The 120,975-nt window shown below is 44.3% G+C and overlaps 2 long non-coding RNA genes across 4 annotated transcripts; both read left to right on the top strand.

Annotated features, from left to right (window-relative positions):
- Positions 1 to 27,025: 27,025 nt before the first annotated feature.
- Positions 27,026 to 43,179, top strand: LOC112426383 (uncharacterized). 3 transcript variants are annotated; one of them, XR_011608170.1, is made up of 5 exons: positions 27,026 to 27,329; positions 29,977 to 30,121; positions 39,374 to 39,520; positions 42,404 to 42,566; positions 43,095 to 43,179. It is a non-coding gene; the product is annotated as an uncharacterized lncRNA (long non-coding RNA). The 3 variants fall into 3 exon arrangements; XR_011608169.1 differs by having other exon boundaries at positions 29,837 to 30,121; XR_011608168.1 differs by having other exon boundaries at positions 29,834 to 30,121.
- Positions 43,180 to 60,848: 17,669 nt separating this feature from the next.
- On the top strand, positions 60,849 to 64,693 carry LOC105479959 (uncharacterized). The gene is made up of 3 exons (XR_011607506.1): positions 60,849 to 61,072; positions 61,622 to 61,715; positions 64,038 to 64,693. It is a non-coding gene; the product is annotated as an uncharacterized lncRNA (long non-coding RNA).
- The last annotated feature ends 56,282 nt before the right edge of the window (positions 64,694 to 120,975 follow it).

Genomic DNA, 120,975 nt, shown 5'->3' with positions numbered 1-120,975 from the left:
CACTTCTTGGTACCAATTTTCTGTGTTGGGTCGTTTTGCATTGCTAAAAAGAAATACCTGAGGCTGGGTAATCTGTGAAGAAAGGAGTTTTTTTTTTTTTTTTTTTTTTTTTTGAGATGGAGTCTCGCTCAGTTGCCCAGGCTGGAGTGCAGTGGCACGATCTCGGCTCACTGCAAGCTCCGCCTCCTGGGTTCCTGCCATTCTCCTGCCTCAGCCTCCCGAGTAGCTGGGACTACAGGGGCCCGCCACCACGCCAGGCTAATATTTTGCATTTTTTTAGTAGAGACGGGGTTTCACCGTGTTAGCCAGGATGGTCTTGATCTCCTGACCTCGTGATCTGCCCGCCTCGGCCTCCCAAAGTGCTGGGATTACAGGCGTGAGCCACCGCAACCGGCCAAGGAAGTTTCATTGGCTCATGGTTTTGCAGGCTGTGCTATCATGGCACCAGCATCTGCTCAGCTTCTGGGGAGGCCTTAGGAAGCTTACAATCATGGCAGAAGGTGAAACTGGAGCAGGAACATCACATGAAAAGAGCAGGAGTGAGACAGAGGCAGAAGGTGCTACACCATTTTAGATAACCAGATCTCGCGAGAACTCACTCACTGTCATGAGGAAAGCACCAACACCAAGACATTCATGAGGCATCTTCCCCCAAAACCTCCCACTAGGCCCCACCTCCAAGCTGGGGATTACATTCTTTTTTTTTCTTTTTTTGAGATAGGGTCTTACTCTGTCACCCATGCTGGAGTGCAATGGTGCGATCAAAACTCACTGTATCCTGGAACTCCTGGGCTCAAGCAATCCTCCCACCTTAGCCTCTTGAGTAACTGGGACTATAGGCATGCATTACCACACCTGGATAATTTTTCTTTTGTAGATATGGGGTTTTGTCATGTTGCTCAGGCTGGTCTCAAACTCCTGGGCTCAAGGGATCCTTCCACTCCTGCCTCCCAAGGTGCTAGGATTACAGGCATGAGCCACCACATGGGGCCAGGGATTACATTTCAACATGAGATTTGGAGGGGACAAACATCCAAACTATATCAAGTAAGAAAGGCAAGAAGGGCTAAGAGTCTAGGTCATGAAAAAGTAGGGTAATGGGTAGTAGGGACTGGCTCACTTGTAGTTTTGCGAGCCATAGTAGTTTGGATTTTATCCCCACTTCAGTGGAAGGCATTGGAGGATTTAAGCAGATGAGTGATATGATCTGATTTACATTTTCTAGAAGGTCACTCTGGCTGCTGTGGAGGGAGGACTTCAGTGAGCTGAGTGTAATCAGAGCATCTGGAAGGCAGCTGAGATACTCCAGGTGAAAGACGACAGTGACTACAATGGTGAGATCCTGGGAAATGGTGAGAAGCAATGAGTGAGAGGTGTATTTTGAAGGTGGAGCCCATAGGACTTGCCAACGTGTGGGAATGAAGTAAAACAGAATCAAGAATGACTCTTTGGTGTTTGATCTGAGCAACTTGGCATATGGGGATGCCATTTAGTTCAGAGGGGGAAGACTCTGGAAGGACGAAGTTAGGGGAAGTAAGGGGAGAAAAAGATCAAGCATTCTGTCTGGATCCTGTTCAGTTTAAGACTCCAATTCAACACTCAAGTAGAAACTTCAAATATGTAGCTGAAAAGGTTATTGCTACAGATGAAAATTTGAGAGAGAATGATTTAGAATTAGATGGTGATACGTTTTGGCTGTGTCCCCACCCAAATCTCAACTTGAATTATAGTGTATCTGTCAAAATTTTCACATGTTTTGGTAGGGACCCAGGAGGAGGTAATTAAATCATGGGGGCTGGTCTTTCCCATGCTATTCTCATGATAGTGAGTAAGTCTCACGAGATCTGATGGGTTTATCAGGGCTTTCTGCTTTTGCTTCTTCCTCATTTTCTCTTGCCACTGCCTTGTAAGAAGTGCCTTTTGCCTCCCGCCATGATTCTGAGGCTTCCCCAGCCTTGTGGAACTGTAAGACCAATTAAACCTCTTTTTCTTCCCAGTCTCAGGTATGTCTTTATCAGCAGGGTGAAAACAGATTAATACAGGTGGCTACACAAAACAAATAATCCTAAGTATCACTGATTTACATAAGCCCAAATTTTTCTTCTTTTCTGCTTAACAAAAATCTGGAGCTAGGCAAGTAGGGGCTGATACGGGGTGTCCACTGTCGGCAAGGAAGCAGGCACTTGTCTTTCGGCTTTGTCATCCTCAGCATGTGTCTGTCACCCTCAAGATCACCCATGGTCCAGTAGGGACTATGGAGCTTTCACCATTAATTCCACATCCAAGGTAGTAGGAAGACTGTGGCAAGGAACAAGGCTGCAGCGGCAGCTCCCTTTGAGGAGCCTTCTTTTTTTTTTTTTTTTTTTTGGAGACAAGGTTTGCTCTGTTGCCCAGACTGGAGTACAGTATTGTGAACACAGCTCACTGCAGCCTGGACCTCGTGGGCTCAAGTGATCCTCCTGCTTCAGCCCCCTAAGTAGCCAAGACTACAGGCACACACTACCACACCGGGCTAATTCTCGTATTTTTTGTAGAGATGAGGTTTTGCTATGTTGCCCAGGCTGATCTTGAACTCCTGAGCTCAAGCGATTTGCCTGCCTTGGCCTCCCAAAGTACAGGGCTTACAGGTGTGAGTGAGGAGACTTCTTTTTTTTTTTTTTTTTGAGACGGAGTGGAGTCTCACTCTGTTGCCCAGGCTGAAGTGCAGTGGCCGGATCTCAGCTCAGTGCAAGCTCCGCCTCCCGGGTTCATGCCATTCTCCTGCCTCAGCCTCCCGAGTAGCTGGGACTACAGGTGCCTGCCACCTCGCCTGGCTAGTTTTTTGTATTTTTTTTTTTTTTAGTAGAGACGGGGTTTCACTGTGTTAGCCAGGATGGTCTCGATCTCCTGACCTCGTGATCTGCCCATCTTGGCTTCCCAAAGTGCTGGGATTACAGGCTTGAGCCACCACACCCGGCCAGTGAGGAGCCTTCTTTACATCCTGTCTGACGTGTCATTGTTCATAACTTAATTACACAGTTGCAAGGGAATGTGGTAAGTGTAGCCTTTTCATAGGGTGCCTTGCAGCCCTTAATAACATCTGTCACTAGATTTCTAGATAATGGGTACAGTCTTGGCTATAAGAGTCTTCAGTGCAAACAGTATTTACAGCCATGGCGCTGGACAATGACATGGTCGGCAGAGGAAGGGAGACCAATCAGAGAGGTACGCATCAGCAGCTGTAACGTGCCCCTGGCTCACAGAAACATGGTGCACAAGAGCTGGGCTTGGCTTGTATTGGTCATTCTTTGTCTTATTCCTCGACCATACATTTTTATAGTCTGTGTTTGTCCTTTTCCTTTTGACCCACTTCACCCTTACACAAGCTAGTTGAGTTTTATGCACTTTCAAGAAGCCTTTCTAGAACATGACTGTGTATAAATAAATAAACAAAGCTTTGATCAGTCTTCCTCTGTCAGAATGGGGAAAGAAGACAAAAGAAGTAGAAACAGAGGAAGCAGAGGAAGGGGAGGGGAAGGAAATGAGTGGAAAGCAAGCTGAGTGACTGAGAAGATTTTTGTTGGGGGTTGGGGAGATGCCTCAGAGCTTGTGTATTTACATGAGTCATCTGGACGCACTGAAACCCAGGTTCAACTTGAAGAGTTCCTCTCCAACCAACTGCTTCCTGGGGTCTGTCTGGAGAGTTACCAGAAGGTAATCTTCAGCTAGAAGTGATTATTAGCTGGGCATTGGCAGCTGTTGTTGGCAAAGGAAATGCATTTCTTTTTGCTTACCTGTGACCAGTGGTTTGTGTCTCATGGAAGAAGCTCTCAATGATTGAAACCAAGTCAGTGCCACATATGTAATTATATAAAGAACTTTGTGATTGCAGCTCAGGAAATGGTCTGGGTTTAGACCTCCTCTGTCCTCATTGATGATGGCTGAAACTGAGGTTCAAAGTCTCTGGTTGGTGCCAGAGGGTACAGTTGGGTACAGAAAAGTGAGGAAATACTCTGGAGTCAAAGAAAAATGTAAGAAGCAGACCACTTTTGAGGATATACAATGTGACGCTTAATTTTTGTCTTCCTTAAATGTCCTCATTGCCACCATGAGTAAGTTCTGGAAACAGAGAATCCTGTTTTGATTCTGTGACTCAGAGGGCATAATATGTTGGCTCTTTGCCCTGGGGCCCACGGTATCTAGTGAAGCAAAAACAACTAGGCTACAGCTGCACTTCCCTGGGCTGCAGGGACTGGAACCAGAAAGGCAGCAGGGAGTCTGAGAAAATTCACTTCTCTTAAGCTTCTCACTATTTCTCCAAAGCAAAGACAGGAGGGCTGCTGCCAGGACAGTGTGAGTTTGTACAGTATTCTGGTGCAATTGCAGAAGGCATGCTTTCTCCTGGCAGGTGCAGCCCCCACGCAGGGCTCAGCATGTGGTTAGTGGAGAACAAGCTGGATTTAAGTCCCCATCCTCCCTCTCAGCAGAGCGTCCCTGCAGAGAGAATAACCCACACATCCACCTGTGGTAGCGCTGGCTGCTACCTACTTCACACATCCTGCCTGATATGGTTTGACTCTGTCCTCACCCAAATCTCACCTTGAATTGTAGCTCCCATAATTCCCGTGTGTTGTGGGAGGGACCCAGTGGGAGATAATTGAATATGGGGGCAGTTTCCCCCATACTGTTCTTACAGTAGTGAGTAAGTCTCTTGAGATCTGATGTTTTTATAAGAGGTCTCCCCTTTTGCTTGAGTCTCATTTTCTGCCTTGTCTGCCACCATGTAAGATGTGCCTTTCACCTTCTGCCATGATTGTGAGGCCTCCCCAGCCACATGAAACTGTGAGTCCATTAAATCTCTTTTTCTTTATAAATGACCCACTCTCAGGTATGCCTTTATCAGCATCATGAAAAAGGACTAATACACTGCCTAATACACCACTGGGGGTGTCCGAATGCCTCATGCCCTCGGAGTGGCAGCCTCTGAAGCAGAGTTTAGTGTGTAGCATGTGTCTGAGGTGTGTGCTTGAGATCAACTCTCGTGGCAGTGGGAGAGGAGGCAGGAGAGTCGGAGGGAGAAGTCAAACTGTGATGAAATCTGATGATGGCCTTGGGCAGCCCCATGGGGAGCCCTGGAGCTAGAATGTTCTCCAGAGTTGGACCAAGCTGGTCAGGCCTGTATCCTTCTGTGGTTTAGGGGTAAAGCTGCTCTGCAGCTAAGATGAGTCCTGAGTTGGGGCAGCTGACAGCTGATGCCCGGCCACCAGCATGCCCAGTGGTGGGGGCAACAAGTCTGTCCATGAAGGGAGATCTAGAAGGCATGTCACAGTGTCTGCCACACCACCCCAAGGCTGCCCTTTAATAACCTAGTTTTCTGCTTCAAGGCTGCCCTTGATATTAAATTTCATCAGAGTTCTACAGTATGCCAAGATTTGAGGGGCAGGACAAAAATTCTCCCTCCTGTCAGTGCCGTAGGCATTGCCTAACCATGATAATCAGAGAAAGCCGCTTTTACCCTAGTCTCTCTCAATTTTGACCCTAAATTAAGCATAATGCCAAAAGAAACGTTTTGGGACTCTCTGAAAGGTCCAGGAAGGGAAGAAGCTTGCTGGGTGCATTCTGCAGGGACATTGGTTTACTGTCCACACTCTTCATGGTCCATATCTTCTCTGAGGCTCTCATGCCGAGAAAATCTTGCAGGAATCCCATATTCAACCTCAGGGGAGGAAGCCCCGTGAGAAACACAAGAAGGAAAACGAATGGGGCTTGTGGAAGGGAGATGCAATGTCTCCTTATCCCAGGAGACCTCCAGCACGTCCCTGGAAACAGGGGCAGGGGACAGGGGTGAGGCAGGGTGGGGAGCCCTGGATCCCGGGCCAGACCACTCAGTCAACCCCTGGCCTTGCTGTCCATGAGCTCTGCAGCTGTGGGAAAGTTCCTTAACTGTTCCATGCCTCAGTTTCCCCATCTGAGAAATTAGGATTGATAGTGCCGACCTCAGAGGGCTCCTGCCAGGATGAACTCACGTGAATCCCTTGAAGAGGGCCTGACCCGCACTGCACTCAGGAGCTGTGGCCGCAAGAAGGGAGCAAGAAGGAAGGAACCGCTGAGTCTGGGGGTTGAGACAAGGCCAGTCCGTTCCCTACGGAGCCAATTTCACTGGAAGAGAGCTGCTCATGGGTTCAGCCTCAAACAGGAACATTCTGGGAAGCTCTCAGATGTTTCTATGTAATTGTTGAGCCAATTAGAAGTGATTCAGAAGGCAAATTTTGCTGTAATAAACAGAGCAATTTGTGAAGGGTTTTTGGTTCTGGGGAAAAAACTCCAAAATATCAATATTGTTATTAACGCTACAGAGAAGCAATGACCCATACTCTGAATCAACACTCTAATTTGTAAACCTCACAGACTCAGCCTTGAAATTCCTGTTTTGTTGAATTGCCCTCTGAAACAAAGGTTATTCTTAAACAATGTTTAGTAAACCAATTTAAGTGGGAATAGAACCCCTGAAATGTCAGAGGTAGGACGCTCCTGAAGTACAAATATAGCCTAGCTTAATAGTTAAAGCTGTTCACCAGAATCCAACTACCTGGGTTCTGGTCCTAGCTCTGCCTCACACCAGCTGTGTGATCTTGGGCAAGCTACTTAACCTCTCTGAACCTCTTTTTGTCTCAAATATGAAACGGAGATGATAATACTAGAACTTTACACATGACTTATGGTGAGACTGGAAGCAGATAAAGTAGGTAAAGTCACAGCAAACCCTCATTAATTAGTACTATAGAGTAATATACAGAATGCAGAGTAAAATATAAGGTATGAAAAAGAAAGCAAGTGTGCACACACACACACACACACACACAGCTCACTGCATTTGCACCCATAGTAGAAACTGTTAGGTAGGCTATGCTTCACTTACAAAACCCTCCAAATCTCAGTGGCTTATGTGAAACAGAGAGAGAGAGAGAGAGAGAGAGGAGAAGAGTTATAGAGAGAGAGAGAAAGAGAAAGGGAGAGAGGAAGAGAGAAAAAGGAGAAGAGGTAGAAAAGAAAGAAAGAGAAGAGATAGAGAGAAGGGAGAAGAGATAAAGAGATAGAGAGAGAGAGAGAAAGGAGAAGAGATAGAAAAGAGATGGGGAGAGAGAGAGAGAAAGGAGAAGAGATAGAGATAGAGAATGAGAAAGAGAGAGATTGCTCCTTCATAAACCATGTCGAGCACATATTGCTGGGTGGACATGGGTTATCTTCTCCAGCCACAGTTGCAGAGAGGAAAAAGGAGGTGGAGAAACACATCACTTCTGTTCATAGTGCACCAGCCAGAACAAGTCATATGGCCATGTCAAACTTCAGGGAAGTGGGGATATGAAATTCACCCTCTGCCTGCAAGTATGGGAATCAGATATTGGACAGTAACAATGAACAGCACTCACCCAGAAACACAGATCAACCGCTCTTTGGAATTTCCTCAGGCAATTTTTGCGCCTCAGCACATGAGTGAGAAGAGAGTCTCCCCTTCAGACGAAGGACACACCCTCTACTAATGACCTCTCAGGGCCATCCCTATTTTCTGTCCTGCCTGCAATCTGGGTGGCTTTGGAAGAATTTTTTTTAACAGTTACCAATGACTAAACAGTAATAGTGTTCAATAAGCAGTATATTTAGTGATATTCTTGAATTCTAATTTTTTGCTGTAATTTTGACCACAGTGAGCTCGTCACCATTAGAATTCATAGAAGAAATGCGAGGAGTTGATCAACAATTTCTAATGTAACATTTAAAGCAAATGAAAAGCTAGGCACTCTAATAGCCAGAGCTCGCTAATTTTTACCTTTTAAGATTCATTTTAAATCCTCTCAATTTTTATTTATTTTTATTTTTATTTTTATTTTAGACAGGGTCTTGCTCTGTCACCCAAACTGGAATGCAGTGATGTGATCTAAGCTCACTGCAGCCTCACCTTCCTGATCTCAAGCAATCTTCCCTTCTCACCCTCCCAAGTAGCTAGAACTACAGGTGGCCACCACCAAGACTGGTTAATTTTACAATTATTTGTAGTAGGGATGGGGTCTTCCACGTTGCCAAGGCTGTTCTCAAATTTCTGTGCTCAAACAATCCTCCTACCTCAGCCTCCCAACGTGCTGGGTCACAGGTGTGCACCAACATGAGCAGCTTAAATGTTTTTAATGTAATGAACATGTCAAACATACTGAAAAGCGGAGATGATAGTACAGTGAAATCCCTTTTTATGAAGACTTGACATCATTTCACTGCTGCATTCTTCTTTATCCATCTCTAAAAACCATGGATATGTTCTTACATAGCCACAATGCTGTTATCACACATAATAATTTCTGTTGTCACCTTTTTTGTGTGAGTGAGCATAATGTTTATTTGGGCAGCATCGATTCCCATAAAACAAGATGGCTGAAACTTACTGCAGCTCTTCGGATAGCTCCATGCTCCTGGCATTGTGTAGGAGAACATTGCTTATTGCAGTGAATTGGTTCCCCTAGACTTCTTCTCTCCCACATGGAGCCTACTGAGTTGAGATGGAATATGCAGATCAATACGCCTTAGCTAACAATCAGACAGCAAAGCTGTGTTGGCTAATACTGACACCACTAAAGAAGGGCGAAGGGCACTTCGAACGAGGTACCCACACATATGAGTGCATAAACCTATTCCAAATGTTATTAGGTGAATCTATAAGCTTTGCTGTGAGCCTATAGGTGCCATTTAGGAGTCAGCTATGGAAATGAGGTCAGAGTGACCCTTCTTGTGTTCCATTAAATGTAACCACATTAAGAGAGCTTCTTCCCACCGAAATGCATTATTAGGGCACTCCGTGTGTGTAGAACTTCACCTTGAATGTATTAAAATAAATGGAAATGCTTGTTTCAGCTTGAGGGTCATGTCTGGAAATTACTTTGCAAAATGTACTCTCTACATAGCTCAGTGGTCAGAAAATGATCACCCTACTCCGGAGGACTAGTAATAATAATTTAATTCTCACAGCAGCCCTCTTTGGTACCACTATTCTTTTCATTTTTCAGCCAGGAGGAGAGATGATGTAGTGGAGGTCAGAGCTCAGGCTCTGAAGCCAGACTGCCTGAGCATGAATCCCAGCTGTGCCACTTACTAGCTGTGTGATGCTCTAAAAAAAACTATACTTGTGGGGCTTGTTGTCCTTTGATACCCAGTCTGTTATAAAATTTGCTCAATTGTGTTACAAAATTTTTTTGAAGTTGATTTATTCTAAGTAGGATCCAAATAACGTCTACAAATTGCTTTTGGTTGTTGTGTCTCTTAGCGCTTATTCAAACTAGAGAAGCCCTGCATCTCCCCTATGCCTTTGGTTGATGGCAGAAACTGGGTCATTTGCTCTAGAGAATGTCCCACATTCTGAACTGGCCTTTTTCCTTCTTTGCTGTGTCATTTACATTCTCCTTTCCCTCTGTCTATCCTGTCCACAGAAGTTACCTCTAGATGGTTGATTTCGTTTAGATTCAACTGTTTTGGCAAAGAGATTACACGGGTGGTGCAGAATCCTTCCTATCCCATTCCATGAACACATGCATGACGTCCTGTCACCCATGAAGCTGGAAGCTCAATCAAGCTTCGGGGACAAGTAGTGACAGCCTGAGTCTTCTGTTGTAAAATTCCTCACTCCTCACCTGTCTGCCATTGACGATATGGCTCGAAATAATCATTTTATTAGAGGTTGTAAAAGATTGTTTTTAGAAATTCATAACCCTTTCACTTTTATTAGGTTAGATGCCTCCCATACAGTGAATGTGTCCACATCAGTGAGGGCTATTTGGATACTCTCAAATACAGTTCATCCAGGAAAAGCCAGGGAGGTGCTTAATTTTTTCTTCTTAACTGCTCATTTTCAGAGTAGGGATTCGGGCCCTAGTTAATTGCAGTAGTGTCCAGAGAGGTTTCTTGTTTATTTGCTTTTTTTTTTTTTTTTTGGTGGGGGATAAAGACTATCTCTCAAATGATGATGATGATGATGATTGATGTGCTTAGGCTTTGTGTCTCCACCCAAATCTCATCTTGAGTTATAATCCTTGAATTATAATTGTAATCTCCAAGTGTTAAGGGAGAGACCAAGTGAAGGTAATTGGATCATAGGTGATGATAGTGATATGCTCTTCTCGTGATAGTGAGTGAGTTATCACGAGATCTGATTGTTTTATAAGGGACTTTCCCCCTCTTTTCTCAGCACTTCTCCTTCCTGCCACCTTGTGAAGAAGGCCTTACTTCCCCTTCGCCTTCCACCATGATTGTAAGTTTCCTGAGGCCTCCCCAGCCATGCTAAACTGTGAGTCAATTAAACCTCTTTCCTTTGTGAATTACCCAGTCTCGGGTATTTCCTTATAGCAATGTGAGAGCAGACTAATACAATGATAAACTCATGGTTTTTCTTTCCTCAGTGTGTTTCAGTCAATTGCATTCACAATCCTTTTCATGCTTACAGTGTTCCATCTTTGACCCATGGCGGTCCTTTCGTGTTGGTGTCTGTGTCAGTTTCACATGACCCATTGGTCTCCGATGGCTTCCTTGCTTCATGGCCCAACAAGATGTCTCAGCTCCTGTTGTGTTTTTTTTTCCTGGACTTGAAAGCAGCCATTCCTTCCAAGAGCCCTGATTCCTTCTACTAGGCCTGTTGATTATATTTTAAAGTACGAAGTACGTGTCTCTTTATGTGCATCAGCCTGGACCTGAAAGGTGACACCTATGTTTACACCCCCACTCCAAAGCCTCCTACATGGTGGCTGGCTCCACTTCATCCCAAAGGTCTGGAATGGATGAGGTTCTGTGGTCCCCTTATAAAGCCTCTTGCATTCCAAATGTGTAAATTATTTTATTCTTAGTATTTCCCTAACACAGCTGTGAGTCTGATAATGGACAGATGCAGTGAAATGTAAACCAAGGCATGAGCTAGTCAAAGAGAGATGTGGGAGTGCAAGCTCACAGGGCACGGAGGCCAAGGAGCAGTGAGACTCATGGGCAAGGATCAAAATGTGGGTGTCAGCCCTGAAAGACTACCTCCATTTCTCTGGGAATGTCACCCTCTTAGAGGAGAACACAGCTTCCAGAAGGATTCTCAGCAGAGAGAGAGGAGGGGAACCCCTGGCTAAGGTCAGCTGAGAACACCCACACCATCAATGTGGGGACAGACATCACAGCCAAGTCCCCTCATGTCTGTGACTTCAATCTCCTGCCCTTTGGAAAGACAGATGAACTGGTTCAATGAATGAACCAGGAAATGTTCACACCAAGTTCCCCTTAACGTGAGCAAGGAGTAATCCATACAAACTATAAATGTCAATAAACCAATTGCTAATGGAGTTTTTGAATCAGTGAGTACTAGGAATCCAGGGAAGCAGAGCCCTTCTGAGATGCAACATGGACTTTCTAGATGGGTAAGGGAAGGTGAAGTTTTGATTTCACCATTCAGACTCTCACTCAGCACAGCTGGTTGATTACCTTTCATACAACATTCATCTCTTCTTCTCCTCATCTTCCCACTGGGATGGAAAGAATCCTCCACTATGCAGCTGGGTACTAGTGTAGACTGAGGATTGAGCATCTAGCTAAATTTAAGCTCTGGGCTGTCGTCCATGTGCTGAGCAATCCTGTTCAATTAGCAGATCTTTCCTTTGTAAACCATGTGGTTGACTGCACAGTTTGAGTCCCTGCCAACAAAATAATTTTTATATGGGCTGCCACTGCTCAGTGTTCTGCAAGTCATTCCTCTTGCTTAAGACCATACAAGGTTAGAGTTTTGTCTACTTCTTTTCAAGGTTCAGCTAACTTATGGCTGCAGGATTTCACAGACAATTCAAAGGAACCCAGCATTCTGATGTTCCCAGGAGAAGAAATGTGGGGAAATAAAACCCCTGGCTGACATGCAGAAGAGATGAACAGTGAGAATCTCTGTGAGTTTACCCAGGTGGGCTTTACAACATACTTTGCTCTGAAATCCTGTGCTCAGGCCAAGCCCCGATATTTTAAACAGACAGAAAGTTGGCTGGGAGCCTCCCTGAATGACTGTGCTGCTGATGTCATTTTACACCTGCCACAACCATCTATCTTCTGAGGGTGCAAAAACAAGTCTGAGATGGCTTTGAAGATAAGCACATTCAGGGCGTGCTGAGTTGCAAGCAGTGTGTGCGTGTGTGTGTGTGTGTGTGTGTGTGTGTGTGTGTGTGTGATCATAATGCCACAGAGGTGGGGAGGCGTGTGTGGAAACCCAAGGAGAAAACAGCACCTAGAAAAGTTGCCTGGGTTGGGGTAGGATGAATTTCGAGCATCACTCAAGCAATTTTGTTTCTGCAACCTGTATCTGTCTCTCTTCTCCTTCCCTTCTGGGTCCCCCTTCATCAAAATAAATACCCAAATATGAGCCCTGGCAGGGTGGAATAGGTTATTACTGGTCACATATCAGAGCTGAAGTCAGTGCAGAGACAGCAGAGATACCAGGTGGCACAGACCTTACTTTGGGGGTCTCTTTTGTGTTTTGTTTTGTTTTTTGAGACAGTTTTTCTCTTGTTGCCCAGGCTGGAGTGAAATGGTGCAATCTCAGCTCACTGCAACCTCTGCCCCCTGGGTTCAAGTGATTCTCCTGTCTCAGGCTCCTGAGTAGCTGAGATTACAGGCACATGCCACCATGCCCGCCTAATTTTTTTTTTTTTTTTTTTTTTTTTAGTAGAGACGGGGTTTCATCATATTAGTCAGGCTGGTCGGGAACTCCTGACCTCAGGTGATCCACCCGCCTTGGCCTCCCCAAGTGCTGGGATTACAGGTGTGAGCCACCACGCCAGGCCTTGGGCGTCTCTTTAGGGAGGGGCCCCATCCCCTCCTCAGTCCAGTCGGGAATATAATACTTTTGAAGATTACTGGGAAAGGGTTTTTGTCTTGAAAGCAGAAGATGCACATTCAGCCAGCAAAAAGGTTCCACTCCTGAACTGATATGAAAGTATTGAGAAAAACAGCTGTCAGGAGACTTCACGGTTAGACTTTCTGCCCTACCTTTGTCCTCCCGCAAGAGGCAAGTTCTAGCTGTGGCAGCCTTCACAATCGTCTTGCATCGCAAATGCCCAAATTGCCATTGACATCTATTATCCAAGCTCCTGGTAGGTCTCAGGGGCCCAGGGAAACATGAAAGGAAGCAGAGACTGAAGCTTGCTTCCAACACCCCTAGAGCGTCAGGTGGGGTGAGATCATGAGGCCCAGCAGCAACTCCGCCCTTCACAGCTTGCTTTCTGCTGACTTCATTGAGCTTGCTAGCAGCCTTCACCTGGACTGGAGGCAGCATTAAGAATTAGTGGTCATAGGACCACGTGCAGTGACTCACGCCTGTAATCCCAGCACTTTGGGAGGCCGAGGTGGGCGGATTACCTGAGGTCAGGAATTTGAGACCAGCCTGGCCAACATGGTAAAACCCCGTCTCTGCTAAAAATACAAAAATTAGCCAAGCGTGTTGGCACGTGCATGTAATCTCAGCTACTTGGGAGGCTGAGGCACAAGAATTGCTTGAATTCAGGAGATGGAGGTGCAGTGAGCCGAGATCATGCCACTGCACTCCAGCCTGGGTGACAGAGTGAGGCTCCCTCTCAAAAATCAATCAATCAATCAATCAATCAATCAATAAATAAAAGAATTAGTGATCATAGGTGCATCCAACCACATGCCTTCCAGGCCTGCAAGACTGTACCCCACAGCAGTAGAGCTGAGAGCCCCTAGCTCTGTAAACATGGGTGGCAGGGCCTTGGCAGAAGGGTATCAGATGTGTGCTCAGTGGATCTCACCCTCTGGTGCCGAGGTGCAAGCTCATTGCCTCTGCTTGTATTTTCTGTCTTCTGGTCCTGCTCCATCATAGGCTGCTTCTCCTTGCAACCTGCTCCATGTCTTCATTTTCCTGTCTCCATCCCTTCCTCTTCTCTTTCCTCCTTTCCTCTGTGTACCTGGGATCATTCCAGCTGACACAATCTCTGCCTCCCAGGCCATTGACTCAATCAACTCACCTAGCGCCAGGCCCTGTTCCCAACACTGGAGGATGGGATGGGAACAGGGCAAAGAGATCCTGGACTTCCACTGATGTGGTGAGATGTTGGAACAGACTGCTCATAAGGAGGCAAAGAGGTAGACACAGTAATTTCAGGGGATGGGTAGTGCAGTAAAGAAGATAAAATGGAGAAATGACACAGAAAGTGATGGTGGAGAGGGAATCACTGTTTTAGCCAGTTTGGTCAATAAGGTTTTTTTTTTTTTGAGACGGAGTCTCACTCTGTTGCCCAGACTGGAGCGTGGAGTGCAGTGACGCGATCTCAGCTCACTGCAACATCCACCTCCCGGATTCAAGCAATTCCCCTCCCTCGGCCTCCCAAGTACCTAGGATTACAGGCGCCTGCCACCATGCCCAGCTAATTTTGTATTTTTAGTAGAGATGGCGTTTCACCATGTTGGCCAGGCTGGTCTCAAACTCCTGACCTTAGCAATCCACCCGCCTCAGCCTCCCAAAGCACTGGGATTACAGGCGTGAGCCATCGTGCCCGGCCAAGGCATGTCTTTTTTGATTTCAGATTTGAATATTGAAAAGAAGGTGACTGTGTGAAGACATGCGAGAAGGCGTGGCAAATGCAAAGGTCCGGAGACAGCAGGCAGCTTGGTGTGGTTGAGACAGGAGGCTGGTGTGGCTGGAGCTCAGTTGGCCTAGGGTACAGTGGTAGAAGATTCAGTTAGAAAAGTTATAATTTGTAGGAAAGGGTTTGGGTTTGGTTTGGTTTACATGGAAGACATTGTGGGGTTTCAAGCAGATGAATGGTGAGCTATTATTTGCATCTGAGAAAGCATCTGAGACAGACATGGTGGCTCATGCCTGTCATCCCAGCACTTTGGGAGGCGAAGGTGAGAGGACTGCTTGAGGCTAGCAGTTCGAGACCCGACCAGCCTGTTCAACCAAGAGACCTTGTCTCTACAAAACATATTTAAAAATTAGCAGGGCATGGTGGCAAGCACCTGTAGTTCCAGTTATTAGAGAGGCTGAGATGGGAAGACTGTTTTAGCCCAGAAGATTGAGGCTGTAGTGAGCTATGATTATACCACTGCACTCTAGCCTGGGTGACACAGCAGACCCCTGTTTCAAAAAGGAAAAAAAAAAAAAAAGCCCGGGTGTGGTGGCTCACACTTGTAATCCCAGCACTTTGGGAGGCTGAGGCGGGTGGATCACCTGAGGTCAGGAGTTTGAGTCCAGCCTGGCCAACATGGTGAAAAATTAGCTGGGTATGGCAGCACATGCCTGTAAACCCAGCTACTTGGTAGACTGAGGCAGGAGAATTACTTGAACTCAAGAAGTAGAGGTTGCAGTGAGCCAAGATCATGTCATTGCATTCCAGCCTGGGCAACAGAGCAAGACTCCATCTCAAAAAAAAAAAAAAAAAAAAAGAGGCAAGCATCTGTCTGTGTAGCAGAAGAAGAATTGCAGAGAGGGTGGAGTGGTGGCCGGGAAATCAGCTGGGAGACTTTGCAGGGGAGAGGTGAGGATGGCTTAAACCATTAGTGTAGCAGAAGATGGGGGGAGAAGAGGTCAGACCCCTTCTACCTTTGAGAATCACATTGGATGTAATGAAGATAGAGAAGCTAAATTTCCTTCCCATCCCTTCTTCCACCTCTCCCCCGACCCTTCCCTTCCCTTCTCCCTTCTCCTCTTCCCCTATGTCCCCCTCCCCCTCTGCTTTCTCTCCTCTTTCTTCTCCTTTTCTCTCTTTCTTCCTCCTCACAATGGAATGGTGCCATATTCTGACAGTAGCAGACATAGGGTAGGGAAAAAAGAAAATCAAAAGATGTATTTTGGCCAGGACTACAGCAAGCCTCTACGGCGATTCTTCTCTGAAAATTAGAGAAGGCATTCCCTATGTCAAAAGGTACCTTTTCCACAGTGTGCATAAAGCCCCACACCAGCGCTCATGGCTTTGTGAACCTAACATGGGCTGGATCTCAGCCTCTCTTCCTTCCATGGATGGCAGTGCACAGGTTGGACAACAAGACATGGTGCCCCTGGTCTGGGCTATATTAAGTCTAAGATGCCTACTCGGCATCCACATGAAGATGTTAATTAGATAGCTGAGTATATAGGTCTGGATCTCAGGGAGAAATGGGGCTAGAGGTATACATTTAGGAATCCTAACAGCATGCGGTGTTTAACGTCAGGGGACTGGATGAGGTGATTTTTTTTTTTTTTTTTTTTTTTTTTTTGAGACAGAGTCTTGCTCTGTCGTCCAGGCTGGAATGCAGTGGCACAATCTTGGCTCATTGTAGCCTCGGCCTCCTGGGTTCAAGCAATCCTCCTGCCTCAGCCTCCTGAGTAACTGGGACTACAGGCCCACGCCATCGAGCCAGGCTAATTTTTGTGTTTTTAGTAGAGACAGGGTTTCACCATGTTGGCCAGGCTGGTCTCGATCTCCTGACCTCATGATCCTCCCGCCTTGGCCTCCCAAAGTGCTGGAATTACAAGCGCGTGCCACCGCGCCCGGCAGAGGTGCTCTTTATGTGAGTGTGGATAAGGAAGCATGGGGGGGATGACAATGAAGCTTGGGACACTTGGGCACTATTTAGCAAGCAGGAGGAGGCAGAAAATGCTACAGAGACCCAGAAAGAGCTGTTGGTGAAATAGGAGGATAACCTGGAAATTAACAGCCTAGAAATCAGTGGAGAAAATGTGTTAAGCAGTAGAGATGGGCTCCGTGGGATGTTGGTGAGAGTTGGAGTAAGATGAGGATGCTTTGGCAAGACAGAGATGCTGGGGCGCAGGGTGCTGGAAACGGAGGGGGTGGTTGAGCAGAGTGGGCTGGGGAGAGAGAAGGAAAACAGAGGCAGCCATTTTCAGATGCTGGGATCAAAAGGGTAAGAGAGAAAAGGAGGAGGTGGATCTGGGTTAGCTATCCCTGGTTGGGACAGGCAATGTTTAAAAAGATACAGCTTCTTATATGCGGAAATGATCCAGTAGTGAGGGAGAAATCGATGACTCAGGACGGGGAGCAGATCCCAGGTGCCGAGTTTCCGGGAAGGAGAGGAGAGAGGGTCACCGGCCAGGAGGCTGGCGAACGGTGGGAAGGGCGTGGCTCTCCACCGCTTGCCTCTTGTAGAGCCAGGTTATAAGTTGAGAGGGGGAAGCGTGAGGTGGGAAAAGAGAAAAGAAAGGATGACGTAGCGATCTATAGAGTGGGAAGTGAAATGTGGGATTGTGGGGGCTGGTGCGGGCTCCCTGCAGATCTGCAGCCACTGCAGGCTTGCGTCTGTCCCCAGCTACCTGCGGCTGCAGACACAGAGCTGGTGCAACTGGAAAGGAGGCCGAGAAGGCAAGGGACTGCATGGAATATGCAGGGAAATAATTAGAGCAAAGGGCACAGACTCTTAAAAACAAAAACAAACAAAACAAAACAAAAAAGGGAAAAGTCTGAAGTAAACATATCAGAGTATAATTACAATTTTTGGGCAAACAAAACCTTTCTTAACTAAGTCACAGTGGGAGGAAGTATTAAGAGAACTATTCAACTAAACTAAATATATATATGTATATGCACACACACCAAATATTCTGTAATGTGTATGTATATGCACACACATGCCAAAGATACTGTAAGGGAAATTGCAAGCGAACACTTATTTCATAAATTACTTTTTAAAGCACTTACTAAGTTCAAGCCCTGCAGTAAGAAATTTATAAGCATTATTTTGATTTAATCCTCTGTATAGTACTTTACTATAGGTACAAGACTTGAACTTTAAAGTTCATATTTTAAACTAAGTTATAATGCTTCTTCCAACTTGGAAAGAATATTTACAACATATAAGGCAATTTTAAAAGACTGAATATGCAGGGATAATTAAAAGCTCCTATAAATCAGTAAGAAAGAAGAACCTAACAGAAAAATAAGCAAGAAGCTACAACCAGGGAAGGCGCTAAAGAAGGAAATACAAGTGGCTAAAACTATGATTCTCAGCATCACTTAGTAAGAAATGCAAAATTACAAAAATAATAAAATTCTATTTGATTAACGAAGATTAAAAATGTACTGAGAGTTGCTGCTGTCATACATTTTCTCAGTGTTTAAACTGGTACACCTTCTTTTTTTATTCTTTTTCTTTTGACAGAGTCTTACTCTGTTGCCCAGGCTGGAGTGCGGTGGCACAATCAGATCTTTGCTCACTGCAACCTCTGCCTCCCGGGTTCAAGCGATTCTCCTGCCTCAGCCTCCTGAGTAGCTGGGACTACAGGTGCACACCACCAAACCTGGCTAAAATTGCTACAACTTTTGTAATGAGCAATTTGGCAATATTTGAGGTCATCTCCTTTTACCCAATAATTCCTCTTTAAAATGTATTTAATGGAAATGGAAACATGCAAAGATATACGTTCCAAGGTTTTGTTATCACATTCTTTATTATAGAAAAAAAGGAAACTGTCCAAATGTCCACCAATAAGGCACTGGTGACAAACTATGTAAACTACAAAATGAAACTCAATGCAAAATGTTAAAAATATTAAGACTGCTGTGTGTCTGAATGTGTTCCCAAAATTCATATATTGAAACGTAATGGCCAGTGTGATAGTATTTAGAGGTGGAGGCGTTAGGAGGTGGTTATACCATGAGGTTTCTGTCCTCCGGATGGGATTGGTCACTTATAAATGGCTGGAGGGAACCAGATAGGCCCCTTTGCCTTTCTGTCCCTTCCACCAGGTGAGAACACACAGCATTCAAGGTGCCATCTTGGAAGTGGAGAGCAGCCTTCGCCAGACACCAAACCTATTGGCCGTTGATCTTGGACTTCCCAGCCTCAAGAACTGTGATACATTTGTATTATTTACAAATTACCCAGTTCAGGCATTTTGTTACAGAAGCATGAATGGACTGTGTAAGAAGCAAAAGAATTGACTTTGAAAAAGTCTACAGTATCTTGTTTAGAGAATAAAGTAGGTTCACTCAGTATGTAGACTATTTAGCATCTATAATACACACACACATACACATATGTATATAAAAATTATAGAATAATATATACAAAATTTACTGTTCTTTGGTATATGGGATTTTGGGGGACTTTTACTTTTATTTTCTATGTGCCCACTATTTTGCACTGAATATATTTTTATAGTCACAAAATAAATAAAAATGTAAAATAAAATTTCACGTAATTAAAATTAAGAGACCTACTGCCTCAGTCTCCCAAGTAGCTAGGACTACATGCATATACCACCATGCTTAGCTAATTTTTTCTTTCTTGTAGAGATGGAGTCTTACTCCATCACCCAGGCTGGTCTCAAACTGCTGGCCTCAAAAGATCCTCCCACCTTGGCTTCCCAAAGCCCTGGGATTACCGATGTGAGCTGTTGTGCCTGCCCCATAGGTATTCTTTTTTTTTTTTTTTTTTTTTTTTTTTTTTTTTGAGACGGAGTCTCGCTCTGTCACCCAGGCTGCAGTGCAGTGGCCGGATCTCAGCTCACTGCAAGCTCCGCCTCCCGGGTTCACGCCATTCTCCTGCCTCAACCTCCCGAGTAGCTGGGACTACAGGCGCCCGCCACCTCGCCCGGCTAGTTTTTTGTATTTTTTAGTAGAGACGGGGTTTCACTGTGTTAGCCAGGATGGTCTCGATCTCCTGACGTCGTGATCCACCCGTCTCGGCCTCCCAAAGTGCTGGGATTACAGGCTTGAGCCACCGCGCCCGGCCTAGGTATTCTTTATCCTGCAGAGTTCCCAGCATAACATCAAGTAAGGAGTAAGTATCAAATAGCACTTAACTGACTGAGAAGTTCCTTCAACAATGCTTGCTAACACACCTGCTTTTGACTGCTGCATTTGTTGGGCTAACAACACTTGTTCTGTGCCCACTTTACCTATTAATTAGGAGAGCTTAAGACACCTGAGTGCTCAAGGTAAATTAGTGGAAGGGTTCACAGCAGAACTCTGGGGATCTTGAGGTCTTTATTTGGGTCATCTATTTCCTTGGTGCTTAGTACAGAAGTTATGTTGCACATAGTCAATAAATATTAGATGAATGCATGAATGAAATAATGAGTATATCCATACATCTTTCAAAACATTTGTGTTTGCGAAAATGTTCGACATTCAAAACCATCATATGTTAGACCCTTCTATCCAAGTGTGGTCTGAGGACCAGCAGCAGTGGTTTTATGCAAGAGCTCCTTAGAAAGGCAGGATCTTGTTATGACTATACCCATGTCACCCTCAGCCCCAGCTGCTGAATCAGATCAGTACTTGTCTCTGACCCCCAGGAATTCTTATGCATGGCAAAGTGTGAGAAGCACTGCTTCGGAGGGAAGTACTTGGCTGCCACTTTTTTTTTTTTTTTTCAAAATGGAGTCTCACTTTGTTGCCCAGGCTGGAGTGCAGTTGCATGATCTCAGCTTGCTGCAACCTCCACCTCCCGGGTTCACGCGATTGTCTTGTCTCAGCCTCCCAAGTAGCTGGGATTACAAGCACATGCCACCATACCTGGCTAATTTTTGTATTTTTAGTAGAGACAGGGTTTCACCATGTTGGCCAGGCTGGTCTCAAACTCCTGACCTCAAATGATCTGCCCGCCTCAGCCTCCCAAAGGGCTGGGATTACAAGAGTGAGCCACCGTGCCTGGCCTTGCTATATATACATTTTTTAACTTCTGGGTTTAATGCTTTTTTCTGCCTCTTTGGTACCTAATTACAGGGTTTCAAGGTTTTGCTTGAGAATGGACCAGAAGAGGACGTTCTGAGCAACAGCAAACTTTTGCCAGCAAGGATAGATTTTTTGGAGGGTTTTTGCTGTCTTTTTTTTTTTTTTTTTTAAATCAAGGATAAAATATCTGAGTTTTCATGTTGTGACTGATCCTCTGTTTTCTCCTTTTGCTTTGCCTGGTTTCGGCCTCTACTGGGATGGTCAGGATTAATGCAAGAAGGCTCCCTCTTTAGGCTGTTAACCCTTCATACCCTGCGCCTGTAGCAAGGCTGGGTGGCCATGAGAAGTCACCTGGTTGGGGGTATTTTCCATTTGGGAGTAGCTTAGAGCCCAGTTTGGCTTCCAAGGACAAAGAAGGCTGCCGTCTCACCCTCCTCTCTGCTGGCCACACTCCTAGAGCCCCATGAAATCGGCCACTGCCTGCCAGCTCTTCACAGACGGGCCGGGGCGGTCTCTGCAGGGGCGTCCAGGATCATGATTGAGGGGCCCTGGCAGGCAGGAGTGGAAAACGAGGCCTCGATTCCAAGCCCGAGTCATGCTTGTAAGCTCCTTGCTGCTTTCCAATGGAATGCGAATGCGTGCTGTCCTGGGCCAGGGTTCTGAGTTGGGCCAACCCTCTCGGGCAGGGCCCAGGGCAGTGTCTCCTTGGGGTGGTGCCCCCAATGCCCACAGGGAGGCAGGGCCACAGTGAGTCATAGGGGCACGACAGCTCTGTCACTTGAAAGGCTCAGGGAGCAGCTCTGCTCTCCTTGTCTCTCCACCCCCTACTTCTGCAGTCCTCATCCCATCTAGTCTGAAGCAGGGCCGAACTGGGCTCCAGTGTGTCTGTCTTGAGCTGCAGAAACTTGACTCTGTGACTGGGACAGACAGTGCTGTCAAGATAAAGCTTCCAAGGATACAGCCTCTCCAGCACCTTAAATTTATCCAACAGACTTCTGCCAGTCTGTCTGATATAACAGAGGTAGGTATTGTAGGACAGCGCAAAATGCCTTTCTCTACCCTTCTAGGTTCCCTGGCTGGGCTATGAGCTCAATTGACATAAGGCGGATGAACAGGCAAAAACCATAGTTAATTATGCATGGGAGGTCCCACAAATTAGGAGCCTCCAAAAGGGGTCAGATGATTGAAGCTTTTATTTAGCATCCTGAGCGACTGAAAGGAATAGGGACTTGGGGCTTCTTAAGGGTGGTGGTAACACAACCTTTCATTCTCCTTTCCTGAGTTCTTCTTCCCTGGTTGGTAAGATTCCCAGAGGGGATTCATGACCTTCGAGTTCCTTTTGGAGGATCTGTCTCTTGGCAGATAAGGGGATCTCAGGGAAACGTCTGCCAGCATCTGCTGTTCCCCAAGAGCCTTCAGTTCAAAGTACTCAGCATACCAAAACATCATGTTTTGGGGTGACATTTCCTGAGCTCCTTTGGTGTCATCTAATTTTAATTGTATCCAAGGCTGTTGAATAAAGTTGGATTTGATGAAGAGGTAAAATACTGTTGCAATGAGGGAAACATTTTGGGAGGTTCAGAGGTTTATTCTAAATGAATCATAGGCAACTTCTAGCTTTCTCTCTCTCTCTCTCTCTCTCTCTCTCTCTCTCTCTCTCTTTATCCCCACTTTCTTTCTTTTTCTCTATCCTTCTCTTTTCTTTTGCTCTGTAGACCAGGCTGGAGTACAGTGGCATGATCTCAATTCACTGCAACCTCCACCTCCCTGGTTCCAGCAATTCTCATGCCTCAGCCTCCCAAGTACCTGTGACTACAGGCATGCACCACCATACCTGGGTGATTTTTGTATTTTTAGTACAGACAGGGTTTCACCATGTTAGCCAGGCTGGTCTCGAACTCCTGACCTCAAGTGATCCACCCACCTCAGCCCCTCAAAGTGCTGGAATTACAGGCATGAGCCACCGCGCCCAGCCTCTAGCTGTTTTCTTGAAGAAAGCATCCTACAAAGTGTGGACATATCATTCCAGGTCCAGACCAAGACAGATTAATGGGCCCAGAAGCTACTGGCTTGAGCTGCTAAGTATTTCAACTCGCTACCTGTCATTCACCCACCTGCTGTCAGAACCTTGGTAATTGGCCCAAACTGAACTCAATGGTTCCCTAAAGGGCAAAGCAAAGATTACTCTGTCCCTCACTGTTAAGAAGGCTATTCTGGCTGGAAGCAATAAGCATCTCTCTTTTTATTTTGGAAACAGAAGCAAGGTGTTTTTCATGCAACCTCTGGACAGAGGAAATGCAGTATGTCCCAGCATACTGGCAGGGACATGGGCTTGGGAGACAGGGACAGCTAAGTGGGCATTTTAATGCTGCCACCTGCAAGCCGTGAGATTGTGTAAGGGAGTTATCCTTTCTGAGTCCCAGCCTCTGTAGTTGTAAAATGAAAATAGCAAACTCCACTGCAAAAGTTGGTTGATTTAATATGGGAACATCCGAAAAGCTCCTAATTCTGTGCCTGCCATGGTGTTGGGTGCTGGGAAGTATTCTCTCTTTATTGGCATTGAAGATTCTCCACGGAGATGTGCGAGAGAAAGGGGGGCTTCACCATGACTTTTATTTTTTGAAACAAGGTCTCACTCTGTCACCCAGGCTGGAGTGCAATGGCCCTCCACCTGGAGGGGGAGGCTCACCGCAACCTCCACCTCCAGGGTTCAAGTGATTCTCGTGCCTCAGCCTCCCGAGTAGCTGGGATTACAGGCACATGCTGCCACTCCTAGCTAACTTTTTTGTGTGTTTTTTGGTAGAGACGGAGTTTCACCATGTTGGGCAGGCTGGTCTCGAATTCCTGACCTCCAGTGATCTGCCCGCCTCGGCCTCCCACAGTGCTAGGATTACAGGTGTGAGCTACCGCACCCGGCCCTTCACAATGACTTTTTTTAAACCTACCTAACTGTCCTCCCAACTTCCCAAGTGCCTCAAGCCGGGTAATGAGACATGCTTTCCCAACTCTTTATCCAGCTTTGTGAAAATCGTGGCTACGAGCACCAACCTCCCTAATGGAATTAGGTCTTTTTTCAGAAGTGCGAATTCTCCTAGGAGAAAAAGAATGCTGAGTTCCCGGCGCCACACAGGGATGCATGTCTGGGATGTGCTTTTCTAATCCCTGGAAGTGCCTGATTTCCTGAGAAGACTGAGTGGGGCTGGGGATAAAATGCTGACAGATGAGAGGGGAGATGGGGAAACAAGTGTGACAACAAGTCAGAAAAGCGAAGCATAGGCCTCGGAAAATTGGTGTGGCTTTGCTCTCTGGTGTCACACCATTTATTTGGTAGATGATAAACCTGATACATTTATAGTGGAATCTCTTCCCACGCTGGCCGTTATACTTTATAAGGATTTTCTAAATGATCTCAGTAGAAATCCCAGTTTTATGAGAAGCCAAATTTTCACCATGTGATGCTATCTTGAAAAACATATGTCCACAGATATTCCTGGACATCAACTTTCAAAACCACCATTTCTCTTTCTTACACCATAGAAATATTTAGAAGAATTTTTAGAAATTTTTTTTTAGAAATCAGCAAATCATAAAAATGTATCAAATATTTAAGATACTCAAAAGGAGCCAAAATAATATAATGAATACACCCACGTAGCTGTTAACCAGTTTAATTTTATAGGGTTAAAAACAATAAATATAAAAATATTTTTCAGGCTGGGCAAGGTGGTTTATGCCTATAATCCCAACACTTTGGGAGGCCAAAGCAGGCAGATCACTTGAGTCCAAGAGTTCGAGACCAGTGGGTGACATAGTGAGACCCCATCTCTACAAAAAATTTAGAAGTTGCCAAGTGTGGTGGCACACACCTGCAGTCCCAGCTAGTCGGGAGGCTGAGATGGGAAGATTGCTTGCACTCAGGAGGTGGAGGCTGCAGTGAGCCACGATCAATCGCTCCACTGCACTCCAGCCTGGGCAGCAGAGTGAGACCCTGTCCCAAAAAAAAAAAAAAAAAAAATTCCAGGAAGGCATATTGATGAAATAACAATACAAAAAAGGAAAGTAAGAGAATCCTGAACACAGACTTCAGGATGGTATTTACGTTGAGTGGAGAAGCAAGGAAACAAAAAAGGATCACGAAGCGAGAGGGATTGTCCAGGATTTAGCCTTCTTAGAGGGTATCATGAATCAAAATCTATTAGAAATTCTGCCTCCAAAATTCTATGAAGTCTTCCTCTAAAAGACTTAAAGCCCAGGTGAGAGAAAATTCTTGAGCTCTTCAAAAATCACAGGTCTAAGAAAACACAATGAGGTCAGGCGCAGTGGCTCACGCCTGTAATCCCAGCACTTTGGGAGGCCAAGGCGGGCAGATGACCTGAGGTCAGGAGTTCGAGACCAGCCTGTGCAACGTGGTGAAACCCTGTCTCTACTAAAAATACAAAAATTAGCCAGGGGCTGTGGTGCATGCCTATAATCACAGCTACTTGGGAGGCTGAGGCAGGAGAACCGTTTGAACCCGGGAGGTGGAAGTTGCAGTGAGCCGAGATGACACCACTGCTCTCCAGCCAGGGCGATAAGGCAAGACTCTGTCTCAAAAAAAAAAAAAAAAAAAAAAAAAGACGATGAACTTTTTGGACAATGTGCTTCATATACTTCATTCAGTGAGTATGCAATCTGGATTCACAAAGCTGGTTTCTGGGGTGACACTTTATTCAGTGAATATGCAACTTAGATTCCCAAAGCACTAGGCCAACGTTGGGACTGACTAGATGCAGCAAAACAACCCAAGTTTTCTATACCATGGTTTAGGGACACAAAACCAGGGAACACTTAACCAGGCCTATTCTATTGGGGTCACCAAAGAAGAGTTAAACAAATCAAACCAAAAGCACAAATTAAAGCCCATGTGAGCGGCACACGGCACACATGTAACTTTATATTATAAATCGTTTCCTCATCTTTTCAAAGGAAAGGAATTTCTATAAAGTGATTGTATTTACTACACATGTGGTATCAGAGATATTCAAGATTGCTATAAAAAGATTATTTATAACTCAATAGCTACTCTTGTTTACTACATAGATTACATCACCATCCCATATTGTTACATTAAATCAGCATTTTCCCCACTTTTAGTGCATTTGTTATCAAGCCTGTGGCTCAGGCAAAAATGCCTTATAGAGAGCAGCCTAGAAGGTAATAAATAAGAGGTACTTCTAATCTGCCCCAGGTTCGAAAGTTTATTCCAGCTGAGTCCATATGTAACCCAGAGGAGAAGCCCCTCTGTCTGTTCCCTTAGGCATTCTTCCCTCTTGGAATACCTTTCATGGAGGAGTGAGGTGATACCATCTTAGGTACAGAGCTCTGTAGGAGTACAAAATCCCCTGTGGAGCTAAGGCAGCGAGAGGACTCTGAACTGGGCACTGGGTAGTGCTGATGGAGTGGGCACGTTTTGTTTAGTAGCCACTCCTCCTTCTTTGGTAATTGCATTCTAATTTTGGGGGATGGAGGATAGAATTGCTCCTGTCTTATGAGATGAGTTTGGGGGAGATTGTTACTCAAGGCTCCATGCCTTTCTCTGGTTAAGGGATATTCACTTGACACAAGCAAGACCAAGTGAGCGCTTTCTAACCCAGGAGCCTCTGTGGGATTGGAATCCCAATCCCCCCTTGTGCAGAGGAAGACAAGAAACAGAGTGATGAAAAGACAGAAAGCCTCAGAGTTCATTCATTAGAGTGGTGGTACTTGGATAAGACTGCCCCAAATCCTAAAACCCTGAGAAAGCACCTGGTCCCCGTCCTTCTCTAAGCCTGGTTCTAAAATCCTAGGAGCCCCCTCAAACTTTTCCAATAAATTCCCCTGTGACTTTGTGGTTAACTTAGCTAGACTTTCAGTCTAACTTGCCATCAAAGAACTTGAAGCCTAAACCCCCTGGGGCTGCCACACCATAGCTGAGTGGTCTTGAACAACTCACTTCACTCAACCCTAGAACAAACAGGACACAGCCTGTCCTGTGGAGTCGGCAAATGTGAAATCCCCAATCTGACGAGCAATACGGATTGAGTTTACACTGCTTCACACACTCTCTGGAGGCTCCTTAAAGATGTATGATGTATAAAGAATCAATTCCAACTGCAGAATGAATGCTGACGGGCACCATCAGCTCCTGTCTGTGTGTCTTCAACTCTCTCCCATTGGAAAAATCAATGAATCAGTAATAATATTGTCCCCTCCTGCCTGTAAAGGAAATCTGAGGTGAATCCCGAGGTTGCCATGTAAATTTCCTCATATTGTTGTTTTCCTTCCCCATCTCCCGCCCCACGCCTTTGAAAAAATGATGGGCTGTGATCCGTGTCCTAGTAGCAGGAAGCCTGTCGGACCCGACTCTTTGCTGACTCTTTCATCTCCCAGCAGCTCCAGGAAGCAACAACAACAAAAAAAGGGGAGTCTGTTGCCATCACCCCCATCCCAACCAGGCTCAGGAAATTTTCCAGGGCCAGGCTGCCTTTGTGGAAGCTATGTAAGGACTGGAGAAACACGTGTTCTCATGCAAACAAACCCCAAAACAAAACAAGAGATGCTGCCTTTGGACTGGACTTTGTCCAGCCTGGAGTCACAGTGCCAGTCAAGAGCCCCTCCAGAATACTTGCACCTGGATCTTCACTAGGGGTAAGTCCTTGTTCTTGATTCTAAATATTTATTTAACCAACAAAGCGCTCTATTAATTCCAGTTGAAGGGCAGATGCAGAGACAGTGTTCTAGTTGCTAACGCTGTGTGAGAAAGCACCCCAGAAGGTTGTAGGTGAAACAACTATCTTAAGATGCCGGCTGATCGGGGCTGGGGAATTTGGAAGGGCCAAAGCAAGGGTGGCTTGTCCCTGCTCTATGGTTCTTAGATAACTCAGAGGGCTGGGGGCTGAGACAGTGAAGGAAGGAGGACACACTTCCAGATGGCTTGTTCATGCACGTGGTTATGCACCGGGCAGGAACAGGGATGGCCAGAGGGCCAAGCTCAAACTGGCAGCTAAAGAGCCCGGAGGGGCAGCCCTTAGGGGAGGCGGTACCCACTGCCTGCCTTATAGACCCTGTCCCTACCATCACCTTGACTTGCTTTCTACTATCTGTCATTGGTGGGAGCAGTCCCTAGCAGTCCCAGATTCAAGGGAGGGGTATAGACCTCACCTCCCAAGGTGGAGTCAGTAACAAGGAACTGTGGGCCACATTTAAAACCATGACAGGCTAGTGAATGGCTTTTGGGGAGATTTATGGGTGAAGGCAGGAGGAGAGTCGTGGAGAAGCCCAGATTCAGTCATTCTAAGCATTCGTCACAAACGGGTCTATCATCTGGGTTTCAAATACAGCTCTCAGATGACTGCTCTTCATGAGGATGGGCACAGTGGCTCATGCCTATAATCCCAGCACTTTGAGAAATTGAGGTGGATGGATCAGCTGAGGTCAGGAGTTCGAGACCAGCCTGGCAAAAAAGGTGAAATCCCATCTCTACTAAAAATACAAAAATTAGCTGGGTGTGGTGGTGCACACCTGTAATCCCAGCTACTTAGGAGGCTGAGGCAGGAGAATTGCTTAAACCCAGGAGACAGAGGTTGCAGTCAGCTGAGATTGCCACCACTGCATTCCAGCCTGGGTGACAGAGTGAGACTCCATCTCAGAAAAACAAAACAAAAAACCAAACAAACAAACAAAAGCAAAGACTGCCCTGCGTTTCCTTGCAGCTGGCCAGAGCGGAATGCAGTGTTCTCAGGACTGCGAAGCTGGGTCACCCACACCTGGTTGGACTTGATAAGTGTCGTAACCTAACGAAGGGTGCCATTCTGTACTCTCCAGTGCCTGGGGGAGCCCCAATGGGAACGGATCCAGATGGTGCTGGGCCTGGGCCAACAGTGAAATGGGGGAGGACGGGTCCTTTCTCTCCTTTGTCCCTAACCTCCCCACTTCCTACTGCTGTCTGGCTCAGAACTCTCATGAAAAACCCAACTTCTTACACTGATATTTCCCAGAGGCCTAATTGTGCAACAAGAAATAAAAACACAATTAGAGAACTGAGGTCCAGCAGGAAATTCACATTACATAAATAAGACCTGGAGTGTGTAGGGGAGCGCCCCACCTCCCAGCCTTGTTAGTACTGAAGGCTGCGAGCACACAGCTCAGGGATCCTCTGATTTGGTGGATAACCCTTGTGAACAATAGTTCTCTGAAAAGGGATTTAGAGGAAAGAGACTTTATTCCTGTAAACAGTTTTCAAACTAGGGAAAGGCAGCCTTCGGTGTAAAATGAAGGCGCCTTCCAGACAACAAAGGAGGGGCTGGGCTTTTATAGAGAAAGTTCCTGCCCATGTTTCCACTCAGGTCCACTTATGCAAATAAAAGATTCAAACTTGCTTAATCTGATTGGTTGATGCTTGCTGAGTTCTGATTTGTTGACACAGGTCATAGTCTATTGGTTGGTTTGGGCAACATAAACAGGAACAGGAAGCTATGAAAGTCCCAAAGTTAAGCAGATGTGGGTTTTTCCGGCAACTCAAAATACACGCGTGACTTCTAGTCAGCAAGTTGCCGCTTGGCTCTAAATTGAATTTAAGCCCCGTTAGCCAGAGTGTGAACCTTGAGAGAGCCAGCCTTTCAAGGTTCACACTCTTCACATGGGCTGGAGATATTCCTATCATGACTGATTTTTCCATTCATCCATTGACAGACACTTGGATTGCTTCCACCTTTAGGGTGTTGTGGATAACACCAACATTCCTACAAACATGGGTGTACAAAAGGCTAATTCTCCTCAACCATGGTTTATGTAGCTAGAGGGAAAATGCCAAAAGCTGCATTATGAGAAACAGTAAAGTCAAAACTGGAAAGATGGATCAAAGCGTGGTGTCTCCCTGAAACCCCTCCTACTAGGCTTGAGGTGAAGGAGAAGCACAGGAAGAAAAGTGCCTCAGTGCTCCAACAACTTTTTCCAAAGAAACCCTCTTTCTCATTTCCAACTTTAAACCTTTTAAAGCTTTGACTGGCATAGAGCTAAGGGTTGGAAAACATCATCACTTCCCTCCTTTGCAAGTCTGTGTGGATAGTTGTATGTTATCCTCAAAGGTGGCCACCATCATTTCCTTCTCTCCTTATATGTGATTTCCTTCTCTATTGGCTTCATTCATCAAGAAGTAGAGGCGATTCCTGCTCTTCCTCTTTGAACTTGGGCTAGCCCTGTGATTTGCCTTCACCAGTTGGACATGGAGGAAGTGATACAGTGCCGGTGCTTAGCCTGGCCTTTGAGAGACCTGACATCTTCGGCTCTCTCTCAGGAGAGAATGCAGCAGGCATGTAAGAAGGCTGATGAATCAGACCACCATATTATGAGGAAGCCCAAGCTAGCCGCATGGAAAGGGCACACAGAGAGCGGAGGAACCAAACCAACAGAAGCCTGAAGTCCCCAGCCATACGACCCAGGTAAGCCACCTTAGCTGGTTCCCTGCTATGTGGTATTCCAGGTAAAGTCCCAGACTTTAGTCATGAAGGTGAGCCATTTCCTCTGTGCCCTGTACAAATTTCGGAGCCAAAGAATTTTGAGAAAATAAACGATCTATTTTATGCTGTAAAGTTTTGGTGCATCTTGTTATGCAGCAATAGAAAACCTAGAGCAGTGGTCTAGCACTTCATTTTGGAATGTGGGAATACTTAGTTTACTGTTTTATTCTTAGCCTTTTGAAACCTCAGCAGAAAATAAGACAAATAAAATCCCATTTTAACATCCTGCTACATACATTTCAAGATCATCTGTGAAAATGTAGATGTGATGCTTTGTTGACCTTTAGCACCCTGTCTTAAAAGACACTATCATCGGGCAGAAGCCTCTACAAACAGAATCTTTACAATCAGCAACAGGCTGGCTCCTGACACTTCGGGGGCTCAGGCAAGAATACAAACAGAGACCTACATACCACATGTCTAGATACTTAAAGGCTGTAAATCAAGCCAACAACCTATTAAATAAAATATGCTGTAGCTTGCTGCTTTGAAAAAAATACTGTCATGATGATCTTGAAGTCCAAGTTCAAATTTAGAATTCTCAACTGTCTGGAATTCCGCAGTGGAATATGGTGCTGTGGGGAGAGCTGGCCTTGGCTCCAGGCCTTTGTTCCAAGCTCACCCTCTGTTCTCTCATTCCTTCCGTGCTGCGGGAGGACTCATTCTCACCCACGGGGACATCCCAGCACACTCATCCAAACTCCAGTCACCAGCACACGCAGGGGTGTGATTCAGAAAGAGGAAAGTTATGTTCCCTTAGCTCTGGGGATGCCTTGTTCTGGATGGAGGCACAAAACTGGATAAGAGTCAGGGTTATTTCCCTAGAGTTGGGGGCTGTAGTACAGTTTAGCAAACTGCAAAGTCTTATGGAATAGTCCCTTACTTCAGACAATAGTTGCAAGTTTAGGGGTCCCCAGGACCACCCTCAAGTTCAATAATTCTCTAGAATGGTTCAGAGAACCCAAGAAAGCACTGTACATAGATGAGAGAGTGTGTGTGTGTTTGTTTTGACAGTTAAAATTTACACAAGAAAATTGATCAAGGGAAGAGACACACAGGACAAAGTCCAGTTGGGATCCAAAGGAAGAAGATCCTTTGGTTCTCTTCCCATGCATTTATGATCAGTGTATTGGTCCATTCTCACATTGCTGTAAAGAAATACCTGAGACTGGGTAATTTATAAGGAAAAGAGGTTTAATGAGCTCACAGTTCTGCAGGCTATATAGGAAGCATGATGCGGGCATCTGCTTGGCTTCTGAGAAGGCCTCAGGAAACTTACAGTCATGGCAAAAGGCAAAGAAGGAGCCAGCACTTCACGTGGCCAGAGCAGGAGGAAGAGAGAGAGGGGAGGTGCAACGCACTTTTAAACAACCAGATCTCACAGGAACTCACTCACTATTGCCACAGTAACACCAAGGAGCATGGTGTTAAACTATGAGAAACCATCCCTATGATCCAATCACCTCCCACCAGGCTTCACCTCCAACACTGGGAATTACATTTTGACATGAATTGTAATTGGGCAGCTCCACACTGTATCAGATGGCATTGCCTCCTCCTGGCCATGACAATGTACACAGGGTACAACCAACCAGGGATGCTCACCTGAGCCTTGGCTGTCCACAGTTTTTGCTTGGGGTCTATCACATACTACTCATGTGGGTGACCTTCAGTTTCCCCTTTTAGAGGCTCAGGCTAATAATTCTGGAGGTTGGAACTGATATAATGTGTCTCCAAGCCCCCATCATAAATCATATCATTAGACTATCCAGTGGCTAAAGTCCTCAGGCAAACAGAGACCCTCTTATTTGGGCAGGACATTCCAGTGGCTTGGAGATCACCACTCAGCGGCCGAAAGCAAAGGCCAAACTTCTCTTTCAGGAAGGCTAATCCTCCACTTCCCCAGGGCCAGGGTTGGGACCCTCTTGCCTAGAACTAGAATGATATTGATCAGAAATACTCTCAATGCATGACATAAACCCGAAAGGAGCAAGACAGCAGAAGAAATGATGTGGCTGCATATTGAACTCTCCAAGGACTCTACATTTAAATAGATGGAAGAAATGGAAGGAGAACCCCAGTCCAAGAAGAGATGCAAAAAATGGCAGTGCTTAGCAGGAAAAATATTGGGAAGGCCAGAATGAGCTAAGGCTTGTGAAAAGCACCAGCCCAAATGGGCTTTTTAGGGGGCAGGGGGAAAGACAGTGTCAGGCTAGAGTGCAGTTGCATGATCATGGCTCACTGCAGCCTCAACTTCCCAAGCTCAAGTGATCCTCCTACTTCAGCCTCCTGAGTAAATGGGACTACAAGCTGGGATTACAAGCGCATGCCACCATGCCCAGCTAATTTTTTTAATTTTAATTTTTGTACAGATGGGGTCTTGCTATGTTGTCTAGGCTGGTCTCGAACTCCTAGACTCAAGTGATCCTCTTGCCTTGGTCTCCCAAAGTGCTGGGATTACAGGTGTGAGCCACCAGGCCTGGCCCAAAATGGGCTTTTTAGCAATATTCCAAGAAGGAACACCAAGAAAGGTCTTCTCTGGGTGATGGTGTGATGCAGCAGTGTGGGAAATTGGCTCTCTTGCCCCAGAAAGTTCCATGAAGTAGAGGTATCTGGTCACTTACCCAGTTAGAAAAGCAACAAAGCTATGAGAAAATTAGAGCCAAAGAGAGCAAGAGGCTAAGGAGGGAAGGTCAAATGTTTGCAGCCCATCTGAATTTGGCTGGGAATCTGCAAAGCTCCCTTATTGCATTTTTTCAGAGTAAGATGGGGAAACGTAAAGTAAGAGACAGAATTGGCAGGAAAGTCACATCTGGTTGTAGAGCACCATGCTCCAAGGTGTCCACCTGGTGGGATCCTCCGTTGGTTGTTTAAATTCCTTATTTTATTGTCAACTTAGATCAAGAAATTGAAGCTATTCTTATCACTGCACAGATGACATGAAGCTGGGAAGGATCACTGATACCCGGGTAGAAGAATCAAGATTCAAGATCACAGGTTGAGTTCAGTGGCTCACACCTGGAGCCCCAGCACTTTGGGAGGTCGAGGTGGGAGGATCACCTGAGCCCAAGAGTTTGAGACTAACCTGGGCAACATAGCAAGACCTCATTTCTACAAAAAAATTTAAAAATTTAGCTGGGCATGGTGGCATGCAATTGTAGTCCCAGCTACTTGGGAGGCTGAGGTGAGAGAACCTCTTGAGCCCAGGAATTGGAAGATGCAGTGAGCCATGATGGCATGTGCCACTGCACTCCAGCCTGGGTGACAGAGTGAGATCCCCATCTCAAAAAAGGAAAAAAAACAATGGATCTTGGCAGAATATAACATAACAACAAAGGAAATTTAATTGTCATGTATGATAATTTAATTGTCATGTATGACAATGTAATTGTCATGTATGTATATGTATATATACATACATATATACAAATGTCATGTATGACAATTTAATTGTCACATATGTATATGTATATAAAAATTCTAAATTCAGATGGCTAATTTAAAATGGATTTTAAAATAAGATGCTAATTATTGTGAAATGAACACTTTCAGAGGCAACACGAGAATATATAAATTTGCATAAACATATATATATGTTTTGTATGTACAAGTTTAGGTTATACATGCAACCAGGGAGACTCGGCTTCATAGGAATTCATGTGAAGAACCTTGAGGGGTTTTTAGTTAACTTTAAGCTCTGTGTGAACCCACAGTATAGTTACTCCAAACTATAAACAGGACCTTAGACACCTTCTAGAAGACTAGCATTTCGGCTTTGTATTTTAACCATCAGGTCCAGAGAGAGGTGGTCCAAATGATAATGACTTTGGAAATGGCATCATTTAGGACTGAAAAAGCTCAGAGTTTTGAGACTGGAAAGAGAAGGCTTAGAGGAGACCTGTGGCTGCCCTGTAATATTTGAGGGGCTGTCACGGGGAGAGGGTAGTAGATTTATTCTATGGAACTCTGGAGTGGCAAGATTAGGATGTATGAATGAAGATTACAGGAAGAGTTCAACTCAATACAGGGAAGAAGTTTCCCAAATTCATGTCTTATATAGCAGTTAGCTTCCCATCCCTGGAAGTGTCCACCAGGGATATTGCAGAGAAGGTTTTTGGAATCCAGGGAGATACAATATCTGAATACAATGGAGGATTCTTAATGGTGGAAGCTTCAAGCATGGTGGCAGGCTGCAGTGCTCATCAAACTAGACCACGAAGGCAGCTGTTGGCTGCCTCTGCAGTAACGAAGGGATGGCTCTGGTCCCAGAACTAGATTACTTTTCCCCTTTAGTCTTAAAAGTTTGTAATAAATCAATAGCTTTGTTGCACCCGGACTGAGATTCTGGCTTTTCACATTGGCAAAAACACACTCTCATTTGACTGTAATGCAATTGGAATAAAATTAACTCACTTTCCATATGGTCAGGTGTGCAGAAAGCCCACGTCCTTCTTCCTTTTTCCTGGATTGGATTTTTTTTTTGTATGTTTCAACCATCTGCACTGTTCATGGTCTCCTATTTGTGACTGATGAGATGTTGAGATGGCCCAGGGGCTGCCTTCTTTTACTCATACCTCTATAAAACTCACAGCAGCTATAAAAACCAGCTATTTACTAGAAATTGTGCCTCTATATTTTCCATATACAAGATGTGGCACCTGCAAAGATATATCTGTGCTGACCTTGTAAAAGTTCAACTTGGCTTTTCTTTTCACTGCAAAGAGTACATTTGATGAGAATCAGATGGAGTTTGAGGTCATAAGTGGTAGTTTGCCAATAGAGTTTTACTTAAGAGATGGGAAAATAACAATAATAGATGCCTGTGCCTTCAGGCTAAGATGCTAATTATTGTGAAATGGACACTTTCAGAAGCAACATGAGAATATATACATTTGCATAAACTTAAGAAAGCTCTTGGGTGTTTTAGGGCCTACAGGGATGGATAAAATATTTCCCAAATATTTACAAGGCTGACTTCTCTGAGAATGAGGCTCATTTTTCCCTAACTGTGTAAATGCATGTGCTATTAGGGTTCTGGTAGACATATGCACAGCAAATCCTCAGAGGTTAACAGAAAAATCGGTAGATTATGCTCGTGCTGATAATGCTGTTTCCAAACTCAGATGAAGACAGAGCCTACTGTCTTCATTAGCTAACATTACTGCATCAAAATGAGGTTTACGGTGTTTGGCAATATGATAAATTATGATTGCATTTACTGTTATCACCCCCTCCAAGTCTTTTTTTGTTTTGTTTTTTACATTTAAAAATGTCCTTTCAATGTTTTACAGATTTCTAGGAGTCCGAGAAAGAGACAACCTCATAGATGACACATAGAGTGTTTTACTAAATCAATGAACTCTTGGTGGGTACTAGTAGGGAAATGTACTCTATCTTCTCAAAAGGTCAATCAAGAGTTTACCCATGAGGGACTCCCTTGTATCCACTTTGTTAAACCCTTAGATGAAGAGAGAATAGGGATAGCATGCATGTACTGCCATTGGAAGTTGTCTTGTGATGTGGCATCACAGAAACTTCCAGCTCTCTATGAGCACAGCCCCACTGTGTGCAGATACATATGTGTGCACACGGGTGCATCTGTGAAGGCTAGAGATGTGTGTAGGTGGACTGGGTGCTCCCCGCTTGCAGTGAAAATTAACCAAACACAAGGCTTTTTGGTTCTCAAATTCTACGCCATCTGAATTTAGAATTAAAAAGCGACTTCAGAAATGACCTTGTTGCATGTCAGAATCTGCTGGGGAGCATTACAAAAAACAAACAAAAAATAATACCTGAGCGGTAAACCAGACTGGAAGTAAGGTCCAGAAATTCTATTTTCTATTTTCTAAGCTACCCAGGTAATGCTGTTGTACATTAAGATAAAAGAATCACTGCTCTGGTCCAATCCCTTTTTCTTACATATTGAGGTCGACTAGTTAACTAGGGCCAGATTGGAGGTAGAATCTTTAGGTGTGTCCTTTTTAAATACAACTAACCCAGAAAGGGAAGAGGATAAAGTTAGTTGTTGGTGTCACCTGCCTTTCCACTCTTCCACATTTACTTCTTTGGTTGAATTCTCACTCCCACCCTAATCATCCAGTGCTGAGCCCTCCAGGTTCCTACTCTTCCCATTGCCCTTTAGTGTTTAAGAAAGACCCATTCACCATCACTGTGACTGCCATGTGTTGACTAACGAATGACAGCTCCAAGTATTTCCCTTCCCTGGATATTTAAACATATGTCAAAGCTTATAAAGTCACTTCACCGTTCTGGGATTTCAGTCTTATCGCTTGTAAATAGAGTTGGCCTTTCCAAACCACGGTTCTCACAGTGGAAGTGTAGGTATTAGCAAATGGGTAGAGAAGGAATTCTGACCCAAGGAAGGTAACTTTCATACCCTTGAAATCATACAGAGTGACCCCTGCTGCTGTACCTTGCTGTGGACTGTGGACTTGCCCAAAGGTGTGTTTAGTGCACAGCATTGATTTAGGGCCTGTTCTGTGTCATTAAGGAAGCCACGTCAAGGCCCTGTCCTCAGGGGTTTGTGCCAGCCTTCAGGCTATTCCACGATTATAAGCTCTTCCGTGCTTCCTAGGAATCCGAGTGAGCTGTGAGCCACCTCCATTAAAAAAGATAGGCTAAAAAAATGTATTTTTCCCTGAAGGAGAAAACAAGAAAAAATGGTAATGATTGTGCAAGAGGGAGAAAAAAAATTGTAGAATGTTACAGGGTGATATGGTTTGGCTGTGTCCCCATCCAAATCTCATTTTGAATTGTAGCTCCCATAATTCCCACATGTCGTGGGAAGGATCCAGTGGGAGATAATTGAATCGTGGGAGCGGGTCTTTCTCATGCTATTCTCCTGATAGTGAATAAGTCTCATGAGATCTGATCGTTTTATAATGGGGAGTTTCCCCGCACTAGTTCTCTTCTCTTGTCTGCTACCATGTGAGATGTGCCTTTCCTTTCACCTTCTGCCGTGATTGTGAGGCCTCCCCAGTCACGTGGAACTGTGAGTCATTAAGCCTCTTTCTTTTGTAAATTGCCCAGTCTCAAGTATGTCTTTATCAGCAGCATGAAAATGAACTAATTCACAGGGTTATCGATGAATAGTTACTGGCAGAGACTTTAAATTAAAAAAAAAATGTAACAACACTTTCAATAAGGATATATTATTTTCATAATAAGAAATCACAAATTCCTATTTTGAGAGTAGGTTCTGCACTGGAGGTTTGTGGACTCAAGGACCAAAAATCTAAGCTGTCTGATCAGCCAGACCCAGCTCACCTATAGATGTTCACATTTTACTGGCAGGGGTCCATTCTTGAGCTTGAGCTTGACTGCTGAAAGTACAACTGCTCTCATAGACGGAGCATGCCAAGCCTAACTGAGTGTTCATGCATGAGTGTGGCAGAGGTTGTAAAATTATTCCTTGGGAGCAAGTGCAGTAGATGGGAGGTGATGGGTCAAGGGAAACTGGGTGCAGAGGTCAAGGCAAGGCCAGGGTCAAGCAGCACTGGGGGCTGTCAGGGTTGCTGGGCTGTATTGCTCATTGCTGGCTTGCTGATGTTTTCTTACCGCCTTGAGTTCTGACAGTTGTTTGTAGCCTTTGGAAACTCACCTGCTCATGGCATGGGGAACTTCAGTGCAAGGTTTGCTCAGATCAGTTCACCAGCTCCAATAAGATGAAGGGAGCTGTTGCCCTCCAGATAGAATGAGTTAGGAAATGACAAGGATACCGTCCTTCCACAGAGCATGTGATATAAATGGCTCTATGTGCAGGAATTGCTGAGAAGCCGCAGCACAGGGTAGGGGGTGAGAGAATATGCATTGAAGGTTATCTTAGTGCCTAAGAAGTTCATTCAATAAATATTTAGGGAAACTGCACTTGAGATATATGCCTGACCCAAATGGACACAATGCCTTCCTCAAGGAGTTTACATTGTAGCATAGGAGGCAGGGGATAAACCACAAACCTAACAAATAAAGCAGCCATATGGAAGGTAAAAGGTGCTCAGTGCTGGAGATAACGCAAGGGAGGTCAGGAGGATGGGAACAAAGAGGATTCAGGCTCTGGGGCAGAAGTCATTCCCTGGGTTTCCTTTCCAAGTCTGGAGAAGGACAGGATGCAGCCAGAGAAGGACTGTGGATCACTGGGAGGAGGGCACATTCCCAAAGGGGAGTTAGTAGCAAATGGAGGGACAGAGATGGCCAGATCAGGCGTTTCTTGTGGGCTGGGGAGCAGAAGAAAGAGGCTCACCCCTTGCTGTAGCTGGATGACCTAATAAGGCTTCTTCCATCTTGCCTGCTTTGAGTCTGGCCTCCGAGGACTCCCTGTTCTCTCTGGCAGGCGCTGCAGAGCCCACAGTGTTTAGGATTTCTGAGTGCCACTGAGTGTTCCAGCCAAAGACCCCATGTGACTTTCCTCCAAGCATGGGTGAGGGGTGCAGGAAGGAAGGGAGGGAGAGGGGTGAAGGGGGAAGGGGAGAGGGAGGGGGGAGATACAGAGATGGGGAGGAGTGCGGGAGGGAGGAGGGGAGGGGTTCTGGAGGGAGAAGAAGGGTGCAAAGAGGAAGGGGGAGAGGTAAGGGTGCCAGAGGAAGGGGGAGGGGGTAGGGGTGAGGGAGGGAGGGAGAGGCATGCAGGAGGGAGGAGAAGATGGCAAAAGGGAAGAGAAGGGGTGCAGGGAGAGAAGGGGAGGGGTGTGGGAGGGAGGGAGAAGGAGGGTGTAGGGAGGGAGGAGGAGCTTCCCATTTCAGGCCTTGGCACCAGGCTATCAGCTGAGACAAGGTGGACAGGAGAGGGGTATCAGAACAAATGCTAGGGCCCAGCTGTATCTGGCCAGCTTTCCTAAAGTAGTTAAAACTAAGGAGAAAGGTAACTGAGAAGGTGAAGAAAATAAGAGACTACTGAAATAGGTGTGCTTTGTGGGACACCATGCCTTCCTCAAGGAGTTTACATTTTAGCATTATGAGGCAGAAGATAAACCACAAACTCTGTGGGGATTGGAGGCATTTCTGTCATGTTTTTGTATCAGTCACAGCACTTACTCTTCCAAGAGCTCATTTGCCCATGCAGCAGGGCTAGGGGCCCTGGGTGGCACCTCTTGCCTGGTCAGAGAGGGACTCCTCCACCTGGACAGAGGGCAACTGGTTTGTTTCCAATTTCTTTTAGGCTCTTAGCATGCTGAAGCTGGGAGGGAGCTTCGAGATGATGAGGGCACCAGGGCCTCGTGAAGGGCTGCCCTGGTGAACACAGGCCCCAGTACCGAATAAGTCCTTCCCGGTTCGAACTCGATTTTCACGGTGTCATTTTTGCGAGGTGCGTCTCTGATACGCTTCCAGTAAGTAAACGGCTGAAACAGAAAGTTTTGAGTTTGTTTTTTGTGGAGGAAAGGAAAGAGAGCATTGAAGAACACATTCAACTACTTGGGAGGCTGAGGCAGGAGAATGGCGTGAACCCGGGAGGCGGAGCTTGCAGTGAGCCAAGATCGCGCCAGCCACTGCACTCCAGCCTGGGTGACAGAGTGAGACTCCGTCTCAAAACACACACACACACACACACACACACACACACACACACTTAGAAGAAAAAATGTTCACTGAGAGGTGGGAAGTCAGGCCAACCAGGGAGAGCTTTGTCGCCTGTGAGAGGTTCTTACATCTAAACTAGGATGGGTTTAGGGGTGAGGCAGTCCACCCTGGAGTTGAGATTTTACACACAAGCTGTCTTTCTTACAATCTATACATTTCACAAGTAAGCCAGGTGCGGTCATTTGCATGTACCCACTTGCACAAGACCTGCCGGGAGCCTTCCGGCCAGGGTGAGCTGCATTCTTTCCAGGCACTTGTCCCAGGCAGGTGTGTTTCCCGGTGCCGCAGGTTAGAAACAAAGCAGGTTTGGACTGGTGAGGGGCTACACAGAGAGCACCATCTCCTGAGTCGGGGAGGTGGTGCTGGCCCCATCTTGGTCATGAATTCACTGTGTGATCCTGGCTGAGTTTCTTGGCCTCTGGGGCCCTTTGTTTACCACCATTGTAATGAAGGGGTTGGATTAGACCAGTTTTCTGGAAATGTGCTCATTGAGGCCCCAGATATCCCAGAGAAGCCGTGGCCCAGGGCAAGAGGAAGGCTAAGGAGAGCTCAGATGGAAAGTCCCCAGATGCTACCTGACTTCATCCACAGAACTGCCAGCTCTATAAGATGATGTAATACATATGATGTGATACTATAATACAATGATGGACTTCAGGGTAAGGGAAAGAAGAGTGCCACTGCCTGCTAAGTTTGGAAACCCCTGCATCAGGTCCCATCCATGATCCTATTATTCATTAAATGGTTCCAAGCAGTGCCAGAGGAGACTGGCAGTGTTCACTTTGCTTATTTGGAAGCCTGAACAAATGCCAAGAATTCACAGTCAGAAAAACACCCTTTGGCTCCACATTTATCTAGAGAGCAAAACAAACGCACTTGACAGATCCTGCAGGTCTAACAAAACCCCGGTGTGGCAGAAACCCTCCCCGCTGCTCCATGGTATTTATTATTTCCAGCAGATTCTACACTTGCTGTCACCAGGACATACCTAAGCAGAGCAGGTCAGGGCTGACCCCTGGGGCTGTGGGCAGAAGCCATGGAAAGCCTCTGAGGGCCACTGGCTTTATCATGAGTAGATGCAATATGTGCGTGACTGTTTACGTGGAAATGAAACATCTGTGACACATGGCGACATGGAAAATCCCACCATCATACAGTCAATGAGAACCCCAAATTCCATGTCATGAAAGCAGGGGTTGCATTATTGAAGATTAAATGAGATGACCCAGGGGTGAGCCTGTGTGGCTGGTTGAGGAAGGTGCTGGGGTCAAAGTCCTTCTCGGGCCAACGGCTTTCTAGGACAATAAATGTGTCATTTTCCTCCCCTGGCCTTCTCCCGTGTGGAACAAGAACAGAGCTAAAGATGTGGTTCCTTGACCAATTATACTATATTTAAAATGACATTTTTAAGGGACTTTACTATTAGGCCTTAGTAAGGAATAATCTGAATTTCAGACTGCAAGGCTAATGTGTGAGATCGAGTCACTTGGCCAATTCAGCATTTACATCTCAGGATGGCTTTCTGGTTCTTGATTTTCCTCATCAAATACAATTTTTTTTTTAAATACAGGGTCTCACTCTGTCACCCAGGCTGGAGTACAGTGACACGATCATGGCTCACCACATCCATGACCTCCCGGGCTCAGGGGATCTACCACCTCAGACTCCCAAGTAGCTGGGACTACAGGCAACCGCCACCATGCTTGGTTAATTTTTATGTGTGTATTTTTTGTAGAGACGGGGTTTCACCATGCTGCCCAGGCTGGTCTCAAACTCCTGGGCTCAAGCAACCCACCTGCCTCAGCCTCCCAAAGTGCTAGGGTTTCAAGTGTGAGCCACTACACCTGGCCAACAAATACTCAAAGTCAGCCACATGCCTGGCATTATTGTAGAAGCTTGCTTCCCATCAATGAGCAAAACACAAAATTCCTACCTTGGAGGAGCTTATATTCTGTGTCATCATTTACTTATCCCTCACTTGGGGGCCCAGCTCTCCCGAGGGGCTGTGTTACTTGGGTGTCTGTCAGGGGAAATGGTAGCATGGAGATTGTGGCTGGGTTGTGGCATCAGATACCTGGGCTCAGACAGAGCCTTTGGTTCTCTCCTTACACAGCTTCCATCGACTCTGCTCATCTCTGTTTCCTTGTTGTTAAAGGGGACAGCAATGGCACAATTCTCATCTGGCTGTGTCGATGATTAAATAAGGTGTTTAATCCTTGATGTGGCGCCTGGCACTTAGTAAGTGCCCATAAAGTGGGTGGCTCATGGCTATCACTCCTGGGCCTTGTTCTCACAGCGGCATTCCTGCTCCTGTGTTTGCCCTCTGTTTGGTTACCATGGGTGCTGTGTTTGTGCAGAGCTTCAGCAGGACTTGGTGCTGCGAAAATTCATCTTGCCTCTGCCTGGTGATCTGGTGAGCAGGTGCTGCTGTCTGTAAGAGGAAGGGGCCAGCTGCCCACGGGACAGCAGCAGCTGTCTGGCCTCCCCAGGCTGGTGGCCAGGGGGCTGCCTTCCCCATCAGGGGTGGCACCCACTCAGATTACTTTTGCTTTTGGGACTCAGCCGGACGTCTGTTTTGGGTGAGAGGATGCATGCTCTTCCTTCCCTCCAGGATGCCCCTGTTTCAGGCTCTCTGCAGCAGTCCTGCCTTGAATTGGCCGTGTGATCTGAGGCTGGTCACTTAACCTCTCTGGTTATCCATATCCTCATCCATAGAATGGAGATAATCATTCTCACCACTGAGGGATGCTGTGAGGATCGGGCAAGGCCACAAGGTAAGGACTGGATCAAAGTGAGGCACAGCATGAGCTTCCCTCACTCCAGCCACACAGCAGGATGCTAGTCTGTGCAAATCTTTGCCAAACACATCTGATCTTGCCAATTGTCTTAGTCTGTTTAGGTTGCTGTAACAAAATCCACAAACCAGGTGGCTTATAAACAACAGAAATTTATTTCTCACAGTTCTGGAGGCTGGAAAGCTCACCGTTGAGGTGGCTGGCAGATTTGATGTCTTGTGAGGGTCCATTATCTGGTGCGTAGATGGTGGCTTCTTGCTATGTTCTCACCTGGTAGAAGGTGAGAACCCCAGGCAGCTCTCTGGGGTCTCTTTTATAAGGATACTCATCCCATTCACAAGAGCCCTGCCCTCATGACCTAATCACCTCCCAAATTCCCCACTTCCTAATACCATCACCTTGGGGATTAGGTTTCAATGTCTGAATTTCGGGGGAGACACAGACATTCAGACCCTAGCACCGACTCTCACTACTTCTCTTAATATTACCTTATATGCTTCATTCCAGTGTGACCTTTTAGCATGTTCGGCCTCTTCTGTGATCCTGAAGTCACGTTTGACACTGGCGGCATCCACATCCGTTGGATGGAAAGCTTCTCCAAGCAGGGGCCTCTCCCTTCCTCTTTACAGAGCCCAGCATGCAGGAAGTATGCAGCATGTGTCTGTTCCTAGGTGGACAAATGCATCCTTGAACGAGGAGCTGGCACCTCTCTCTTGAAGATCTGTTTATTTCATGTCATGTAAGGGCATTGTTTCTGAAACTATGGCTAAATTTAGACTTTCCTTCTGCTGGGAGTCATGGGATGGGTTAGAAATTTATTCCTAGCCAGGCACAGTGGCTCATGCCTCTAATCCCAGTGTTTTGGGAGGCTGAGAAGGGAGGGTGGCTTCAGCCCAAGAGTTCTAGACAAGTTTGGGCAACATAGCAACATCCTGTCCCTACAAAAAATGAAAACAAAAATAGCTGGGTGTGGCAGGACGTGTCTGTAGTCTCAGCAACTCAGGAGGCTGAGGTGGGAGGATTGCTTGAGCCCAGGAGGTGGAGCCTGCAGTAAGCTGAGATTGCACCACTGCACTCCAGCCTGGAGTAGACAGCAAGACCCTGTTTCAAATTGAAAAAAAAAAAAAAAGGGATGCTGTATTAGTCAGCTCTTACACTACAATAAAGAAATACCTGAGACCGGGTAATAAAAAAAGAGGTTTACCTGGCAAATGGTTCCGCAGGCTTTACAGGAAGCATGATGGCTTCTGCTTATAGGGAGGCCTCAGGAAACTTATAATCATGGTGGAATGTGAAGGGGAAGCACATGCACATCACATGGCTGGAGCAGGAGGGAGGGAGTGAGGGGGCAGGTCCCACACACGTTTAAACAACTGGATTTTGTGAAAACTCTATTATGAGAATAGCAAAGGGGGAAAATTCACTGCCATGATCCAGTCACCTCCCACCAGGCCCCACCACCAACACTGGGGATTATATTTCAACATAAGGTTTGGATGGGGGCACAAATCCAAACCATATCAAATGTACTCCTGGGCTCTTACAGGTACAACCAAGTAGCTAAGTCTGGGGCAGATTTTGGCTTGGAGTCTTGGAGAAGGTTCCGGTTGCCATGTTTCTTGCCTTGCCAAGCCAGCTACCCAGAGGGTCTAGTGCCCCAAACATCCCACAGCCTGGCCTGGGATGCCCCATGCTACGTGCTCCCCCACCTGGCTGTCCTGCCCTGTTCTTGCCTTCAGCAGCTCCCAGATGCTCTTCTTAGGGACTACTGATGACATTCACAGTAACTCAAAAGTGCTTCACCGTTTTGGAAATTGCAAAGTAGATGGGGTTCCACAGACAACACCAGGCAAGGGAACCTGGTTACTAAAGCCAACGGAGCATCAAGGTTGTCTTAGGATAAATTATCCGGAGTTCCAACTTGCACTTGATTATTTGAGTGGTAAAATGAAGATATTAATACATACTATAGGAAATGCCCTGTTGGAATGAACTGTCAGGTTAATTGCTTTAATCCTCTATGCCCCATTATTGGTGAGAATCTGGTTATAGTCAATCACAAAGTAAGAGTCAACAGACCAATCTGAGCAGGGAGAGTGAAGTGATAAATATACAGATGCTAGGTGCTGATGAAGGCTAATGATGAAGGCCATTCGTAATGCCACTAGGATTTTGTGAGACTGAGTCTGTGGCCCAGTGAGGAAATCCGTCTCACCATACTGGTTTTCCATAGGCTACCATATGGCATCATTTTAAAGTCAGTGGACCTCAATTTCTCTTCTATGGTGATAGAACTAAAGGATGTCATTACATAAGGGGTACACTCAGGCTGTGATGTTGTTAAATAAGGCCATGGCCCTCAATAAACCATGCCTGCCAGTATGCACATTCTTGGATGCATATTGAATCTGCGCTGGTTCTGTGATTTGTTTTAACCAATAAACTGTGATGGAAGTTACACTATACCAATTCTGGGCTTTAGCCTTAAGAAGGCCTTACAGCTTCTGCTTTTGCACTTTGATACCCTGAGCTTCTATGTAAGAAGTTCACCTACCCTGATGAAGGGATCACATAGAGAGACCCCTAGAGGGGCACTCAGGGAGGTCAGAAGGAAGGGAGAGGCCCTGAGACAAAATGGATAGAAAGACCAACCATCCCAGCACCCCAACTGAGCCCAGTTCCTAGCAGACTCTTCAGCTGAATGCACTGATACAAGTGACCTCTGGTAAGATCAGCAGAACAACCATTCAGCTAAGCCCAGCCACAATGGAAGAATTACAAGAAATAGTAACAGAATTGTTATTTTAAGTCACTGAGTTTTGGTGTAGTTTGTTATGACCAAAACAACCCAGTTCTCAGGACAAATATTTTAGCTTCACCTCTCATGTGGATATTTGAGTATATGACCATCTGTATAAGTCTGAGTTTTCCAGAGAAAGAGAAACAATACTATGTGTGTGTGTATATAAAAGATACTTATTTTAGAGAATGGGCTCGTATAATTGTGGAGGCTTGGTGAGTCCCAACATCTGATGTGGGAGGCCATCAGGCTGGGGGTTCAGGAAAACAATTACAGTTTGAGTCCAAGGGCAGTCTGGTGAAAAACCAGGAAGGGCTAGTGTTGCAGTTGAAGTCTGAAGGCAGGCAGTCTCATGGGGAATTCCCTCTTGCTTGAGGGAGGTCAGCATTTTTTTTTTTTTTTTTTTTTTTTGAGACAGGGTCTCCTCTGTTGCCCAGGTTGGACGCAGTGGCACAATCGAACTCCTGGACTCAAGTGACCCTCCTGCCTCTGCCTCCCAAGTAACTGGGACTGTAGGCTTGTGCTACTCGGCTAATTTAAATTTTTTTTTTTTTTTTGGTAGAGATGAAGGTCTTGCTTTGTTGCCCAGTCTGGTCTCCAAATCTGGAGGTCAGCCTTTTGTTCTAGACTTTAGTTGATGATTGGAGGGGGCCCACCCACAGTGCAGACAATGTACTTTACTAAAAGTTTGCAGATTTAAACACAAATGTCATCCAAAAACACCCTCACAGAAGCATCCAGAACAATGTTTGGACTACATATCTGGGCACTGTGGCCCAGCCAAATTGACATAAAATTAACCATCACACCATCCATTGGCAGAAAATAGGTTTTCTTTGATTTCACCCAGAGGTCAGTATGTGATTTTTGAAGAGAGAACCAGACCAGAGAATAAAGAGACTTGCATTTTAATCCAACTACTGCCACTAACATCATCATCAGCCAACCTAATTCCTCTGAGCCTCAGTTTTTCCCACTGGGTTAATTTTAATTTTGTTTAATTTTGTGGTGTTCTTTCACCTTATTACCTCTTACAGGCAACTTTGGCAAGATGTTTATTCTTATAGGCAAAATTCACAGAAACCAAAAGCATGTTCTTAAACACCCTGAGGATCTGGGACTTCATTGTTCTGTGCCACAGATCAGAGGAAAGTAATTTTGAAAGGATCACAGGTTATTGGATTGTGTAATTTTTAAAAATTTCAACAGTAAATACTTATGAAATGTACTGTGTGACTATGTAATTTTCATGTAGACACCTTAAGTAAATATCCTTTGTGAACTCCCAAAATCTGAGACGCGTCTCAGTTAATTTAGAAAGTTTATTTGGCCAAAGTTGAGGACACGCGCCCACTGACACAGTCTCAGGAGGTCCTGATGACATGGGGCCAAGGTGGTCAGAGCACAGCTTGCTTTTACACATTCTAGGGAGACATGAGACATCAATCAACATATGCAAGATGAGCACCGTTTCCGTCTGGAAAGGCGGGACAACTGAAAGAAAAGGCAGGAAGACTCCAAGGGTTGGGAGGGGGGAGCTTCCAGGTCCTAGGTAGATAAGAGACAAATAGTTGCATTCTTTTGAGTTTCTAATTAGCCTTTCCAAAGGAGGCAATCAGATATAGATTTATCTCAGTGAGCAGAGGGGTGGCTTTGAATAGAATGGGAGGCAGGTTTTCCCTAAGCAGTTCCCAGCTTGACTTTTCCCTTTAGTTTAGTGATTTGGGGGCCCAATATTTATTTTCCTTTTACACCTTTGAAGATAGTAAAAATACTCGTGAACACATAGAGGAAGAAATTCTCACCAAGGAGGAACATTGGCCGCTTTGGTTGAGGGGGCAGTAGTGAGACACGGTGGCCTCCTCTGCAAAAATTCCATCTCTCCCCTGCTGGGTAGAGCCACATTTAGTTTGGTGGTTGGACCCCATCTGTGCTCCAGGGTGGGACTTGATTGATCTAATGCCAGTCAGGATAATCCTAGCAATCAGTTCAGAGGAAGACATGTGGCTTGAATTGTTCCAATCAGACTGCAACTCAGAACGCTTTTCTGGTTCTTGGGGTAAAAAAAGATTTCTTCTGTGTGGTATGGTAAGTATAAGGATATGAGACTTAGGTTAACTGCAGCAATTTGCTACCAGAAAGGAAACCAACCTAAGGGATAAGGCAAAATATGGAAGAGAAGAGGACCAGAAAATTACAGAAAAATGGGGCCAGAGCCTTGATCAATGCAAACTGGAAGCCCATTGGACCTCTGAGCTTGACAAGCCGCTTTCATTTTCTCAAACATTAAAAAAAAAATAGAGTTAGGATCTTCCTCTGTCACCCAGGCTGGAGTGCAATGATGTCATCATAGCTCACTGCAGGCTTGAACTCCTGGGCTCAAACGATCCTCCTGCTTCAGCCTCCCTAGTAGCTGGGACTACAGGTGCAAACCACCATGCCTGGCTAACTTTTTTATTATTTGCAGAGACAGAGTCTTGCTGTGTTGCCCTGGCTGGTCTCGAACTCCTGACATCAAGTGATCCTCCTGCCTCAGTCTCCCATTTTAGGCCATTTTTGAGTTAGAATTTCTATTATTTCCAACCTTAAGCATCCTAATTGGTACCTGATACACCCCATCTACTTTTCAAGAAGAGTCAAAACTATCAACGGTTTAACCTTAGTCTCCTCATTGGTAAAGGACACTCGGAATAAAATCACTTTTCTCTCTGAATTGTTTGAGATATTATAATTCACCCATGAGCTTACATGGAAGCAGAGTTCCTGCTGCTATCAGGCTGAAGGTTACACCTTTGCAAAGTTTCCAGGACAGCAGAAAAACAAAAACAAAAGCAAAAAACCTTCAGATCACTGGCTCGCAACAAATTCAAGGCAGGGCAGACAGAGCAAGACCATTCATAAAAAATCCATTGAGTAGAAATCCACTTTCTATAGTGTATGTGCGTTTGTTCTAGTTCCACTTCTTGGGCTGCGATGAATAAGTCGGATCCTTATTCTACCAAATAACTCTTGTTTTTTGTTTTTTGTTTTTTTTGCATACCAGTCATTGACAACCCCATCGAGAGGCTCCTCATATGTCATGTATGTTTTTTGAAGATCAACTGCATTGAGATATAATTCATATATGATAACATGTACCCATTATAAGTGTACAGTTCAATGAATCTTGACAAACATCTCCACTCGTGTAACAACTACCACAATCAAAATGCAGAACACGGCCGGGCGCGGTGGCTCACACCTGTAATCCCAGCACTTTGGGAGGCAGAAACAGGCAGATCACTTGAGGTCAGGAGTTTGAGACCAGTCTGACACTGTCTCTACTAAACAAAAACAAAAACAAAAACATTTACCCGGGTATGGTGGTGAATGCCTGTAATCCCAGCTACTCTGGAGGCTGAGGCAAGAGAATCACTTGAACCCAGGAGGCGGAGGTTGCAGTGAGCTGAGATCGAGTCATTGCACTCCAGTCTGGGCAATAAGAGTGAAACTCCATCTCAAAAAAAAAAAAAAAAAAAAAAAAAAAAGGCAGGTGTGGTGGCAGGCGCCTGTAATCCTGGCTACTTGGGAGGCTGAGGCAAGAGAAGTGTTTGAACCTGGGAGGTGGAGGTTGCAGTGAGCCGAGACGGTGCCATTACACTCTGGCCTGGGCAACAAGAGCAAAACTCTGTCTCAAAAAATAAATAAATAAATAAATAAATAAATAAATAAATAAATAAATAAAGCAGAACGTTCACATGTCCCTCTGCAATCACCTCCCCCACCCATATTGGCCCCAGGCAATCACTTTTCTGTTTTCTGTCACTCCAGATTAGTTTTGCCTTTTCAAGAATTTCCTATAAATGGAATCATATGTCATATTTTAAGCTTCTATAAAACAAATGGAAAACCCAGAGAAACCCCATGCATTGGAATGGGGTCTACCAATCCGGATCTGGATCTGCTTGGCCAGCTTTTCTTGGCACTGCTCAAATTGGAGACAGACTATCCTACAGGCACAGCTCTTGCTCCTCCCTGGCTTGCGGTCCCACCACACTCTAGCTCAGGCTTCTCTCTGTGGCACTCTGTACTCACGGCTATTTCTCCCTCGCTCTTGGAGCTGCCTTTCCCTTCTTGGCCCACATCTACCAACTGGAAAAGAAAACAAAAAAATGAAACCCCTGGAAAGGCATCTTTGCTGGAGAGTCTGCTAATCTTTGGGGAGAACCAGACAGGAAGCACGTCCCCTCGGTTCTCACTGACATCCCAGATAATGTAAACTCCCCACTTCCTGTACAGCTGGCTCAGGAATTGGCCTCTCTGACACAATGAAGGAAGCTTCAGTTTCTCATTATTTAACAGTTGGACACCCCTTTGCTCTCCTGGATCCTAGGGCTATCTTTCCCTCTTTTGTCCAGGGTTTTGTTTTCTTTCTTCATCTCGTTCACCTTCAGATTTAAGAGAGTGTGAGAGAGAATGATGGTCTAGTCTTCTAATCATTTCCTCTTCTCGCTAAACCTGTCTGGTTTTTCATCCATATACAGAAGATTTTTTATGACTGAGTAGACAGAAATGGGCTTCTGGAGCCCAGCTATCATTTGACATATTGTTGTTATTCTTCCCAGTAAAAACACTTCCACAAAAGAGCAACTGGTGGTAACTGAATATGTCTGCAGAAAAAAAGAAAATAAATATGCAGTACATTTCAACATGAGAACATTTTCCCACCTCTGGCTTCCTGGTGTATATAGTGCAGGCAGGAGGGAAATGTCCCTTGCCTTATACAGTATAAAGGCTAGACCAGTGGTTCTCAAAATGTAATCCTTAGGCCGGTGGCATCAGTGTCACCTGGCATATTGTTATCTATTGCTGCATCGCATGTATCCTAAAACGCAGTGGTGTTAAACACCAGTGAACATTTATTATTTCTCACAGTTTCTGTGGGTCAGGAATTTAGCTTAACTGGTTGGAGTCCCATGAGATTATAGACAAGATGTTATCCAGAGCTGCGGTCTCATCTGAATGCTTTATGAAATCCATTTCCAAGGTGGCACACACAGGCGGCTGGCAAATTTGTGCCAGGTGTTGGTGAGATGCCTCATTTCCTCCCTAGGTTGCTCACGTGTCCTCCAGACACGAGGGTCGGCCTTTCCCAGAGGGTGTGATCCAAGAGAGAGGGTGTGGAAACTGCTGTGCTTTTTAAAGCCTTGTCTTGAAATCACATGGCCATCTCTTAACATCGAACATGGTTAGAAACAAGTCATTTAATGTAGATCACACTTAAAGGGAGGAAAAGAAGCCTCCACCTTTTAAAGGGAGGAACGTCAAAAAGTTTGTGGACGTATTTTAAAAATAACACACCTGGCCAAGAAATGCATTTTCTTGGGCCACACTCCATACCTACCGAATCAGACACTGTGGGGTTGGGTCCATCAATCTGTTTTCAAAAGTCCTCTGGGTGATTTTGGTGCTGGCTAAAGTCGAGGAACCACCAGGTTGGACAGAACAACACTGAGAAAACCTCAACTTACTTGTAGTGCAGCCTTACCAGCCAGGGCTACCTTCTAGAATCTAGAAGCTGAGTTTTCATGAATCCACTGAGAGATAATGGCCTTACTTCAAGTTAATCCATAGCAAAGGTGCGGTAGGCAGAATGATCCCCCACACCCCCACAATGTCCATGTGCTAATCCCAGAAACCTTTGACTATGTCACCCTCCATGACAAAAGGGACTTTGCAGATGTGATTAAGTGTCTTGAGGTGGGATATTAACCTGGATTATCCAGTAGGGCTCCAGTTAATCAGAAAGGATTTTTATAAAAGAGAGACAGGAGGTCAGAGTCAGAGAAGGAGAGGTGATGATGGTGCAGAGTTGGATAGGAATTTGAAGATGCTACATTGCTGGTTTGGAAGATGGAGGAAGGGGCCATGAGCCAAGGAATACAGCCAAGCCCTAGTAGCTGGAAAAGTCAAGACCACAGATTCACCCCGAGAACCACCAGAAACAACGCAGCCTGGCTGACCTATTCTTGACTTCGGAGCTCCGGAACCGTCAGATAATATGTGTGTGTTGTTTTAGGCCACTGAGTCTATGGTAATTTGTTACAGCAGGAACAGGAAGTTTATACAAAAGCATTCTTGTCTGAGCTTTCCTTTTGGTGGAAGAGGGATAAGAGTAAGAGGAGGGGATGGTCTGCTTCCTTAGATGTTTCCACCAAAAGAATAGACATCCATTTAATTGCAGATTCTGTACTTGTATTTTTACTTGCAGAAGCGAAATGCTCTAGAATGGAGCCAGTAGCCATATGAGAAATCAAAACTATTGCAAATTAAAAATTCAGTTCCCAGTCTCATCAGCCACTTTTCAAGTGCTCCATAGCCAACAGGGTGAGTGGCTAATGCATTGGGCAGCCCAGATATAGGGCATTTCCACCCTTACAAAAAGTTCTATTAGATAGAGCTGCAGCCTTGAGCTCCTAGGCTCAAGGAATCCTCCCACCTCAGTCTCCTGAGTAGCTGGGACTACAGGTATGCACCACCACATCTAGCTGATTAATTCTTTTTTTTTTTTTTTTTTTTTTTTTTTTGAGATGTGGTCTTGATTGGTTGCCCATTCTGGTCTTGAACTCCTAGCCTCAAGCAATCCTGCCTTAGCCTCCCAAAGTGTTGGATTACAGGTAAGAGCCACCATGCTTGGTTCCTTTCCTAATTTTAAATAAGCTTTTGCAAAATATTGTCCCACATCTTGGCCATGGTTATGAGTACAGGTGGGTACTACTGGACCCTTTTAGCTCTGGAACTTGTATTTACTTGCTGTACTCATTAGCTAGGTTTTAAAAACCGTACTTTAGGGGCTCCTAGGGATTAACCGTACTTTAGGGGCTGCAGGAACAAAAACATGGGGGGTGAGGGAAGCACATCTCCTGGAAGTCATTTGGACAAGATTCCTTCTCACTTAAGACCACAACTAGAAGCAAGAAGTCATTTGCACTTGAATATTGACCTAGACTTACCATCTGGAGTTTCTGTATTTGTGAAGATTTCTTCAAAAACTTGATCCAAATATTATTTCAGAGGAAGCAAGTTAATTTGAAACATAGTATATTAGGTTTAGGATTAACTCAGCTATTTTGTATTTATATTCCCAGAAACATTGTATTATTTTCCATTGAAACATACAAACACACCCACACCCACCCACACAGATTTGTACTTTATGGAATACACTGTACCTGTCTATTGCAGAGAGTTTTATGGTGCTTCTAGCCAAAACCGATAAAATTTGGATAAAAACGGAGTCTTTGGTAGTTTCTTTCAGCCATATAATCCCAGCCCCTAAGGGCGTCTTAGCAGAATTAACAACCCCTTTGGTTCAGGAGAGGCTGATTGGCAAACTGATAGGAACCCCACATCTGATCGAAGTTGCTAAACTTCTCATATTGAGCGTTAAAAATGTTAAATGTGTTGAGATCACACTTCTTGCCTCTGACAGCAATCTCACTTTATCGGATATTATCATTATTATTTATGATATTAATAATACTATCATTATTTATTATTATCAGATGCTACCTCATTATTAATTATATATAAATTTCCCAACTAGAGCAAAATTCTCTGGGAACAGAGAGTGTGCCTTGTGCTTCTACCTGTCTTGGGCAGAATAAACTCTCAACAGATGCAGGCTGGAGTGATTGTCACTGCTGTTTTAAGAACAAGAGCCTGTCTCTGTCTGTAGAGTTTGCCTGGGTCACGCAGCCTTTGCAGGCCTGTTTTCTCATCCTGAAAACCCAGATATCTGTGGATAGATGAGCTCTGTATCTTTCTAACTCTGTACTTTCTAGCTCTGAAGTTTTGCGATTATGTGATGGATGAAAATAATTAGAATCGAATAATTTTCTATTTAAGGTTAGAAAGGGAAATCTATCATGTATGATAGCAATAGAAAAACTAGACCATGTTTAACAGCCTTCATTATTTTTCTTTAAAACTCATAATGCCTCTGTAGCTATTTGTAAACAAGTCTCATTTTTAAAAATACCATTGAGCGAGGCAGGCCTAGAGGTGAATTTACCTTTGGTATCCCTCAAGAATGGGCCCCTTCCAAGGGCCTGGGATGGACTTTAGCAATGCGGTTATATGTTCATATATTTCACAATCTTAAAATGTACGCTATTGTAGCTATAATCTGTTACTATTGCCATCTCCTTTCATTCATGTTTCCCATTCTCTTGGGTAGTGTTGGGGTGATTGTGGATCTTTATAAGATCCAGTTAATAAAAGATGAGTCAGGATGCATTTACTTTGGGTTTAGTAGCTTAAATTGATGTGGTTCACTCAAAGGACTCTAGAAAATTGAGAGTGTAGGATTTTCCCATTCCTGCCAAAACTCTGGCTGGGGAGTTATTGGATCAAAACAATTGTGAGGATTTGGGAAGTAGGAAAAAGGTCCTCAAATGGAAGGGTTTACCTTTGCATAATCAGTGCTGTTTTAGCAACCAGCAGTGCTCTGCAATCAGGCATGTGGAGACCAAGAGCTTTGGAATCAAGTTCAAATTTCAGTCGTGCAATGTATCAACTGTGTGCCTTTGGATAAATTATTTTCCTTTGACTCTGTTCCCTCACCCATTACTGAGGATAAGAACATCGACTCCCTCATAATGCCCATAGTTGTCAGGAACTTTAAATGCTATCACATGCATATGCACATAATAGGCACTATAAATTACAGCTCTTACAAATCATGACATGAGATGTTCTGGTGACGTATTTAATTTGAATATCAAAAATTCCAAGCAAGGGAAAAGATCTCCTTTAGAGATTTTTGAAGTTAGAAGAGGCTTCCAAGAGTTTAAAGGCTTAAATTGTGGCTCTGCAAAGTTGTGACTTGCCCAAAGTCATGCCTCTGGGGAGTGGCAGGGCTAGTCTTAGAATCCACCTGCCCTAACTTAGAGTATAGTTAGGACAGATGGGCCCCTTATAGTGAAAGCAAATCAAGAAGTAAGTATGCTGCAAAGGCCATGTACGAAGAACTACTGGCATCAGTTTTTAAAAATACAGTTATCTTTGACCAGTGGTTAGGAATCACACATACATTATTCCATTATAACCTTTATGACCACCCTATGAGAAAGTTGCTATCTAGTTGCTATTTTATAGATTAAAAAAACTAAAATACGGAGACCCAGGAAAGTTAAGAATTTGCTCCTATCCACACATTAATAAATAACAGAACTTGAATTCAACCATAGGTCTGTGTGACTCCGAAACCATGCTCTTTCTCCTTCTTCCACACTGCCCTGTATTCAAAGATGGTCTGTGTCCAGAAAGGGACTTGCTCCACCTCTGGCCAAGTTACAACTGTGAAGCCATCACTGCAGTGTGACTTTCTTCTCTCTGACTGCAAACTTAGTGATGCTTCTAAGGCTACCATTTTTGGGTCACCTAAATGCTATGAAAAGAACCTATCTTGGACATTTTTATGATTTATTTTCAGAGGTTTATAAATTGTCACAGTTTTCTCAGAAATATTTTTCATAAAGTCAAAGAATTAAGGGGAAAAACAAGAACTTGCTCAGGGCATCCCTTGAGCAGACACACACCTGAACCTAACCAAACTTCCGGAAATTTCTTCCACTTAAAACATACTTTCGCTCGGTGGCTTTCAACCTTGGCTGACATTAAAGCTACCTGGGAAGCTGTAAGATAGTACCATGCTCAGGCCATACCCAAGACCTAATAAAATCAGAATCTCCAGGGGTGGGGTTTTTAAAAGCTCACCAGAGGAGCCTGGTGTATAATCACTGAGGCTAGACAAAGATAAAGATTAGATAGCCTTTCTCAATAATCCTTTTCACTGCTGGATTTCTGATGCTGTCAGAAAAAAATTTCTCTCTCTCTGTCTCTCTCTTTTTTTAAATTGAGACAGAGTCTCGCTGTCACCCAGGCTGGAGTGCAGTGGCAAGATCTCAGCTCACTGAAACCTCTGTCACCTGGGTTCAAGTGATTCTCATGTCTTCCGAGTAGCTGGGACTACAGGTGTGTACCACCATGCCTGGCTAATTTTTCTGTATTTTTAGTAGAGATGGGGTTTTACCATGTTGGCAAGGCTGTTCTTGAACTCCTGACCTCAGATGATCCTCCCGCCTTGGCCTCCCAAAGTGCTAGGATTGCAGGCTTGAGCCACCGCGCCCGGACTATTTTTTTTTTTTTTTTTTGAGACGGGGTCTCACTCTGTTGTCCAGGCTGGAGTGCAGTGGTGTGATCACGGCTCACTGAAGCCTTCACCTTTTGCTGGGCTCAAGTGACCCTCCCACCTCAGCCTCCCAAGTAGCTGGGACCACAGGCATGTGCCCCATGCCTGCGTAATTTTTTTTTTTTTTTTTCTGAGACTGAGTCTCAATCTGTTGCCCAGGCTGGAGTGCAGTGGTGCGATCTCGGCACACTGCAACCTCCATCTCCCAGATTCAAGGGATTCTCCTGCTTCAGCCTCCTGAGTAGCTGGGACTATAGGTGCCGGCCACCATGCCTGGCTAATTTTTTGTATTTTTTGTAGACACTGGGTTTCACTATGTTGCCCAGGCTGGTCTCAAACTCCTGAGCTCAAGTAGTCTGCCCACCTTGGTCTCTCAAAGTGCTAGGATTATAGCCATGAACCACTGTGCCTGGCCAAATTTTTTCATTCTTAACTGAGGTTCCTCTGGTGGGAGGTTCATTTCTCTGGTGATTTTACACCATACTGGGAAAGTGTTGATTAGCATAATTTTCTTTTTAGGACAACTTGTTACTATATTATTAAAAACTTTATAAACTGCATATTTATTTGACCAGCATTTTGGTTCTTAGGACTTTATAGAGGAATAAGAACTGCGTTCAAAGACGTGTATATGGAAGTTTGTGGAAAGCATTGCTTATGACAGCAAAATTTGGAGGTGACGTCAGTATCTGATGCTTGGCAAATGTTTGAGAATGCGTATTCATATGAGAGAATATAATCATTAACTTACATTTAGGTGCATGTTAACCAGCACAGAAAATACTGTAGTAGGAATAGTAAGAGTTAATTTCAGATTAAAAATACATGTATTTTTCAGATGTGTAGGAAAAAATACTGAAAGAGTTTGCTTTAAAACATATGTTGCCAGCCGGGTGCAGTGGCTCACGACTATAATCCCAGCACTTTGGGAGGCCGAGGCGGGTGGATCATGATGTCAAGAGATCGAGACCATCCTGGCCAACATGGTGAAACCCTGTCTCTACTAAAAATACAAAAAATAAAAAATACAAAAATATAAAAATTAGCCAGGCATGGTGGCGGGTGCCTATAGTTTCAGCTACTCAGGAGGCTGAGGCCAGAAAATTGCTTAAATGTGGGAGGTGGAGCTTGCAGTGAGCCGAGATCGCACCACTGTACTCCAGCCTAGGCGACAGAGCGAGACTCTGTGTCAAAAGAAAACCCAAAAAATGTATGTCGTCAGTTGTTACCTTGGATGGTTGGTTTTCTAACTGATTTTTAAAAATGCTCTTCTGAGTTTTTCAAATGTTCTGTTTGAGTATTATTGTTGTTTAATTAGAAACAATAATAAAGTAGTCTTCAGAAAATGCTAATTGAGGCCAGGCAAAGTGGCTCACGCCTATAATCCCAGCACTTGGGGAGGCCAAGGTAGGAGTTCGAGACCAGACTGACTAATATGGTGAAACCCCATCTCTACTAAAAATACAAAAATTAACTGGGCGTAGTGGCATGCACCTATAGTCCCAGCTACTTGGGAGGCTGAGACAGGAGAATTGCTTGAACCTGGAAGGCAGAGGTTGCAGTGAGCTGAGATTGTGCCACTGCACTCCAACCTGGGTGACAGAGGGAGACTCTGTCTCAAAAAAAAAATAAAAAGAAAGAAAGAAAATAAAATGCTAATTGAAAATGCAGTCTGAAAATACGAGTACCTCCATTCCTTGCCTACCTTTGATATATTATTTTTTAATAATATATAATGGCATTTGCTGGAACAATTGTTCAGCTCTCTTCGGAGAAGAATATTCTTCTTTTTGGTTGCTGTTATTAAACTCAGTTGTGTCTAGGACAGATTAAGACATTCTTTTTTTCAACTACCTGGATCTCCCTTGACTAGAGCAAATAGCTAAGTTCAGAGGAATTTTTGGGAAGAGTCTCAGCCGAACTCTCAGAGAGTAAGGAAAATCCGTGAGATGATATTGGGCCTGACCTGTGACAGACAACATGTATTTGTTGTTGATAAATGAAGAATATATTTGTTAATACTCTTAGCAGAAGAAAACATAGAGAAAATTATGTTTGTGTTTTTAAGGAGAAAGAGGAAGGCCAGATTCGGTTACTCACACCTGTAACCCCAGCACTTTGGGAGGCTAAGGTGGGAGGATCACTTAAGGCCAGGAGTTCAAGACCAGCCTGGGTAATACAGCAAGACCTCGTCTCTACAGAAAATTTTTTAAAAGTAGAAGAAGAAAGAGCAAGAAATCTTTTAAAAAAAAAAAAAAAAAAAAAAAAAAAAAAGTTGCACAATTCGTTTGTGAACTGGAACAACTGAAGTTGAAGTATCCAACAGAGAAAGTGACTTTGAGTTGAACATGAAGTAGAGTGAGTACCCTGAGCTTGGGGAGAGCTCAGAGGGTGGACAGATATCACTGTGGATTCCAGGAAAAGGACGGCTTCCTCAGAGCAAAGCATCCTGCTCAATTTCATGATGGCATTTAAAGAAAGAAACATGTTTTTTAAAGCTTGGGTACTGGAGTTATAGCCAAAAGTTTAAACTGAGATGTACAAGAAGTTGCTACAATAATTAATACAATATGAAGTTCAGATCTGGCTGGGAAAGGAGAAAGAGGCAGGAGGAATGACAAATTTATGAAGTACCCTCTTTGACAGAAGTGTGGTTGGTGCGTCCCCTCCACCGCCGTGGAAGCTGGACAGGCGGGGCTGCAGTGAGGGATGCACCCAAAAGAGCTGTGGGCATTGTTTGGCAGCTGCTCCACAGCTGCTCAAATTGCAGGAGACAAGAAGTTAAAGAGGATGCTGGCTTTCCAATTGACTTGTGCAAAGGAATTTCTATTTTAGGAGGAACAGAGGCCCTGAGTCCACAGTGCCACCTGCAGGGGGCTGGCTGGGCAGGGAGGAAGAGGTCACAAAATCACCTGGGAATAGATTAGTTGCAAGAGGGCCCTTGGTCCACCTGCACTGAGTCACGGCACTTGCACTAAAGCAAATCTGCTCACAGACTGATTACTACTGATTTGCTCAGGGAAATGTCCCTCTCCCTAAACTAGGACTCACTCTACCAAGAGTTTCCTTGGCTGATGTCAAGGATCAGAGGCTACTTCACATGATTTCTCACCATCACTGATGCCCCTCTTAGTCCTGTTACAATATAACTTTCACAGGGATGGGTAGGAGAGAGGATCAGCTCTGTTTTCATCATTATTTTTTTGGTTTTGTTTTGTTTTGTTTGTTTGTTTTCTTTTAGAGACAGGGTCTTGCTGTGTTGCCCAGGCTGGAGTACAGTGGGGTAATCACTGATGGAGTGCAGTGGAGCTCACTGGAGCCTCCAACACTTGAGCTCCAAGTATCCTCCCACCTCAACCTCCTGAGTAGCTGGGACTACTGGTGCATGCCAGCATGCCTGCTAATTACTTTTTTTTTTTTTTTTTTTTTTTTAAGAAAGCAGGTCCTGCTATGTTGCCCAGGCTGGTCTCAAACTTCTGCCTTCAAACAATCCTCCCACCTCGGCCTCCCAAAGTGCTGGGATTACAGGCATGAGCCACCGCACCCGGCCTGTCATCATTGTTGAAAAACAACTTAAGTACATCCCAGCTGCCCGGCTGGCAGAGGAGGCAGATGCATCCTATAGAGTAGTGGGTACAAACACGGGCTTCAGTCTCAGCCATCCTTGGGTTCAAATCGCAGCCAGGGAAGGGACAGTATTCATCAGGGCCAGGATTAGAGTCAGATGATTAAGGCTGAGTCTTACAAGTACAAGGTCAGGGGCTGTCTTTTTTTCACATTTTAATATTTTATTATGGAATGTTTTCACTAATTTTGCATTTTTAAAAAAATTGCCCTGAAATATCCTTTACCTTTCTTACTGAGCCTTTTGGCTTTTCTTTACATTTTGCACCAAACTGAGTGCTCACTCACCTCACCTAGTCTCAATATAGTCCAGCCCAAGCATGTCAGTTTCATGAGGTTGTGAAAGTCACTTTAAATCTTGCTTTCAAAAAAAAAAAAAAAAAAATCTTGCTTTCATTGTCTGCAAATGAGATGATTAATAGATTCTATCTTACAGGGTTATGTAAAGTTAAATGAGATAATGCCCTTAAAACTCTTAGCACAGGACCCAAAGTGTGCAATAAACTGCCTGTACCTTTGCTAAGTCCTCCTATGGCCAGGATCTGATGTGTTGCACACAGCAAACCTAGATATAGTGTGTGCCTCCTGAAGGAATCATTTGCTTGAAGAGATAACATGAATCAATGCCCAAAAATCACGTTACTGCCAATAAGAACCACATTTTTACAAGACCGAAAATGACCCACAAAGCCATTTCTGGACACTTACTAATAAAATGTAGCTCATTTCAAATTGGGATCCAGGCTATGACTTGAGCCGGGCTGCAGGTTGTTAAAAACCATGAGCAAATTCACAGATCCCGGAGTAGAAGAAATGCCCTTTGCTGAGAATCATCCGAAATTGTGGTGTGTGTTGAAAAACAGCAGCAGGTACTTATTCCTTGGACACCTTGTCCTCAGCTCAGGCATTTGCCAGGCACCCATAGGAATATATGCTTGAGAAACAGGCGAAACTACTTGTGATCACATGCACTGACCGAGGCTGCTCTATGCCCTGCAATGCATTTAAACACATGGTGGAAGTGAGTTCAGGGTGAAAAGATGTGTTAAGAAACACATTATATCAACCACATCCGCCCTTCCACACATTCTGGGAAAATGACAGTTTATGCTTTCAATGAACCGTGATTTAGTAGTGTCTTGCAACAGTCAAGCTGGATCCATTTCAAATTTATTAGTAAAATTAAAATTAATTCTGTGAAAATTGAAAAACTTTCAGCCAAGAGATTCATTCTGGTTTCATGACATTTGTGAAATTGTTCCATGTTTAAGGTTTTAGGTATTGAAAATATCTGTCCTATGTCTTAAGGTAAAACTCAATGCTAAAAGGAATGACAATGAAAAAGGTAATTGATGAGCTTTTGAGTTTCAACTCTCTTTACTACTTGGAGTCTGCAAATAGCTCGTGATAGGCAGAATATGGATCCCCCAAAGATGTCCGTGTCCTAATCCCTGCAATTTGTGAATATGTTGCTTTTGTAAGGAACTTTGCAGATGTTGTTAAATTAAGAATCTTGAGATGGGAAGATTATCTTGGATTATTTTTGTGGGCCTAAATGAACCACACAAATCTTTAACATCAGACAACCTTTTCCTGCCATGGCTGGAAGGCGATATTCCTGCAGAAGAAAAGTTAGAAAGATGCAACTTTGCTGGCTTTGAAAATGGAGAATAGGCCATAAACAAAGGAATGGAGCAGCTGCAAGAAGCTAAAAGACAAAGAAACATATTTCCCCCTAGAACCTCCAGAAAGGAATGCAGCCCAGCTGACACCCTGATTTTAGTCCGGTGCAACCTGTGTTGGACTTCTAACTTAAAGAACTGTAAGGTAATACATTGTCTTGGTTTTTTTTTCCTTTTTGAGATGGAGTCTTGCTCTATTGCCCAGGCTGGGGTGCAGTGGTGTGATCTCGGCTCACTGATTCTCCTGCCTCAGCCTCCCGAGTAGCTGGAATTAAAAGTGCATGCCACCATGCCCAGTTAATTTTTGTATATATAGTAGAGATGGAGTTTCACCATGTTGGCCAGGCTGGTCTTGAATGCCTGACCTCAGGTGATCCACCTGCCTCAGCCTCCTAAAGTGCTGGGATTACAGGCATGAGCCACCGCGCCTGGCTACATCTGTCTTAAATCACAAAGTTTGTGGTGATGTGTCATAGCAGCAAAAAGCAACTAATACACAGCTGAAATTATACAACTTTCCATTCATCAATTTCATGACTTATTGTAGCTGTACAAGGTATTAAAAAGCAAACCCTAGTATAGTATTTTTTAAATTCTAATATTTTTGCATCTAATTTAATATTGTTGCATCTAACATTTTTATTGCTGCATTTTATGTCTTGCATCCTTGTTTTCTTCTCCTCATTTATCCTAGGATGGCAGGACCTGCAGATTCTTGATTAGATTCTAGATGCAAATAAAGAACTTGGAATTATTCCCCAAGAAGCTCCTTCTTCTGAAACCAAGAGGTGAGGAATGCTCGTCTGCTCCAGGACATGCCCAGTGAGATGAAAAGCTGTATGCGTGGGAGTTGGGCCATGAAGTGCAAGACGTAAACCCTTGAAATCATTTTTAATGAAACATAAACATTGAGTTAGCATGGGGGCCACAGTTTCTGGGTGGTTGGTTCTAAGTTTGGCAATCAGGATATAGAGGGAAAATTCTCCTGCTTTAATGGCCTCCAGATGTTCCTTTGGTCCCAACTGAAAATTTTTCATCATTTATGGTTAATATTTTTGTCAGCAGTAGAGTTTTGTTGTAATGTCTCCAAACTGGTGGTAGTGACCATTAGTCATTAGACAAACCCCAAATAAGAGTTTAATTTTGGGGTCACTTTAAGTTTCCATTATATTTCACTTAAAGAATAGTCATCAGCATGTTCTGTTTGTACAACAGGGGACTACATGATTCTATCTGATGACAACCAGTCTGTGATCTCAGGTATAAAATGCAATGTCCTATTGTAATAATGGCTGGCATTACACCCAACATCTAGAAGAAAAAAACAATGATGTCAGAGGGCAGTCATCTTGAGTGAATAAAAGGCAAGAGGTGTATTGCAAATTCTAATGCACTTCATCACAGAATTTTAATTAACTATTTCATTCACACCAATTGGGGTCTATTAAAGCAATTATTTCTGAGAAGCAATCTTTGGGAAATTCAGGTAAAAAAAGACAACTTCTGTCTTCTGGAACAATAATGTTGTGACTGTCTACACCTAATAAAAGGTGACTGTGTAGCCAGGTGTGGTGGCACACGCCTGTAATTCCAGCTACTCAGGAGGCTGAGGAATGAGAACCGCTTGAACCTGGGAGGTGGAGGTTGCAGTGAGCAGAGATTGCGCCATTGCACTCAAGGTTAGACAACAGTGAGACTCTGTCCCCTGCCTCCCCAAAAAAGTGACCATGCAAGATCTGCCCTGGGATATAGTTTAATTACGTAACATACTCTGAAAATAAGCAAATTACTTACATACATGCTTTGATCTTTCTCTATCTGAGGAAAGGGAAGAACACAGTTCACCTCTCTAGAAGTTGCTTCTGAGAACTATGGTCCATGCTCCATTCTGAATCCACAAGGAAAGGCCTTCACACTATACGTGGCAATTGCAATTAGTTATTGTCTTCTGGTTACGGCATGATGGGCTGATTGCCTTAGTTATGTCAGAGAGGTGTTTGAAGAGCCTATTGTGACTTGCCTCTTTTTAAAGGGCTTGAGTTTTAACTGACTAATAATACACTTTGATATTGTCTGCAGTTTTTAACAAGTGTTTTTATTTGTGCTTAATACTCATTAGTATGACTAGGTAATTTTTAAGGTTCACTCACCAGGGCATTTGGTTTCATGGATCATTAGGGGCCTGGATTATAGGCCCCTCACGACACTTAGCAACTGAATCATACTGAACAATAGAATCTCCTTGAACGTTTGCCTTTTTAAAAAATTAAATGATAATAAATAATTCGACCCTACATCAAATCTTTTTCTTTTCTTTCTTTTCTTTTCTTTGAGACAGGGTCTTGCTCTGTTGCCCCGGCTGGAGTTTGGTGGAATTGTGGCTCACTGCAGTCTTGAGCTCCTGGGCTCAAGTGATCCTCCTGCCTCCTGCCTCAGTCCCTCCTTCAGCTGGCACTACAGGTGTGCAACACCATGCCCAGATAATTTTGTATGTTTTGAAGAGATGGAGAGGATCTCCCTCTGCTGCTCAGACTGGTCTCAAACTCCTGACCCTGAACGATCCTCCCACCTTGGCCTCCCAAACCTAGCCTAGTACGCTAGGAATTTCCCTGCTTGCAAAGAGGAATGGTGCTTTGCTAGAACTGTTAGAACAAAGAAAAGATGGCTGGGCGCAGTGGCTCAGGCCTGTAATCCCAGCAGTCTGAGGTGGGCAGATCATCTGAGGTCAGGAGTTCGAGACCAGTCTGGCCAATATGGTGAAACCCCATCTCTACTAAAAATACAAAAATTAGCCGGGCATGGTGGTGGGTGCCTGTAATCCCAGCTACTAGGGAGGCTGAGACAGGAGAATCGCTTTAATCTGGGAGGCAGAGGTTGCAGTGAGTCGAGATTGTGCCATTGCACTCCAGTCTGGGCGACAAGAGTGAGACTCCTTCTCAAGAAAGAAAGGTAAATAAATAAATAAATAAAAATTAATAATTAAATTAAATTTCAAAAAAGGAACAAAGAAAAGATGTTACCACAAACTCTAAAATGGCACACTTGCAGATTTCTTACTGAGGAAGACGTCTCGTCTTCCTCGTGTTGTTCCTGTTTTCTTTCTCATCCAGGGTCTGACAGAGATGACATCAACAGAAGCTCAGGCTAGAAGGAAGATGAGGTAGCAGTGGGCCTGGTCTGCCCCGCCCCCAAGAGTGACTGGCAGCACACACAGCCTGAATCGACAAGATTTTAAAAAACATGTATGTTTTGGTTTTCACAAATTCTCCCACCTGTTGGTAAGTGCTTTTGAAAACTTAAATCGTAGACTCATTCCTTTATGACAGTTTCCAACAGATGTTCCCTATATAAAATCTTCTCAGACTACCCTTAACTTCCTCTGAAGCCCAGGGCTCATTTCCGTCTGTAATTCTGACATCTACCATCTTACAGGGGGTTCTGTAATTACCAAGGCAATGAGCACAAATCCCTGGTTCTCTCAGCAATCCAACCCTCTGAAGCAAGAAATTGCACCCCTCTGCCAAGTGAGCGTCTGGCTTTTTCTCCTTAAAATCTGCATGAAATAGTTTGCCAATCCCAGATGATGTGATAAGATGTGATGTGATGCAATAAAAGGGGCAACCAGCACTTTGGGAGGCCGAGGCAGGTGGATCACCTGAGGTCAGGAGTTCAAGGCCAGCCTGGCCAACATGGAGAAAACCTATGTCTAGCAAAAATACAAAAATTAGCTGGGCATGGTGGCAGCCACCTGTAATCCCAGCTACTCGGGAGGCTGAGGCAGGGGAGTCACTTGAACCCGGGAGGTGGAGGTTGCAGTGAGCTGAGATTACTCCATTGTATTCCAGCCTGGGCAACAAGAGAAAAACTCCATCTCAAAAAAAAAAAAAAGAAAAAAAAGGGTCGGGGGGTGGGAGGATAGCCAGGAAGAGGCCCTATTCTAATCCCGAACAGCTCTTTCCCTTGTCCACCCTGTTTCAGATCACATTGTTTAAAGCAATAGTAATAATAACAATTATAAGAACAGAGAAGAGAACTTGCATGAATTTACTTTTATTTTATTTTTTCTAAGACAGTATCTTGCTCCATCACCCCGGCTAGAATGCAGTGACATGATCACGGCTCACTGCAACCTCTTCCTCCTGGGCTCTGGCGATCCTCCCACCTTAGCCTCCTGAGTAGCTAGGACCACAGGCATCTGCCACCACACCTGGTTAATTTTTAAAAATTTTTTTGTAAAGACAGCGTTTCACCATGTTGCCCATGCTTGTCTTGAATTCCTGAGCTCAAGCTATGTGCCTGCCTCGGCTCAAGCTATTTTCTTGCTTCGGCCTCTCAAAGTGCTAGGATTACAGGCATGAGCCACCACACCCAGCCTCAGCATTTGGTAAGCCTTGAATATGTGCCAGACACTCTGCTAAGCATGTTACATTCATTATATTATCCAATCCACAGACTAACCCAAGAGCAAATCACCGTGAGTACATTCATCCTGTTGTACAGATGGGCCTGGAACAGTTAAGATAGTTGCCTTTTGGGTCAAGCATTGTCCTCTTTCTTCTCTTGCTTTTATTTTTATTTTTATTTTATTTTATTTTTTTTTTTGAGACTGAGTCTGGCTCTGTCGCCCAGGCTGGAGTGCAGTGGCCGGATCTCAGCTCACTGCAAGCTCCGCCTCCCGGGTTCCCGCCATTCTCCTGCCTCAGCCTCCCGAGTAGCTGGGACCACAGGCGCCGGCCACTTCGCCCGGCTAGTTTTTTGTATTTTTTAGTAGAGATGGGGTTTCACCGTGTTAGCCAGGATGGTCTCGATTTCCTGACGTCGTGATCCGCCCGTCTCGGCCTCCCAAAGTGCTGGGATTACAGGCTTGAGCCACCGCGCCCGGCCTCTCTTGCTTTAAAAATGTATTTATTGATTCTTTCAACAAAGATTTATTGAGCACCTACTGTGTTCCAGGCCTTATTTAATCTTTATATATTCTTGTATATTGATGAAGATGTCATGAGCTCAATAAACCCCTTTGTTCTAAGAGAAGAAAGAAGTTTCTGTAAAAGCAGGAGCTTCTGAGAAAAGAGGGAAATGTGAACTGCAGACTTCACTGGCTTCACACACTTCTGCCCTGAGCAGCGTTGATAAGAATGCAGTCTCTCAGGTTGAGGTATGTCACTTTCACCTTTTCAACTGGGTGGGGAGAATGCTATCTGGGGAATGTGAAATGTTTTTACTGCAGGCTTTCTGCAAAGACCAAAGGGAGCGATAGGGCCTGAAAAATGATGGGGAATTCCCAGATCTGAGAAAACTCATTAATACACTTGGAATCCTGGTGCCCCCATCTGAAAGGGCCTCGGACGTCTCTGAGTCCATCCCTTAGACAAGCTCTCAATTGGAAGCAAGATCCCCTAATAACAAATGGTCAGACTACTTCTGCCTGCGCACACTTTGAATGCTTGGGGAACTCTCTCTCTCATGAGGCAGCCCATTCTGGTGCCAAACAGACTGTTCTTCCTCATACCAAGCCAGGAATCTACCTCCATATCCACTCACGGGTCCCAGATCAGTTCTTGGATGTCATGAATACTAATCCGATCAGGAATAAGAACTCAGGAACAATAAATCTGGTATTTCTTTCATAGGAGAATTCATCTCTAACATCAGAAACCCTGTCTCCACTAAGACTGTCTTGTCTAGCTCCTTCAGCTTCCCTCACACGTCATGATTCCAAATGCGTTACTATCCTAGCTGGAGCAAGGGGAACTGTGAATGAATGAGCTGGACACACTGGAGGCTTGCTCAGAGAAGCCATTATTAATAAACACACACTGAAGTAACAAGAAACTTTGAAGGAGGGGCTGGAGCCTCTCTTATGGCCATTAGGATGTGGACAAAGCGTCTTTGGAATGGGAGAGGTTTCTGGGGTCAGGAATCATCTGAATGGTATTTGAGTCATAGCGCTTGTGACACTCAGAGCAGTCTTTTTAAGGCCAGGCTGCAGTGTCTGAAGAAGTACCCGGGAAGCAAATGTAATTGCTCTAAGTAGCGTGCTTGACCTAGGCAATGTACACAGCCATCTCTGGGGAGAATTTCATTTACAGGGAGTAAAGGGATTGGGGAAGTCAAACCTTATGGATTCTTTAAATTTTTTTTTATTATTATTATTATTTGAGACAGAATTTTGATCTGTTGCCCAGGCTGGAGTGCAGTGGTGCAATTACAGCTCACTGAAGCCTCGACCTCCTAGGCTCAAGTGATCCTGCCGCCTTAGCCTCCCAAGTAGCTGGAACTACAGGTGCACACCACCATGCCAGGCTGATTTATGGAATGTGAGGGTGATCCTGAAGACCCCCAAACTTGCAATTGTCTGAAGTAAGGGACTGTTTCATTAGACTCTGCAGTTTGCTAGACTCTGTTACAGCCCCTTACTCTAGGGAAATAAACTCTGACTCTTTATTGAGGTGTTTGTTTGTTTGTTTTTTTGAGATGGAGTCTTGCTGTATCACCCAGGTTGGAGTGCAGTATCATGATCTCAGCTCACTGCAACCTCCGCTTCTCGGATTCAAGTGATTCTCCTGCCTCAGCCTCCTGAGTAGTTGGGATTACAGGTGGCCACCACCACGCCCAGAAAATTTTTGTATTTATAGTAGAGACGGTGTTTCACCATGTTGGCCAGGCTGGTCCCAAACTCCTGACCTCAAATGATCTGCCTGCCTCGGCCTCCCAGAGTGCTGGGATTACAGGTGTGAGCCACTGCACCCAGCCTCTTTATCCAGTTTTGTGCCTCCCCCTGGGACAAGGTGTCCCCAGAGCTAAGGGCATAGCTTTCCTCTTTCTGAATCACACCCCTGCATGTGCTGGTGAGTGGAGTTTGGATGCATGTGCTGGGATGTCCACGGGGGTGAGTGTGAGTCTCCCTGCAGCGTGGAAGGAATGAGAGAACAGAGGGGTGAGCTATGGTACACAGGCCTGGAGCCAGGGCCAGCTCTCCCCACACCACCACACTCCACTGCAGGATTCCATACAGTCGAGAATTCTAAATTTGAACTTAGACTTCGAGGTTATCATGGTGTTTTTTCAAAGCAGCAAGCTCCCTTTTCATTTTATTTTTTTTTATTTTATTAATTAATTTATTTTATTTTCAGCTTTTATTTTAGATTCGGGGACATGTGAAGTTTGTTACATAGATAAAGTCGTGTCACCGGGGTTTGCTGTACAGATTATTTCATTTCCCAGGTACAGGTACTAAGCGTAGTACCCAGTAGTTATTCTTTTCTGCTCCTCTCCCTCCTGCCATCCTCCACCCTCAAGTAGGCCCCCAGTTTCTGCTGTTCCTCTTCTTTGTGTTCAAGAGTTCTCATCATTCAGCTCCCACTTATAAATGAGAACATGTGGGATTTGGCTTTCTGTTTCTGCATTAGCTTGTTAAGGATAATGGCCTCCAGCTCCATTCATGTTCCCCAAAAGTAGCTTGTTTTTTGGAGCTATGTAAATTTTTTCTCTTTTTTGTTTTAAAGATAGGGTCTCACTATGTTGCCCAAACTGACCTCAAACTCCTGGTCTCAAATGATCCGCCCACCTTGGCCTCCCAATATGTTGAGATTATAGGTGTGAACCACCATTCCCGCCGTAAAGCTTATGGATTCTTTAATGCTCTCAACTCTCACGAAAACAACCACCATAAATCTTAGTTCCTTCATTGTCATAAATTATTTTTTCCCTATATTTTTGTAAAGAACTGAAATTGAGAAAAGACCACTAATGCAACCCTAGCATTTCTATTACTGGAAACTTATACTTTTAGCATTATATATAACATAAATAATACTAAATTTATAATATAAATAATGCTAAAAAGACCAAAGACCAAAGGGAGAGGTAGGGCCCTGAAAAATTATGAGGAATTCTCAGAGCTGAGAAAACTCATGAATAAACTTGGAATCTCGGTGTCCCCATTCAAAAGGGCCTCAAAGGTCTCTGAGTCCACCCCTTAGACAAACTCTCTATCAAACTCTCTATCCCCGCTTTGGTCTTATTATTTATATGAGGGTAAGTTATTTTGTTGTTTGCCTCACTGGTAATATCAGAGGGATTTGTTAAGTATGGGAAGTTTGGTTATAAACTAACCTTGGACATTCAAAGCCATGTTCGTATAATAATGCAAATGTTACTTTATCATGATTTCTTCTACTTAACAGGATAGATTTTCTTATTGTTTCCCCAACTATATTGACTGCTACGCTTGCGATTAGTTTTGGTCATGATGCATTCTTTACAATGCTTAGGTGGTATGGTGGATAGAATTATCTCCATTTCACAGGTAAGGGAGATGAGGCTGAGAAGCTGAGGCCAGGAAGAGTTCAGTATCTTGCATAGAGTTTCATGGCTCAGAATAGTACAGCCCAAATAATATACCAATCTCCCGTCCAGTGCTTTTCACTTTGCAGAATTGCCAACAACATGAACTAACTCAAATGGAGGCATAACGATGAAATTCACGTAAGCACAGTTAAATTCCAGATCTCATGGAAAAAGTGAACGGCATTAATTAGACCCACCAATTGAACAACTAAAAATAAAATAAGACAATCATCTCCTGAGCAAAATCACAAGAAAAACCCAAGTCTTTCAAAACCTTACCAAGGGTCAGCTTTTAGAAGACAATGGTTCCTTTCGTACGTGAGCCATTTGGTGTAGGGAACTCAGGCTAACCTGATTCTTTAGATTCATTGGGTTTTCCTTCTTTCCTTCTCTAAGCAGTTAATAGGCATCTGCTAAGAGTAAGGCGTATGAAGGAAAATGTTTGGCTGTCAAAAGATTAATATCACAGAGATGGAAACCAGGCCTGTCGCTGAGGTTTGGCGACTGCTACGTCAAAGCCCCAGATCTGGCTAACCTCAAACTGGTCTCTTAATTAAAGAGTAAAATTTAAGGAGAGCTCATGTAATGTTTTGGAGGTTTAAGATAAGATTTTGTTGACTGGATACAGTATTCTATTTGGGGAAGGGGGAGCTGAAAAGATTCTTTTCACTTTTATGTAAGATATGTGTTAGTCTTGGCTCTAAAAGAACAATTTTAATCCAAGATTCTCAAGGAACTCTTCACAGATTAATTCATTTTGGAGAAACATAACTTCATTGCTTCCATTCCACAGACATTTAAATGGGTCCTGGAGGACCCATTTTTTGTCTGTTTTGCTCCCAATGGATACCCCTCTATTAATTTGGAAGAATAGCAACCACAATTTACGCCAATAGTATGCATTTTAAATGTTAGTGCTGTATCTACCTCAGAGAGGTATCTGAGAAATAGCTGGGCAGTGTCTTCATCTGAGCATTCACCACCCATTCATCTATCCACCACCCCTCCAACCACCATCTCTCTAACCATCTACCATCCACCATCCATCCATCCATCCATCCATCCATCCATCCATCCATCCATCATCCACCCACCACCCATTCATACATCTATTCATCATCAATCCACTATCCATCCACCCATCTCCCATCCGTCCATTCATCTACCATCTACATCCATCCACCACCCATCCAACCACCATCTATCTACCCAATTACCATCCACCACCCATCCATCCATCTGTCCATCCATCATCCACCCATTCATCCATCTGTCCATCATTTATCCATCCACCACCCATCCACCCATCTACCATTGATCCATTCATCTACCATCCACATCCACCCACCACCCATCCAACCATCTATCTACCCAATTACCATCCACCACCAATCCATCCATCCATCCATCCATCACCCATCCACCATCCATCACCCATTCATCCATCTGTCCATCATTCATCCATTCACATCTATCCTCCCATTTACCATCCATTCATTCATCTATCATCCATTCACCACCCATCCACCACCCATCCATCCATCTATTCATTCATTCATCCATCATCCGTCCATTCATCTATCTACCCATATGCCATCCATCCATTAATCTACTCTCCATTCATCCACTCACCACACATCCATCCATATCCATCTATCCACCTACTATTCATCCATTTATTCATCCATCCATCCATCCACCCACCTACCATCCATTCATTCATCTATTATCATTTATCCATCCACCACCCATCCATTCATTCATCAATCCATCTACCACTCATTTATCCATTCATTCATTCATCCATCCATCCGCCAGCTATCCACCATCCATCCACCCATCTACCATCCACCCATCCATCCATCTCCACTTACCATTCATCCATGCATCCATACATTCATTCATCCATCCATCCACCATACTTTCACCCATGCATCCATAAATTCATCCATTTATCCACCATCCATCTACCATCCATCATCCACTGTGCACTATCCAGTCACCATCCATCCATCCATCCATCCATCCATCCATCCAACATTAAGTTAATGGTTAAATCTCATGCATTCTGAAGCCGGATTGGATTGAATCTCAGCTCTCTCACTGGCCAGCTATGTGACCTGGAGCAAGTTATTTCAATTCTCTGCACCCTGATTTTTTCATCTGTAAAATGAAGATCATGATAGCATGTACCTCACAATATTATTGTGGATATTAAGTAAATTAATATAAACAAAGTGAACAGAATGGTATCTGGCACATAACTAACATGATTCATATGGTTTCTATTGTTATTGATATTTGTATTTATCGATAAAGGAACTCAGCCCCAGAAAAGAGAAGTGATTCACCTATAGATTTAGGATAAATAAATCAGGAGTTAGAGAATCTACTTCTTTGATTGTTTGCTTCTCTTTCCCAGAAAGTGAAGGAGGAGAGCCACAGGTAGGAAGTGGGAGATAATTTTCAGAGGCCTAAATTATTTTGATTTAATTTTGGTCTAAGAGCTGAGTTCTAGGAGTGGGTTTGTTTGTTTATTTTTGCTTTTATTTGTATATCAATTCTAAAGCCTCCAAAATAAAGTTGACAAGACTACATTTCCTAATTTACCTATTTGTTCGATCAACTGCATCACAAGACCTGCATGGGCAAAGATGATTTTATTTCTGTCTAAAATCCCAGTGCCATAAGTCTAGCACCCTGGGTCCTTGAGGTGGCTGAGATGCAAAATAGGTGATAATGTTAAGAAGAAAAGAGCCCCAGATGCTGGTCACAGTCTCTTCGCAGGAAAGGGGAGCCCCAGTGAGAACATTTGCCAGAGCAGGATCTCAGGGAGGAAGGTTACTTAGTTCAGTATCTGGACAGCCAAGTGAATAGCATCAGTCCCTGTAGAAGAGGACTGTGCTTCTCCATCTCTAGGGGCCCAGCCTCCAGGACACACAGCTCAGCCCTGAACAGAGGCTGAAGATTCAAGGCAAGATGAAGCAAAAGGAGCTGGGAGAGGCTGAGGAATGCTTTCCCCTAAGTCACTTCCATTCAACTGGAGCCCTAGCATTGATTGAACACCTAGAACAGAGAAAGCACCAGACTGGGCATATTGTGGGTCTTGACTTGTGCACTTGTAGGAGAGAAGACTTCGGGAGGAGAATCCAGGCCCTGCCATGTACTCTCTCTGTCCCCTTCCCTGCAGAGATCTGGCAGCTCTCTACTTCCTCTTGGGTTCCTCCCTACCTAGGTTTGTTCGACTTTTAAAGTCAGCAACACAGGGCTGGCCCAGCACTTCAGGAGGAGGCGGGAGGATCACTTGAAGCCAGGAGTTCAAGACCAGCCTTGGCAATATAGCAGGACTCCTTCTCTATCTGGTGTGGTGGTGCATGCCTGTGGTCCCAGCTACTCAGGAGGCTGAGGTGGGAGGAACACTTGAGCCCAGGAGTTGGAGGTTGCAGTGAGCTGTGATTATACCACTGCACTCCAGCCTGGGCTGCAGAGTAACATCAGTCTCTTAAAAACAAACAAACAGAAAAAACAAAAACAAACAAAAACCCAGCAACGCAGAAGAGCTATGATCCAGGTACCATCCATTGTCATCCTGAATTAGGGTGACCAACCATCCTGGTGTTCCTGGGACTATCCTGGATTTAACTCTGAAAATTCCACATTCTGGGAAAGTCCTCAGTCCCAGGCAAACGGGACAGTTGGTCACCCTGACCTGAACTTGCTGTCACTGGATACTGGAAAGGAACAATCTGGGAAGAACTGCCTGAATAATATGTAGTCTGTTCTCTTCTCTACCTACTAAACTTTTTTTTAGGTGTATTTAGATTACTTATTATGTATTTAAATAGCAGCAAGATGTGTGCCAGGATTGACAATACTGACCCTTGTGGAATGATTTTTACTGGAATTCCCTTTGTCAAGATGCTCTCAGTCTATACCCAGGGTGGTTTTTTAACCCCTTGCCCCTCACTGTCCAACTCCCCCCAGGGTGTTATATATAGGAAGTTCACTGTATCAGTTCCTGGAAGGATATGGTTGAAATTTCATTCACTGTCTTACACAGTGTTGCCCTCCTGAGACCCATGGTGGGAACTTCTCTCCCTGCTGGGGAGAGATGTGACTTCTTTTGCCTGGGCTATTAGAAAGGTGGGTCCCCTTTGGGGTTGTCCTGTAGCAAGTATGGATCCTTGGCAGGTGGAGTAAACTCTTCCTGCTTTGTCTTATTTTCCTACCCATATTTTCTGTAAGCTATTTACACATATTAATAGAATGAAACTAAGCTATGTTTTGGGCCCTAAGTTACCCTAGTCATGAGACTTGATGGGAGTGGAATGCTTTGCTTATTTGCCCGTGGAAGCCTCTCAAAATTCCCTCTCTCTATGGTAAATGGCTGGCTTCACAAACCTTTCGGGGGGCCCTTGCAGAAGGACACAGATGACAGCCACGGGCTCTTTTGAGGAGCTCTTGCAGCTTTTCTGTGTGGGCAGAAGGAAGTTATTTGAGAGAAGCAGCAAGACCACCATGCCCAATAGGAGTCTTCCATCAGGAGCTGAAGTAGAAGAGTAACTTCTTGGGGTGCAGTGGGATAATGTTGTGAACTAACCAAACATTTAGTCCCCCATCTGTCCTTGTAATCCATAGTGGATAGCCTGTCAGAAAAGAAATCAGGAGTACACGTAGGTTTTGGGGATTCAACCAAGGGAGGTCCCATGTGTTGCTCTCTCTGGGCCAGAGCCTTTGGTAGGGGGATGAAAGTTCCGGGGAAATTAATCAACAGAGGAATCCTGGGTCTCCCACTCCTGGGCCCAGCTCTGGACAGTGACAAGATCCCCGGACAGAAATGGCTGCTCAGGCCCTGAGTCGCATCAGGGTTTATCCAGACTCCCAGGGGTCCCATGGCCATGACCCAAGTTGGCTCTGAAAGCAGGGGAGAGAGAGAGCTGGGCTGAGGAGCCCTGGAGAGTGGTAGCTGTCTGTGCAGACTGAGGCCTGAGGTTGCATCCAGCTCTTAGAGGATGTTGACATGGACTGACAATGTCCCCAGGACCAGATCTGCCCACTCTCCCCATTCCCACCACCTTGGCTTATGGAAGCCAACTCTACCCCATCCAAGGAAAGGAAGTGACTCTGAATAGTTTGGGATAAATATACCTTCAAATGGGGGCTCAAAACAGACAATGAATGCAGTTTTAGAATAAATATGTTACATTTCTTTCACACTTGACTGTGTCGGTTGAGGTGAGTGCTTGCTTGGGTGTAATGATGTCGCCAATGACCACAAGGCAGATGATGAGAGCTTACATTCATTGAGCATTTGTCATGTATCTGCTTCTCTGCTAAGCACTTTATATGAACAAACTCATGAAATTCTTACAACAGAGAGATACTACTAAATCTCTCTCCCTCTCTCTCTCTTTTTTTTTTTTTTAAGAAAGGGTCTTGCTCTGTCACCCATGCTGGAGTGCAGTAGCACAGTCAAATCTCACTGCATCCTCAACCTCCCGGGCTCAAGTAATCCTCCCACCTCAGCCTCCTAAGTAGCTGGGACCACAGGCATGCACCACTATGCCTGCTAATTTTTTGTATTTTTGGTAGAGATGGGATCTCACTATATTGCCCTGGCTGGACCTGCACTCCTAGGCTCAAGTGATCTTTCTGCCTCTGCCTCCCAAAATGCTGGGATTATAGATGTGAGCCAACCTGGAGGCACAGAAAAGTTAGGTAGCTTGCTGAAGCTCATGTAGGAGGATGTAGGATTTGAACTAAATGATCTCAAAGATCCTTAGGAACACACTTGTTTTTTTACAAACCAATTGGTCAACAGTTCTTTCTTATTCTCAAACTAAAGTCCTCATGTGGGAGTTTAAAACATTCCTTTTTGTCTTGTTCCTAACACAAAGAGCCAGCAGTTAACTCCTGTGATTCCTATCTTTTCTCTATTTCCTCTTTCTCAAGCCAGCATGACCCAGTTGCCTTAGCCTCTCCTCGGGGTAGCTGTGACCCGAGGCTTTTCTTATTTCACTACTTCTGATTTGCCCTTTGCTTCAGTATTTGGGCTTGAATTGCACCAGAGGTCAGTAGGTGATGAGTTTTCTAGGAAGAACGGTATCTCTACGATTCACAAATTAATGCGTTCTGGTGCTGGATTTAACAATTGCTTTCAACAAGAAACAGCTCACTCCTATGATCTCCCATGATCTCAGATCTGAGCTTGCTGTGCTTTTACAAAGATACTCTTGATAGTCTTTTCTTTAAGTCCTCTGGGAAGTCAGCTATTTGGCCTTATGGAGACTGGTCTTACTGCCAGGCCTGTTCTTTGTCTATCTAAATTATGGTGGCAGAAAAGATAAAAATCCAAAGGCAAAAAAGTCATTTTTCTCCCCCCAAAATGTGGAAATTCTTTGAGGCTTTCATTTCCTTCTGCTTTTTTGCGGATAATAATGAAAAATGGTTTTCTGCTGCTGCTTTTATTGGCTTTAGCACTGGGGGTCCTAAGAATGTAAATGTTTCCCCAAGGAAAAAAAAAAAAAAAACATTTGGGGGATTAACTGGGTAGTTTCTTTTGTTTCAAAAAATTTTAATTATAAAAAGAAGAAAGAATCTGCTGAACCGAATGAAGTCGTGATCCCAAACAGGAAACAGAGAGACGAGACCACCATTCATTTGGGGTGGATCTTCTGGGATTCAGGGAGGTCAGCTCTGGAGGTCTTCATTCAGCTGGCTTGGTTTCACCACTCTATTTTAAGTCCAGGGACTGTCACATTTGAACATATTTATATTTGGTCCAGGTCACATAATCTGTAAAACTGGTTTTGTTCAGCATTTTTTTCCCATTAACTGCCCATTCTCGCTCCCTGGTCATGCCAGCTTTTCCATGTGAGGTGTATTTAGTAAATGGGTTTTCCTCATCACCCGTTTTCTCCCTAAATCTCCTATAATCTGCCATTTACCCTCACCCCCTCTACTGAAACTGTGCTCTTGGAAATCACAAGAACTGCCTTTAGGCCAACCGAAGAAACTTCTCCAGTATTCTTTTTCGTTGCTCTCCCCAAGAACCCTGGCCCTGTTAGCACCTTCTCTCCTTCAGACCCCCGAGTGCCTGGGCTTCCTGCATTCCCTGTGGCCGTGTCTTCTCTCAAGAGGGGTCCATTCTCTCTGGGGTGTTCTCCAAGTCTTGGCTTTTGTCTCCAGACTTAATTTTCTCCATGTTAATCTTGGCTTATTCTCCTATCTTCAGCTGTCAACATTATTTATGCAATTCCCCAGTCCACATCTCCCACACTGTCTCACTCTCAGTTCCCAGCCAGTATTTCCATCACCTTCTGAACAATTCCACTTGTTAAATTTGCTTCAACCTGGCACCTGAAGCTCTGCAGACCACCTGCCAAGATCATCTTCCTGCCTCCACGTTGACTCCCTCTCCTGACTTCTGTCCCCATGGCGCTATCATTTCATCTCTGAATGACTCACACTGGCAAACTCAGAGTCATCTTTGACCTCTTTTCCTGTGCTTCAAGCTCCAAAGGAACAGAGATACTGTCCACCTCTCTCAACCACCATCTCCGCAGGGCCTGACCCAGGGCTCATCGCATACTAAGAACGCAATACGTGTATGCTGGACGAACACGTGAATGTTCTCTTTCGTTACCGGCATTCCCTCAGTCATAAAGTTCATGAATCCATCAGTCAATTTATATGTATGTGTTTAGGGAGGCTGTAAAGGGAACTGACTGAGAGTGGGGCTTCTTGAGTCAGACTGCCTGGGTTTGGATCTTGGTTCAGCAGCTTCCTACCTGCGTGACCTGGAGTATATTACTTAACCTCTTGATACTTAGGTTCTTGCTCTGTAAAGTGAGAAAATAATAATACTTATCTGGGTGTGTTGATTTGAGGATTAAATCAGATGATCTCTATAAAATGGATATATTAAGTGTTCAGTAAATCATGGTTGCTGCTGCTGCACATGTTGGCAGCGGCGAGGCATGGGCTGGCCCGGTGATCAGTGACATCTGGAAGCCCTTGAGATACTATCAGAACATCATGTCAGGGCATCAAGACAAGCAATAACAACAGAAGGCCAAGGTTCAAGGTGTGTTTGGGGCAGAGGGTCGAGAGCTCTGAGGGGCATGAAAAATAGCAGGAGAGAAGGCAGAGTGAAACTGACCCTGTAGGAAAATAGTTCAAACTGTGCTCCTTAAGGCTATGGAGTTTTCTTCAATGGGTCTCTACGACTACTCGGGTGGGGCTGAGGTAAGGTGGGTGAAGGATTGGAGACCAAAGTGTGCAGGGTGGGCTGATTGGAGCGGGAGGCTCGCCGGGCTGTGTTTAGAGGCGAGCACAGTGGCTCTCCTGCGATCTGCTCCGCATCTCGGGTTTCTGTGTGAAATATCCTTTGAAGCAAGAGTTCTGCTGCTTTATCAAAGCATGAGAATTGTCATGTGGGCCTTGAAGGCAAGCCGAGGCGTATGAACTTTCTATGGCCAGAAGCGGGGAAGCCGGGGGTGGGGGCAGATTCTGATGAAAGAGTAACGAGACTAAAGTGACACCCTGTTAGAACCGTTCTTCTGATAATTCATTTGGCGATGGGGTGTGTAGTTGCCTGGAATGAGGAGCAAACACATTCGCCAGGCAGGAAGGGCCACGGCGAGGTGGATCCCCTCTACTGTCCCTCTCCCTTGCTAAGCCTCCTCTTGGCCAGCAGCGTGTCTCTGCTCTCCCGATGTCCTGCCTGAACCATGGCAGCAGGCCTCTCACCCTCTGCTGTGAAACTCTGTCCCCTCCATGGGGTCAGCTCTCCAAAACCCCGATCTTGTCATTCCATCCCACTTGCCATAACCTCTAGTGGTTCATTCTTGGTTGTGAGATTACGAACCATACTCTTTTGCTTGGCATTCAAGGCCTCATTATGAAGACAATCTACCTTCCTAGTCCCATCTGCTACTGGTCCCATATCTGTTCCCAGCTGGTGAAACCTTCTTACGGGACCCAGTACTCCCAACACAATGCCTCTTATTTTCTCCTGTACATTTCACGCCATCCCTGGGTCCTAGGATGCACCCTCTCCCCCACCACACACACACCTGTACTTAGTTTACTATCCTAGTGGACTTCACACACTCCACAAGCCTTTTTTGACCATGTTTGGTTACATCTGTCTCTTCCCATAGGAATGCTCCAAGGAACCCTGCCACATAAATACTTACCCTGGCACTAATCAGTATTTTTTTAGTTGTGTCACCTAACATAGCACTGGGCTCACTGCACATCCACAAACCCAAATAATTGTAATGTAGCTATACTGGGAACATCTCAGATGTTTTTACTCCCAAACTGGAGCACCCACTTAGGCCATCCTTCAAGGCCAGAGGCCACTGGTGACCTGCCCAGTCCATTCCCTCAGCGCCTGATCTCCCCAGACCAGCCTGTGACCAACTCATGAGGTCACAGGACAGTAACAACACAAGGGCTTTGTGTAGAAGCCTGTGTTTTCAGAAGTGGCTCCAGTCCAGCCGGCATTCCTTCTCCACTGGGACTTTTTTTGAAATGTTTTCCCCACAAATGTCAGCAGGATTGAGATCCACCACACGGTTTATTAAAGGAACAAAAGCTTTGCCCTGACAGCCCCAGCAGCGATCTCGGTTTCCCCTGGGGACAGTCGGAAGCCAGAAGGAGGTGGCCTGACATGGCTGTAAATGACTTCTCCTAACCACAGGAAAGAAGGACAAGAGGAATTTCGGGACCTGCGGTAGAGTCAAAGCGCTTCCTGTTCCTCCCTTAACCCAGGTCCCACTCGCCAGTCCCAAACAGCACTGCCACCAAGGCGTGGCTCTTCTCACAGATGCCACATCATCTATAAAAAGCCTTCTTTGCCTTGCAAGTGCTAATGTTCTAGGGAGAGACATACACTTTACAACCCATTTCACGAACTTCTTCTTGCAAGATGCAGGAACCATGGCACAGATGGCTTCGTTGTCATTGACAAATCGTCCCCAGGGACCTTTCACAGCATTGCTAGGTATTAACATAAGACACATCAGGAATTACGTGCATCAAGTCCCAGTCCTCAGGGAGCTCCAGGTTTAAGCAGAGGAATGGGATCGGCAAAAATAATAGTAATAATATAAATAAATAAGTAAATAATGTTTTCAGCTAGCTCAGGCTAGAGGCCAGTGCAATTCAGGGAGACAGTGTTTGATGTAGGAGCTGAAGACTGGCAGACGTATGTGGCTGGCTTATCAGCAAAGGTTCCAGGAGCCAGGATGGGAAGAACTTGAGCTCGACCTTAAGGAATGATCCATCCATGGATCAGCTAGGGAGGAGAGGAGTCCTGATTGAAACCAAGACACCATACTCAGAATTAGGACGGTGACCCAATTGGCTTCTAGACTTGATGGATTTCTTCTGTGGGTGTCTAGAGAGCTTCCTTTGGCTTTAAGCAACCTTGCTATGGGGTGCCAGGATTACAGAAGAAGGGACCTGAGTGCCCCCATCTGATGATGCCGCCCAAAGGATCCAGGCTGATTCTGGTCTCATCACATACCTTTGGTTTCTGGCCAGAGTCACCCATGCTATGGGCTTACCCAGAAGTCAAAGACAAGGCCAGGTCCTGTGAATAAGCATCCAAACCTTGAGTTAAGATGGGACTACTGTCACCTCAGCTGTTCACAAGACGGGACAGGAGACAAGAAGATGGGAAAAGCCATCAGGTCAACAGACAGCAGCCTTCCCTCCTGATTCACCATCACTGAAGGAATCACCTAGACTTGGAAGCAGCCATTCCTTCCAAGAGCCCCACTTCCTTCTACTAGGCCTGTTGATTATATTTTAAGCCACAAAGTACAAATCTCTTTATGTCCATCAGCCTGGACCTGAAAGGTGACACCTATGTCTACACCCCCACTCCAAAGCCTCCTACACAGTGACTGGCTCTACTTCATCCCAAAGGTCTGGAATGGATGAGGTTCTGTGGTCCCCTTATAAAGCCTCTTGCATTCCAGATGTGTAGATTATTTTATTCTTGATATTTCTTGCTTACCCATAGTCACCTGTCAAGTGTTCCACCCTGTCGAATGCAGGGAAAAACTCAGTTCACATGTAATGCCCAGTCCCAAACTTCACTCACGGTTTCCAATATCTCCCTTGTAAAATCTTTGCCTGAAGCCATCACGAAATGGTGACATTGCTTGGTTTCCACATTATCTTTCTGTCTTCAATTAATGAGTTGGCTGACCTTGAGCGAGACAATTTGGCGCTCACTTTTTCCAGTTGTGTAATGAGGGAGGTGCTCAATTGGGGGCTCGGCGATCTCTTCCAGGACTCACATTGTGAGATTCTCTCCAGAGAAGAGACTTGCGTGATGCTTTCTAGACACTCTCTTCTCTTCTGCTGTAAGCAGGGTGATTGCTGAGCAAGGGCAGGAAGTACTTAGAGCTTCGCCCCAGACTTTGGAAAGACCTGGGTGAGAAGCCAGGCTGCACATCTTGGGCCTGCTCTGACCTCAGAAGGCCTGCTTTTCTCATGGAAGGCAGTGGGAGCATCCAATGATCTAATGCATGTGAAATACTTAGCACAGTGCTTGCCTCAGAGCATGCACCCACGATATGTTAGTCCAAAGAAAACAAAAGGTCAAAGATAAAAAGTAGGAAAAAAGGGAAGGGGGCTTAGGTCCACCCAGACTATGTACCGAGCCCCACTTCAGCAGACTCAGCATACAGGTTGTTGTCTCATGGATAGAGACAAGATGGAGACCCAGACTTTATCTCAGCGATGCAATATCAGGAGAAAACAAGGAGAATGTCAGCATTCTTATCAAAAGATAATTTGGGCCAGTGCAATGTCTTTTGCCTGTAATCCCAGCACTTTGGCTGACATGGGAGGATTGCTTGAGCTCAGAAGTTCAAGGCCAGCCTGGGCAATATAGTGAGACCCCATCTCTACAAAAAAATGAAACAATTAACTGGGCATTGTGACTCATGCCTGTAGTCTCAGCTACTTGAGAGGCTGAGGCAGGAGGATCAATGGAGCCCAGGAGTTCAAGGCTGCAGTGAGCTGTGATTGTGCCACTGCACTTCAGCGTAGGTGACAGAGTGAGACCTCATCTCTAAAAAAAAAAAAGAAACAAAAAAGGAAAGAAAATCTGTCATAAAGAGAACATGAACCAGAATTAAGCTTTTCAAATACAGTCACAGCTGCCAGCAGTGGCACATGTTCACCAGTGTACAGGGTGGCCCAGACCCTTCAGGACTGACTTAGTAAGAAGCCTACGTCTCTTAGTGGCCTGAGAACAGCTGAGGGATGAATGTGGCCCATTGCTTAGATAAGGAGTGGACAGGAGACAGATGGGTGTGGGAAGGAGTCATACAATAAACCTTGTACTTTTCTGTAAGGAGAGAACTTAAATGGTAAAGAGAATGTTATCAATTCCTTTTTCTCCAAAGCAGAGGAGGACCCTTATGTAAGATACTTTATCTTAATCTTCCCGCAGAGTTCTGGCTCTGAGGTCACTTCCATGTTCCCTGTGGAGGATTTTTTTTTTTTTTTTTTTTTTTAAATGAAGAACATTCGTATTAGTGTCACAAGTGCACGGAATTTCTGATCAATCCAGCGATGACTGAAAGCTGGACTGAACAGCCCTCCCTTGCAGGGAGCCCAAGACTGTCTGGCTCCACACGGGGCTTACCTTGAATGTGGCCAGCAACTGCGGGGGAGAAAGTCAGGCTCACAAATCTCATCTTAGGTCAGAGGCACATCTGTTTCCCACCAAGTGGGCTTGGCCTCAGGGTTTCTCTTTCAAAGCCTGCCCTTTTATTGGAGCTCCCTCTCATTTTATGGGGTGTTGGCTTGGCTTATCTCTGAGCAGCCTGTCTCCTGGGCACAGTTACTCGGCACACACATCGCACTCGTACAAGGAGGCTGTGTCCACTGTTGGGCAATGCCTGAGCTTTTTTTTTTTTTTTTTTTTTTAATCAAGGTGATAGGAAAAAAGCCCAAATAAATTATAGCCGTGAAGCCTTCAGTTGGATTTTCTTGTCCAACATGCTTTACAGCAGAAGAATGGAACACTCTGTTTTGTCTTAGAAGCGATAAGTGGGGGAATGGGATTCTAGAGGACTTTAAAGGGAATCCGGTGACTTCTGACAGTCCTGAGAAAAGGAAGCGTTTTGCTTTGAAGTTTCAGGACACAGAAGGGGTCCTGAAACTGACGGGAATGTTGGAAGCAAAAGGCATGAGTCGGCCCTGAGACAGAGCAGCTGCTGGGCTGGGAAGCCTTGTTTGTTGGGAACATTGGTTACGACTTGCATCTCGATCTGCTACTTGCCTTGATGTAGCAGCTCCACGACGAGTTGCTCTGATTTAAAGACAAAAATTAATCAAGCGTGGTGGGGAGATAGCCAATCTAGTAACAAACCAAGAAGGCTAGAAGCCTCGTGATGTTCCCTAGAGTTTTCCTGAAAATGAACTACAGTAGAAAAAGAATGGCTCATCCCCCAGCTTGGTTCAAGGCCCCTGGGCTCTGGGCATTGTCAGGTGTCTACAGGAGTTGCTCCGAGGCCATCTCAGCAATTCAGATCCAGAAACTCCAGCATCTACCCAGGAAGCCATTTTCTCTGCAAATGTGCCGAGCCTGAGAGCTGGTCTTAGGTGCTTTTCTTACACTCCATCGAGTTCAGAACCCGCTTCTGGTCCTGTAAATTTCCATGGAATGTGATGTCATTGGAGAGGCATGTGCCTCTTATCCACCAAGGCTGGATCCAGGATTTCTGGGGCCAAACCTTATTCCACTTGAGAATCCGGAAAAGAATACTAAATTACAAGTGCGAAATCAGGGACAGGGCCCTGCACAGGAAGGAGGCTGTGCAGGGCAGAGGCCTTGAAGCTTAAGCTCTTTTAACTTTTACAGTAGTGAATTGTCTCTGTCCCCACCACGGGTTATCAGCAGAGGGCAGTCAGGCTGTTCACAGCAAGCTTGCCCTTTGGGCATGGGGGTCCTAGCATACTTCAGGCAGGGACAATGGCCCTTGGTCGCCTGAGTGGGCTTTGGTTCCCCCAACAACTAACAGTCCTCCTAGAACGTGTGCTATAGGGAGCAAAACAAAGAAGGCATGTGTCCCATGCCCTCCAACAGTCCTCCAAGCATGGTCCTCTAAGCACGTGACCATGCTCCCCCAGGGACGTTTTCCTCGCAGCCTTGCCTTCCTCAGGTTCTGGTGAAGCTCCTGGCCCACAGGCAGCCCATGCTGAAATGAATGCTGAAGAGAAGAATGAAATTGAAGGCAAACAACAGATCCCCAAGAGAATCTGAAATTCCTAAAGTGGGCTCAAAGGCAAGGGGGAATTCCCTTCCTGTACCTGGGACATGAGTATATTCCTGCTTTGCCTGGGGTAGGAATAATAAGTCACTCCTTGTTTGTCAACAGAGAGGGGCTCCTCTAGATTGGTCTCGGGGGCTACTTGGGGGCCTCTGGCCTGGAGGCCTGGACTCTTTCTCTTTAGAGAAGTTTGTACTGAAGAGACTTGTAGATTCCATCTTTTTTCTTTTTTGTTGAAAGTAGAGACGAGGTCTTGCTACATTGCCCAGATGGTTTCACACCCCTGGCCTCAAGCAATTCTCCAGCCTCAGCCTCCCAAGATGCTGAGATGACAGGTGTGAGCCACCACACCCAGCTAGGTTTAATCATGGCCATTCATCTGCTCTAGCCACATCGTCCCTGGCTGTTTTGCTGAAATTGGCCAAGAAGGTCTCTCCCATGCTGAGTCCCTCATTCTTGCATGTAGACCAGGTATGTTCCACGCTGAGAGGGAGAAAGACAAAGGCCTTGGTCCTATGAGCTTACAGCACCACCACGTTGAGTGGCTCCGGGGAGTCAGCGTGTAGAAGGAAACCTCTATGGGATGAAATACTGTCCAGTAGAAGATCAGAAAAGTGCTTCGGATTGATGTGGAGGATGCTGAAAAGGGAGTGAAGGAGCTGTCCACAACAGAAGCTTCAGGAAGGGCTCTTCTCTTGCCCCAGGGTTGGGGTGCCTTGAGAAGGGGTTTTTGTGTGCGGATTCCACATGCTAGGTGAAGACAAGCGCTGTACAGGGCACTAACCCAAGGAGGTGCCATACAGGAAATAAGGGTTCCATGGCCAGCTAAATTTGGGAAACAGTATGCTACATCCTCCACTTGGAAATTTATAATGCGTGTTAGAGGAATAAAGTCTGAAAAGTCTTACACTTGAAAAAGGTTACTGGCCGGGCGTGGTGGTTCACGCTTGTAATCCCAGCACTTTGGGAGGCAGAGGCAGGCAGATCACTTGAGGTCAGGAATTGCAGACACCAGCCTGGCCAACATGGTGAAACCCTGTCTCTACTAAACATACAAAAAAAAAATGAGCCAGGCGTGGTGGTGGGCACCTGTAATCCCAGCTATTAGGGAGGCTGAGGCATGAGAATTGCTTGAACCCAGGAGGCAGAGGTTGCAATGAGCTGAGATGGCACCACTGCACTCCAGCCTGGGTGGTAGAACGAGACCCTGTCAAAAAAAAAAAAAAAGAGAAAAAGAAAAAGGGAACCAAAATCATTTTAATTTTGTCAAGCACTTAGCAAAGGTCACAGAAACCACTGCTCATAGAATGCCTGTGTCCCCGGATGTGCCACTGGTGTTTATGGAACTGAATTAATGCCCAGCTGGCTCAGGAAGGAGCCATCAAAGCCGCAGGATTAGCTAGTCTGCCCCTTGTTGGACAGAACGGATGGACAGAGGGTGGCGTGTGCCTCTGTTGTACACAGCACTGTCTTGCAATTCAAGGTGTGAGTCTTTGGAGGAAATTTTGGATGAAAGTGAAAAAGACAGGGTAAAAAAAAAAAAAAAAAATCCTTGGGTAGTAATGTGTGTGTTGCCTGGGCAAGAGAAATGGAGGAAATGGTGTCCTACTCTATGAGGTTAAGAAAAGATAGTCTGTAGGGATCTGGGATACCGCATTAAGAAAGATCTATTATTATGATAGGTGTATGATGACAGGTGTTATTACGGTTAGGTATATTAATGACGCATCTGAAATTTTACTGTTGCTTTTTGCTATATTATTACTATAGATGGTAACAGCAACATTTATTCATCTATTTGATGTTTCATTGTTGGGAAAATTATTTAGATCTCCTCTGGTCCTCGGAAAAGCTCTGTGAGATGACGGGTCTTTTTTGACTTTTATTTTAAGTTCAGTGATGGTTGTGCAGGTTTGTTACATAGGTAAACTCGTGTCATGGGGGTTTGTTGTACAGATTATTTCCTCACCCAGGTATTAAGCCTAGTACCCATTAGTTATGTTTCCTGATTCTCTCCCTCCTCCTGCCCTCCAACCTACAGCAAACTCCAGTATGTGTTCTCCACTATGTGTCCATGTGTTCTCATTGTTCAGCTCCCACTTATAAGTGAGAACATGTGGTATTTGGTTTTCTGTTCCTGTATTAGTTTGCTGAGGATAATGGCCTCCAGTCCATTCATGTCCTGCAAAAGACATGATCTCATTCTTTTTTATAGGTGCATAGTATTCCATGATGTATATGTTCTACATTTTCTTTATCCAGTCTGTCACTGATGGGCATTCAGGTTGATTCTATGTCTTTGCTAGTGAATAGTAGTATTAACACTGTACATGAGATAACAAGCTAAGAGAGTGACTTGCTCAAATTCCTACAACCGGTAGATAATGGGCCCTGGACTCAAACCCTGGGTACCTGGCTCTGTGTCTTTGGCTCTATCTAGAGGAGGAGGCAGCAGCTCCATGGCTCTATGTCTGGAAGAAGAGGGTCAGGGCCTCTGGATTCCTTAGGGAAAGGTCAGAGGAAAGACTTACAGGCCCTTGACTAGGTGCTTGGGGTTTTCATATTGCCCAGAGCTAGGGCTAATGGGGCCGGTGAGAGCTCAGTCCTTGAGAGTGCCCCTAGGAGCCCACAGAGCTGAGGATGACTGGGAGGGCAGGAGGGAACCAGATGGCATCTCCTCCTTCTCACATTTGTCTCTTTGGTTCCTGCTAAGCGAGTTAAAGCAGGTAACGGAGCTCTGGCTCGCATAGGTTCTTCTAAAGGCTTTGAAGGATAGGCACAAATACCTCCACTAATTATATCTCAGGCTATTCCAAAAATCGGAAAGGCACATTGAAAAAAACCCTGGATTTATTTTAAAGCTGTTTTGAGTCTCATGCGGGGCTGTTCTGAGATTCTGAGAACCTCCAAGGAGGAGCTAATTCCGGGGATCAAGTCTGAGGGCCCTGAGAGGCAGGTGGATGTGCGGCCCAAGGAGGGGGGTGTTCTACACTTAATCTCACCTCGGCCTTGGGCCACGGGGCACCTCGAAGTAAACCTGGGGAGGCTATAGCTGCAAAGATAGTCTCACTGTGGTCCCAAGTCCTAGATAACCCCAGGGAACAAGGGGTCTAATCCACAGGCCACCTGGGATGTGTCTGAATGCTTTGAGAAAATGGGATGTGGTCTTAAAGTGGAGTGGTGGGGCAGCCTCAAGGCTTAAAGCCAAGGAAGATTTAGAACCCAAGGAAGCTGGAAGCAAAGTACTTCAGGGCAGAGGGATGCAGCTAAGAAGAGATGGGACAAGGTTACACCATGTGGGGAGTTATTGAGAGGGGAGGTACCCACAGCCCGGAGGCCTCAGCTGGTGGAGGAATGCAGCTGGCCTTGCTTGGAAGAGGAAGAAACAGACCTTGTATTGTTAGAAGGAGACCCTTATGGGGAGCTGTGGCCTGAGTTGAGACAGAAAGTGTTAGACAGGAAGGCAGATAGCATAGCAGGGGCGGGGGGTGAGCTGGGATGGGGTCAGGGAGGAGAGAGAGTCGCCTCTCCATTGCAGAGCTGGTGTATTTGAACTGCAGAATGATCACCTTGTGTTGGTGGGGCCGGGTACTGTGGTGAGGCTAGAGGTGTGGACAGAATCAGGAAGCGGCGATGCAAAGGCAAGAGCCTGGGGACAGGTGGGAAGGCTCACAGGGTCTCCACCAAGAAGGGGGAGCTGCAGCAATGGCTCAGACCAGAAAGGAAGGACATGAGGGTAGGAAAACTCCACAGGCAGTTCAGGATGACCTGACTGAGGAACCCTGTGCGAATCAGCTACAACCTTTTCCACCAGTCCCGACAGCCCAACTCCTCTTCAAGGAATCTGCACTGCTCTGGGCCGTGCAGATCCCCTTTTCCGTGTGAACTTGCATGAGTACGCCAATATTCTTTCTGTACCTTCTCGGCCATCTTGCTTCCCATAAGACATTCACCTGCTCAAATCCCCCGTTTTCTCAATTGTACCATTTGCCTGTGCTGCTAAGAATAACTATCCCAAAATGCAAAAACAAGGCAAAAGGAGAAATGTATGTCCCTTCAATGTCATGCTGGAGTTTGATCTATAACGCTCATCCAAGGATTCTTCCATTACCTGTGCCTTTGCTTGACTCACCATTTACTACTGATCAGGGCCTGGAGTAATACGTTCTAGTGTTCTACAGCACTACATAGTGGGGTTAACAACGTATTGTATGTTTTCAAATAGCTAGAAGAGCCAATCTGAATGTTCCCAGCACAAAAATATGATACATGTTTTGAGGTTCTGGATGTGCTAAGGATCCTGATCTGATCATTCCACGTTGTATACATGTGATGCGGTTTGTATGTCTGTTTCCTCCAAATATTATGGCGAAATTTGATCCCAGTGTTGGAGGTGGAGCCTGGTAGAGGTGTTTGGGTCATGGGGGCAGATCCCTTATGAATGGTTCGGGGCCATTCTCACGGGAGTGAGCGAGTTCTCACACAGTCCCACAAGAACCGGTTGTTGCGAAGAGCCTTGCACCTCCTTCTCGCTCTTGCTTCCTTCCTGGGTTGCTGTGTGATGCCTGCGCCCCTTCACCTTCCACCGTGAGTGGAAGCTGCCTGAGGCCTCCCCAGAAGCAGATGCTGACCCCATGGTTCTTGTACAGCCTGAAGAAGCACGAGCCAAATAAACCTCTTTTCTTTACAAATTGCCCAGCCTCAGGTAGTCCGTTATAGCAATGCAAAACAGACTAAGACAATACATATCAAAATATCACATTGTGCCCTGTAAATATGTACAATCATTATGTGTCAATTAAAAAAGAAATAATGAAAATAACAAAAAAAAAAAGGACCTAGAGTCAGAAGTTACTTGGAGATTTGTGCTGGAGAGAGGATGCACATTACTCCTGTTTAGGAGAAAAAGACAACTTCAAAAGGTGTGACTATGGCAGGACATAAGCCAACTTTTCACATGTAACCCGGTAGCTGTCTCATTCTATATTCTTTCCTCAATGACTGCAAATGCTTGCACTTTCAGTGCTCCTGATTGAGCTTTTCCATCTGCTGTTCCCTCACTAATTGGTTAAATAAACCTTTGGCAGATTTTTATTCTCTGTTTATCTGCATTCGTGTTTTTAACACTTCGGAAACTTGTCTCACAGAAAGATCCAAACAGGCTCCCCTGTCGGAGCTGAATAAATTGTGTTGCCCAAGAACAGCCCCAAGTGCTACAGATATCCAGGTACAACCTTTCCTGGTTGCACAATGAGTCCCAAGCACTAACAGAACACTATCTTTGCTGTCTCTTGGTTTCTCTGGGTTTTTTGTTGGTTGGTCTGTTTCAAACTCTGAGGCTGTGTTTTTGCTCTTGTTTCTGGTCCTTGGCCAAGTCCATCAGTCCATATAACTTGCAGTCTCTTTCTGCAGCTGGTTCCAGGGATCGAAGGGTCTGTTTCTCATCTTGGATGGAAAGCCGCCTTGACTGAGAGTTGAGATTCCTGCTGTGTATCAGAAATTCGTGGTGTGGGCCTTGCTGTATCCAGGAAGAATAGGTATCTGGCCACTGGTCTGGTCTCCATTGCACAGTTGAGGGAGCCCCCTGTGTGAACTAGATGTGAATCTAGTTTGTGCACAGCTTGCTGAGTGAATCCGCCTCACTGAGAGCAGGGACTGGGAGTCCGGCTTTATGGCTTAACTACTTGGTGATGTCTGTTGGGTTAGGTGGAGGAGCTGAGAATCTGATGGTTAGTCTTTTTTGTTGTTTGTTTACTTGGAGTCACATAGATTAAGAAAGCATTTCATGCCTGCTGGAGAGGAGAACAGCTCTTTGAAATCTGGAAGGCTGAGTTTTATTATTTCTGTGCTTACTTAGGACCTTCAGCTCAGACTGCAGAACAGCAATGAAAAGCTCTCAGTGGGTCTGTGAGTCTGGAAATGAGACCAACCTCTTTCACTGTGTCCATGTGAAATGTATTCTGGAAGATATGAGTAATTTAGATGACAAATTCTCTTACAGAATTTATTCCACTGGGTTTATAGAGAATTTTAAGTGCTTAGCTATACCTAACATTCCCTGAAATTCTAGAAAATAAATAAACGGAACTTTTAATACTTCACTTGTCTTCTAAGGAAAAGAACAATGGAAATTGGGAAGGGTGAAGGGGTCGGGGGGCGGGGGAAGGATGACAAAAAATTACTTAATGGCTACAATGTACATTATTCAGGTGATCGACATCCCAAAAGCCCTGAATTGACCACTGCACATGTAACAAAATTGCACTTGCACTCCATAAATTTATATACATAAAAAAAGAAAAGTTAAATCAAAGCATAAAAAAGAAATGAAAAGGCTGTCTTACAGAAACTGCAAGTTCAGAAGTCTTTAATTAAGATTCCAATTTCAGGCCGGGCAGTGGCTCACACCTGTAATCCCAGCGCGTTGGGAGGCCACACTGGGCAAATGGCTTAAGGCCTCAAGTTTGAGACCAGTTTGGCCAACATGGCAAAACCCTGTCTCTACTAAAAATACGAAAATTAGCCAGGTGTGGTGGTGCAGGCCTATAATTCCAGCTACTCAGGAGGCTGAGGTGGGAGGATTGCTTGAGCCCGAGAGGCAGAGATTGAAGCAAGCCGTGATTACATAACTGCATTCCAGCCTGGGCAACAGAGCAAGACCCTGTTTCAGCAAATAAACAAACAAGAATTCAAGTTCATATAAGCAAGGAGATTCATTTAACAAATCAAACTGGTCTAAAAAAAACAGTTACATGTCTTTTCCCAGATTTTATAAGAGTGGAATACATTATAATGCAAATATACATTTTACCTTATTTGAAGACTAGAATTTGTTTTCTCATAAAGAGACTAATTATAATGTAAACTTTCCAAGCTATATATATTTTTTACTCATTTACTAATCGGACAAAATAACATTACTCCTATGTAATGTTTAAAATTAAGAAAATGTAAAATTATGACTTCAACTATTTTGTATTCTATATAGTTCTGATAATTTTTATATCAACAATAGTAATTATTTGTAGCATACCAGCTTAAATATAATTTCCCCAAACCTCAGTTCACTTAAAATTAATATCAAATCAAGGTAATTAATGGACAATTTTCAGATACTTCAACAATTTTTAGATGAAGTAGACTGCTAAAATATTCATCCAACTATATTTTCGAATGACTTCTTTTTTACTAGGATATAGTGAGACAAAATAATTATTTAGCCAAGGTTATACATGGAATGTCATTTTTAAAAATACATTTTATTTAATCATATATATGTAACTTTTAAGCAAAGGGCTAGCATTTTCATTTTGCACTGAGTCCTGCAAACTATGTAGCCAGTTCTATATGTATGCGTATGCACACATACACACGTACGTATATGTGTAAACATCTTTGCTTATTAGTATACATTATAGAGATGCTATTCCTTTGGGTTTTGTTATCAAACATGTTCACTTTCTGCTGTTTATAAGGGTGTGAGAGAGATGTATATGGCTGTAGGGGATTCTATTGTTTGTGCTTACAAGGTTTGCTGACCTGCTAAAATATCTGGATATGACAGTTTCAATTAGTTACCTCTAAGTTTATTGAGTTTGTTTGGTTTACATAGGTTCGATAAGAATCTGACCTCTTCTTTTTTTTTAACCAGAATATAATCAGACAAAATAATTATACAACTAAAGTCATACCTGGAATATCATCTTTAAAAATAAATGTCATTTAATCAAGTATGCCAAATTCACCATTAAGGAATAAGGATTGTGCTTCCCATGTGGGGACTAATGCACACAAATCTTTTTTTTTTTAATGTATAAGAGTATTTTAATTCTTGTCCTTGGGAACTATAAAGATTATACATGATTTGGAAATGAGGTTGTACCAAACGATGGCCAAAGAAGAATCATCCATTCCACGCCTTCTCTTTTGCCCGGTCTCTTAGAAGTATAATATTATCAGCTATGATAGTCGTTGCTTGCTGCCTCACATTATTTTTATCCACATACTCACCATAGTCTACTTGCCTTTCCACGTAAACTCGAGACCCCTTTTTCACATACTGCTATGCCACATCTCTGAGGCCTGGCCGGAATACTGATATTCTATGCCATGTTTTCTTTTGATTGACATCACCCATTTGGTAAACTTCACAGTCCCCTGATCGCCATATCAGGTTTGTAGCTAGAGAAAATATTGTGAATGGATTTTTTCCTGTCACCTGCCTCATGACATGGTTTTCACCTACTCGCCCAAGTAACCGCACACAATTCAGGGATCTTTCAAGAACCAAATTGCTAGCTGTTTCAGACCCATGTCTTCCAAACCTGTAGGTCTTTGAAAATGGCTTCTATTTTCTTTTCTTTTTCTTTTTCTTTTTTTTTTTTTTTTTTGAGACAGAGTCTTGTTCTGTCACCTAGGCTGGAGTGCAGTGGCACAATCTCGGCTCACTGCAACCTCGGCCTCCTGGTTCAAGCAATTCTCCTGCCTCAGCCTCCCGAGTACAGTAGCTGGGACTACAGGTGTGCACCACCATGTCTGGCTAGTTTTTGTATTTTTAGTAGAGATGGGGTTTCACCATATTGGCAGGCTGGTCTCAAATTCCTGACCTCAAGTGATCCACCCACCTCAGCATCCCAAAGTGCTAGGATTATAGGAATGAGCCACCACGCCTGGCCTCTATTTTCTTTTCTTATGATCTAATCTTTAGGCTCTTCCTGACGCTGTAGCCAGCCAGCCTCCAGACAGGAGATCCCACACAATACCTTTCTAGGACACTCGGCTGGTACCTGTACTATAGCCTGCAAGCTCATCACCTGTAAAGAAAGTCACTGCATGGCAGGCAGAAACATTAACAGATTTGACGGATCTAGAGAGAGGAATTCACCCAAATGTGGAGCCACTGCATGTGAAACTGGCAGAGATCATTTTCTTAGGTTTGATTTCCTAGCTTGGAATAGAATAACCCATAAGATGAAAAAGAACAAAAGAAAATTACTGGAATACTAGAGGCTATTCACAATGCAATTCTAGCTTCTGTATGCCATTGCTAGACATATGCTAATTTTGTCTGTAGTAGTTGCTTAATACTCTATAACTATATTTGCTAGCCATACTCAATAAATTTAATTGACATCTCTTATTGCACTTATGTCAATTAATCAAACCAAAAATATAAGGACAGGAGGTTTTGGGTTTTTTTGGTAAGGGTGATCAAAAATCATCCTTATAGATTATTTGTGATTACCAACTCTAGCCAAAACTTGGGAATGAGCAAAGAAAGGCCACATGTGCTTCCGTTGTGTCCCTCCAAGATGCATATGTCGAAATCCTGATCCCTAGTATGATGGTATTTGGAGGTGGGGCCATTGGGAGATGATTAGGTCATGAGGGCAAAGCCCTCATGGATGGGATGAGTGCTCATAAGCCCTGGGAACCTCTGTTTCCTCTTCCACCATGTGAGGAAGATGGCTTTCTATGAAACCAGAAAGTGGGTCCTCACCAGACACTGAATCTGTCAGCACCATGATTTTGGACTTTCCAGCCTCCTGAACTTTGAGATCTATGGTATCTCAAAGCCGTCTAGTCTATGGCATTCTGTTACAACAGCCCAGAAGGACTAAGACATCACTCAAAGATTAATTTCCTGTGGGGTTTCCTGTGTTTGGTTCACTATTTATTATTGATTTAGGCCTAAATTCTGAAGTGTTAACTTGTAGATTTTTGCTTGATAAAGATGTAAATAATTTTTATACAATAGGAAAAATAAGTCAAAATGTCATAATTTGATTGCTTTACAGGAAAAACCACTTTTGAATCTAATCTAAGTAATCTGATTCCAAACTTCTTCCTTCAGTTCTATACTGAGTTCCTTAAATATTATTTGAACTAGCTTTTACTTTCTTATTGGTTCCCTCATAAATGAGTTAAGCAAAGCGTTGACATATGTTTATTGTAAATTTATTTTTTACTTGAGACAGGGCCTTGCTCTGTTGCCCAGCCTGGAGTGCAGTGGTGCTATCGCAGTTCACTGCAACTTCAACCCCCGGACTCAAGCGATCCTCCTATCTCAGCCTCCCGAGTAGCTGAGACTACAGGTGCATGCCACCTCACCTGGCTAATTTATAAAATCTTTTGGTAGATATGGGGTCTTGCTATGTTCCTTAGGCTGATCTCAAAGTCCTGGGGTCAAGCAATCCTTCTGCCTCAGCCTCCCAAAGTGCTGGGATTACAGGTGTGAGCTACCACACCTGGCTGTTTACTGTGATATTGTGAAAATTTTTTTCTCTGTCTCTTATTTCAAGTCCAGAGGTCATCTTCTTCCCACATCATTTTGACAATTTGGACAGCCTTGCCTCTTCCACGATCAGGGGAGGTTGTAGATTTCCTTTCCCTGCCCAGACAGAGAATACTTGAGTTTATGTGGTTTGCACCAATTTCAAGATTCACTCAGCCTCCACTCTAAGCCACCTTAGAGCTCAGTGAAATCCTCATCTTCCTCGGTTATAAAGAGATTAAATTTATCCTACTTTTAAAAAGGTTTTGTAAATAGTATTGTTTCCTTAATTTCTTTTTCAGATAGTTTGATGCTAGTGTATACTGTAATTTTCGTGTTAATTTTTATGCTATAATTTTACTGAATTTATTTATAAATTTGAACAATTTTAGGTAAAATCTTTAGGGTTTTCTCCTTGTAAGATGATGTTTTCAGGAAGCAGAGAAAATTTCACTTCTTTCTTTCCTATTTGAATGTCTTTCATTTCTTTTCTTCTCTAATTGCTTTGGACAGGACTTCCTGTACAATATTGAATAGAAATGGTGAGAGTGGGGATCCTTGTCTTATTCCTGATCTTAGAGGAAGGACCTTCAACATTTTGCTGACTGTTGATTGTCACGTTAGCTATGGACTTGTCACACATGGATGCTGTTGTGTTGGGGAATCATTTCTTCTTTTCCTAATTTGTTGAGAGTTTTTATCATGAAAGAATGTTGAATTTTGTCCATTGCTTTTTCTGCATCTATTGAGACGATCATATAGCTTTTGTCTTTCATTCTGTTAATGTTGTGTATCACATTTATTGATTTACATGTGTTGAATCATCCTTGAGTTGGGATAAATCCAACTTGATCATAGTGAATGATCCTTTTAATGTATTTTTCAATAAAGTTTGCTAGTGTTTTGTTGAGGATTTTTGTGTCTATTTTCATCAGGAATATTGGCCTGTAATTTTTTTGTCTTGTAGTGTCATTGTCTTGCTTTGGCATCAGGGTAATGCCAGCCTCATAAAATGAGTTTGAAAGTATTTCCTCTCCTTCACATTTTTAGAAGAGTTTTAGAAGAATTGGTATTTGTTCTTCCTCAAGTGTTTGATAGGATTCAACAGTGAATTCATCTGGTCTTGGATTTTCCTTGATGGGAGACTTCTTATGGCTGATTCAATCTCCTTAACTCATTTTTGGTCTGCTCAGATTTTCGGTTTCTTCCTGGTTCAGTCTTGGTAGGTTGTATGTGTCTAGGAATTTATTTACTTTTCCTAGGTTATCCAATCTGTTAGCATATAGTTGTTGATAGTGTCATATTTTGTGCTGTCGGCTGTAATGTCTCCTCTTTTGGTTTTGATTTTATTTATTTGAGTCGTCTCTTTTTTTTGTTAGTGTAGCTAAGGGTTTGTCCATTTTATTTAGATTTTAAAAAAACAATTATTAATTTTGTCAATCTTTTGTATTTTTTTTTTTTTTAGTTTCCATTTTATTAATTTCTGCTCAGTAACAAAGAGGAAACGGAGGGCTGGAAGAGTGTAAGTGGTTCAGATAGCGATGATATAAATATTGTCACTTATGTCTGGCCATGTATTGACATAATGCCTCTTCCTATCTATGTACCTTTTCTTTTTTCTATTTATTTATTTATTTATTTATTTATTTTTTTAATTTTTGAGACGGAGTCTTACTGTGTCGCCCAGGCTGGAGTGCAGTGATACAATCTTGGCTCACTGCAACCTGTACCTCCCGGGTTCAAGTGATTCTCCTACCTCAGTCTCCTGAGTAGCTGGGATTATAGGCGTGTGCCACTACCCCCGACTAATTTTTGTATTTTTGGTAGAGACAGGGTTTCACCATATTGGCCAGGCTGGTCTCAAACTCCTGATCCACCCGCCTCAGCCTCCCAAAGTGCTGGGATTACAGGCGTGAGCCACCATGCCAGGCCCTATGTACTTTTTCTGCATATCCACACCTTAGATTATAAGTTCTCAAGGCTATAGGTATCTTATGTATTATTTTTCCCCACGCATCTTGGATGCCTCCCCAGAGGTGAGTAGACATCCTATAAATGCTTGGTGGTGGAGATGAAACAAAGAAAAAACTGTTTCTGGAAGCAGATTTTCTGGAAATTGCCAGAGAAAGCTGTTCAGCTGTCAGAGGGTGACCATTCTTCTGTCTGAAATGGCTTTAAAGAAATCCCGCTCCCCCGGGGAATGACTCAGTGCATGCCTGCCCCTAAGCTCCCTCCAGATGCTTCCCCGAGGCTCCTCAGGGGGAGGTATGATCAGTGTCACTACCTAAGAAGATTTCTGCTTGCAGCAACAATTTTTGTTACTTTTGGCAGATATATCTAGAGGACAGCCAAGAAAGGATGTGACATAAATTCAACAATTTAATTCTGAAAACCCCGTGGTTTCAATTTTGCTCATTTCTTGTTAGAGCTTTGTTTTTCCTCTGGTCATACCAACTGGACTTCCAGGGGATTATTTCTTCTTCCAAATTAAGGAAATTTTCAGAGCCAAATTTTAGGTCTTTCCTGATTTAAAGAAGAAAAAAAACATAAAACAATGAAGGGATAGTGGGCTTGGCTTTGAATAATAGCCAGGGACACTACACAAAAAGACAGCTATTATTACACTTCCTAACAAAGTAACACTATTTTTAAGAAACACCTTTTTTTATGATGAAGAAAAATGTAATACTTTTATGGAACCTCTACTCAGAGTTTCTCATCATAAACATAATTTTAGTTTTTGGAAGTGGAAATGGTGCAGTCTAAGGATTAGATTTTTTGTCTAATGCAAATTTGGAGCTAAAGCTACGAGTAAGTGAATGAAGGAAGGCACCTCGACCCAGTCCTCCTTGAGAAGGCCTCATGGTGAGATGAACAGAACATTGGATTTACGGTCAGGAGCTTGGCTCACTTGAGTTCTGGCCCTGAGTGACCTGGGGGAAGTTATGCCATGAGTTTCCTCTTTGGTAGGAGAAGGTAATCAGGCCAAACTCACCATAATGCTGTAAGGATACATTCAACAGGATTATAATAATAGCTAATATTTTTTTGAGAGCTTAGTATGTGCTAGGCACTGTGTTGAGGGCTTAAAATATATTCTAGCATTTATTCCTCACAACAGTCCTCTAATGTAGGAACTATTACTTTTCATCATCTTACAGATACAGAGGCTGAGGCATAGAAAGGTTAAGTTTCTTGCTCAAGGTCTCAAAGTTAGCGAGTAATGGAACCAATGGCCAGATCTGGGCAGTGTGGCTTCAGGACTGTGCTCCCGTTCACTATCATATACTCTCTTCCAAGATAATGCATGTGAGAGTATCTGACACGATGCTTGGCACATAGTAGGTATTTGATTGGTTTTCACTGGATCTGTCCAATTCAAGTACAAACCTAGGATTTCTGTATAGCCCTGAGGCCTTTGCAGCTCAATACCGGTAATATCTGTGCTGTTAAGATGGTCATTCAACAAAATTGCAATAAAATGTGTACACCATTGACAAAATGTCATGCTGTCACACCTGGACAAAAATAAATTCATGATAAATGATCAAAGATAAAACTGCTTTTTGAGCATCAGGGGTTTCTTTCTCCTAGTTTGATCACAGCTTCTGTATCCCTTGGCCCCCTATCATATATCACCTAATTAACAGAATCTTCCGAGTAAAGATATGTCTTCCATTAACATGCATTTTTAAAAAATGCATTTCTTCCATTGATATGCATTTTTGAGTATCCCCTTGGCTCTTTACTGAATAAAATTGCCCTTCCTTTATTTAAGAAACATTTAACTATATCCCCTATGTCCAGGACATCATATCAAATCAATCATAAAATGATAAAGAAGAGAGGGCATATCCACTCAAAACTTGCATTTCAATGATCTAGTTACAAAGCACATGCATAGAATTTAATGTACTGGAATATATACCTTCTTTGCACCTATATAAGCTTAGATGCTCTGAAGTGCTACTGTTCTCTGCAGCTCACTCATGTAGAAATAAGCTCCTCTAACTTCAATCAAATGCCTTTTTGTTCAGGTTATTCTCCCTAAGGATACCAGTTCTTTTCTCTTGGGAGTTTATGACAAGACAACAAAAAGCATTTTTTTGAAATGAACTGAATTTGCACTATGGGTGAGGGAGAAGCTACTCTATTTTATCTAGTCATTATTTTACAATGTGTAGAGTGTTTCAGATACAGTACAGAGCTCCTGCCTTCCAGAAACCTAGAGTCTACAGAAGGTGTCAGCAAGCTGTGGCCCATCTGGCCCTCTACTTGTTTTTGTAAATAAAGTTTTATTAGAACACACCACACCCATTCATTGAAGTAGTGTCTGTGGCTGTGTTTGCACTAAAATGGCAGAGTTGATTAGTAGCAAAAGACATTCTATGGTCTCCAAGGCCTGACATATTTTTGATTTGGCCTTTTACCAAAAAACTTTGCCAACCCCTATTCTAGGGGGAGGTTCTATGAGAAGGATTATTTAATGGGCATATTATGTAACTAGATATAAAACAAATAAGATTATGACATATAACCACCATAGAATTTTTAAATATGTCCAATTGCTGGTTAAAACTTGAGTTATCTCATGACTTTTTAGAGATTATTCTTAAACAATAAAATTCCTACATTCATTGTAAGTTATAAAATACGGTCTCCATTCTAGAAGTCCAAACTCATGTAATAGCAAAAAATTTCAACTTCATTCCAAGTTATAATTCCTTTCTCCCCTGAAAACTAGGGCCCGCTGGATTCCTGCCTCTTGGGAAATGGTTTCTTCTTTCTTTCTTCCCCAGCTTGCTAACTCTGGTTTTTGTCATTCTGGGGCTGGTGTGGGGTCAGGGGTGGGAGTGTGGAGGATGGGTCAGAGAAGCAAGGGAGTTATTACTTTACCGACACGGTCATCATACAGCTTTGGGCTTTCTGAATTTGGGCAGTTGTTCAAAGCTCTTTATCTGGTGGCATTTGGAGTTATTTGGAGGCCCTGTTTCCCCACTTTCCCCCAGTTCCAGAGATCTCTCACCTGGGTGGGTTGTCCTCTGGCTTAACTGGTCATTTACTCCTTCCATAGCCTCTAAAGTGAGGCCAGCACACCCCTCTGGCAGCTTGATTCACATGTTCTAAGGTGACTTCACTGGCTCAGAGCACTGGCAACTGTGTCGTTTCATCTGCCCCAACAGACTCTAGACAAGCAAGCAGGTCCCAGGTCCTCTTCCTCTGTTTCGATCTGTCCAACTGTAGCTGGCCAGACTGTCGCTCCCATTTAGATTTCTCAACAGAGAGTCAAACGCTAGTTTAGTCGGCTATGTCTGCCACCATCCTACATCCAGGGACACCTTTTAAAGCCTCCAAGGGGTCATCTGAAGCCACCTTCTTTTGATTCAAGCTGATGCAAGTACATCTCCCATTTTCCTGCTTGGAGGGGAGGTCCTCCTAAAACAGCTCTCTCCAGAGAAACTGGTCTCACAAATCCTTCCTCACCAAATCCACTTCAGACTTACTTTATGGCCTCGGTGTGAGGAAGGGACTTGAGAGTCCTGCAGCCAGTTTGGTTCATGATTTTCACAAGTCTTCCCAGGTTGTCTGTTTCACTCGGAACTTGATCTTGATTGTATCTTGGTACCTCAGTCAAAACTTCCAATTTAATGTAATATACAATTAGACCAAAGGCATCTGGACCAAAGAAGAAATAGGTTATTTAAGGTGTGATTGAATCCAGGTCTGAGTTGTGTTTCTAGGATGAAGAAGATGAACAAAAGAAAGAAGAGGAGGCATAGAAGGGAAATAAAGTACAAGATATTTGGAGTTTGAAGCTCAGAAGTTGGTGGAGATTTCTGGAAAATCTAGATGTGTAAGTTGAGAGGCACTGACAGGGAAGGGAATTTACTATCTATGGAGTCCAGAGCTGACCAGGATGACTGTCCTCAAGCTGCTCCCAGAATAGCAAAGGAGCCATCCAGGAGGATCATGGATGACAAAAGCCTGGAAAATAGAAATGTTTCCAGGCTTTTAGAATGGACATGGAGCCTTCCATTGAAGTATGTCAAAACCACATTGTATAAAGTGCTCTCACTTTTCATTTTCAAACACATATAATAGGAAAATTTCCATGTTGTGTGAAATGTTGTCAGCTCAAATGTCCAGTTTTTTAAGTAAAAGTGAATGATACAATTCATCCTGGGTTGGGCATAGTGGCTCATGCCTGTAATCCCAGCACTTTAACAGCTCATGCCTGTAATCTCAGCACTTGGAAGGCCAAGGTGGGTGGATCTCTTGAGCCCAAGAGTTTGACACTGGCCTGGGCAACATATCGAAACTCCATCTCTACAAACAATACAAAAACAATTAGCTGAGTGTGGCTGTATGAGCCTGTAGTCCCGGCTCCTGGAGAAGCTGAGGTGGAAGGATCACTTGAGCCAAGGAGGCAGAGGTTGCAGTGAGATAGCACCACTGCACTCTAGCCTGGGTGACAGAGCAAACTTTGTCTAAAAATAAATAAATAAAATCCAAAAAATCATTCTATGTTTGTACGTTTATGACGACAATTTGGACATTAACACGCATTGCCAACTTCAGTAACAGGAACTTGAAAATCCAAAGCTGTTAAAACGTTAACTTCTGCACTTTGCCCTTTGAGGGTTTGAACTGACCTTAAAACACTGTGGAGAAGTAAGACTGAAATGGTGCATTAGGAGTTATTCACTACACTGTGGGAAGGAACAAGAATCATGGAAGTCATTGCTTTAAGAGCAATGCGGTCTTCCTCCATGGTCCCAAACCTTCAGGAAAATTCTACTACACACTAATGCCTTGTGCTGGAGATACCTAGAGAGGTCAAAGAGAGGGGGTGTGTTTTATACTCAGCAATGACTTCAGGCTGTACTTGGAGCATGTCTGCACTTAAAAGTCCCCACCATTCCCACCAAGGGAATTTTTCCTGAGTTGTGTCTATCCCCGGTCCCCATTTTCCCATGATTTTATTGGAACTCTTGTCCTTTTCACTAGAAGAGGGCTTCCAATAATAACATATTTGTGTATCTTTCATGCATAGAGGTTTTTCTCTGTATCCCTTCCCCAAACTACTTTAGATCTGACTTTGGGTGCCCCAAAATGCAGGAAGAGTCTCTCTATGTAAACTGTCTCTTACTTGAGAGTCTACCTTTCAGTGACAGCACTGATATAAACCTTGAAATCAATTATCTTTACTGTATCTGGGTCAAATTCTTAGGCACTGTTCTCTCCCCACCAATCTCTAGGGCCACGGGGATATGAGAGATACCACAGAGGGAATAAGAGAGATAGCTACAGAGACACAAATGAGATAGAGACTCAGTTGAAGCAGGAAATCAGAACACTTGGGGACCAGGAGAGACATCAGCCTTCTGGGAAGGCCTGGAGAGAAGAATGTGGGGTCAGCTGGTGATGGACACTGGCTTTCTATCACTGGGAGAAGGGAGCTTGAGACATTTTTATTTGCATACTAAAGGTCAGGGTGACTTCCTTAGTTCAGACGACTGGGGAATGTGCATCCAAGGGGATTGATACTAGGTTCCATGTAGATTGCAGAATTTTAAGCCTGAGTGAAGCCAAAATCAGATTTGCATATTTAAAAGTTTACTGAGGTCACTGGATTAAGGATGGATTGAGGGGATGTCAGTTGGAGACCAGAAGAGGCTGTTACAGTAATCCAAGCACCAGAGAATTCATGAAGAGCTAAATTACTCCATTGGCATGGGGAGCAGAGATGAGAGAGCTGTGTTCAAGACAGTTAAAATGCACCATTTCTAGGAGCTGATGATAGATTGGCTGTTGAGATGGGAGAGGGAGGGAAGAATCACAGCCGCTCTCATGCTTCTGGCTTGGGTGACTAGGAGAATTTTAATTCCATGCACTGAGATGGGAAAGAACAGGTTTGTAGGGAAAAGTGTCTATCTCTTTGGTGGCCAAAAGTGGGACCATGAGAATCAAGGTAGAAAAAAAGATTGTGGGATGGGTTTGGACTAGGTTAGCAAAACCAAAACATCCAGAAGGGAGGAAATTCTGGGTAAGGTGTAAGTCCTAAAAGTCTATTGTAGTCTATTATATTTTGAAGTCTATTATGTTTTTTCATACAAATAGCAATAACCCATTACAACAGAGTTGCTAAATCTTCACTATAGAACATAAAAGTACTTCTACAAAAATTAACTGGGTGTGGTGGCACATGCTTTAATCCCAGTTACTCCAAAGACTGAGGTGGGGGGAGATCGCTTGAGCTAGGGAGGTTGAGGCTACTGTGAGCCATGATAGCACCACTGCACTCCAGCTTGAGACAGAGTGAGATCCTGTCAAAAAAAAAAAAAATTACTGTGACACTGTTAAAGCATTGTCATTTCTTTGCTCTTAATCCCCTAGGAAGGAGTCCTGATGGTAGCAGAAAGTGACATTAAAAATGACAGGTAAAGAAAGGGTGCCATCCTAATTCTTCTACCTGGCATCTTCTTCCTTTGCATTTTTTTCTATTTTCTTTTCATCTGTAAACTCACTCCTCCCTTTAGATTCAGCTTGCAGTCTAGCTTCCTTGGGAAACTATAAATCACTAAAGCTTCCCCAAAATACTTACCCCACAGGGATAGGCACATGAACAATTAACAAACTATTAGTTGGACAGTCAGTGAAAATATCCCAGCCCTGTTGTACCCACCCAGTGGTTGGTTCAGGAATAAGTTTGTGTTCCAAGCAGCACCAATCAAATTCTTCCCTTTGATGGCTCTAAGGAGGTTGAAGGATATCAGGTGTCTTTCTGCTTGACTTGCTATACATTGAGAGGAAAGAGTCTGTGGTTGCTTGGTGCCCTTATGTTCCTTTGGTAAGACTTTGAAACCAATGGTATCTCTTGATTTCCTGGTTATGTTAGCCAATAAATTTCTTTGTGCCCTCCTTTTTACATTTTCTCAAAATAACTTGAGGTTTTTTCTTTTTACCTGTGAGCAAAAGAAGTCTGAAAAGCTTCCCTACTCCAAAGTTAATGGTCCTTGCATTGATGCCTCCCCTACTATATTGAGGTGTCATTCACACACCATGCGCTTCACCCTTTCAGTACAATTTAGTGGTTTTAATACATTCACAGTGCTGTGCAACCATTACTATTATTTAATTTTTCAAAAATTTTATTATCCCAAAAAGCATATCCATACCTGCTAGCAGTCAGTCCTCACTCCCCTGGAAATCTGTATTTCTCTAGGGATTTGCCTATTCTGGACATTTCATACAAATGGAATTATACATGTGACTTTTGTGTCTGGCTTCTTCCATTTAGTACAGTGCTTTCCAGGCTCATCCATGCAGTATTGTATGTTAGTCAGGGCTCTCCAGAAGGAAAGAATCAACAGGATATACATAATATAGATATGGAAGGGAGAATATTAAGGAGAATTGGCTCTCATGATCACAAGGTGAAGTCCCACAATATGCCATCCGCAAGCTGAGGAGGTAGGAAGCCAGTAGTGGCTCAGTCCAAGTTCAAAAGCCTCCATGTAGGGAAACCGACAGTGCAGCCTTTGGTCTGTGGCCAAAGGCGGGGGAGCCTCTGGTAAACCACTGGTGTAAGTCCAAGAGTCCAAGGGCCAAAGAACCTGGAGTCTGATGTCCAAGGGCAGGAGGAAGAATCCAGTACAGGAGAAATGAAAGTGAGAAGACGCAGCAGGCAAGCTCATCCTGCCTTCTCCCACCTGCTTCGTTCTAGCCACACTAGCAGCTGATTGGTTGGTGCCCACCCACGGTGAGGGTGGGTCTTCCTCTCCCAGTCCACCGACTCAAATGTTAATCTCCTCTGGCAACCCCCTCACAGAAACACCCAGAAACAATACTTTACCAGCTATCTATGCATCTCTCAATCCAATCAAGTTGTCACCTAATATTAACCATTACAAGCATGTATTATTTCATCATTTCTTTTTATGCCCACCTATTCCTCATTTGGCTTATCTGTTCATCAATTGATGGACATTAGCAATGTTTCCACTTTTTGACTGTTTTCAATAATGCTGCTACAAACATTTGTGTACAAGTTTTTGTGTGGGCATACGTTTTCAGTTCTCCGGGTCCATACACGGGAGTGGAATTGCTGGATCATGTGGTAACTCTGTTTCACCTTTTCAGGAACTGCCAGACTGTCTTCCAAAGTTGGGTGCACCGTTTTACATTCCCACCAGGAATATATGAGCTTTCCCGTTTTTTCACATCCTCACCCTCACTTCTCATTATCTGTCTTTCTGATTATGCCATCTGAAGTGGCGTAAAGTGGTCTCTCACTGTGGTTTTGATTTGCATTTTCCTGATGACTAACGATGTCAAGCACCCCTTCATGTGCTTATTGTCCATTTCTAAGTCTTTTTGGAGAAATGTCTATTTTAATTCTCTGCTTGTCTTTAAGTTGGGTTATTTTTCCTTTTATTGTTGGGTTGTCAGAGTTCTTCATATATTGTTCTGGATACAAGTCTCCTACCAGACATATGATTTTCAAATATGTTTTTTCTTTTCTGTAGGGTTTCTTTTTTTTTTTTTTTTTTAACTCTATGGTGTTCCTTGAAGCACAAAAGTTTTCAATTTTGATGAAGACCAATTTAGCTATTTTTCTTTTGTCACTTATGCTCTTGGTGCTATATTTAAGAACCCATTGCCTCATCCACAATACAAAGACTTATACCTATGCTTTCTTCTAAGAGCTGTATCGTTTTAGGTCTATGAACCATTTTGAATTCATTTTTGTGTATGACTGCATTTTGCATCTCCATCTTTTTGCATTTGTCCAGTTGCACTGTAATTTCTGGTACACATGCATCCTAAGTACATTTTTTCAGATGATGTTAATAAATACAGACCCTCAAAAATATTCTGAGTTTAAATAAACTTGGGAAAAATCTGCATAGTAAATTTCCCTCTTGAAGCTTCACAGTATGAACCTGCTCATTAAAAGCTCTAAACGGATAGGAGTAAAGAAGCGTGTTTCATTTCATTTAATCTAGTACTTACAAATACCACAGTCTGGTGGATGCTAGGATGTATGTCCCAGATGCCCCTTTAGGAATGGAGGATCTGTTGCCCCAGCTGCTGGCAGTATCTGTGGAAACCACTTCTTACCTCTCCTTTGGGGATTCGCTCAGCTGAAAAGAACTACCTTGCCCAAGGTCATGCCCACTTCCTGGAATGGATTACATCCAGTAACTGATTGGCTTGGAGACATAAAGGCATGGTCATCTCAGGACAGCCTTGAAGGGTCATCTGATCATCAGAACTCCCTGCAGTGTCAGTTGAGGCTTGCCCTAAGACTGCATTGCCACTCAATTTTCCCTCTGTCTAATCCTGCTTTCTTCCCTTCCCTTCCGCAGGGGTTGATCTTAAGAACATGCCCTAAGAACTTCTTCCATGCAAAAATGCATCTTAGTATCTCGTCCTAGAACCCAACCTGTGGCAAAAAGTCTTTCCCAAACAGATCGAAATATGGAATGCAATTTTTAGAAAAAATCTGCCTCTTGGAAAAGTATTTCGAAACACCAGTTTTGAAAATGCACTCCAGTAGAACAAAACTTGCAACCAGAAGAACTGAGGTGAATTCACACTTATCTGCTGGCAAGCCCGTTTATCTTGATCTAGCCACCTATTCTGCCTGAGCTTTAGTTTCTCACTGATAGAAACACAAGAAAATCCTCTCACAGGACTGTGAACATGCCTAGCACAGTGATTAGATAATGTATTACAAAGAGCTCCTGCAAGCAGGATTTTTGCCTGTTTTAGGTACTGCTACATCCCAAATGCCTGGAATTGTCTTTTGCATATAGTAAGCATTTAATAAATATTTGTTGAATTAACTAAGTAGCAGACCCCAAGCCTTTGATGCATATTTTCAGTCCATAGGACATAGTCATTTGTGAAAGGAAATAAGTGAGGATTAGTTCAGTGTAAATTATGAAAGAGCTGCTTGTTGACCTTTTCTATACAAATTGGGCAGCCATGAAAATATCAACACCATTACTAAGGAGGTTTTTTGGGCAATGTCCCACAGACCTTTATGTAGAGCCAACAATTGATTTTGCTGACCTTTCTTGTAAATTTTTTTTTTTTTGAGACGGAATCTCGCTGTGTCACTGAGGCTGGAATGCAGTGGCGCGATCTCGGCTCACTGCAACCTCACCTCCCATGTTTAAGTGATTCTTCTGCCTCAGCACCCCAGTAGTTGGGACTACAGGCTCCTGCCACCACATCCAGATAATTTTGTGTTTTAGTAGAGATGACATTTCACCATGTTGTTCAGGCTGGTCTTGAACCCCTGACCTCAGGTGATCCACCTGCCTCGACCTCCCAAAGTGATATGATTACAGGCGTGAGCCACTGTGCCGGCCCTTTCTTGCAATTTTTGAAGTGGGTCGTATTCTTAAGAATATAAGCTAAAAAGTCACTAACTTTGGCTATTGTATTAGATTAAAGCAAGCTTCATAAAGTCACAATAAAATGATTTTTGAAGGATTGTTGATTTAAATGGTAAGACATCTTGAACCTATTGAGAAGAATCAAAAATCAAAAAAAGAATTTTTTTTTTTTTTTTTTTTTTTTTTGCGTGTTGTAGTGTAGAAGCCAAGGGTAACCTTCTCCTTTGCCCTCTGAAGGTTCACTGAAAATCACGCGCAAGAGGCAGACTCATTAGCAAAAGGGCATACGAATTTATTAACGTGTATGCGAGAGCCTTCAGAATGAAGACCCAGAGATCTAAGGCTAGTAGACAGAGTGGGGAAAACCCAGCAAAGGCTGTCTGTCTAGGTTCTTCTTGGCCTCTCTGAGCACGCGTCCCTTCCTTTTGGGGAAGGACCCTCTCTGCAATGAGGGTCTTTTGTTTTATGGCTGGCTTTGGGGAAAGGGGGCTCTGATTTCTCGGACTTGCCTTGGGGAAGGGGGATTCTATTTTCTTTGGCTCCCAAGGGAGAAGAATAGGACTGACAGATGGGAGGGCAAGAGAAGGTCAGAGACAAACTTTTGCTTCTGAGGGTTTCATATTGGAGTGTTGGTTTCTAAGTTCCAGTGGTAGGATAAACAGGACAAAGAAATTCTAGGTGATTTAGCACATCTCAGGGCTTATGGTGGAAGGAACAATTTCCCACTGGTAGTGACACTGGAGAGCAAGAGTCAAACCCGTCCCAAGGCTGCATTGCTTGTGTTAGATGTTATGCATGATCTGCTAAAATACATAGTCTCTTTCTCTATGAAAATTTCAGCTCACAGACACAGAAGAACGAGCACCTTCTAGACTCCGCAAAGGTTTGGGGACATGGCTGTTACCTCTCAGGCATAATCCAGCAGGAAAGAAACCTACCATCATCAACTCCAAAGACGACGAACAGGGAAGAGAGCCACATGGAGAGATCCAATACAGCAGAGACAGAAGACAGAAGAGGAAGCTGCTGATTGTCACCAGAGCTCAGGAAGCCACCTCGGAGAAGGTGTCACCTGAATTGCGTTTCTTTCCCCCTTAGATTTATTGAGGTATAATTGACAAATAAAATCGTATATATTTGAGGCATACAACATGATGATTTGATACATGCATGCATTATGAAATGATTACCACAATTAAGTTAATTGACAAGTCCATCACCCCACAGGGTTACCTTTTTTCTTTCTTGGTGAGAACACTTAAGATCTATTCCCATATCAAATTTCAAGTTATGCTACAATATCATTAACTGTCAGCACCATAACTGGATCCCCAGAACTTAGTCATCTTATAATTGAACGTTTGCACTTTTCCACCAGCATCTTCCATTCCCCAACCTCCAGCCCCTGGAAAAACCACCATTCTACTCTCTGTTTCTATGATTTCAATTTTTTTCTTTTTCTTTTTTTAAGATTTCGCATATAAGTGACACCACACAGCAATTGTCCTTCTTAATTCACTTGACATAATGCCCTCCATGTTCACTAAGGATTTCCTTCTTTCTTTCTCTCTCTTCTTCTTTCTTTCTTTCTTTCTTTCTTTCTTTCTTTCTTTCTTTCTTTCTTTCTTTCTTTCTTTCTTTCTTTCTTTCTTTCTTTCTTTCTTTCTTTCTTTCGTCTCTCTCTCTCTCTTTTTTTGGAAGGGGGAAGGGACAGGGTCTGGCTCTGTTGCCCAGGCTGAGTGCAGTGGTGTCATCATGGCTCACTGCAGCCTCAACGACCCCGGGCTCAGGTGACCCTCCCGCCTCAGCCTCCAGAGGAGCTGGGACCATAGGCGTACCTGCACATCAGGCTAATTTTTGCATTTTTGTAAAGATGGGATTTTGCCATGTTGCTCAGACTAGTCTCAAACTCCTGGGCTCAAGCAATCTGCTTGCTTCAGCCTCTCAAAGTGCTGGGATTACAGGTGTGAGCCACTGTGCCCAGCCTCCTTTTTTATTGCTGAATAATATTCCATTATATATATATATGTGTGTGTGTGTACACGCATATATATGTGTGTATATATGACATATATATTATATATAAATTGCATATGCTATGTATGATATATATATATATATTTATGTGTGTGTATGTGCGTGTGTATATATATCTTTACACTAAGGGTCCACTGATGAACACTTAGGTTGATTCTACATTTTGGCTATTGTTAATTGTGCTGCAATGAACATGGTAGTGCAGGTAGTGATTTCATGTCCTTTGGATACATGCAGAAGTGGGATTACTGGATCACTTGGTAGTTCTATGGTGAATTTCTTGACAAGCTTTTATATAATGGCTATACCACTTGAATTGTGTCTTATAGACTAAATATAATTTCTGATAGACCAGGAGGTGAGGGAAGGGCATTCCAAGGGAGAAACAGAACCAGCCTGGAAACTGAGAGAGACTGGATACAAAGCGATGAGCAATGAGGATGAAATCAGACTGTGGTGGGAATTAGAGATTTATCAACATGCTATTACATCCAACTGATCGCCGAATTATCAATTACCTTCAGAGTTCTCACATTGTATCTCACGCCCCAGGTCCTCTGCAAAATTTTTAACTCCTTGAGGGCAACTATAAAAACATACAGAAATAGCTGGGCGCGGTGGCTCCACCTGTGATCCCAGCGCTTTGGGAGGCTGAAGCAAGCGGATTGCCTGAGGTCAGGAGTTTGAGACCAGCCTGGCCAGCCTGGTGAAACGCTGTCTCCACTAAAAATACAAAAATTAGCTGGGTGTGGTGGCATGCGCCTGTAATCCCTGCTACTCTGAGGCAGAAGAATCGCTTGAATCCGGGAAGTGGGAATTGCAGCGAGCTGAGATCGTGCCACTGTACTCCAGCCCTGGGCAACAGAGCGAGATTCCATCACACACACACAAAAAAGTTACAGAAATAACTTATTGAAAGGTTGGACTCCTGGCAGCATTATATCTCTGGAATGAAACTTTAAATGCCAAAGTAAATGAAAATGAAAGTGAGGAGAGAGACAGAGAGAAAGAAGGAAAAAGAAAAAGGAGGAGGAGGAAGAGGAAGAAGAGGAGGACAGAGAAAAGAGGCAGAGGCAAAGCAAAAACCCTCTGTGAAACCCTATTACAATGCATGTGCTTAGGAGATAACTGAGGTTTGAATCCTGATCCTGGCACTTGTGAAGTTTGGGACCTCGCTGAGCACCCATTTCCTCCTGTGCAAAATGAGCAGGGCTCTAGCAGGGGACTGGAGGAAACACACAGGAAGTGCTTGGCGTGAGGCCTGGTGCAGTGGGCGGGCCAGTCCGTGTTACCTGCTGGTGAAGCGGGTGGGAGCAGGTGCTGCTTGCCGGGTGCTAGAGCTCAGTTTTTCTCAAAAGACAGGTTCTTATTTTCTTACTTGGAGTCTGCTGACTCGCTATCACAATGAGATTTTCAATCACTTTGCTTGTTTGCCTTTGGCATACTAAGGTAAGGATGTGAAGATTATCATAGGAAGAGTCTCTAGGGGTCATAAATGCTTGCCGCAAGACCAACAAAGGGACGAAGTGACAACAGAGCAGACGCGTGTCTATGGAAAGCGTGGTGATGGCTTAGAGCATAGGGCCACAGTCACTGTGCGTAACAGTGGCCCTGAGTTGGTGCGAAAAAGCTTAATTCCTTCATTCAATCCGAGCCCCTTCCATATTCAAAACTTTAGGAAAGATATGGGGATTGTACAGATATGGAAATCATACAGATGAATAAGGCAGTCGTTTTAAACAGAGTTGCGACAAGTTAGTCTATAAGGCAATTTGGAAATTTTCTATCCAAAATAGTTGAAATGAGGCCGGGTGCAGTGGCTTATGCCTGTAAACCCAGCACTTTGGGAGGCTGAGGCGGGCGGATCACCTGAGGTCAAGAGTTTGAGACCAGTCTGGCCAACATGGAGAAACCCCGTCTCTACTAAAAATACAAAAATTAGCTGGGCCTGGTGGCACACACCTGTAATCTCAGCTACTCGGGATGCTGAGGCAGGAGAATAGCTTGAACCTGGGAGGCGGAGGTTGTAGTGAGCTGAGATCATGCCACTGCACTCCAGCCGGGGCAACAGAGTGAGGCTCTGTCTCATGAAAGAAAGAAAGAAAGAAAGAAAGAAAGAAAGAAAGAAAGAAAGAAAGAAAGAAAGAAAGAAAGAAAGAAAGAAAGGAGAAGTTAAGATGAGCAAAGTTTCAATAACCCGAAAACAAAATAAAAGCCATCACTTGTAGAGGGGTGTGTGTGTGTAGGCTGCTGAATTCTCTACAGTGTGGGGTTATAAAATATGCCACACTGAGCTCAGAGCAGGTGCTCACAGGGACTTGCCAAGTGAATTGGTTTTGTTTTGCTTTGCATTTGCACAACAACAAAAAAAGGAAAACTACCTTTTTTTTCTCCCTGGGTAATTCATCTTCATCCCACAGAAATATTCCTTACCTTCCATTTCCTGTTCCAATTCCTGGCACTGCCGTCATCAGCATCCTCCCGGCTGGAGACCTGGAGCCATCTTCGAATCTTCTCTTTATCTTGCCACCTGCATCCAAGAGGTCTATGCGTTCTGTAAATTCCTTTTCTATAACATTTTGTGCATCTGTTCCCTCCTCTTCGTTCCCATTGCCACTGTATCAGGGAATCATTTTTCACCCAGATGATTTCAGCTGTCTTCTAGATGGCTGCTGAGTCCCCATTTTCCTTCCAATTCATTCCATCCTACGCAGTGTGCTAAAATAATTGTCCTAGAGTTCATCTCTGGCAGTCGCTTACCCTGCAGAAGGCGTTAGTACCGTTCACAAAGAGCACCCAGCACCCTAACTCTCAGGAACATGGTCTGGGTGCACTTTCAGACTGTGGTATTGTTGGAAATGTCATGTGTCTGTCACTTCTGGACCCGCACACTGAATTGCTAGGATGAGACCATTCAGAGCTCTCTCTCCCTTCTTCCACAGTGACCAGTATGCTCCAGATGGTGGCAACTCCATCAGTCTGAGTTCTGGGGTAAGGATACTGTGAATCACCTTTACAGCTGACTTGTGAATGTAACAGATGCAACAAGTCAACCTTGAGGTTCTCATCCATTGGGATTTTGTGATTGTTTGTTACTGTAGCATAACACAGCCCATCCTGACCAAAGGCTTCAAAGACTGCTGGTTACCCTGAGACTCAGGGTCAAACACTTTAACCCAGCAATGAAGGATCTTCATCTCCATCTGTCTTTCCTGCCTGCTGTCCTGGGCTGTCCCCTTCTATGCTCTGCACCTCACCTCACTTGGGCTGGTCACCATTCCCTCAGACTCCCCCTCCATGTCTCTCTTTGCATGATGCCCTCTTCTTAAAATGTTTTTCCTGGCTGCATGTGGTGGCTCAAACCTGTAATCCCAGAACTTTGGGAGGCCGAGGTGGGCAGATCACTTGAGGTCAGGAGTTCAAGACCAGCCTGGCCAATGTGGCAAAACCCCATCTCTACCAAAAATAAAAAAATTAGCCAGGCATGGTGGTGGGCACCCATAGTCCGAGCTACTCGGGAGGCTGAGGCAGAAGAATCGCTTGAACTCAAGAGGCAGAGGTTGCAGTGAGCCGAGATCGCACCACTGCACTCCAGCCTGGGGAACAAGAGCGAAACTGTCTCAAAAAAAAAACAAAAATTTTTTCCAAAGCCTCTACATTTCTAGTTAAAATCTGCCCATATCTCCTCACCTACCCCAAACATTGTCATTTAGAAGAAGCTTTTCTTGACTTTTCCTGCCGTGTGCTAGTAATTTCTCCAGCTTCTGTCTTCCGTATCCTTTTCTGTGCTCCTCCGGGGGCGGGGGGGTTGGGGGGTCACTTGTCATGCTGGGAATGCATTAGTATTTCCCGCAGTTTCACCGTCCCTCACTAGATTATTAGCTTCTTGAAGTCTGGGGCTCTATTTGGAACATCTTTTTACCCTCTATAGTGTCCAGGAAAGTGAGTTGCATATAATGATTTGTTGAGAAAAAAGAAACAGACTTGAAAGACTTCTATCAAGAAAAAAGACCTCAAAGAATTCTATCATGAATGGATTTAAATATATGTGGAAAATGTTCTGGTAATACAGCATTGTGCCAGGATGCTTTGTAAATTACTTTAAAAAAAAATTTAGCAATAATACATCTCATAACTACTTTGGAAAACTCACAGTCCTATTAAAACTAAACATGTTTGTTCCATGGCTTGGCTATTCCATTCTTAGGCATACACCCAACAGGAATGTATAAGAATGTTCACTACAAGACACACACAAGAATGTTCATAGAAACTCTGTTTGTAATATCTTAAAGGGGGAATCTTTCTAAAAGTCCACAAAGAGTAGAATGGATAAATTATTGTGGTTTAATCACCCAATATACTATACAATGATGGAAACGAATGACATGGACCTGTGTTCAACAGCATGGATGAATCTCACAAGCAAATATTGAAAAAAAAGACTAGACATAAACTAGTAAGATTCCATCCACAGCACTACAAAAATTAGTACAATTAATACACTCTTGTTAGAAGTCAGGAGAGTAATTACTCTCCATGTGAATAGTGAAGGAGGTACAAGGTCTCTGGGAGCTGTTAATGTCCTGCCTCTTGATCTAGATGCTGGATACGTAAGTGCATAATTTGTGAAAATGCACTGTTCTATATGCTTATGATGCACGTCTGTATATTACACGGTATAGTTTGGATTTGTGCCCCACCCAAATCTCATGTGGAATTGTAATACCCAATGTTGGAGGTGGGGCCTCGTGGGAGGCGATTGGGTCATGGGGGCAGAGTTCTCCCCTTGGAGCTGTTCATGAGAACTGAGAGAGTTCTCATGTGATCTGGTTGTTCAAAAGTGTGTGACACCTCCCCGAGCCCCTTCCTCCTGCTCCAGCCACTTAAGGCATGCCTGCTTTCCTTCACCTCCCGCCATGATTGAAAGTTTCCTCAGGACTCCCCAGAACCTCTCACGCTTCTTGTACAGCCTGCGGAACTGTGAGCCTATTAAATCTCTTTTCTGTATAAATTACCCAGTCTCTAGTATTTCTTTACAGCAACGTGAGAACGGCCTAATATGTCATACCACAGTGAAGTTTTTTTTCAAAGGAATGCATGTTTATAAAATTTTACAAAATATAAATAAGTGGAAAAAAAGATCGTCTGACTCTGCAGTCCACATTCATTATTAACATTGTTCATATATTTCCTTTTAGCCTCTTTTCTATGTTTTTAAACAACAATAGAGTCACTGTTTCTAGAAGGATCTGGTCTCTGTGTAGCTCAGCCAGTGTGGGATGTGCCCCAGATGATCATACCTGAAAGGTGACACCGAATTGACAGCCTCTTTCACAGAAGCCATGGGATAGACTGAGAGACAAATTCCAAAACTTTTTTCTTTTTGAGACACAGTCTCGCTTTGTTGCCCAGGCTGGAGTGCAGTGGCGCAATCTTGGCTCACTGCAACATCTTCCTCCTGGGTTCAAGCAATTCTCCTGCCTCGGCCTCGTGAGTAGCTGGGGTTACAGGCATGCACCACCATGCCCGGCCAATTTTCGTTACTTTTAGTAGAGACCGGGTTTCACCATGTTCTTCAGGTTGGTCTTGAACTCCTGACCTCAGGTGATCCGCCCACCTCAGCCTCCCCAAGTGCTGGGATTATAGGCATGAGCCATGTGTCCGGGCTTCAAACTGAATTTTAATGAGGTTTGAAAAAAATGAATGGTATGAAGCATGCACACACTTGAGGCTCCAGGGTAGCCACTCAATGTTGCCTACTCAAAGGACCGGCCTTGGAAGCACAATCTAACAGGATCACAGCCTACAGTGGAATAGATTTCGGTGCCGTGCACTTTCTTGTATAATTCCTTGAGGGTATGAACCATATCTGCTTGTTCGTTACTATACCCCCAAAGTCTGATACTATGCCTGGCACATAGTAGGCACTTAATAAGTAACGTATAAATGAATGAATGAGTGTTGAGTAAAGAACCAACTGGTAGCCAACAATATGTTACTATAATTTATTTCATCCATCTTTTATTGTTAGATATTTAAGTACCTTTCTTCCATTTCCTTTGAATGACACGGTCAGGAACCACCTTTATCAGGAATTACACTTAGCTAAAAACCTGGTGTATTCATCTGTTTTCATGCTGCCGATAAAGACATACCTGTGACTGGGTCATTTATAAAGAAAAAGGTTTAATGGACTCACAGTTCCACGTGGCTGGGGAGGCCTCACAATCATGGTGGAATGCAAAAGGCACAGCTTACATGGCGACAGGCAAGAGAGAATGAGAACCAAGCTAAAAGGGTTTCCCTTTATAAAACCACCAGCTCTTGTGAGACTTATTCACTACCACGAGAACAGTATGGGGGAAACTGCCCCATGATTCAGTTATATCCCACCGGGTCCCTCCTACAACACATAGGAATTATGGGAGCTACAATTCAAGATGAGATTTGGGTGGGGACACAGCCAAACCACATCACCTGGTTACAGAGGCTTAAACACACAGGGTTCATTCTCTTCTGTAAAGGAACTCTAGATGGGGACAGCACCATGAAGTCATTGGAAACACCATCTCCTTCTACCTTCCTCCTCCACCATCCTGAGCATGTGGCTTCCATCCTCAAGGCTATGACATGGCTGCTGGTTCTTCAAACATGAGAGTAGAATTTCTATGCAGGAAACAGAAGCAGCCCCAAATTGAGTATGTTCCAAAGATGACTAAAAAGCATGGGGTGCTCTTCAACTATTGGCAAATACAAGGGTTGGCGAAATTTTTCAAATTATGTATGAGTTCTGTCTGACCCATGGGTTCCCCCAAGAAAGAATCATTCTGATAGGTCACATTTTACCCCTCCACGAGTAACTAGTATCTCAGTAACACTGAGATGTGAACTCTGTGAACAGCCAATCCCCATTGTAAAAAAGACACAAGAACGTACCTCTTGCACTGCTTATGCAAGCATTCAACTGGGTATAAAGAATGTACTCAGAAAGTGTCTGTGGAGTTGAGCTGACATGTTTATATTCAGGAAGGAGTGAAGCAGGCCCATTTTGTTGTCAGATCTCCAGCTGTCCTTTGATTCCACTGTGGAACAGACGTTGTCCTACTGACCTCCTTTAAGTTTCCGCCATGGTATCTGTTCCATGCACTAGCTGATTTTGTTCCCATGAGCTTTTCCAAGTGTGCTCCAGGCCTGAACAAGCGAAGCTTGAGAACCACTTTATTCACTGCTCCCTTGAGGGAGTTTCTCCTATTGTGGGCTTTACAAGTGAGATACTTCTAAGCAATGAGGGTCAGGTTCCCACTGGAAAAGCTGATGGTAGCAGATTCCTGGACAAGAGAGAATCATCTTGTTTTCCTCTGTTTGTGGTTTTGGTTTTGTTTCTAACAATGAAGCTCTGGTCACCACCAATAAACCCACTGGAGGACAACATTTTCTTCCTTCTCTTTCTCACATCACCCAACAAGAAGGAAAAAGAACTACAGGGTGAATGGAAGATTTTCCAAGAAATTGAGTTTTTCAAAATTTTCTAAAGCAGACTGCAAATCACTCTAACTGATTCCAGTTGCAGGGCGATGTGAGTCTAGGCTTGGATATTCTCTGCCAAGCAGACTGGGCAAAGTTCTAGCCAAGTCTACATATGGTAGGTGTTCAATAAATAGTTTTTTGATGGATTGGCTGAGATTCGTTGTGCCAGATCAAGCAATTTCCACAGCAAAAAAAAAATTATGGGTTTTTCTTTTCCTGTGCTAAAATGTACAGTGTGTATGTTGCTCCACAGGTCCCTGGGACTTGCCTGAATATCTTCCAGTGCAGTGAAACATTTGATTGGTCCACACTTCGAAAATGTGGTAGGAAATCAGAATATATCATCTTTTCCATTAGACTCTCAGGCCCTATTTAGTATCCCTAAATCCCATGGGTTCTCCTGCCTTTTGGGTACCTGTAGCCCTCTTTGTCTAGAAGGGAAGGTCCTTATCTTCACAAATAGACACCTATCCCCTCTTGTAAGTAGGTTTGAAAAATTTTTTGAGACAGGGTCTCCCTCTGTCCTTTTGCCCCAGGTTGGAGTACAGTTGCAAGATCATAGCTCACTGCAGCTTTGAACTGGTGGGCTCAACGGATCCTTCCACCTCAGCCTACCGAGTAGTTGTTGCTACAGGCACATGCCACCATGCCTGGCTATTTTTAAATTTTTTGTAGAGATGAGATCTTACTGTGTTGCCCAGGCTGGTCTTGAACTCCTGGCCTCAAGTGATCCTTTCACCACCCCTCCCCAAGTGCTGGGATTACAGACATGAGCAACTTCCCCTGGCCACATCAATGGTCTTAAAATAAGCTCATACGCAGAAATGGAATTTGCTGAAAGTATATTGAGTAGCTCACAGAATTGGGAACCGGAGAACCAAGTTCAGAGACTTCATTACCACACACACACAAAAAGCACCTCATCATGGACTAGCCCAGGGAGGAGGCCACCATCTCTCTTGCTGGTCTGGAGCCCACATGTTGCTTTGCCAACCCGGCTGGCTGGCTTCATTCCTCCTCTGGCCCTAGACTCTTGCTCAACTACCCCTATTGCCAACAAGACTGGCTGGGCCCCTGTTTCTCTGCACAGCCAGCTCTATCTTCAAGGGTTGTGGAGATCCTCTCAAGGGTGAAGCCAAGGGCGCATACCTACGCTCTTCACTAGCCCCTGGGGACATGCTCTTTTCTAGGTTGTTACTGCCCAAAGTATGGTGCATGAATGAAAATAGAAATCTAGAATCGTCTGCCTCCCACCAAGACTTAAGATGAGGGATTCTCTTCCCATGGGAAGGGGCTTAGATGCAAAGTTGCCAGGAAAAATGGCAAATATCCACATATTCCTTAACGAAACACCATGGTACTGTCCCTGTGTGCCTGGCGTCCAGCTAGATCGAGTTCCATGGAGATTTTCAGAGAAAAAACAAATATCCTTGAGATCCGGGTGTTGAGGATAGAAAAACTTAAACTTAAGCCTTCATAGTTAATCAGATGGACAGGAGAGGGATGCCTGTGCTGGGCCATTTGCGTGTCATCCCTAGGGTGACCAACCGTCTGTCCAGGACTATCTTGATTTTAGCAAGGAAAGTCCTTTGTACCTGGAGCAAGTATCATATTTCTGTGGTATTTTGCCCAGTAACACCCAGCCAAAGGCACACAGTGACTACGTGTTATTTACTTGACAGATTGGCCAAGTTTACACGTGACAGCTAAAGTAATCGGGACTTGGTTTCATCTGTGGTCTCAGTACAATGGCTTGGAAAGGAAGCAGTGAAGCCTTAGATAAGGTAATCTTATTTTCTTCATACTTTTGTGATATCAATCTTCATATCAGGGATTTACAGCCATATTTGGAATATTTGTTAAGCAGGGCCTTTCTTTCATTGCCCAGAAAATTTAAAACTTCTAAGAATATATTACAAGACAGCATCATGTCAGAAGCACTGTTGAAGACCCCAGAGAAACAGGTCTTAGTGCTTTATTTTTTTGAGACACAGTCTCACTCTGTAGTCCAGGCAGGAGTACAGTGGTGCTATCTCAGCTCACTGCAACCTCTGCCTCCTGGACTCAAGCAATTCTTGCACCTCAGCCTCCCAAGTAGCTAGGATTACAGGTGCACACCACCACCCCCAGCTAATTTTTGTATTTTCAGTAGAGACAGGGTTTCGCCATGTTGGCCAGGCTGGTCTCGAACTCCTGACTTCAGGTGATCCACCTGCCTCGGCCTTCCAAAGTGTTGAGATTACACATGTGAGCCACTGCACCTGGCCAGTCTTAGTGGTTTTTGATGCACATCACCACATTTCAGCAAATCAGGTAGACTGTGTCGTGGCTAAAATCTGACCCTGTCACACCCCAAGGGGGTCAAAGCTTAGTGCCCAGATTGGAGTAAGTTTGCTTTTCACCCAGGCAGCAGGGCCATCCCTTCAACTGATACCTTCCCTAAAGAAATAGGGTGCCTGGGCATGGTGGCTCATGCCTGTAATCCTAGCACTTTGGGAGGCTGAGGCAGGCAGATCATGAGGTCAGGAGATCGAGACCATCCTGGCCAACATGGTGAAACCCTGTCTCTACTAATAATACAAAAATCAGCCAGGTGTGGTGGTGCACACCTGTAGTCCCAGCTACTCGGGAGGCTGAATTGCTTGAACCCAGGAGGCAGAGGTTGCAGTGAGCTGAGATTGTGCCACTGCACTTTAGCCTGGGTGACAGAGTAAGACTGTCTCAAAAAAAAAAAAAAAAAAAGAAAAAGGGGGCGGGGCCGGGGGTGATTTACTTTGATCAGTTTCTTCTGCACCCGCAAGCATATTGGCAGTTCCTCAGAAAAAGAGCACAACATTTTCTGTCTCAACTGGTGAGCCAGAAAGACTTTCATTCAAGTTGACATCCAGCTTTCTTGCCCCCCAAAACTCAAGCAAAGCCCAGTCAAGACCAGGTGCCACCTTTCACAGAGTAAATCCCTGAGCCAGCTGATAATCACGTGTGACCCTGGCATTGGCTGCAGAGAGGCAGCAGCCACCTGAACAAACAGCCTCCAGGTGCTGGTGCCGCCCACATTCTCCTCCTGCCTTGGAAAACTGTAACTCCTCCTGCTGGCTGGGAAAGGCCTTCTTCTTGGAATGTTGAGAACAAGCGGTTTCTGGAGCACAGATCAATCTCTCCTTCCCTTTCCTCCTTTCACTTCTCCTCCTCCTCCTCTTCTTCCTCATCTCCTCCTGCCTCCTATTCCTCCTCCTCCTCCTCCTCTCCACCTCCTCCCTTCTCCCCTCTCTTCTGCCTCATCCTCTTCTTACCCCCTCTTCCTTCTCCTCCCCTCTCCTTCACCTCTTCACCTGCTCTCTCCCACTCCTTTCTTCCTCTTTTCCTCCTCCCTCCTCTTTCCTCTCTCCTCCTCTTCTTCCTCCTTCTTTCCCCCAGCCTGCTCCTCTTTCTTCCTCCCCTTCTCTCTCCTCTCCTCATCTTCACCTTCTCGCTACTCCTGCTTTCTTCTCCTCTTCTTCTTCCTTCCCTTCTTTCTCCTCCTCTTCCTCCTTCTTACCTCCTCTCTCCCCTGCTTCCTTACACTCTCCTCCTCTTTACCTCTTCTTCCCCCTTCCCTCCTCTTACCCTCTCTTCCTCCTGTTTTTTCTCCCCTTCTCCCTCCTCCTCTTTACCTTCTTTCTTTTCTCTTCCTTCTTCCCTTTTCTCCTCCTTTTCACCTCCTCTCTCCTCCTATTCTCTCTTCCTCCTTCTTTTTTATTTTTTCAGACGGAATCTCACTCTGTTGCCCAGGCTGGAGTGCAGTGGTGTGATCTCGGCTCACTGCAACCTCCGCCTCTGGGTTCAAGTGATTCTCTTGCCTCAGCCTTCTGAGTAGCTGGGATTACAGGTGCCTGCCACCACGCCTGGCTAATTTTTGTATTTTTAGTAGAGACAGGGTTTCACCATGTTGACCAAACTGGTCTCGAACTCCTGACCTCAGGTGATCAATTCACCTCAACCTCCCAAAGTCCTGGGATTACAGGCATGAGCCACCGCGTCTGGTCTCCTCCTCTTTCTTTTCCTCCCCTTCTCTTTCCTCTTCTCTTTCTCCACCTCTTTCTCTCCCCTCTTCTCTTTCTCCTCCTCCTTCTCTCTCCTCCTCCCCTTTCTCTCTCCTCCTCTTCTCTTCTTTCTCCTCCTCCTCTTCCTCCTCTTCTTCTCTTCTTTCTCCTCCTCCTCTTCCTCCTCCTCTCCCTCCTCCCTGCCTCTCCTGCCCCCTTCATTTTGCCAGCACCTCTCCTCTTTCTCTCTCTACCTCTCACTCCACACACCTCCTCTCCTTTTCCTCTTCTCCTCCAGATGGAAGGTGCTACTCCAGGTCTTCACGCTGTTGTTATCTCCTTCATTCTTCACCCCCTAGGAGCTGAGTCACCTTTTCTGATCTGTACATTTCTTTGGGTCTCAACCCTTAACTCCCAGAGCTCATGGCTGTGCAAAGCACTAACCTCACTGACGTGCAACTGAGAGGCTGTTTGCAACCAGAGAGCAGAAAATCGATTTGTTTCCCACAGGACAGAATTGTAACATGAATCAGATCTTTCACTGGACTTGCCTCCCTGGGCTTAATTCCTCTTCTCTCAACTTAGGGAATTTACTGAAATTACTTTTCACCTGTTTTGAAAAGATGGTGGGTGAGATTGGGAATGAGCTGGGGGTAAAGGATGTGTGCAATTGGACGTAGTTTCAGGAAGACACCGTGCCTTTGGAGAGCTAAATATTAAAGAGTGTGGCTGCATTTGAGAGCCGGTAGTACAAAGGTTAATACATTGCCTCTGTTCAGGGCCCAACATTGACCCGGAGCCATATTTGAGTCCTAGCTCTGCGCCATCATTCACTGGGGCATGGCCCTGGCTGAGGGTTCCTGGAGAGAACCTCTCACAGGTCACAGCCAGCACTGCCCCACTGTGTCCAGAAGACTGGGACCCTCCAGGGTGGAAGGGACAGGGGTGTTGATGAAAGGGTTCAGGGCAGATGTGAGGAGAGTGTCCTATCCTTGGGTGAGTTCCTTGCGTTTTTCCTCCCACGTGGAAGCTAGCAGTTTCTGTCAAGATATTTTCTAGATGTGCTTAGATAGTCAGCTTTCTGTCTGATCTTGTTAGAATTTGCCATCCCCTTCTTTCTCGGG

The sequence above is a fragment of the Macaca nemestrina genome, chromosome 9 (assembly GCF_043159975.1).
Source record: "Macaca nemestrina isolate mMacNem1 chromosome 9, mMacNem.hap1, whole genome shotgun sequence".
NCBI lineage: Eukaryota > Metazoa > Chordata > Mammalia > Primates > Cercopithecidae > Macaca > Macaca nemestrina.
Note: the sequence above shows the minus strand (reverse complement) of the source record. Positions and strands in the feature narration are given on the sequence as shown.